We start from the raw sequence: 144,179 nt of genomic DNA, 5'->3' as shown, positions 1-144,179 counted from the left end.
CTGAGGAGACTGGAATGCTCTGGCTTTTTTTCAGATGAAAAGAACTTTGACCAAGACGTTAACCGCCGTAACGACAGGTGACTTTGCGCAAGCGCTGATGAGGTGCCTACAGTGATGCACACAAAATGTCCGTCGTCTGTGATGGTGTTAGCCGTCATCAGCAACGAGGGGGACGTCCAGCCGCCACACTTTTTTGCAGGACTCCGCGTTAATGCTGCCGCGTACGTGGAGGTGCTTGCCACCGTTGTAAAGCCCTGGATAGAAACTGTTTCGAAAAGAAGACCATATGTCTTTCAGCAAGATTCGGCTCCCGCCCACACCGCCTGCGTCACCCAGGAGTGGCTGGCTGACAACTTCTACGACCACGTCACTCCAAACTTGTGGCCTCCTAGTTCTCCAGATTTAAATCCGCTCGACTACCATGTCTGGGGCATCGTTGAGAGACGGGCCAACAAACAGCCCCATAACACAAAATATCGCGGAAGGCCTCCATTGCTGACTCAATGGCCAACATCTCTAAGGACCACCTGATCCGTGCACGCAGCCGTTTCCAAAGCCGAGTTGAATCGGTTATTGTTGCGGATGGCGGATTCATTGAGTAATTGTGGAAATAGACCCTATAGATATAGGAGAAGTCTTTCCCATAGTTTCATGAAAATATGTCTATTTTTGCTGGAGATATTCTTCTCTGCCTGTATAGCCAACATTGTGTTCTCAAATACCTCGCGCACCCGGTATATAGCCGCCTCCATACAAAATTGGACCTTCTAAATGTAAGCGGATGTGTCAAGATAAGCTCGCGAAACTAGATGTTTAAAAGAAGTTCTGTGACGATTTAGCGGTAAATGCGAGAGAGATGAGTTAGCATTGCGTCGCACCTCTTTGAGGTCCCGGATCTATTATTAAAATCGCGTTCACCACCTTACAAAGTGCTAGTCAGGAGCTCACTCGACAAACGTCCTGCCTCGTCGAGTGTATAGGCCGGGTACGTAACTGTCGGTGGCCCGGAGCAGACCACCGTCAGTTGCGTTATATATATACGTCGACGTGACATCATAGGCTTTAAATTTATTTTATCACAAATTAGACGGTTTTAGTTGCAGTATAGTTCACACACACACACACACACACACACACACACACACACACACACACACACACACACACACACACACACACACACACACACACACACACACGCACGCACACACGCACGCACGCACGCACGCACGCACGCACGCACGCACGCACGCACGCACGCACGCACGCACGCACGCACGCACGCACGCACGCACGCACGCACACCACACACACACACACACACACACACACACACACACACACACACACACACACACACACACACACACACACACACACACACACACACACACACACACACACACACAAACAACGGCACTCCGTCCCGTTGTCTGCTCTTGGGTGCTGTGTGTTACTTGGCGCCTTAAAATAGTTATAATGAGTGTATTATACGCAATATGAAGAGGGTCTTATCCGTATATGCGACATGGAAAATGGGGTGTGTACGCCACATCGAGACGTAAACAATGCAAGAGTGTGTCAAAGCCCGTTCTTTCTTGATGTTTAGGTGACAAGCGTGTGGGTGTCAAATGTGCCTTTCTGTTTTCCCTGTCGTTCAGCTTGCGCTACAACAAAATATAAGATGCCATAACAACAAGCTCCTGTAGCTACCCTCATCGTAATGAAGGGTCTATGTTGTACAACATGAGATAATTTTGTCCGCTAGCCGAACCACTTGTTCTTTGATAATCTGCGCCTCAGTCCCTGAAGTGTTGCTTCGAGGTCGGATGCAGCGAAATAGTATAGGTGTTAGTTCATTCAAAATATGCACCGCAGCAGTCATTCCTGTCCACTGCTTCATTTCCCGTTATTCCAATGTGAATTGGGTTCTATTGCAAACGGATCTGATGACCGGAATAAGAAGCACGGGTCCCTTTTAAGCTTTTATTTGAGCGGCGTTGTAGTCTCCCCCTCCACTTTCTAACACCAGTCGTTTATGTTGCGACCTCGCAATCGCGGTCGTTCGTAAAGCTATAGCTGCAGTGATATGAAGCACTGCCATTAAAAAAAAAGAAAATGCGCTAGAACGTTTATTGTATCTCTCTCCCTCTATAGTTTCACTACTTAAACCCACGAAGTTCTTGAAAAGGCGGTCCTTTCAGAACACTGCATTATTATTGTCTATTAATATAGTCTTACTTCAAAATATATAGTTCATATTCGTCCTGGAAACTATTTCCCGAAAATTAGTCTTATTATGCGAAAAAAGCAGGACAAAGGCGCCGAGTCTGTAGTCCGGTGAAGACAGGGCATGAGGAAAATTTCTGAAGCCGCTTGTGTCACCCCTCTTTGTATAGATGAACCATCACTTTTTTTTTTTTTGCGTGTGCAACAAAGCGGTTCTTTTGAAAGCGCAGCGCCTCTTCGCACTCTGAATTTTTGAGAGCATTTTCTGTTATCAATTAACGCACTAGAATAATTACATTTAGCCAGTGCCATGCAGCCTGAACTTCCTTTTTTTTTTTTTTGGGGGGGGGGGGGGGGAGACGCAGTTAAACAGGGATGGGGAGGATGAATGTGAGGGAGAGCGGGGCTGAACAGCTAGGCGGTAATGCCACAGAGCACATAACTTTTTTGGGCGTGGGGTGAAGGCGTGGAAGGGGACGCGTCCGGGTGTTACCCCCGCTCTCTACGCCACTGCATTCAACTTGCGGACAAAACTGTTAAACTATATTATTCGCCATCATACGCTCACCATACTGGTTTGATCCGACCAATAATGAAACCAGCGCAGCGTCTGGTCAATATACAGTCCGAACATTCGCGCCTTTACAAGTTTTCAACTTTCCGATTTCCTTTTACCAAAATCCCTGCCGTCCGTGCGGCGAAAGCTCCCACTCCACTCTCTCTTTTAGCTCACGCGCGACCGAGAGAGCGCCTGCTCAATCACGCGTCGCTGCCCACTTCGACTCATTCTTCAACTCTTTCGTCAGCACACTCCCACCGCGGACTCCTTCCTCACCACACAGAGAGCAACTGTCATGGGAGAATCGAAACACACGAGGCGCGCAGCTCCGCACCAAGGAGTTGCAATCGCAGGCACGCGCGCCCGCTTGATCGCCGCACCGCCTGTATTTGGCAAAGCGCTTTCCTCGGCGTCAGCCGCCGCATGCATAAAACATTACGGGAACAGCAGCTACAGCTCGCTGCCGCCGATGCCAACCCTCGGAAGGTGAAAACAAAAGAAACCCCCTGTACGTTTCTTTTCCTGTCAGCCTTCGCGAAGACGCGCAGTCCCCACACTCGTCCCCAAAAGGGAGGAACCAGCTCTTACATAGACGAAAGAACGACAAGTTCGGGACCAGAGCCCGTTGAAAGGGTGGGATAGAAGAAGCAGTGTTTGAACATCTAAAAAAAAAAAAATCGGGCACACAGGCGTATAGCACGAATTCGCGCCGTTTGACTTGGCGATGAAGAAACGCGTTGACAGCACTCTGCATTATAATGCGGGTGGAGTTAGTAAAAAGAGGAGAAGGGGAAAAAAATAAGAAGAAAAATCACCGCGTAAGCGTCAGAAACTTGAACGTAAACAAGCGTGGCAAGAGAAGAGGTTCGTACTTACTATTTTTATCATTTCTCCCGCCCACTCGCGTAGGTATAGCCACGGCCCGTGTAGGTGTATATAAAGGAGCGTGACGCTTGAAAGCCTTTGAAAAACTTTCGAGGAAACGAGGCACTTTGCATTTCGATGAGACAAAAGGGGGCTGCACGGCTTGCAACCTTCACACCGCGGAAGAGAGTTCCCCGATTACAGGGAACTGCGCACATTTACGCCGACGCGTAGAAATAAACGCAAAGGTCTCCATATTGCGGAGGTGGCGGAGAAAGCACGTTGCTGCATGCGGCGCGACCGCCATCGCAGCTCCCATGCCTCCGTGGTGTGCATATCAAAGAAGGTGCGCGCATATATTTTTTGCACGTGATCCGGAACTCTTTCTTTTGGCGCGACCGCGGATGCGAATTTGCGCGAAGAATGTGGCAGATTTGAATCTCTAACTTTGCAGTGATGCTCGTCAGGAAGTGTGTGTATATATATATATATATATGATACGTGTTTGAATACGTGGGTTCAACATTCATTACAATGACCCTTGCCTATAGAGGATATTAGGCAAGGCAATATAATGCTCAACGGAACTTTAATAAAGACGTGTTAGATGATTTTCTGAATTGTGAACACAGAACAGAAACCGCAAACTGAAGGAATAAATCGCTATAGACACTGAATGGTGCCACTGAAACTGCGGCACATTAGCGACTGAATGGCAATGTCACGATGCAGAACATGGTTGGTATAAGTACTTATACGCATTATCCTGATTGCAATGTAGCAAGCTGAGGTGGTCACGCTCAACGTCGCTCCGCCACTCCATAAGTATATATATATATATATATATATATATATATATATATATATATATATATATATATATATATATATAATAGAACTGGCATAAACGAACAGGAGAACATAAACGTGTTTTGTTACTCCTGTGTTGTTTGGAGCCTTCAGTTCTAACCATCACGCGCACACTGTTATGGAATCCGTCGCGCTCCTCCACGGCACGTGACTGTCGCTACTCTACGTTTGGTTCGCCGTGCTGTGCTGTGTGTACTCTTCTATACTTCTCTACATGTTTTTTTTTTCTTTTCCTTTTTTTAATGTTCAAGCGAGTGGACGTTGGGTCCCTTCCACATTACAATTTCTATCCTTTTTTTTTCTTCTTCTTCTTCGTGTGTCACGTTTTGTTTGTGTATTTTCACAGGCAAATATGGGTGGTGTGTCCTGAATCAAAATTGCTGATTTTCACAAGCATTTCAACACCTAGGAGGAGAAATGATATATGTGTGGTGCAACTTGTCCTCGCCTTTTATCGCTTTTTGTTCGAGTCTGTAAAGGACTTCATGCTCTAGGTATTTCGACCTTGTGGCGTTTTTTTTTATTCTTACCTTGCACATTTTTTTATTGCGATAGCAATTACATGGGCACTCCAGGCGCATTCTGCCGTCGTCGTCGCCGTGAGGTTCCGCATAAAGTCCACGGGCGATAAAAATCGTCGCCGCGCCGTACGCTGTATGTGCGAGTGAAAGCATGCGACGGTGAGCCGGCAATCGGGGTTCGCGCACGCAAGGGCGGGAAGCAGGAAGGAAGCGCGCAGGATTCCAATCGCGCACAACGCTCCGGGGGGAGGGTAGGGAGGAGGGAGGCCATGTTCTACGCCGCGCGCTGCCGCCCGGGCGGCTGTATCTTGAAAGGCAACTGCGGCGGGGGTAGAGTCCGCCCTCCCTGTGTTTTCGCGGCTAAGATCGCGTTGATGGGAGCGCCGGCATGAAGCTCCCTCAATTCGCTTGCGGCTGCTGCCGCGCTGAATCACTCCAGCGTTTTGACAGAGTTTCCGCGGTCATCGAGTGACATGCGTTCATGTTTGCCTGCGGGCCCGTGACACCACGCTTGTTAATTAGTGTGCCTACGTTTACGAGTTCATACGGCCGATAAAACTACTAGCCTTACTTTGCATAGCTGTCCGCTAATTTGCTATCGCAATAGATGCTTTGCCTTTCGGGCGAAACTACGGCTTTTGATCACTGTCGTTATACTATTATGCGAAAAGGAGTAGCCGTCACTATTATAGGGTGACTATACAACTATTTCTTTATTTTCATTTCAATAAATAAATAAATAAATAAATAAATAAATAAATAAATAAATAAATAAATAAATAAATAAATAAATAAATAAATAAATAAATAAATAAATAAATAAATAAATAAATAAATAAATAAATAAATAAATAAATAAATAGGTTACTGTAGTGGGAATGAAAGAAATGAGAAATATTGGTCCCATATGGAAATGGGTTTTGCTGTATATCCAAAAAAGAAAAGGGAGGACCATAATCCTTCAAGAATCGATTCAACATAAGCCTGGTGGGTAGTATTTAGGCTCGTTCGCTTTACCTTTGCTCTCATAATTTTTCACCGCAAGAACGCCACGTTGAGGCGAATGAGCTGCCTTGCAGCTAAGGCGGCTCATTCACAGGCGGCCGGTTTATTCAATCAGAAAGTGCAGAGGGCACTTCCGCAGCGCCCTCGGCAATGCACTGAGGAAGTGGTGCCGAATTGGCGAAGCTTTTTGTTCGTATGCACTCTTTGCCATTGGCCGACCGCCTTCTCTGATGATATATCCAATACGCTTGGCTGTCATCTTCTGTTACTAACAGTCCTAGCTTAATAACATTTCTTGTGAATATACGGGCCCTGAATCTTCCCTACCTGATCTACGTATGTAGTGCATTGCGATTGTATCTTTTCCGACTTCCTGACGAACAGAGCTGCTGCTAAGTTTGTATTTTCCAAGGTCCTAGCTTGCATCCTGAATACAGTCACGTCGCTTCCTGTTTCGTACCGTTGCTTAAACTTCCGTTGACGGCGCCCTTCACAAGATATATATTCTCAGAGACGCATTGTGGAGAAACTGCTTTCTTTCTTTCTTTTTTTTCTTTTTCTTTCTTTTTACCTCTAGTTTGCATCTCATCTCCATCGACGGAAGATGTTGCGCTCCCGCACGACGCGTTTCGTGCAGTCATAACGACGCGAGGGGGCTGGGAATCCCACTCGACCGAGGCATGCAGTGGTAAGGTGGCGCCAAGTGTTGCGAAACGGCGTGAGAGTACTTGCCTCCGTTTGCGTAACAAAAACACAAAAAGAAAATGAGTATAGGCGCCTCTTCCACATACCGTCTCTGACATCGCGTCCAAGCGCTCTGAAGTCAAAAGAGTGTGTTTGTTACCCGTTACTTCTACACCCGTATGTTCTTCATATATATCTAAGAAGACAATGATGAACGAAGGGGGAGAGAAAAGGCTGTCTTTCCCGCACATGTTCATCATATATATAGCTCAAACTCCCAGGGTTAATCATGCATGCGCACAAACGCCAAATAAAGTGGGCTGAGGCGGCCACCACGGTATACCTCAATCCGTGAAGCACTGCACACGTACACGTAATGCGGAGGATCTGAGTTCGACTTCCACCAGCGGCAAGTTATCTTTTCGTCCACTTTTATTTACCTTTACCTTATTATTTTCATACATTTCAATTAAACATAACGATTACCTTCTCCATATGCTTTATCTCTGTCTCCACGGTCCGCATCGAGCCGCTTGGTCCTCCTTATTACTCTGACGACGAACATAGCATACTGTGGTAGAATAACGATATAGAGGACCCCCCCCCCCCCCCCCCCTTAATCTCCGCGCACACAAAATGTTGACGAGGCGCGCGATCCTGCAGCGAGGACACCCCGTGCTGGCGACCCTCTTATATACTACATCCCTTTTGGGGACCGCGCACGCCGCGACGAGTGAATCCCGCGGTTGTTAACACTTGGCGCATGGCGGCGGCCACGTGGCGAGCGCCTACTTAACCCGAGATTAGCGTAATCCCCCGCGTCTTGCATATAAATACCCCTCGCGCTCCCATCCGCCCACGGCCCATCATCAGCCACCGCGCGCATTGGGACCGCGCGGAGGGAAAGCAGCCGCAAAGATCCGCTTGCGCCTCTCCGATTTCCCCCGGGGTACAAAGACGGGACGAAAAGGAGAGGAGGAAAGGGGGGGGGGGGTAACAGCACAGCTGGTATACGAGAATATAACCGAGCACGCAGACAGCGCGTGTCCATCGCACTACGCTGCATATATAGCGCGTAATAAGGCGTGTAACCGCAAGGTTATTATTGCGAAGCTCGCGTATAGTTAAGTGCTGCTCCTGTGTACGTGTACATGGCTTCGTGGCGAACGTTGCTATAATGTAGCTATTCTAGCTTCCCGCGCGATGACAGGAACAGAACAGGATGAGCCGAGTCCATGCACGTGCGTTGAAGCATCTGTCTCGGCTGTCCTTCACTGAGCCCGTGCAGGTTGGAGAAAGGTCGTGAACGATGGGTGGGAAAACCGAGGCTGAATGCAAACGTGGTGTAGAACGTGAATGTGGCTAAAGAGCTAGACAGTACAGCCATTGCCGAAAGAATCGCTTTTGGAATAAAACTGTAAAAGCCAAACGACTTATCCGAACCGGCCGCTATGACGACTTTCTGTTAATATATTCGAACGGCCGAAAAGAAAAAAAAAAAAACATGTAAGCTCAGATTACAGTATAAGCCAAGTAAATAAGTAAACACTGCCATGAAAGCAAAAATTGTCATCCACCGGATAGCAGCACGTGCTGTCAGCGTTATACCATCTAACAGGCGTAGCAGTAGATGGAAGAAATGGGCTACTCCAAGAAAGTTCGCAAAAGTGTACGGTGACCGTTTCTGTTGCAACGCATCAAGAACGTACTGAGACAGTTTGGCAGTACGGCAGGTCGGGTGAGAAGGTGGGTGCAGAAGTATACAAGAGAAAGAGAAAGGAAGATACAGTTGGCATGTGCGAGCACTGCAGTCAACTGCAAGGCACAGTCGGACACATTCGTATTGGTCACTCCGCTTAAGAAAGCGCGTCGGTTCCTTCAGCATTGATCTGCGAAGTCTGTGTTCGGCCAAGTTATTCTCCGTCGACTGATGGTATCTATGATGTCCTTGAAATGGCAGTGCCATTGTAGGTCCTGATGAAGCTGGGTCATATAGAGAAGTAACTCTCTTTGCGACATCACGCAATTTAGTTTTGCCCATTCTAAAATTTTAGCCCGGCTTCTATCTGTGTTTTCTGGTTTCTGGCCGCCAGAGGACTTAAGTCGCGTATGTCCGACTTTGGACAGTTTGTATTCGTAAATCAGTTTCCCATTATTGTAATTTGTGAGCCAAAACTGTCATATCCCATCAGAATGTCCGGGTATGAGTACATTACGTCTTCCACCCAGGGGCAATGCAGCAAGGTTATTGTTTTCATACGCTGTGACTTAACATATGTTCATCATCCAGTGCCACATGACAATGAAAACCAGTACGTGTGTTTGACTGTGAAGAAGAGCAAGGTCACCTTCACAATTCTGGGAGCCTACCTATCACCATCAAGTCGTCTAATCTGCGAGCGCTTACGGGAAATTTTGACAACGACTCCACAGCCATGGGTTATCTATCACTGGGGATTTCAATGCCCACCATTACCTCTGGGGGAGCTCCAAGATTAACTCGAGGGGCAGAAGATTGGTGTCGATTGCCTCTGAACGAGAACTTTGCTTGTTAAATGACGGAAGCCCCACCTATCTGCGAGGAACGGCGTATAGTAGCTGTCTTGACCTCAGCTTTGTTTCGCGCTCCTTTAACAGAAGAGTTAAATGGTTCTCGGACTTGGAAACGTGGGGAAGTGACCACATCCTAACTTATCTCACGATTGAGGGGCTGACTAGCTCCAAGTGCTCCGGTGCCGTCCAATCCATCGATTGGCCGAAATTTAAATCAATCCTGGAAGACCGCTGTCGAGACGAGATGCCATCCAGCCTAGGGGGCGCAATAAAAGGTGCCTTACAGGTTGCCACACATTCGACTTTGAAAAGCTCCGACATCGAGCTAGAGAAACTTCGCGCACTTCGACGCCGTGCGGAACGAAGATATAGGCGCACAAATTCCATTCATGATTTGAGATTGGCCAGACGCACACAGAAGAAAATACAGCGTCAAATGAATAAGCTGGCTTCACAACGATGGGCGTCTTTCTGCGAGTCTCTGGATCCCCAAAAGCCTTTGTCTCTTATATGGAGAACTAACTGTTAGAGGCCTCCGTGCAACCCCTGGACAGCGCCACCCATTTAATTCCCTCGCCCTTTACCTACAATGCAGCGAGATTGAAGTCGCAGAATCCTTCTGTAGGAGGATTGCCGGTGTAGCAAGTTCCACTGGAACGCAGTTTCCTGACCACTCACCATCCTCAAGTGATCCCCGTATGGAGTGCCCTTTTCTCTGGACGAACTTGAAGCTGCGCTCGCTTTATTCAGGCGTTCCTCAGCCCCAGGACCAGATGGCATTACGTACCGCGCTTTGTGTAACCTTAGTGAACGAGCTCGAATGGCACTTTTGCTCCTGTACAACGACTCGTGGCAGACAGGCACCGTTCCCCAGGAATGGAAATCAAGTCGCCTGATTCCGCTCCTCAAAGCTGGCAAGTCGCCTTTGAACATTTTGTCATACCGTCCGATCGCGCTTGCAAGTTGTGTAGGAAAAGTAATGGAACGGATGGTTCTAACGCGATTGGAGTGGTACCTAGAGCACTATGAAATTTACCCAGACACGTTAACAGGATTCAGGCGCGGCCGTTCGTCTATAGACAACGTTGTCGATTTGGTAACGTATGTCGAGAAGGTACGCCGACCATGTATATGTTTATACAGATGGATCAGCAACTCTCCAGTGTTCCTCTGGAGCCGTGGTTTTCCCTGCGAGAGCCACCACCATCAGTTTAAAGACGTGTCACCCAACGACGTCGACTGCTGCGGAACTTGCAGCTCTTCGCGCTGCACTTCGTCTCGTCAGCCAGGAACAACCTCGAAGATGGTCCATATTCAGTGACTCGAAGGCAGCATTGTAGTCTTTGCTATCAGCCCCGCGGCGTGGACCGCACGAACAACTGGTATTCGAGATTAGACATATAATCCATACCTTGACTGAGAAAAGACACCACGTGACATTTCAGTGGCTTCCAAGTCACTGCGGCGTCATAGGTATACGCACACGCCGATAACGCTGCTCGTTCGGCTCTTCAAGGCGACGAAGAGGAACCGGTACCGTTATCAAGGACAGATGCCGCTAGAAAACTTTGAATGCTCACCCGGGATATCACGTTATTCATGTGGAACACACTAAGTTTTCACAGCAACCGGCTGCCCCACATAGACTCTTCTCTCCGCCTTCGCATCCGAGCTGGGCCCTGCCAACGCGAAGCTACCCTGCTTTGTCGAATATGGCTAGGAGTGGCTCTTACGAATTATTTTGCATTCTGAATCAGATGGGCCGACGACGCCTCGTGCGATGACTGTGCTAGCGATGAGACTCTTCAACACTTTCTCTGTGCCTGTCCTCGCTACAATTTACAGAGACGATCGCTCGCAATCGCGATGCATGGCGCGCTTGGACCAAAGACCTTTAACAGAGGAAACCATTTTAGAATGCTTCCATCACAAGACATCGCAGCGGAGGACGACGACAGCTCTGTTGCAGTTTTTAAAGACTACAGAATATATATGGATAGCAAAATGACGATATCGTCAGCTAGCGACTTCCGGTTCGAGGGTTAGCGCTTCTGTTGCTTCGTTCAGCCTTGTCAGCAGTTTCTGCAGTGCGATTTCGCGCTGTTCGCAAAGAAAACACGCTTCAGCAACGTGATTACGGTTGGCTGCTCGGCATTAGGGTGCGCGAATTCTTCCGTGAAAGGAAAAAAAATGTTTCGTTTTCGATGGAATGAAGCGCACAAACGTAAATGGGTAGTTGCCGTCAAACGAGCGACCGTGAACGGCGAGCTGTGGGTACCGAACGTAGGAGCCTGAATATGTGAAGATCATTTCGTCACAGGCAAGTGTTTCGGCGAATAACTTCGTCTACTAACGTTCTAGTACAAATAGCCGTTTTTTAACAATCAGTTAAATACACACAGGTGCACCCAGCAAGGATCCTCAGCACATTTATTATGTGCCGTCTTCATTCCGGTACAACGAAAAGGCAACTGAGTCTGCACGAAAGAGGTAGGACAGGTAACGTCAAAATAATTCGTGAACTTTTCAGATACTTAAATCAGTGCTTTCTCTCTGCAGTTATACACGACATACGTCTCTTCAGAAAAAACGGGAGACTGCGAAGGCACAGCAGCCGACGACATGGCGCGCGCTGGGCACTGCTGCAGACAAAACAGCGGACGAAGCGATCGACTGCACCGTTTGTTATGGGAAGCGTTACAAACAGCCACTTATTAGGTTGACTTACCACTTATTAAAAACTACTTCTTAAATTAACGAACGTTTATTTGCGCTCGACAAACGTTTGCGCTTGATAAACGTTATATGACTATTTGACGCGACACAAACACGTTAGGGCATGAAATGCCTGCCACCTAAAAATACATGAGTCTATGTATATAAGGGCGCCAACATAAGTACGAAGGAGCGATAGCTCACACCTACGTTTTGGAACTGCCCAGCGGTGCTTGCATCGTGGTTTTTCACCAAAGTTCCGCAGTATATAAAAGACAAAGCGCATGAAGCATGGGCATGAAGTGACGGCGGCATAGACGGCGTCGTGGTCTCGAACCGGAAGTTGTAGCAGAATCCGCCGTACCCCACAATCCCTTGCGACAACCGAGATTTTGCTATCCACCTATTGGACAAGCGGCTGTAGCCTGAACTGATGTTTACAATGCTACAAGTGCTACTGTGCGGTGCAGTGATTGTATGCGGTGGCAGTGACTGACTGTGCATCTGTGCTCCCTTTCTTTCTCTATCCCTACTTTCCTATCACTTTACCTCCCCCTCCCCTCTCTCCCCAGCGTAGGGTAGCAAACCGGACCTTCCCCTCCGGTTAACCTCCCTGCCTTTCTCCTTTTCTTCTGTCTCTCTCATCTATATCCTTCGCAAAAATATGTCATATGTCAGTCCCATTACCGCGCGTACACTGCTGCAATATTGCTGGAAGTAGCATCGAATGTCAGCGCCGTTGTCCGTCCTCTTCCTCTTACGCTCTGCTTGAGACACCACAATCAATGTAGACCAACTAGACCAAACTTCAGTGGCCCAATTGACAAATCTTTCCGTTCTTAAGTGCCTTTTGCCATTGAGTAGCCTCCTCCGCTAATATTATGTCCAACGTCACGATCAGCAAGACAAAATATTTTCCTGGTGTGTTGCTTGTTGCCTACTAGTCCATATATATATATATATATATATATATATATATATATATATATATATATATATATATAACTAGTGTTGCCTACAAGCAACACGCCAGGAAAATATTTTGTCTTGCTGAGTTTCGCTTTGGAGTACGAAGCATCAAGCTTGATGTCTTCGACCAATACTGAATGACAGGCATCAAACGTCATTTGTCGGATTGGAGCAGGAACTGAGGACGAAGAAGTCTGGCGCCCTATTCGCTTTCTTTTGAGAGCGCCGTCAGTGGAGAAAGACCGATGCGACGTATACCAGGTTGCAATGGTATCACACAGGTGATACTGCGCTCATGCAATGTACACCTCTATTTCGCATAGACGAGAACTGCCTATACAAGTTCCTCACGAAACCATAGGTGGCTTGGGGCAAGAGAGAGAAAACAAGAGAGAAAGGTAGGGAGGTTAACCAACGACGTGCCCGGTTGGCTACCCTACACTTGGGGAGGGGAAAAGGGTAAGAATAGATAAGGAGAGAAAAGAAAAGAATAGAGTTAGTCATTTGCAGAGTTAGTCACACAGGAAGCTCCGCTGTCACAAGCGTTCATATAGTCCAGTATCCTTCACGAACTGCAGAAGGGCTTTTGTGGCCTTTTACATGCAAGACTCAATCTAACAGGGCGCTCTCGGAAGAAAAGATCTTTGGGCTTGAGGCAAAGTTCGCTTCCGTGTACACCGCTAGTGTGGGCCAACTGTTGCTGAAACAGTTGCCGCAAAAACATTTTTTTTCTTTGAGTATCCTTAGTCTCGAGGTATATTGCACATTCCGAGGAAAAATAACCATTTCCTTGGGGTATTTCTATAATTCGTCCTTAAAGGTAAAAAAAAAAAGAAAAGAAAAACTCTCAGGCAAAGCGCTAAATTCAACTTATATATAATATTTTTCTTTTCTCTTGCTCTCCTTGAAGAGCCAAACACACCCGGCTCAAGACATAAAATTAAGATGACGTTGCAATTAAACGCTGATTCAAAGCACGAACGCGTCGTCGACATGCTACCATATATCAGCGCATATATACCAGCGCTGAAAACGCACGCATTAATAAATGGGCCCTCACCGTATGAATACAGACGCGCACACGCCTGTATATACCCGGATGCTTATGCACCCCTTTTCTTATGCAGCGGGACATAAAATATTCACGGAGCGCCCAACGGCGGTCTCGGCGCTCGCGCCAAGTGAGCATTCGTGATGTATGTAAACACGTTCATATCGCCGTAACAACGCGCGCGAACCGTCTATCTGACGCCGCGCGAATTTTTTCCCGCGTGCGATGGAAAAACACGAGCAGATGTCACATATTGTATGCACGCCTCCCCCAGTGTATACGCCGCGCAAACAAATTGAACCGCGGCAGCCGAAAACGTGCGACGTCTCCCCCGTGCGAGGCCTTCACATCATTCCCCCACGGTCGAACGGGAAAGTCAGCCACACGCGTCAGCTAGTGCATATACCTCTGCGCGCGAATTCGCTCAGACCGCGTCAGGAACGCTCCCGTTCCTCGATGGCCCCAATTTGCGTTGCAAATGGCATTGTCTCCTCCGGCGTCGCTTCGTTCAGGCAGCCTGCCTGCCTGAAGACAGGCGCAGGACTTGGTGTTGCAGCAAAGCGTTGTGTGTGGGTATATATGCTTCCCCCGGTGTGCATGTGCGCAGCGTTTTTTGCAGCGAAGCTGTTAAGGGCTCACCTTTCGATCGTCGCGTCCAGCAATAGAAAAAAAACCTAATTTTTACAAAGATTAAATGGGTGGGCGGCATTCTGCTATGTTAGTGAATGCGTAAGCCATCCAACTTCAGCGCTTTCGCTTTGGTTACCCTGTCATGATCACCTTGTGGAAAAAAATTCTTCGCAGTTGTCTGCCAATCTGAGTAACTGATACATCAAAGACAGCGAAGATGCATATAAGCGAGTTCTCTCCCTCTTCGTAAGTACTGTAGTACAGTACTATAATAGTATATACTACATTACTATATAGTAATATATACAGAGCCCGATATAGTATAATACTATATTACCATATATAGGGTTCTGTTTGCTGACTGTTAGAAGAAGAAGTTTGTTGCATCTCGTAACATATTTGCAGTTTACCTGCTCTTGATTGTGTGCGACGTTTTACCAAGATTATACAATTATATACAATCACATACATCCCGCATTATACAATCGCACAACACATGTAGCCCACTCTTTACAATTCATTACGCGTTTTGTTCACTAGTAACGGCTCTCACGCAGGCTGCGTTTCTGCACAACTCTCTCGGTTTGCACCGCCGCAGCCGCACAACCTCCTAGCTGACCTCCAAAGGTGGAGCCGGTAAAATACGACGTGAGAAAAAAAAATTACACCATCTTCCCGTAGTTGAACCCTGAGTAGTATGCGAAGCAGCCATGAGGTCGACTCAAGTTCCCATTAGTTTTCAGTTCGTCGTTTACGTTAGGTTGAGGTACGTAGCTACCGTTATATTTACCGTTTGGTTTCCATGGTAACTACCAAACTTTTCGCTACAGTGGCGCCCCCCAGCGGAGTATGCAGCACCTACCGTCGCGCCTCTAACCTAAGCTGCTTCGCATTATCGCGCGCGGAGCCGCAGGTGTTGCCATTCGTTGCGCAATCCGGAGAGGAGAGGAGCGTCGGAGACGAGGGGGAGGAGGATGCGCATGCGCAGTGCGGGTGTGGACGCCGCACGGCGGATGGATGGAGGGAGGGAGAGAGTGACATAGCCCCGACCATAAGCTGCTTCGCATCTAAAAAAAAAATTACGGACTACTGGCTAAAGTAGTTGTCTATTGAATGAGGTTATTTTATAGTAACTGATAATTGCGTTTCGATAGACAATTGCGTTTCAATTTAAAAGCTGAAATTTGTGACTCTGCATGGTTGATCTTTGATTAGCATTTGATACCGAGCACGCTGCCACACGCTTACCTTCACCGCAACACAATAACGGCTGCGGAATAGCGAAACGGGTGCGACAACGGTGCTGAATTCACGTAAGATGCTCTTTGCCTTTGGCCGGCTGCTTTCGCTAATAATATATCCAGCATCAATATTTGCCGAAATTTGCTCTTACGAACTTCTGTAGTAATAGTTTTTTTTTTGTGATTACAGGCCGTGTTTCGGACGTATGTATACATATATACGGTGCGGGCCTTATCACCACTCCGTTGAATGCTGCGCTGTACCTACGGTTTTACCACAGAGTAAGCGGCGCTCGCGCACGAAGTATACATCTGAAATATGTTCCGTGCACGCGCTTGTCGGCTAGCCCTTCTCGCCAAGCATATGTACATGAGCTCTCGGCCTGTGCATTCGCATCAGTCAGACGCTAGCCGGTGCAGTGTGAATTCAGGTTGAAACGGGCCACTTAACGCGAACTTTCATCTCGTCGCGTATCGTGGTCAGACAGTTGAGCGTGCGAGGACGAATAATAAATTTCTGAACTGTTGCTACCACGGCTGCTCACTGCAGTTCGGTCCTGGCATTAATTACGTGCCTCCTGTCAAACCGGTGGCGGCGTATTGACACAGCCATACCAAATGCTCTCTTATCCCCTCCAGCTAGCGCTTACGCGAGATCAATCAATCAATAACTCAATCAATCGAGCAGTCAGTTGGCTGATTAATTGATTCAATCATTTAATTGACTGTTCAGTAACGCACAAAACGCAAATTTACCAGTAAATCACTATCTCCGGGTGAACCACATTAATCATGTGGTACTCATCTCGCCTGTCATATCTTAACACGCGACCTTACCATTACTATGGTATCATTCTTATAAATTCCTGCTTTATTTTGAAACATGTTTAAGCATCGCTTTACAAACATCAAAGATCCCAAGTGTACAGCTTCAAAGCGTCGGGAACAGTAAAATATGTGTACTGCTAGTGAACGCAAAGCCCATTACCTGCTTTCGGAAACCGCACATAAATGCAAACTAAGACAAGCGCCACAGTAGCGATCATGCAAATGGAAAAATTTGCATGTTCCCCGGAATTCATTCGTCCCCGACGCTTCATTTAATACGTATTTAAGGACTTAAACTGCACGTGCGCTTCAGCCGCGTGGAGCTTAAACAAAACGGGGAAAAAAATAAAAACAAAGCCAGCGGTGATTGAACTTCAATTTTGCTTCCTTTTGCTCCACGGCCTCATTTCCGTTTCAGGGGAAGCAGAAGCGGACAAGCCATTCACTCTTCATTACACTGCACTGTCAATGCGTTCCGTTCGCAAAGCACGTTAGTGGATTCTCCTTTAGCGTGTACACCAACTATTTTGCCATCGGTTATTGTATTTTAAGCAAGCGTGCACAACACTTTACTGAGGGGGAGGCTATAGTTAGAACGCAATATGACGAATAATCGCTTTATACTATCAACCAATCAATCAATCAGTCAAACAATCAATCAATTAATCAAGGAATCAATCAATCTGCGTTTCTGATTATTGTCAAGAAAACAAAAAAATCCTCTTATTGAGTATACGAAGTATCGATAACGACAACAGAAAGAAGCGCAAAGATGCCTGCAAGGCATGGACTGCCTATCCCTCCCCCTTCCAGGTGATGAACTGCGCCCGTTCTCTAAAACGTCGTCGTCATGGGGGGGCTTTACAGGAAAGCTTTTCCAACCGTGAATTAACCAGTTCCAAATGGTGTGTGCTCAGCGAGTCTCCAATCTTTATTCCTTGCCCAACGGCAGAGTCCTCCCCGACAAATAGGCGGTAACACGACGGGAAAAAGGAAAGATTGGCAAGGGATCGGAGGTGGCGGGGGGAGTGCAGCCGGCGAAGGGTGCTGCTTGGGGTGGGTGCTCGCACAGGCGAGGGGAGGACGGGAGGGAGAGGGAGCCAAGAGTAAAGTAAGTGAGTAAATAAAAACGGAAGCAGCGCCGGGAGAAAGAACAACGAGGTTTCAACTTTCAATTCCCGACTGAATTCCCGTTTCACGCTCGACGACGCGGAACCCAAATTACCTGGCGGGCGCTTCGGAGGAGCAAAGCACTCTCCGCGGTGCGCTGCACATTTGTACGTCCCCTCTCTTTCGCTCCCTCGCAGCAGACAATCAGGAAACGACGGAACGAACCGTCAGAGCTACACCACACCACACCCCCCCCCCCCCCCCCCCTCCGCCTTCCAAAGCCGGTCGTCGTCCAAAGTGGTTCATCCTACGTGTGCAAAGACACACACAAACACAACATCATTCGAAAAGCAGGCGAACGAATCCAAATAGTAGTGTATAGTGTACGCGCGGCGATGTCTCCTTGGTTCGCGGGGACGCGGGAGGGTGGTGAAATGTGCCGCTTTTTTCCCCCGAAAATTGGTTTAAAACGCGGGGCCGCGCGGGAGTCGGGAGAAGGACGAACACTACCGCCGCTGGTGGCTTCTCTGCTTCTTTTGGGATGGCTTGGCTTAGCTACAGGCTCGGCTACGCAGCGGTGTATAGCGTGCGTGTCGCGCGACGGGAAACCGAAAGTGGCATTCTAAAGCGCTGCCGCCACAAGCACTGCGATCTCCGAGCCTCGCTTATTCTCGTCTGCTTCCCTCTCCTCCAGCTTGAAGCAGACGACGACGACGACTCAATCCGGGCAATCAGGGGATCGTGTTGCCAATTATGCAGCCCTAATGGCGTCCCGAAATCGATTTTCCACCTGGCTCACTTACTTTATTTTTCTGTCATTTTGCTCTTGCTTGCAGACAGGTTTGCTAACGCGCAGGGGATGGGATCGCAGGAAATGACGGCGCGTTCTCTTTTTGGAATTGATTTATGCGTGTGACGTAGGCGTACGCACAATGAGGGTGTGGGGTCCTTCTCCGCATAAAGAAAAAAGAAGAAAAAGAAAGGAACGACAAAGAAAATTAAGGTCGTGCGTTGTGTTGAAACGGAAATGGAATCGATCTCAATGAACTATAGGTATGCGTTCAGATGCATGGCGCCAGGTATGGTTAATTTATGCACGATAACAATAAAAACGAAGATTCAGCAGGGAACGCTACTTCCGATTAATGGCCGATCCTCCGTAGTGGGTTGTGTCATGCATATAGGCACCAAACCAAAAACCATATCGAGACAGCGTTCCCGAAAAGTGCTTACAAAGCTTTAGAGAATGCAACGCTGCTGGTAGTACTTATAGTAATGTTTGATAACCAACTGGTTATTCAACAGCTAAGATACCTTGGTTTGTTTAACTTAACTATGAATCTTGCAATCATGGGAAATGAGTAAAAAAAAGAAAAAAAAAGCGACGAAGAGTAAGCGCAAAGTCCAAGGGAAGCGTCTATAGGGACCATATTGAACATTATCCTTATAAGCTAAATGTTTATTAAGTTTGCTCACGTGCTATACTGCGACTGCCTCCACTTGAGCATCTCTTAGCAGTGGCAAGACACCGTAAAAATATTGTTTCATTGACTCCAACCACATGTGCGTTAAGGAAGTCAATGAGCGCACAGAAGAAAGTACAAGAACACGCATAAACATGCACAAAAGGCGTATAGTTGATGCTTACTGTATCCATGGAGGTTATATCAGAGCGTTTACATCGACTCGACTGAGTGGGTCAAATCGACTTGTCGGACTGAAATTTCTCCGTCAGGCTTGTGAGAACGCTGGCAGGCCAGGCTGAGCGAATGCCATGTTGACTCAAAGCGACTCACTTGACAAGGCGGATAAAGGCCGGTGGTTCGCAGCCAGCGCAACGAAGGTCACCCAGACGATTTGTTACCTCGCTCGACGCAGGCTGTCGCTCAGATATCGATCCGCTAGAAACGATATCACCTAAACGTTGTCGAGTCAGGCCATAGGTCTCTTATATACCGACTTCTGATTTGACCCGTTTGCTTCGGGTTTATGTGCACTAGCAGTATAGTGAAGAACATAATTTCTGGGTGCTGTGAATCAAAGAACTTTTCACTCGTGTGAAGCTGTATCACTAGAGAGCACCTTTGATGAAATCGTTATTATCGTAATTGATTGTACGATTTACAATTGTATAATCGCTATTACGAGTGTCTGTTCTAACGAGCCAATCTTGCCTTTAAGAAAAGCTTTTTGAATTGGGCCCTCAAATCATTCCTTTAGGTCATCCGCAAATTTCAAATTTTGTGTCTTGGTTTCTGTGCTTTCGCATTCTTCGCGGGGAGACATCAGTGGTGCCTACGGTCTTATCTCTACCGTCCTGATGGGCCGCGAATCCGAGCCTGTCTTCCTTGTTTAGCTTGTGCCTCCCCATTTACATGCTGCCTGTGCCACGATCTTTTGTTGCGTTGACAGTGACGCGGAGTTCGACATTTCGACCCTGAACGACGCTAGTATTTGGGGGCGCTTGGTCGCCTCCCCCGTAATCCAATTGAGTCCGCCTGCACCCTAGATTATCTTTTTGTGCGTTTCACAAAAGCCGCGATTCATGTCCCGCATTTTATTTTGTCAGCTTAAATATGTTTAGTTTTGAATATTTATTCAGTCTTTGTTATGAGCGCAAAGTGCATGCCGTTGTACTAACGCGCTACGTTAGCAGTAAATAACTGTTTAACCAAATATTTTTATTTCAATGAAACAACAAACGGAACGTTGATATTATTGTTCGAGATGGTGGCTGGATTCCTTCGGGCGAAGGACAGTTTGAAGTGCTCCTACACTCGATGAACCAGTGTTTTGCTACAGAGCCCTAAGTTTTACGAACAAAATGAACGTTTTCTGGGACTTACAGGTCCACTAAAGCCGTGGGTTCCTCGCCTTTGTGCGCACCCTTGTCATTTTCAATATGCAGTTTGAAGTTTTATTAAGTACAGTAAGACTTCAATATAACGAAATCGCTTTATTCGAAGTACCGCTTCACTCGAAGTCCTCACTGCAGTGCATGCATATCGAAGTGGCGCCAGACTGCCTAGCACGATTTGCGAAGCAGGAAATCGGCAAGGGACTGTCCGGTGCAGCATACATGCTGAACCTTCCCTTTTATTCGTATAGGCAAAGAAAGTTGCTAAAGCCACATCGGCAAGTTTCATCAGTCACTCGGGACCGACTGCATCAGACGATGTTAACCAACGAACGAGGCAACCGGCTGCTCATGCTGTAGAGGCCAGCAGAATCTCGCCCCAGTCATGTCGCGAATACTGAGTGAGCGCGGCATGATTTTGATACGTAGTTTACGGAATTCTAATGTGGAATAAACGTGGTTTCATTCATTCATTCATTCATTCATTCATTCATTCAGCGCTGTTGTAATTCACGTGCCACGTCACAATGGATCATTTGAGGCCTCACCTCTCATAGGGAAATGCCACATTTATTAAAGTCATTCTCGGTTCCGGCGTCTTCGTTGCAACCAGGGTTTACTTTCATGCTTAGTACACGGATCGTCACGCTCAGCACCCCATCAGCCGAACCACTATCCCGGTTTGATATGTACTTACAGTCACGTTAATTAACCAAAATAATATGCAGAACGAGCCCCCTGCAGGCCTCTTACCACTCCTGTGTGCATGGCACGCTTAATTCGGCGCATGTTCGACCGCAACATTTATATATATATTTTACGACGGCCAGTCTCAGGTACAGCTTAGGAGATATTTGAAGACATATATGGACATGTGTGCCATTACGTGAAACTGTAACGCGAACATAAAAATAAAGCAATGAAGTGTTCTCATTCCGAAAATGTTTCTCGTGTCACAGTGCTTAATGACTAAACGGCGTTCGGGTGCATTTAGTATTACTCATAAGAGCAGACCGCATGATAAGGAGATGATCTCCGCCGAGATGGCCTATCACGGAAACGCACTTGCCCAAAAGAAGCATTGTGAACCCAGCTCCAGAATTCTCAATATCAATTATTGCTGCAATGTAATCGCAGTGAAGCTGGTTTCTATACCTGCCTGGTCAAAACTACTTGCCACCGTCGGACGAGCTATAGGAAACACCGGCCTGCAAGCTTTTGTTCAGGCTTAACAAATTTCGTACCTTAACTGTTAAAAATTTGCACAGTCAAGTGGTTCGACAGCTATGCCTAACCGACTGAGAAATGTGCATTAACGGTGACTTTCCATGACATGGAGTGAATGTACTCTAGTCTCCAGGTGATCGCGTCAATAAGCTATAGAGCGCGAAAGTGTGTGTACTAGGTGACAAATTCTGAGTCGGTGGCATGCGATCAACCTGATCGCCCAGGTCACATCAATTGGGTATATTGATTGGTCGTCCGGTCCTCACTGGAATGGCGCAACCCACTCTGGCGGATGAGCCATGAATCCGGCGGGACAATAGTTCAGAATTAAAAACAAGTATGATAATAATAATTATTCATTTATTAATATAATAACAATAATAACCATAACGAAAGTAAAAATAAATACGAAAAATAGACTAAAACAAAATTAGTTAAATTATGGGGTTTTACGTGCCAAAACCACGATCTGATTATGAGGCACGCCGTAGTGGTGGACTCCGGAAATTTGGACCACCTGGGGTGAGGACGACCGAGTCGGACATCTTCTGAAAGGCATCGCAGAAGACGTCTATAATTTTCTGATAGGGAGAGAAGACCTCACGTCCGTCTCAGATGTCTTGCGTCACTGCCGTACATTTGAGACGTTGAAGACCCGTCGCATTGCACCCAAATTTGGACGACTGGCAAACGTGACAACTGTCGCCAGCGTCGATACCAGTCCATCTACCGACCTTGCCTCTACTATCCGGGAAATAGTACGCGAAGAACTGCGGCGACACAATGAACTAGTGTGCAACACAGCTCAACCGCCGGCTACGTACCCAGTGTATCACTCGGCGCCCACAGCACCATGCGCTACTTTGCCACCGTCTGTGTGTGTCACGGACGTCGATGTGGCTGGAACGACGTGGCCACATCTGGAGACGTTTCCGTCAGAGCAGCGGTATGGGCAACGCTTTCACTCCAGCCGTGATGCACAGAGGCGAACGGCTCCTGTTCAACGTACTGGGGTGCTGTACCCTGTTCGACAACCTCTGCCGGCTGAGCGCTTGGAGCGGCATTTCGTCGAACGTCCTCTGCCCTTGTGCTACAACTGTGGTATCGAGGGCCACATCGCCAGGTACTGCAACGTGGCCCCACAACGCCGCCAGCCGCCAAGGTACGACCGATCAACAACATCTGGCCAGCAACGTGTTGGCGGTGCGTACACATATCCACGCGGGATGTCCAATGAGAACCTGGGAACACTGCGAAACCGTTCACCGGCTTCCGATCGGAGCTTGACACCACCTTCTGCTCCTCGCGTAAGCCGGTCACCGTCTCCCCGGCGCCGCTACCCGTCGCCTTCGCCGGAAAACTAGTCAGCGCGGCCGTTGGAGGTGAGGCCGCTGGACAGTCTTCGATTATGACAGAAATACCTCCGCCAATTTGCATGCTTAAAAATAAGATTTGTGTACGTGTAGACGGCGTCTCAACGATGGCCTTAGTAGACACTGGAGCGACCGTTTCCGTAATGAGCCACGCATTCAAACGCCTGCTAGGACGAAAAGTGCTGTTTTCGTGGGACCGTGCCGATGTGTTTCGTGGAGTGAGTGGAGAATTATTGTACCCTGTAGGTGTGTGCAGTGCAACAGTTAGCTTGGGTTGTGAAACGTTTAACGCGGAGTTTGTAGTTTTACCTCATGCTACGCATGACGTAATTCTGGGCCTCGATTTTCTTAAGCTGTGTGGTGCCAATGTCGATTGCCGAACGGGAGAAATTACTGTAGATCCGAGCCTTCCGACCGTCTTTGTGGAGCACCCGCCGTGTTACGAATGTGCCCTTTGTGTGTCCGCAGATACCATCGTACCGCCGCTGTCTGCCAAATGTGTCCCAGTCGCCTGTTCTCCTGCAACCGACAGAACATTTGAAGCTACCGTAGAGCCCATTCACCTTAGTTGCCCGAAGAAGAATGTTCTGGTGCCCTATTGTACGCTGTCGGTTATATTAATATAATAACAATAACAACCATAACGAAAGTAAAAATAAATACGAAAAATAGACTAAACAAAATTAGTTAAATTATGGGGTTTTACGTGCCAAAACCACGATCTGATTATGAGGCACGCCGTAGTGGTGGACTCCGGAAATTTGGACCACCTGGGGTTCTTTAACGTGCACCTAAATCTAAGTACACGGGTGTTTTCGCATTTCGCCCCCATCGAAATGCGGCCGCCTAAAACAAAATTAGTAACTAAGAACCTATATATATATATATATATATATATATATATATATATATATATATATATATATATATATATATATAATCAAGCTTGATTTGCCACTTGCCTTAGGAGCGTTCTGTTTTTTCATCCCAAGACATTTACGCCTCGTTCGTCTGGTGTGGGTATTCAGGCCACAACAATTCAGCCCAATGTATATGCTGATGCACTCACAATAGCCTCCTGCAATGGTCCTGTGATCCCTATTTTAACAACGTCGGCGTTCGTCACGTCAGCGCGCTGAAGAAAATTTGCTGCTGCAAATAACTATGCCAAATCTTCATTGTGCACCGATTATTTTCCACAGCTCAGTTTTCCTTGGAACAATAGATGGTGCTTCGCTACAGCAGGTCTGAAGTATCAAATACGAGATTGCATTGCCGAGTCCCCCCAGTAGATGTTTGCCTTCGCAGGTGTGGTCTGGATCACCTTTGTGTCTCTTTTTTAATGAGAGTGAATTTCTACATTTCTTTTTAGCATGGCTCCGGTTCACTATTCTTTAGAAGAACCATTCTTTAGAAGAATATCTTTGGAAGAACCCTACCGAAAGCTTGGTTTGAATTTGACTCTTCCGGTGGTCCTTTGGTGCTACCGAACTGGGTTTTAGCCGCGGGAACGTTAATAATGTCCTCCGAAATTTACTGCGCGAGACAAAAAGAATTGCATGCTAAAATTTATTATTTTTTGTGTCCACATATATTCATTTACTGTAAAATGTAGTTACAATAGACTTCATATCTGTAGCAGCAAATTTCATTTCACAATTTCAAGTTACTGGTATATATGTATATGCAAGAAAAAGACGTCTTCATTTATTTTAAAAACTGAGCGGCTTCGTCTGCTCTCAAATAAAGTTCAGTCATCCTCGTCATCAACACCATCTGATATCATTGTTCTTGCTGCATGTGCAAGCTGTCCGTGCAGTAGGGAAGAAGGGGAGGAGAAGGGAATGTTGTTGGCTTTATAGGTGGATCCATCCTTACCCTATTAACAGAGTTCAGAGAATTAGGCTCCTTAACTATGTATATTTATTATTTTATATAATTTTTTCCTTTCAATATCGTACTTTAATTTACACAGTTAGTGTTCTTATTTTATTATCTTAATCTCCCCCCCCCCCCCCCCCTTCTACCGCCCGATTCATGGCCGTACTGAATTGAGCCATAACACCTGGTGCAAACCAACCAATTTGCCATATAGACTTGCCGGCCATGCTTCTTCCGGCCATCGCTTCTTCTTGCTTCTTCCAGCAATTGCACCGCCCGAGCTCTGCCTTTGATAAGAGGTTATCAGGGATAAAATCTATAAGCATGTCGTTCAGTGCATCATCGCTTAGAAGTGCAGCGCAAGACAGGCGAACGTAAGACAAAGCGCTAAACGAGGTAGAACAGGACGCAAAGGGGCATCTTAAAAATTATGGGGTTTACGTTCCAAAACCACGATTTGATTATGAGGCACGCCGTAGTAGAGGAACTGCGGAAATTTGGACCACCTGGGGTTCTTTAACGTGCACCTAAATCTAAATACACGGGTGTTTTCGCATTTCGACCCCATCAAAATGCGGCCGCCGTGGCCAAAGGGGCATCTTGCAAGCCATCCAGTGCACGATGCATTGTTGTCGAAGAATGCTTAGCATGGACAGCATCCACACGCCTCGGAAAACCTGGATCGGCATTTCACGTTTACACACTGATACACACCGGGCAAAGAAGAACTGCTTGGCACACACGTGATCACGTACGCGCAACCTTCCACCAGAACTCGGCGTCGGTTTGTCCTATACTGCCGGACATGTACGGCTGCATAAGCAACAGAGCTTTGTAAGCGCTCATGACAGCTTTCGCTCACCGGGCTGCGAAGGTCGCCCCGCGTTAACGATAAACGCATTATAAGAAGCGCGTCCGCGTATAGCGCGCCGGGCGGAGGAGAGGGATGCGACGAGGCGATGGGGTCGCGCATCCCGACGAGTGAAAAATTAGCCCCATTGACGCTGCCAGAATCGAGTTTCATCGCCCGAGGCGACATGATGCTCGCCGTTACGCCTCCCCGAATCCCTCCCGGCGGAGATGAAACAGGATACGCGTTGGGAGGGAGCAGCAGCAGCACCATCAACTGGTATTTCGAGCTTTGTGTGAACAACGAGCACCGCACAGCAAGTGAGGGGAAGGTGCTAAGAGGAAGTGGGTGGGTGGGAGATGGGGGGGGGGGGGGGGGGGGGTGCTGCTCTTGACACTCACAGTAGGACGCGAAGCGGTGGCCAGTCGGGTATACTATAGGTCCCGTGGGTTGGGTGCTGGAGCGGAGTGTCATCTGCCTGATTGAGCGCCAAGTGATGCTGCAGTTACGTGTTGTTCGTCGCCGCAGGGTGACGTGTACACACACACACAACGGCGACTCTCACCAGCGTGACGACATGCTCCGTGCAAACAGGGTGCGGCAGGCGGCTTGGAAGTTGTTGGGCACTCGCACAGAGAGATATCAAACTTGCGTATCGGATAGGCTGTGCTCCACTGTTGTATGGTAGGTAATGATTTGCAGGTTATTAATTGCAGCTTAACTTGAACAAAGTAAAACTTATCGAGAAGTGCGTGAGTGCTCGAAACCCAGATCGTCAGCATGGTTCGACTCTTAAGTGAAGCGCTGGGCAGTATTGAAACTAGCATTGTTGGTGAAGTTACTGTCCACAAAGAAAGGTAGACTGAAAGGTCTTTATGGCTATATGCTGGATAGGAAACGAAGCACAAGGTTTCGAAAAGTACCCGTAGAGAAAATAATGTATAGAAGCCTGCGCATCAGCTACGAGAACGAACCAAGAGTCGGCACTCCTTGCACGTCCTCATTAAAAGGCGAAATACAAAGAGACGAGAGAGACGAAAAAAAAATGAAACAAATGAATTTTAATAAACAAGTCTTCTAGGCAGTCATGGAAGAGGCAACGAAGAGTGGTGGAGATAGAGCTTACTGCCATGAGCTCCTGTTGACGTCAGGGTTTGGGAGCTGTGGCTATGAGACCATATACGTATACAGCCGCCTTCCAATGGGCGAACAAGACCACTAGAAATACACGAAATGCGGGCTCGTTCGGGTCTAGGAGCTCTTGAGAGAGCCCTGTTCAAATAGTGCCACTGGGCAAAAGTGCCACGTTGGTGTAGTGACGCTGCGTCGTCGTGTCTATAGAGCCCATGGGCCGCTACAAGGGAATCAAACACGTGCCCACAATGAACCAACCAAGCACCGTCTTATATATCGGCAGCACGCTGTAGCCTCCTGAGTGTTTTACCAATTAGCCCACCAAGCCATCCTTGTGAACTCCTGAGTGCGGAGGCGCCGTTTATCCGTTTGTTGCCTCATCGACATCGCCATGTTCCGATAACGCAGCAAGCTGCGCGACGCACGGCGGATCACCACAATTGACACCTTCGACACAGACTCCCTCCGCATCTTTCCCTTGTGCAGCCTTTCCTCCTCAATCCACACGAAAAAGCGAGAACAAACGGGCGTGGTGAACGTGTCGGGAAGCACCACCGCAGGCTTTATACACACGCATGTGCGCGGAGGAGGTGCCCGACTGTTCTTCTCTCTGCCCGCTGCGGTGGGGCCGGGAATCGCGTCGGGCGCGGCCCGAGCATCGGGTTTCCCCGGCGGTTGCCCGGCGGCAGAAAGCACGTACGTTTCGCACCGTGCAGCAGTCGTCATCACTCCCCCACCGTCCTTCTGTCCCCCTTTCCTTTCTACATCGCCGAAGCTTGATGAACGGATGACAGGCTGGAACCTGGCTTGCCCCTTTTCTTCCCGTCCAAACGGAGATAGACCGAGAACGAGAGAGAAACAGATGGTGTGTGAGGCCTCTAGCCTCGAGCAACGGCGGGGCGCGCCACAAAAAGGCCAGTGCGAGTGTGTGTTAGGAAGTTGTCAAAACCAGTCAAAACAGTGAGCAAACAGCACGCCCCGCTCGCGCGCGTCTCTGTCCGTCCGTCAGAGTCGGCGGGCTAGCAGTCGAGAGAGAGGAGCGCGAACATAATGCTCGCTGCACCAGTTCTTCCTCCTCTCGACTCTCTTAACCCGCACAACAAGCGTCGGATGCCCAGTGTTCCCCTCTTCATCGTCTCTCGTTCTACTTCGCATTGCATATTGCTCATGTTGTGGGGCACATATCGCCTTCTCTCAGCCCCCTTCCCGTTATGGCTTTGCGCCCTACACGAGCAAGCCTTTCCCTCTCCCAGCCGCGGTTTTCAAGTGTGGTACGCGTATACATACAAGCATGCAGGTCCTGCGGTGAGCAACATTTCACCTCCGACTGTCCTGTTGCATCTTTGTTGGAAGCGGAATGGTCGGCTGGCTGTCTGGCGGGATGCGCGCTATGCAGCCTTTTCTCGCCGAGGAAGCGCGGCTCCTCCCTCCTTTTGAGCGAATTACCCGCCGTTGTGCTCCTCTGACGCCCCACTGTTCGAGCAGCCCGAGTAGAAGAATCCAACGTATGTATATACGTGCGGTGTATACCATTGCCAGAATGTGCTCCGAAAGCAAACACGAGTACAAGCGCCGGCGCTTGTGGTTTCGAGTTCGCGCTTTCCGGAAACCGCGATAATGGCGACGCCTTCTTTGTGTATACGGCGCTTGTCAGACCCCACGCGCACGGACAAACCCCTTCCGCGAAAAAGCCACGGGTTTTCTTTTATGACGGGGACAGTGGTAAATGCGCGGCGTGCGCGCGCTGACTCGCTTCTTCCAGGAAGTCCATGGAATCACTGCCGCTCGCTAAACGTCTGTCCAAAATTGTTCCTTCGCTCTTTCATTTGTTATTTCCGTTGGCTTCCGCGCCCACTTCTTTCTGCGTCCCCTTCCCTTGTGTCGACGTTCACACGCCTGCCGAAAGGCGTCACCGAGGTTGTCAAAAAAGCATGTGTTGTCGTCGGACGAGTGTCTCTATCTATTGCGTACAAACAGGGCTACACATCGAAAGGGCTGAGATTTCTATCTATTTTTTAGAGTAAGGGGGGGGGGGGGGGGTTGCTGTAGAGATTTTCATCTGGTTTCACGCGAATGTTTGCAAACGTCTGCTTCTGTGCGTCTGTGGACTGAGCACATGTAGGACCAAGCCTTCTGTCATACCGGCTTCTCCCCTTCTATATATAATACAGACACTCGTTAATAGCTTTCATCGCTGCGTTGTTCCGGCACAAATATTTGGGTGCACGTGTAAGCAAAGGGTTACATACATGTGAACACGCCGAGTGAGGAAGTTGCAACGTGTACATTGCGAGTTATCTTAATTAATGCGACGGCTGACGCGGCGACAGAACGTTCAAGGACATAGCCACTGCACGCCGTCAACACAAAAAAAAAACGAGATAATCTTACACGCGGACAGCTTTGGTTGCCATACCGTACCCCCGATATACAACACCGCACATGATTATACTGTGGCAATTTCGAGCATTGCAGCTCCCACAAAAGCCATTTAACACTTCAATCATGCGCCTTCTCCACAGTCATGCACGGCTGAGTGGCTGACTCAGGCCACCAACTATATAGGTATACAAAGTATATCTGGCAGAATGTATCAGAGCAGCACTAAGGAATAACGCCAGCGAGGCCCTGCGGTGGGGGCTTCGGCTTTATTTTAACGCAACAGCGTTAAGGGCCCCGTGTCGCAGAAGATCCGGCGTCGGCGTGCGATGTCGGCGTCAGTGGCGGAGAAAATCATCCCCAAACCCCCCGACCGCGCAGGCCCTCCACGTAGTGCAAGGTTTTGGTGAACAAAAATTGAATTTCTCACAGTGAAATTCGTCAGAAAAATTTTAAAGTACGACTTAACCACAACCTACAGACAAGGTGGCGTCGGATTGTAATTTCAATGTACGAGAAAACATAATCCTGTTATGAGGAAACTCAAACACAAACCCCTTTTCCAGCATTTCTACCACACCTATACAGCTGCGCGCTCGGGTAGTTTACTAGTGAAAATGATATCGACGTGGCGCTCGCATCCTCGGCAGGTAAAACGGGGCTTCACCTGCCTAATGTGTTTGGGACACGCGCGCGCGTCGGGGCAATAGCAAACAATTAATAAAATAATATAAAAGGTGCTAGGGCCTTCACATTTTACTATAAGACCACTTATATTGCCCCTAGAAAAAACGTCTTCCCAGCAATGCATTTCTATTCAAAGTGAGGCCGACTTTAAGGGGAACGGTGTGACTTGGTGTTTGTAAGTTGGCTTTCCCAGGTTAGTGTTGCGGCGAAGCCCACTGAAAGAAAATTGCGATGCGAACGGGGCTCGATAGCGCTATCGCGTTCCACTCTTAAAGCAATTAAAGCTTAAGCGTCCTCCAATTTTTTTACTTGACGTATAAATGACTTGACGTATAAATGAAGTGTCTTTTTCCTCTCTCCACCGCTGACGTTGGCTTTAACAGCAATGGGCTTTGACGAAGCTAGCCTTCACTTATGACTTGTGCTTCTGCTCGGTTTGTTGTCATATAGGGATTGCACGGATAATGGCCATTGCTATAGCATAAAAGATTTATACGTGCAGCAGGGCGCTTATCTATGTGGCCGAGAAAATAATGTTAAGCGAGGCATGCTGAAATTGAAAAACAATCCAACAAAATTACGCTTCTTCGGAGAGCGACGCGTATTGCAAAAACGCTCGTGTGCTCATATTTAGGCTCACATTAAAGAGCACCAGCTGGCCAAAATTTATTTTAGCCCTCCAATACGGCGTGGCGTCGACATATAGTCTATGCACTGTGCAGATTAGGCAAGGTAAATTCCGTTTATGCAAGAGCATTCATTACGTACATTACGATGACATTTCGCACAATCGTGCGTTTGCTCGACTTTTCCCTGGCAAAACTTTCCTTTTGTTGCTGACGTCACAAACTACATTCGACGTTCCTTTGCTGCAGAGCAGCATTTAGCGTGATTTACCGGACAAAAAAAAAAAAAAAAAAATCGGCAGACTTCATCTCATGATGACTGTCGGCGGTAATGCGATTAGTATTCGAGCAATATAGCGACAGACCGTATTCCAGAAGTCGAGTTTACTTAATATATGTAGTGGTCATTCTAAGACTTCCGTTGCTTCGGCTACGTGCCACTCCGGTATCGCCGCACTTTGATGCGACATTCGCTTGTCAAGGTCCCCCATGAGCAAAGCCGCACGACGACTGTACTGTATGACGTCATGGCGTCAATGCAGTGACGACGATGGCAAGACGACCACGAGCACATATCTATAGTGGCCCAAGCTTTAGACAACTTGGGGCACTCGGTCGGGGTATATATAGAAGGCGTGACGATGGCGATGACTCTGATTTCCGCGTCTCGGTGTAATCTATGGCACGCCAAGGAGGCGCTGTGCACTGGCGCGCTCTCGAGTAAGCCGGACGGACGCCTCGTTACCAGAGTACATGCACTTCGCACTGCACCACATTTTATACAACACTCGATCATTAGTTCACGGAGGAGGATAGTGGAGGTGGTGATAGGGGCCGGCGGCGACAATCAGTGCCGGTAGCTATACGGCGCATGAGCACATCTTGCATTGTCACTAGAACGCGTCACCAAACGTTCAACAGACTTGTAGTGTCACTTAGCTTAGTAGTGTCAATTAGTAGTGTCTTAGCTCCGGCCCTATTCTGGACCGCCTTGGTGTGCTCAGGTCTCCTGACCCAGCACATTCTTGATTTGTTGCTCCAGAAGCAGCCACCATACTTTTCCGAACGCTCGTGAGGGAGTGGGCCACTCCTCTGAGACATCTTTTCATTGTATTTGGATAGCAATTATACGTGCACTACAGGCGCATTTTCGTCGTCCGCGCGCTAGAGGAAGCCGCGCGTGGCTGCCCGCGTGGCCGAGTGCACACGAAACCTACGCGCCGTATATATTTATGTTGGAGTTCATCTGCTGCGGGTGCCAGGGCAAAAAAAAAAAAGAGCGTGCAGCCTTCAGGCGCTGTTTTTCCGCGCGCATAGTTCTGAAGCCGCTGCACAGTTGAAATCATGAAGTGAGCCGAGCGGCAGCACAAGACTTTAGTTCTGGGACAAGCACGTGGCGCTGACAAGAAGTGCTCGCGGTCATCGAGTGAGATCTGTTGTGAGTGAGTGAGTCTGTGTGGGCGTGATACCATGCCTGCTTATACGATAATTTATAAAGCCTAAAAAAAAAAATTGTCTGTCACTTTAGCATACGCCAAAAAGGGTGAAGCCTGCGCGCTCAAGAGACATTCATTAAATTACTTGACATGCTCATTCGAATGCATTTTTACTTCTTATTACTTTTTTTATGACCTAAGGTCGAGGGTTCGAGTGCTTTAGTTGACGCTGCCTTAATCAACTGTGCCTTAACTAACCTCACCCTAAATAACACCAAAGGTAGTGGGTTCGAGTGTTTTAACTCTATTTAACTAACTGTGCCTTAATTAGGTTCGACTTAACACCAAAGGTGGTGGGTTCGACTTCCACATAAGCTCGATGGTTAGACTCCCACTGAAGGTCGTGGATTCGAGTGCCTGAATTAACTGTATCTTAATTAACACGGTGACGACGGTGACCCGCGCACCATCAAAATTATTGCGCGAGCGTTGCTTGCTTACTCATAGAAGGCGATGACAACGGTGACCCGCACACCATCACATTTGTTGCGTGAGCGTTTGCAGACACGATGCCGTCGGTGTAGGAAGTGAATTACTACACCGAGTCGTCACTGTGTACGATTTCACTTCGACGACATGGTTTTCGCTCAAGGACGTTGAAGGTCGACTGAACGATTTTCTACAAACCTTCGAGAAACTGTCACAGCTTTCCGGCCACCTGATTGGTCTCCTCTTTGTCGTGACGTCACTGTCGCCTGGCACAGGTGTGCGCCTCCTGATTGGCTCGCGTGCGTGACGTCACTGTCGTCAAGTGCGGGTGTCGGGGTGGTTCGGTGCCGCGCGGGTCTGTCATTTCTTCGTCGTTGCTACAGTTGCTATAGCAACGGCGCCTGCTTGCCTATCCGTTTTGTCATCTGCTCCACTCATGCCCTGACGCCTGTAGCGCGCATAGCACCGCCATAGAAGACGCGTCTCCTCCTGCATCCACAAACGGCGCTGCAACAGTTCCAGGCGGCCACAAACTACTTTAACAGACACTTTAACAGGCGATGGTCTCAGGCTTCCGCCGTTTCACACTTTAGTCTCGACAAAGGGTCTTCCGATTTTTTTTTTTTGGACCACCGTTCATGCTGTCCACCGAAATCTCAAGTACAATGGTGCTTCTGCACACCGACGTCATTTGAACGAGATCGGGAACTGAACCGACGATACTTTAAGTGTGTTCAGCGCTAGAACAACACCACAGCCGCTGAAACGCACCTCAGCGAGTGTGCTTTCGAATGCATGCTGCAGCGCTGACTCGTTCGTAACCCGGCGAGCGCGCGACCGGCCTCTTGCGACGCCGGCGCACGAGCGAACGTTTTCCGATGCAAATTGGCGCGCGGCTAAACAGCCTCACGGGGAGGGGGGGTACGTGACGAGAGGGGGAGGCCCGCTAAAGCAGTTTCACGGAGGAGCAGAAGAGCCAAGACACACCATATACAGCAGCAGCTGGCTAGCGACATGCAGCGTGGCGCTACACGGCTTGCCCCCGGGACATCACAGCCGCGTCGTCCTCGGGCTCAGTTAGGGCAATTAGGCAAATGCGCGCGCACGCCGCCCACGGGCGCCCTCTTCTCTCTGTCTCGGCCCTGGCGTCGGCGAGCGTCCTCTGCTTCATTATGCATGCCGATGAGCATTTGCTAAAACAACGGGCGCAAACAATTAGCGGCTCCGAAGGCGGCGGCGGCGGCAGTGCCGACGCCCGCCTGCGTGATATATGTAGTTCTTCCCGTGTGTTACTGCGCGCCCACGGGTTGTCGAAGCCCAGAGCCTTCATGCAGCGAGCGCACGTACATACAAACACATTTACCTGCTGGGTTCCATCCGAGTGTTCGGTCCTCGGGGTATACACACGTGTTGTGAGCACGGGAGCGGCACTCGCGTCGCCCCGGAGCGGATTTGCGTGGGCGTAATATGGCGTGTATATATAGAGAAGGAGAAGAACAGCTTTGTATCTCTATTTTCTATTTTATATTACATAAAATTCGGGAGACATTGGTGCCTTTAGGCGGCGCCAGCTAGCTACTTTTCACATAGAACGGATGTATACAAACAAAAACAAAACTTCTTCATGTAATTTTATTTGTTTTCTTTCTTTCATTCCTTCTTTATTAACTGCAATTAAGGAGAGGTTCGTACACATATGCAACGCCGGCTACTCCTATTCTCTGACATGATAGTAGTGCTCATAATTGGAACAACGATTAGTAACACACACAAACACCCTGTTTGTCTGCATTTGCATAATTTTTTTTTCTCTTTCTTTACGAAGAGGAGGAACGTATGTCAATTTACGTGTAAAGAAAGTGAGCGATTGCCCTCGTGTTTCTTTTTTCTTTCTTTTTTTTAAAGTGAAGTTCGCTCCGGATTTTTTTGCGGCACGGTCGACGGAGACAATAAGGACGAAAACGGCTGCGCGCTAGGTTTCAAATGGAAGCCATGTGTATCGGCATGAACACCGCAGCTGTTTGTATCATTATAGATACGATATATCATTAACCAGACTCACAATATCGGTTCTGCTTTCACAGACTCCTCGAAAATAAAAAAAAAATAAAAAATCGGAGGAAGCTTCTGAGAGACAATTTAGCCAAGGTATTTGCGTCGGCGCGACATTCGAACTTCGACGCGTGAAGCCTAAAAATAAAAGCGCCCGGATCTCTGAACCAACATGTCTCGGAACACTGTCCGGTGTGAAATGACCTTGTACAATGAGAAACATGATCTGTTACATGCATAACTTCTGATTTTTACATGGGTCATTTATTCGCTATTTTTTATATAAATTTTAGTAATACTATTTTTGTTATGCATGGAGGGGTGTTGTTATACTAACCAAAAGTACTGCATTCGGCAAGATGCGTGTCGTTGACATCGTCATTGGCGATTTCTGCAATACTTAAAGTAGTGTTTTCTTTTTCTTTTGTTTTTTTACAGTACCAACGCAGCATGAACTGCTTGTTTCGTTTTGTAAAACTGTCTAATACAATGCCCACCTGCTTTGGTCTCACTGAGACTGGCAGTATCGCAAGTAAATTAAAAGAGAACTCGCTTAAATGCAGGTTCATCCGCAGTAACTTCATTATTATTCTGGCCCCGCTCGTTCCATCCTTATGACCTCATGGAACATATGCTTGGAAAGGCTTTTGGATGCGTGCCGTTGACAGCGGGCTCACCTAGCCAATGGAACTTGGGTGATGGCCGACGGTTGGTCGGGAAGAAGTTGGCCAGACAAGCGAGGGCCAAGGTCCGCTCATGCCTTGCCATTGAGCAACTCGAGCCTCTTGCTCGGCCCAACGCCTTCGGGTCACGTGCCATATTCTGCTCCCGCAGGTCGGTAAGCGAGCGTGAGTCGACCTCGTTTGAGGTCGGGGGCCGACCCGTATACGCTCGTGAATGTGAAAAATTGCATAAGTTCGCAAATAAATAAGTGTTGGCCAGCCGGATTCTAACACTGCACCACCAACATGAAGTCCAATATCTATAACGGACGCATATCTCAACGGACGCATACCTCAACAGGTGAAATAGATCATCCCATAACAATTTCCCGCATGCAAGCCAGCGGCGTTGAGATGTTGGTACATGATTTAAAATCGGCCCACAAAACGTCGTCTGAGACCTGGAAAGCACGGAGGTCGTAACGCGAGGTCGGAAAAGCCTGGTTTCAAGGTGTGGGGCCAACACTTTCTTCGGTGCATGGCAAACAAATATAAATAAATGTAAACTGGCAGTACATTGGGCAGATTCACCATAGGATTAGTCTCAGGTAGTTTTTAAGGATTTGTTACCGTTAAGCTTGAGACCTAATTTTATTTTTGACCTTCATTTTTCTGCGCTATGGTGGCTGCTGCTGAAGTGTGGAACCGCTGAACAGTCGCGGCGGCTGGATTTGTCAGCCGGCATGCCTGCATCATGGACGCTTCTGCGGCGCCGCGCCGTTCTCCTCTTCCATAAACGCAAGTACTCTTTAAGGAAAAATATCTGTTCGAGTGTTAAGTGAATAAAATTCACATTTGGCCGAGGAGTAGGACGTACGTGTCATCCTGTTAGCTTGATAGGCTGGCGTTTTCGGTGAAGGCCGCTTTCTGTGTTCTCCAAAATCGTCAAATGTATATAGCATTGTTGCTGAAACGCATGTATGCCAGCTCCTCAGCGTCTGAAATGTAGGATAATGGGGACAGACAGTTCGACATCAGCGATTCTAATGCTTTTATCACTTCTTGATTTGCAGGCTGCCTTGATAGCGAACCACTACCAATGCAAGATGTGAGCTCCGTTGTGAATCATTGGATCTACGGCACCCGAGACAAAGATGGAGGACGCACTAAGAGGCGGCAGGCAGGTTAGGCTGGGCTCAACGAACGCACTTGACTGAAGTTTACTGAACTGATTTATTAAATGCGTAAGCATTTACATGGTTACCCAACAAGAAAACTGTCCGAGAGTCCGTCAATCTTTCGCGCAAGACGATCGCTTTCAAGATAGAGCCAGCAGCAATGTTTCCGCCAGCTGTGGAAAAAGTCGACGACGAATGCGCCAGCAGTGGCACGAGCATGTCTCCGTGACCACGTGACGGGTGCAATCAGGCACGCACTAGGCATGCCCTAGTGCTTCTCCACAGTTCTGGCTTACTAAAGGTACCTTTAGTAAGACATAACTGTGGATCAGCCGTGCCTTCGGATCGGGACGTCATCAGCGCACCTGGCGCCGCCACCTGCAGTTGTTTGCTTGCCTTATCAGTTCACGTTGCGCCGCCTTCCGCAGCAGTTCGTGTCGCCGCAGCGCTGTCGCAATTACCGTAATAACGCCAAGACGACCACAGCCGCTGAGCAGTGCTGAGATTAAAAGCTGTGTTGAGTGTGAGCACTCAACACCACGTCATTACTAGAAAATGCTTACGCATCGTTCAGATAACTCCCTGAGGAGATTCTGCGTAATTTTTTTATATTATTAGTGTATAGGCTTTTTACGGTAACATATATGGAGCGATATTTATTTTGTAGCGGTATACTTTCAAGAAAACGTACGTCACTACCATATAAGGTATGCTTCCCAATTTCTGCACTTGCAGTACAGTTTTTAGTCTAGTCACGCTCAACAAAGCATGCCAGAACGTTTGTGCTTCCACCACGTTTACGGTCTACAGAGTCATCATCATCATCAGCCTATATTTATGTCCACTGCAGGGCGAAGGCCTTTCCCTCAGATCTCCAATTACCCCTGTCTTGCGCTAGCTGATTCCAACTTGCGCCTGCAAATTTCCTAACTTCATCACCCCAGTTACTTTTCTGCCATACTCGACTGCGCTTCCCTTCGCTTGGTATCCATGCTGTAACTCTAATGGTCCGCCTGTTATGTCTTGCTCAGCTCCATTTCTTCCTCTTATAATGTCAATTATAATATTTGCTATCCCCGTTTGCTCTCTGATCCGCACCGCTCTCTTCGCGTCTCTTAACGTTAGGCCTAACATTTTAGGTTCCATCGCTCTTTGTGCGGTCCTTAACTTGTTCTCGAGATTCTTAATTGTTAACCTCCAAGTTGCTGCCCCATATGTTGGCACATTATTAGTTTACAGATTATTGTTCAATAAATGGATCAAAAGTGCTCGCTGCGTTTTGTACTTGTGTGTACTATAGGTGCATGTGTTGTTGGGTTAAAATACATTTTAAAAATGCAGATATAAAACGAATGGCCTACCATGTTTTGCTAATTATCACCGGGCCAAGCGTGGTCCTACGGTGGCTAAAAATTGGCCAGGTTGACCATTCAGGTCGGCTTAATGTCTCTGGCCATAACGTCGTCTAACGTGATGCCGGCCAGTGTCGATCACTCCCTAACTGTGCATGGGCCGCGCTCGCCAGCTGACCTTGGGCCGACCTCGGCCGGATTGGCCAGGGACCTCGGGCCAACGTTGTGCCGAACATTTTTGTGCCATTGGGTGCTGTATGCCCGGACGTGGATGCCGCCTTCGAACTGAACGGAACGAATTTCGCATATTCCAAATTTGTGTTGGCTCACTACGGTTCCAGTATACTCCCATAAATCTGTTGCACAACATCTCGGCTGTAGACTACTATCCAAAACATAGTTGGATCGATAGTCAATGAACTAGTTCTGTCCTTATATCTAATTGCAATTGTACTTTGTACTGATGCCATTATACGAAAACTTCAGGGGAATTTTCGCCGTCGCCGTGGTGTTCCGTGGCAAGTCCGAGTGCTATATGAGCGGCCTGCGCGCCGCATGCTGCAGGTGAGAGGTAAAGCGTGCGAGGATGAGCCGGGAATGATGGTGGCTTTATGAGCGTTGTCTTTCCGCCCGACCAATGTTGGAGGTCACGTGATCAAACGCGTGCTGGTAGCCAGGCCGTTGCTGCGCAGGGCCGTCCGTGCGGCTGAGCGCATAAGCGGTCCGCGCGCCGTATATTGGAAGTAATCGAGCTGTGGCGGGTGAAATGCTAAAGGGCGAGCCGAAATGGCTGGTGGCTTCATGCGCACTGTCCTCCGGCGCACATATAGCGTCGGACGTCATGTAATCTAATTTCCGGAGACGTGATGAAGCGAGAGCTGGCTAATGCAGACTGTTGCCTGTCAGTCTCCTCGACGCTGCTGAGGTGCGACGCTTGCAAGGCCACCGGCGGCGTTCATTATACACCAGCGTAGGAGTTTACCTTGCATGCTGCAGTCGCGCCAACATGTCGCAACCGCGTATAGTAAGAACACCGACCAAGGAGTTCAAATGCAACACTACAATTTGCTATAGCTGTCACTGCTTCGCCATTCGGGCGAAAGTGCCAACTTGCACCGACCGAAAGGCGAATTACCAGCGTTCTAGGGCTGTTATTGTGCTACCGAAGTGAAATGTGCACTTCTCCTTGTGATCATGAAGTAGTGATAGAAAGCTCGCTTCCAAAGCAACGACACGACCGACTGCATACACCTTTCCCCTGAGCGTGCTTAATTTAAAATAAGAACGTCAAGACTTGCTATAGCCACCTTGTCGTTGCACAACGTTTCTAGTCGACGTGTAAACTCGTGCCGAAACTTCTTTTTTTGTCAAATAACTTTGATATCATTAATTTCATGTTAAAAGCTCTCTGCACCCATACTATAGTATATAACACATGCGAAATAGACCGCGGAATATTAAAACAGCGTTTTTACTTAACAGCCGGCGACGGGCCGGTAGCCTGTCAACACTGATTTCTCGGGTAAGAGGGAACCATGCAGCCCACCGCTCTCGTGCACAGCCTGCAGGTCGCAAGAGAAGTCGGGGCGATCAAAGGCACGTCACGAGGCGCGCATGCGAATCGAATAACAACGCGCCGCATGCTGAGCGGGCAACGGGAAAGAAAAGGACGGTTAACCAAGCTCTTCAAACAAGGCTTTCCCCGAGTGCCGGTCGCGGGCGCATCACAAAACTCAGTCAGAGAGACCGGCAGAGCCCCGTGGGTCCCGCCCACACACGGTCACATAGAATTAAGTGCACTTCAGAGCGGAGAACGAGCAAGTGTATATATACTATACAGCGACGAGGCGGGAACAGTTTTGGGACGACGTGCGTTTGTGGCGGTAAAAGCTCGCTAAATGCCCCAAGATGGCGTTCATCGCGCCATCAGAAAAAAAAAAAAAAGGGGGGGGGGACTGTGTGTGTGTGCGAGTACGCGTGGCGTTGAGTAAGGTGTCCTCGGGGAAAAGGCGGGTATCGGAAGAGAAAATAAAACGAAGAAAATAAATGGATTAAGGGAACGCGCGTGGAGCCAAGTCTGGGAAGAGTGGCGGTCACAGCGGAGGCGGCGCCGCCATTTCAGCGGCTCCGTGGACAAACAGCAAATGACGGAGCGCCAAAAAGCTTTTGCGCGTTGAGTTGCCGCCGCCGCCACACATCGACGCGCGGGGGCGCGCACAGTCGATCACGCGCCCGTACAAGTACACACGTACAGACACGTAACTCGGAACAGAAGCGTTTAGCTGTTAGCTAATGCGATTGGAGCCACGGAAAAAGCAGAAGCGACGGCGGGCGCTTGCGGCAGAGAAGAGCGGCGCGCGCACGCGCGTCTGTGAAGTTACCGCCTGACGAGACGCGGCGAGCTGCTTGGAGCGTTCGGACTATATATGCGTCAACGGAGCGGTTGTCGTTCTTTTCCACGCCTCAACCGCGCTTTACGTAACGTCTCTCCGCGACATCACGTGCCACGCGAACTGTAATTGCGGTTAGATCTTACGGTGCATTCGGTTTTCGTAATAGCTTTCGCAGCAACTGTCCGCTGAATTGCAGATGTAGTCATTCTCGCACCATATCACCTGCCCCCGGAACTTATTCTAGCGTCAGGGTTACGGAGATCGAGATAAATATAGTGCTCGCGTAAATATAATAACCTTTTGAAATCCCCGATTGCTAAATCCTGGACGCAAGTTCAGAGTTGTTCAGAGACAGTTATTCCAACTCGAGAAGCGGTTTCGAAGCTTCTCACGAAAGCTGCACCCTCTAAAAGGAAAACGATATTGAGGAAACGTGCTGTCAATGCGGATATCATTTATGCTTGAAACTTATTTAGTGAAATAAGTGTATTCTTGCGATACAAAAATGTCTCTTGATTCTAGATGATGTGTGCGTTGATTATACAACATTTCGTGGCATGACCGACAAAGAAGCCGGCCCGTATTCCCAAAAATGTTCTTACGCTAGAACTGTTAGTAAGAGTGCAGATGCTAACCAGTTGCCACGTTGGGCTTTCTTTTTTCTTTGTAACCGAACGGCCTACCAATGTCGCGCGCACACACGCACGCGCAGGCACACACACACACACACACACACACACACACACACACACACACACACACACACACACACACACACGCACGCACGCACGCACGCACGCACGCACGCACGCACGCACGCACGCACGCACGCACACACACACACGCACACACGCACACACGCACGCACACACACACACACACACACACACACACACACACACACACACACACACACACAGCAGCAGCAGCAGCAGCAGCAGCAGCACAACCCGATCTGCCTAGATAGAACATGTGCCATGTGAGATGGTAGTCGGCGTTTCATATGGAGCGTGCGTGTGAATATAACACGACCCCTCATCCGCTTAGACGGATATAGTAGCTCCGCGGTTATGACCTGCCACGTATAGAAGCGCACACCGTGAGTGAAGACGCACGCACGCACGCACACGGCCCACGCACACATGTATACACGCCCGTCGGCGTAAACACACACGCCGGCACGAACACATAAGCACACCGAGGAACGACGAGCAAGAATAAGAGTGGGCGGGGCCAGAGCTCGGCGGCAGCGCACGAAGCTGTGCCGACTAGAGAGCGTCGGTGTTGCCCGCGCGCGAGCCCGAGCACAAACTCACTTAGCGCGCCTGTTACCGCCCCGCGGCACAGACGCCGCCGCTTCCTGGTTTGTCGTTTGTTTCTTCTCCGCTCTCTGCCGGCGTTGAGTGTTTGCCCGCTATATGTATTATACTGCAGGCTCTGGTGGCGCAGAGCTTGTTCCCCTCGGTTACTTGTCTGCTCCGCTCATCGCTTTTGTCTGTGCACCCACTTACTTCGCCGCCTCATCTCATATACCCTCTTCGCCGTTGTTGCTTTTTAACCTCTCACACGTGCGCGCCGATATGTCGGCGCATACATCACAACGAAAAAGAAACTATACGGTTACACCCTGCGACGACTTTATTATATTTCGCTGTTTCCTTCAGAGGCAGCCTTGCGTTGCTTTAAGTTACTAATTTCGCTCTCATACGCAAAATCAAAGGCACGGGTCTGGATTTCCCCGAACAGTGCACCTGCGGTCGTGTCGAGATGCTGCCTTGCCACCTTCAAACGTTCTGACTAGCAAGGAGAGAGGTACTTGCTTCGAGTGAAGAGTGAAATAATAGAATGAAAGAATAGAAGCGGCGGGCACGTTGTCGAGTTCGAATGAAGTCGCCGCCTACGACCTACATTTACGACGTACTGCTGAACGCACGCCAAGAGAGAAAGAGAGGAAATTTAAGAAACGGCATTGAAATCGGCCTGACATTGCCTCCTCTATCCTGCCCATCTGCACCGGCTAAGAGGGAACAAAAAGAGGGTTACAAGGGGTGACAACGGTGACAAACAGACAAAGGCAAAGAAGCGACAAAGCAATGCAGTCAGTTGACAGACGGATCTGTCACAGCCGTTAGTCAAGTAATGCACGCACTGCTCTGGATTTACAATATGCTCAAGGTGCAAGTGAGGTGTTTTACGTTAGTGGCCGATTGCGACTTAAAACAGAGACGCCAACGACGGCCATTCGTGCGCATACTGAAGGTATACACAAATGACATGACGCGCTGTTCCATGTCGCAACTATCATAGTTGGGATATCCGGCACGTTGAAGTAGACGCACACATCGTTTGGTAAAGACCACACCTAATCGCAGTGTGTGCAGCTGAGCACGAGATCGCGGGATCGAATCCCGGCCGCGGTGGCCGCATTTCTATGGTGGCGAAATGCAAAACCTCCCGTGTGCTTGCATTGCAGTGCACGTTAAAGAACTCCAGGTGGTCAAAATTGATTCCGGAGCCCTCCACTACGGCGTGCCTCATATTCAGAACTGGTTTTGGCACGTGAAACCCCAGAAAGAAGAATCGCAGCGTGTGCGCAATGCACGTATAAGTTCTCTGGAGGCAATGTGACATTCGAAAACAAATAGCCTGCGAAAGCTAGTGTACCGTAAAGTGCGGCTTTTATATAACATATTGACCGCCTGCATATATTTTACTAAGTCTAATACACGCGGGTATATTGCATTCTGTACCGATTGTAAAGAGACAGCAGTGACCGGAATTCGAACCCGCGACCTTACGCCTAGTAAGAGAAAATACGCAAGTGGTGAAAGCTGCGCGTTAGGCTGTGTTAATTAAGCTTCGCAGCGTATGTTTGTGTGTATGTATGTATGTATGTATGTATGTATGTATGTATGTATGTATGTATGTATGTATGTATGTATGTATGTATGTATGTATGTATGTATGTATGTATGTATGTATGTATGTATGTATGTATGTATGTATGTATGTATGCATGCATGCATGTATGTATGTATGTATGTATGTATGTATGTATGTATGCATGCGTGTGTGTGTGTGTATGTATGTATGTATGTATGTATGTATGTATGTATGTATGTATGTATGTATGTATGTATGTATGTATGTATGTATGTATGTATGTCCAACTGTGTTTTTTTCTAACGAGAGCACTGTGCCCAGCTGAACACTGCAAAGTTATGAGATCTTGCAATTATGGTTAGCTTCGCCTGCAGCGTTGTAAAAATCATTGATGTCCAAGAACATTATAATATCTCGCTCCAGCTTATCCTTTGTTTCATACAAGCGGGAATGTCGAAATCCGACAACGTGACAGACGGTATACAGACGAGATGATCCGAAACAATTTTCTTTTCCTCTCAGTTACAAATTTTCGCGATTCGTTAGAAAACACTAAAACACGTTATAGCCTAATTGGACCATAAACTTTGTCCTACTTAGGCGAAATCTAAAAAAGTAATGTTTCTAAAAAAAAAAAAAAACAGCAAGGACGAGACGTTTTCAGGCATTAGTGCCGCCGCCGCTTTGATGTGAGAAAAGAACCACCGACCTCCGTCCGCTTAATGCGTACTCCGAGCAGCCTTTAGGCGAACTGGAGCCTTCGACGAAGCGCGTCTGGCGTCCGCGATGCAAACGAGATTTTGGCCTCCGCGTAACGTTCTTTCATCGGCGGCTGATGCGAGAGAGGCGTGGTAGTATCCGTGCGATATGTATTAGGCTCGCCTATATATATATATATGTGTGTGTTGGGCTTGTGGAAAGAGATCAGCCGAGTTTCTATATATATACACACATGCACACATACATCCAAACATACGCAGCCGGACACATCCTAAGCCTCTCTGTCGTGCAGCCTTGTTTGGCCTAAGTGGGCGCGCGCCGCTTTCTTCGAGCTTGCGACGAAAATTCGATTGACGTGCGGGCAAGTTGTAGCGGCCGATCATCGGGTTATCGCGGCCGTACACCCACGGGAGTGTAGGCTGCACGGACGGCGTTGCGGCGCGGAAACCGAGCTTTGAGTAAGGGGGCAGCCGCGAAGAACACAACGAAGGGAAAATCTTATTCGCTTTCGCAGAAAAAAAAAAAAAAAAAAGCGTGAACGAGAACCCTGCCACCAGGCTTCCTTCTCAGCGCCGCGTTAATCTTCTCCTCTTTGCTTGAGATGACCGCGAAGGTGGCCTTCTTATTGCGACCAAGGCATCATAATTTGCACGCTAGTTCGCTGAACCTTCACTGAGTATAATGCACAAACGTTAACGCGAAATAATAATAATTAAAAAAAGAAGGAGAAGGAGCAGCAAAGCCTGTCGGCCGATCCACCAGGGCACACTTATCTCTGTTTTTCAGGACAGCGTCCCAGTTCTGTTCAAATGCAGCCTCCGCGGCGAATAGCGTAAAGATGAAGAAAAAAAAAATTCTGCTTGATTGCCTCCACGCAAATGGGTAAAATTGATTTGAATATAGCGAAATTCATGCTCGGATCGAAGTCTTGTCCGGGAAACTATTCATGAAGCTCTTATCGAATGTCATTAAAGGGACGATAAAGATCATCACTAAATCAGTTTAGATGGGCTGATTATTCTTTCTAAACAGTATTTGACACAAACAAAAGACAGTTTGTTATCGGAGAGATGCAGTGCTATAGGCCTTCCTTAATTTGCTTTGAATTTCGCTTCCGAATCATGGCTTTCATGAAGTCAGCGTGACGACACGGATTTCGAGACTTGGCTGCGTATTCCAGGCCCCCTTTATGCAGGAACTGTCCGTGAAAGTTTCTAGGTTGATACTCTACCTTGGAGTACAACGTAATCCTTTCTTATTGATAAACGATTAAATGCCCTCACTAAATGATGCCAAAATTTATGACGCCACGGCGAGTTGGTGCGGGAATTTAGAGGTGGAAGAGAACACTGTAGTAGAAGAATTTAGAACCCGAGTTCAATTTTTGCATTTTTTTCTTTCTTATTGGCTCGATAGGAGAGCCGTGGTTGTCTCGCAGAGGCACCAGTTACTGATCGAAGCATGCACAGGGCAGATAACAATTTCCTGTCGTTCAATAAGAATGCTTCACTTTCAGGCTCACTATACGAATCTCCGATCGTGGTTTAATGAAAGCTATTTATTGTTTGGGCAGCCTCGCCAGGTTTGCGCCCCATTAAAGAAATTGTGCTCTGCTGCGGTAACACACTTATTAATTTCCTCCTATATATGAACACAGCACTCTACGAGTGTCTGGTGACTTACCGTTCCAGTGTTTCATTACTATCATTGTCATAATGCACCCGTTAATTGAAATCAGCTGTTTATCTTATACGGGCTCGTCAGTTGACCGAACGTCCGATTGTGAGCGGCATTGCACTCGGGTATCAAATAACGTTAATAAGCCTTTTTGTTTAACAATACGAACACCAGACATACTTTATATTTCACTTTGTTTAGAAATTATAAAATATTCGGTACTCGATTTGGTAGTCGGAGCTGGTTTTTCTCGAATATTTGTATGCAATTCGATTCGGAAGCTTTCCTATTCGAACTTCGCCATTCTATACATTGCGAGTCTAACCAATACTGAGGGCGAAAATGTTTATCCCTCTGCAGAACTCCTGTGCGCTTCTCGGTACATCTCGTTTGACCTAAGATGCGGATCTCGGACTAGAGTCAGAAATAAGGCATCAGCGTGCAGACTGGTGCCACGATTCGCATGTCCCATCTATACCCTTCATTCCTCTTACAATTCATGCTTTCGGAACGCCTCTAATATTCGATGGCACTGTAACTGGAAAGTCGGTGACCTTGGTTGCGCGATTCAGGGGTGCAAAAAAAAAAAAAAAAGACCCTGCTTATGGAGGTCTTCGTGTATACCTTTCATTCCCTATTAGACATCGCCAACATGTGGCGCCGCCCAAACACGGTGCTGTCTGCGTACACTTTTCGCAAGTCTCTCTCTCTCTCTCTCTCTATATATATATATATATATATATATATATATATGTGTGTGTGTGTGGGTGTGTGTGTGTGTGTGTGTGTGTGTGTGTTGTGTGTGTTGTGTGTGTGTGTGTGTGTGTGTGTGTGTGTGTGGGTGTGTGTGTGTGTGTGTGTTGTGGGTGTGTTTGTGTGTGTGTGTGTGTGCGCTAGTACACAATTTGGGTATCCGCATTATCACAACAGGAGTCCTCCTCGAGCCTATAATACACGAAAGCGCGTAACGACGCCAACGGCAGGTTTCGGGCAAAATTGCTTGTGGTAGCTCAGCACCTACACGGCAGGCTACTAATAAGCACGAGAAAAGGGTTCCGGTTTCTAGCCACGAAGGCAGGGTGACGATTGAGGCAGTACGCGAAAGTACTCGTGTACCTACATAACGGCTTCAGTTTTTCAAGAATAATACACAGGCCTCTGCCACGGTGGCCCCTCGTACCTTATATATACGAGCAACTTCGGAACATTAAGCCCAGTGTGAGTGAGAACATTTCACACTTGCCACAAGGCCTACCGGCCAATCTTTACCGAATGCTAGTTGAACCGGAATGTTCTTAGCGTGTGAATACGCTTAGTAAGATCACTGACAAGCTTTGGCCCTCAAGTAAGTCGAAACCATTCACACTTACGTACAGCGACATCCGAGACGTGGTTCAATATACGCTTCTCATCATGGCGCATTTTCACGAGGGAATCGCGCGCGTTGGCGTCGATTGGGTGAAGTTATGGACACATAGCCTCACGTTTTCACATCGGCATCCGCACTTACTTGCCAATGGCCCCTCAACGCCGCCCCTAGGTGTCATTTTATTGCAGCAATTCGACGCGAGGCACCGCCACAGCTAGGCTATACATGCAGTTTATGCCAAAGAACTCAGTGGTCCTCCGTTCATCTGCGACCAAAATAATAACCAGTTTGTCCCATTTCCGCAGGCAAATAACATTACTCTCATCGCCATAATGCATTGCTTTTTGTGGAAAGAGACTACTTGCGCGCGAGCGGCCAGTTCTCCGTACCGGCTCAACGTGCCTCACCGTTTCCCGCAGAATCACTCCTCGCCGGAACTCGCTACATCGGAATGTTGTACGCGCAAACGGCGAAAGTGTACGAGGCACGCACTTCGCATTTTAACGCACATACAAGGATTTAGGCCCTCCCAGGCCAATCTAACAAACCTCCTCGTCAGTTATTCCTGCAATGCATGATTTGCCGTATAACATTGGAGTCTAAGGTGAAGCACTTGTTTCGGGGAAAAAGGTGAGCTGGTGCAAGAGGTAGGTATGGGCGTGTGAGGCTAAGTAGAAGATTGAGTGCGCGCCGCTATCACGTGAATGTTTAGTGCATTTATTGCATATAGCGTAGTATTGCATATAATAAAGAAATGAGAGCACGCACGCACACAAAGAAGGCACAACGCACGATAGCTCTAGTGACTTTACTCACTGGCTTCATAAGATTTTTCCGCCATAACGCGAGAAATAAACATTAAAAAATTAAGTAAAAAAAAAAGATGTCGAGGACACCAACGCATGATACACAATGTAGATATGAATAATTCAGCGGAATTAAGGATTGCGGTCTGCCACATACGGCGACATGGATCCCTCATTGAGACGGCTCTTTCGCATTCAGAAACACAAATCCGAAGCGCGAAAGAATAAAAAAAAACGAATGCAAAAAAGCAGCCGTTTGCGCTACTGTTGGTGCTGTGCGAACAGCAGCCATTCTCACGGACGAAACGAAAACCACGAGGCTTAAGTAGCGCGAGAAATGATTCCATAGTCCCTCCCCCATTGTGCTCGCGAAGGCTGCGCGTGCCGCGCCACTCACGCAGGGTCTTGAGAGAGCACGCTCTCACTGCCATCGCGGACACGTGACCCTCTCCGGCGCATCAGCTCGACAGCGTGCGCGGTCATTGGAACGCGGTCGGACGCAAATCCTCGTCACGTGCCGCGCTTTTTGAGCGAGCGAGTATACAGCTTGCGTGCGTAACCACGACACCCTGTACCCCGCGCCACCCATTCCCTACCCGCCACCCTGGCTGCAGCAGTATACGACTATACGGGCCAGCTTTGCTTGCTGCTTACACGCAAGGGTACCAACCTCACAAGAGTTCTGTGCACTGCTGCCGCAGTGAGAATTCATATCATGATACTTGCACATTGTATTAACGCGACAGCGTTAAGGGCCCCGCGTCGCAGAAAATCCGGTGTCGGCGTCGGCGTTCGCGTCCCGTGAGCGAATACTGCCGTATATATTTAGGTATATGTATATGCCATGCCTAGCTTATAAGACATGCGGTATATGCGGGTTGAAGTATATATAGAACTTCTCCGCCACCTCGACTTCCTTGCTCGAGGATAATAACACATCTTGAGTGCTTTTCTTTGTCTTCCTTTTTTAAAGTTTTATTCGTGCAACACGAAGTTACAACGCACTTGTCTCCAACGACCATCTCACTACCAAGTTCAGAGTTAGAAATAAGCTTACTTCTTGCCTGAGGACTGATGACTTTACTTCGAGCGTTGTAACACTACCGCTGCAATATACTGCGCTTGCAGCGCGGATTATTTTATACGACTGACTTTCCTAAATACGTTCTTCGAAGTGAACATCACTAGAAAGTCAAGACTAAAGCAAGCATAGAGCCACTGACGTCCGTCCTATACAACCTGTATAGACATTCGTAGACATTCGTGCGTAGACATTCCCAGCGCTGCACGGAAAATGCAGCATTCGCACGGCCACAGGTCGCGTGGCTCACGGAGGGAGGCGCGTGCATGCGTGTCCCATTGTGGCGCTGGAGTGTCCAAGAGCATGTGCACGCGCCCGACCATGTAAATGAGCAAAGTAGCTTGTGTAGGACGTGTGGTGCTTTCAGCTATACAGGAACAATATCATGCGCGCATGTAGCGTGTGCGTTCCTCAGTCGAGCTTTATTAGACCCATCCCTCAAATAATCGTATCCGATTTCAAAGTGCAAACGAAGCAACGTCCTGACTTGCGCAGTTGTCGCGCATATAAAACGGGTAGGCACAAACTTATTCGGCTAGGAAAAAAAAAAAAAAGAAGGAAAGCGTAATGGACTCTCCACATGGTACTTACACAGTCCCCCGCTATGGCGTGCCGCATATTCATAACGTAGTTTTGGCGCGTATAAATCCCAAGAATTAAATTGATTAATATTTTCGTATAGTTAAACAAAGATGAGGGTTATTTAATCATGGACTTCATATTTTAATAAAGACAGAAAGGAAATAAAATTGGAAGAAAAGACCATTTTGCCGCTGCTGCGAGCCGAACCCACAACCTCCGCATGACGCGTCCGATGCTGTAACCGCTGAGTTACGGCGGCGGCAGTCCCAGCGTCCATTATCTGTACATGGTATTTTCATACATATATCTAGGCTGTAACCCTGGAAGTGTTAACCAGTGCCATTGATGACCATGGCGGCGGACGTGGAAGCCACATTTGACCGCAGGCGTGACGTAGTGCGCGAACAGCAGAGGAATACGTGTACAAGAGCCATGGAACGCTCCTCATCTCTATACAGCGCCATCGCACGATCGCGAATGCCAGCCAGATACGAAGGCGCCCGCGAATCATCAAGAAGTCGAGCGGCTGTCTCTAAGCCACCTGCTTACCTACAGCATCGCGCTACACAATAACCCACACCGCGTGGCGGCGTTGTTGTGGCGGGACGCACAAAGGGCCGCGGAGGTGAATCGAAAACTAATCATCTTCCGGACGCCTAAGCCGCGCGTTCCCGCGGAGCACACGCAACACAGTGGCGCGGTGGATTTTTGTGCGCGGGCCGAGATTAATCCGCGACGAGTGCCTCCATGGCTGGTGGTCTTGCCAGTGCGTCGAGTGGGAGGAAAGAAGCACTACAGCATCGTTCGGAGCACGCCGGCGTGATGCGGCGCGCACTGACAGTGCGGACCAGCGTTATCGGATTGTCGAGGTGCACAATAAGCACTGCATGCCGTGTGGCGAAGATGAAGTCGCGACGCCATATTGTAATCAACTGGTCAACAATCAGCGGTTACGCGTATGTTAGTTTTTGAACATTGATTTTTGTTTTCTTCTGTCCTTGAATTTCTCGTGGCGATATACTGATGCACCCTTTTGACGCTGCTTGGTTTTGCGCGAAGACGTTATATTGTGCTTCAAGCAATGCGTCGGGGCGTATATGTGCTGGTGTCGTGAACCTAAAATGGACTTTACCAAGTTTCTCTTTCTTTCTTTCTTTCTTTCTTTCTTTCTTTCTTTCTTTCTTTCTTTCTTTCTTTCTTTCTTTCTTTCTTTCTTTCTTTTATTAATGGTTTGTAAACTTTTTTTAATTACTAGACTTCCCTGGGGAAGTGCAACGCAGCCTACCTTGACAACCCTGGTGCAGCGCATGCGATATCTCCAACAGGTTTCGGCTAACTACAGCCCCTACACGCATCCTTCATATTCCACAGCCCTCACGCCGTAAAAAAGTATGTGTTCGCTTCAGGAATTCCCGTGACATTGGAACTCGTTTTACTGCGAATGGAACTACTGTGCTGACTATTTACCCAACGTTCCCAACCTTTTGAAAAGCTCCTGCAATGCATGCTTCTGACAATTCCCAAACAGTACGCCACAATGACAACATGACAACAAATGCGTCGGCGGCACGATGTTTACACACACACGGAGTAGTTTGACGAACTGGTATGGGCGTATTTGCGTGACACGGCGTCCTTGACTGGAAATCAGAGAGAGAACGAGAAGGGAAAGGTAGAGAGGTTAACCAAGGACGTGCCCGGTTGGCTACCCTACGCTTGGGGAGAGGGAAGAATAGATAAGGAGCGAGAATAGAAAAAATAATAAAGAGTCAGTCATTCACAGAGTCAGTTGCAGAGGAAGGTCCACTAGCTGTCACAAGCGCTCATACAGTCCAGTCTCCTTCAAGAAGTGAAGAGGAGCTTTTGTGGCCTTTCGCATGCAAGAATGCGTAGGCCATGGTCCCAGAATCTTTTCCTCTGAGAGCACTCTGCTATCTAACATGCTGAGTTCAGCTTGAAGAATCCGTCGCTGAGCGTCAAAAACTGGGCAATGACACAGAAGGTGCTCTAGCGTCTCATCGCAACCGCACGAATTGCATGCCGCACTGTTAGCCATTCCTATTAGGAATGAATAGGAATGAATAGAGTTTTAAGGAGATGAAACGCAAGCAAAACAGGTGACGATTATTATTATTTTTTTTAATGGACCAGGATCACGGCAAGATGACGTACGCCAAAGTTTAACAGAACAGATGGACGGACAGAGCTAACCCTGTTTAAACCCTTTTAACTGCATGCTCTCACAGTAAATAGGATTAGAGAAAAACAGTTTTCGCAGAAACGATAAACAAACATAATTTTTATTGCAACTAAAGTGAGAAGTTATAGGAGTCACTTATACATTATTATTGACGGCGAACGACAAGCGTTTCCGACTATCTCGAAAAATAAACGAGTGCCAACTTCCATAGAGCCCGATATGCCTCTTTTATAGATGTACGCTATGTTTGAATAAGTAATGCGGCTCTCTCCTTCGCGTCTGAAACCTAAACGATGCAGTAATAGGCCATGCTGATGACCAACACGTGATGGTTTGGCCTAATGACGGCACAATGCAGAGACATGTGTCATTTGCAGTTAGATAACGTATTTTATAAAAGGCCTTGCCTCGTTCACGTGTGGCGATGGTTGCATCGCGGTTCTCTGTCTATACAGACTAGACTTTGGATCTTTTATTTTTCTGTATAACTCACTGTGGCAGCTTGCGTGACCGTTGAGCTCAGAGCACGCTGTGGCTATGTATACCGAGGTTACATACGACACAAGAAAAGAGACACTCCGTGGCTCCATTTATTCGAATAATATTCGTATATAATGTTCGGAGAGTCCTCGTAACTTCTACTCTCATTTGATTCGTGGGGCAACACTGAGGTATGAGAGACGCCGTAGTGGAGAGCGTAATATGTACCTATAAATCTAATGGCACATTCGACTGGTCGCTTTCGAGCACTCTATAGAGCATTCTGATGGAGCAGTTTATATTCGGCTGGTCGCAGTCGAGCGCTCGTAACACATTCGTCTAATTCATTCAGAGCGGTGCGCTCCACTCCAGAGCACTCGGAGGCGCTCTCAGCTAAGGTGCCCTCGATGTCCTGAGTGTGGTCCTGAGGAACCCTACTATCACCTTCGAGCTTGGAGCGTGACTGAGATTAGACAGAATCCCGATCACATGGCTACATCGATCGCTCTGGGAGCATCAAGCACGTACGACCGCGGCACTGTCTGGCTCCAATCTCGGGAGGGCTGCGCATCGCTGTAAACCGAGTTGGATCGGGGTATAGAAACCACCTGAATGTACCATAAGCACACGAGTGCTTTTTGCATTTCGCCCTCCACCGAAATGCGGACGCCGCGGCCTGGAATCGAATCTGCGACCTCGTACTATTAGAAGCAGAACGCCAGAACCACTAGGCCACGGCGGCGGGTGAAATTTTATTATTTCCCATTCATGTAAAGAGCAGCGATTGAATGTTGGACACCTCGGCAATATATAAGTAAACAAGCATTTAGCGAGGGCTGGCATGACCGCTACAACACAGTTGACGGTGATGATGCAAAACACTGGAAGAAAAAATGGGGGGGGGGGGGGGGGGGGGGGGTACCGAGTAGCTTCTGGTTGCTTATATTTTTCGACAACATTGTTTGTTTTCGCGAAAGGAGAGCACAGACACGACAGCACATGAAAAGTAAATAAGACAGTTGGTGGCTTTCTTTGGCCCAACGAGTAAATAACAAGAGCCGGACAGAAAAAAAGGAAGGCGTGTAAAGGTTTCTCGGGTGTCACGTTCTCCTCATCAGGGCGAAAAAGGAGGGTAGCGAGACGGCATATAGTGAAGGTTCGGGGGTTGTGCAGCGTGTCGAGTATCTCGACTTCCGGTTTCCGCGTCTCCCTGTCCTTGCTTCCGGAGTAGGAGGATGCAGTGTTCGCGCGCTTCCTGTATCGGACGCTGACAACAGTGTAAATAACCGCCGCCGGCCGGCTGTGCGGCGAGGCGGTCAGAGCGACCACGGAGCGGCCGCCGCGCACCTAAAAGCGACCACAACCGCGCAGAGATGTATAGCTCCCGGAAAGGAGGTAGAAGAGAAGTGACCAAAGAAAGTGGTAGTGTATAAACTCCTAACCTATTCATGTGCGTCGCGATGGTGTACGCAGAAATGTGGGCGCCAACTAGAAAACGGAAAGGGTGTGTCAGAACGAGTATACTCGTGCTGATGCACGAGTATATATATACCGGGTGTCCAGTTACTTGGACCAAGATTTAAAAAAAAAAAAGACCAAGAGCTCCAGAGAAATCGTATTGACTGCATAGTAGCGACAGTCGTGCGTACTTACAGCCAGTTTTTTTTGTCATCACGAATTATTAATTAATTAATTGCTTTTAATTAGTGAACTTTTTAATTATTGCTTGAATCGCAAAAATTTAAATTACAAAGTTGTAGGGCACCTAAAAAAAAAACCCGAATAAAGCATTTATTTCGTGCTGAAGTGTGCCTGGTTGTTGGAAAAAACAAAAGCCCGTGAAATGCGCAAAATATGAGATAGATGCGCGCTCGCGCGCCGCTACTCAAGCGCTCCCAAGCGAATAGTCACGGATACACGGCTTTACTGGCGGCGGCAGCTCGATACAGGGCTTCACGCTATTTCATGCTCGCGGCATCATGAGAATTAACACGCCGTTGACGCATTGATAAGCGTAGCGGAGCCGTAAGGGGGGGATTTTGAAGCTGGGAAACCGTGACGGCGCAGATCTGATGCTTATCGCACCACGCTAGTTAGGTCGCGATACCTCTCGTTCCATACTACATGACGAAGCCTTGTACGATGCGGCGATAAACGATTGCATCCGTATATCTTTCGAAGGTTGCGTTCGTGGTGATGTATGTATGTATGTATGTATGTATGTATGTATGTATGTATGTATGTATGTATGTATGTATGTATGTATGTATGTATGTATGTATGTATGTATGTATGTATGTATGTATGTATGTATGTATGTATGTATGTATGTATGTATGTATGTATTAACGTACACGAAGCACAAATACCGCGTAAAAAGTGAATTTCCGCCTACCTAGCTATAATCTGCTGTGCCCAATCTAAGCGCATTGCATGCCTATGGCTGCGAAGATATTAGGTTATATCGCGAAATTCTTAGTTCGTCTGTATGGGTGCGTGTACGCGTAAGCAGGTATGTGGGCATATAGACGTAATTATGAATTAGGCGAAGAAGCGTTGCAGTAAGCGTATTATTTTCGGACGTCGCCTGGCGCAACGGCGAACACCTGGCAAACGGGCCACATATGCTTCATATGAGAACAGTTGATATTTGACAAGAAGCAGCGCTAAAGAGACGAGGACGATGAAAAGAGGATAGCAACACAAGCGCTTGTGTTGTGATCCTCTTTTTGTTCGTCCTCGTCTTTTTAGCGCTGCTGCTTGTCAAATATTAACTTCCACCAACTCGCCCAAGCTTCCCTACTATTGAGAACAGTTAAAACAGACAGACTGATCAAAATTTTTCTTTTTTTGCCAGTTTGCTGCAGTTTTACTAGAAAGGGAGACTGTCTTTAATGAAAGCTGCATACGTTTGCCTGGCTGACGCCCTGGTATGCTATTCCAGGTGTTGGGTTAAGGATATGACACACGTACTACACAGTGATCAGACAAACACACAAACACCACCTGCAGCCACAGACACGAGCACACAGTCAACCTGCTCATAAGTATCATTAAAGCCCGTAGTTCCAAAAAAGAAAAAAAAAATGTCAGAAGCGTTTTCGTAGCTCGCAAATGCGCAAGCGGTATTTCACCACAAGTCAATTAAGAATGTTTCGTATGTTTAATCTAGATACAGAGTCAGGTTGCGAATGCAACACACCCTTTACAGATTGTCTGTTTGACGAATATCGAGTGTTGGTAGCATAAAACACGCGTCGCACGAACCCCCAACACTTGCGCACACTGAATTGCCGTGACCCCGCGACAGTCAGCGCCAGTAAACGCGCCGGGCAGCTGCCGGCGCGGCTTACCGAGTCCGGCGTCCGTCATTAGTGCGAGCCAACAGCGACGGCGAAATCGCACCGTGCAGCGGCCCACGAAACACGCAAAAACGAGATTTGCAGGTCCGGCGCGATTCGTGACTCGGGATCTTTTCGTATATACGAGCGCCTGCACCGCGCACGGCCCCAGAGGGACATCCGCCTCGGAAGCGGACTATACTTCGTGGTTCTTTTACAATCGTCCACGTTCCGGTCCTTCCTTCCTTCCGCTCAGCACACCCCAACTCCTCTCTTGTTCCACCGCGACCCTATTGTCTTCCGATTCTCGTTAAGGATCGCACCGCGGCGTAGAAAAGGCACCTTTTGTCTTCCGGAAGGTCCGGCGCTCACCGCTTTTGTCTCTCGGCGCTGTTTCGTCGCTGCCACGTCTGCAACCAGAGGCTTGATATGTGTACATACACACACACCGGCTCGCACGTAAGTGCGCTTATCGCACGGTACTTCGCTTGCGTGTGCTGCCAAGTGAAAAACCCGCGGGCCAAGTATTATAATATAATGACTCTTTTCGTTGATCGATTTTGGCTGCTTCTATTCGTATCACCTGCCACGCGGGGAGGACGGCAGATCCTGCAGTGATAACGCAGGCAGAGTGCGGTGACTGAATGGGACTGAACTAAGATAGAATCGCTGTAGTGCGCCACCTCACGTCATATTTCACAGGCCGTAAAAGTGTTTTCATTGGGGTCCTAAAGCAGCACTGTGGTTATTATAAACGCCGTAGTGGAGGGCTCCGGATTAATTTTGACCATCCGGTGCGATATTCTTTGTATTCTTCTACTTTAGCTCGTGACAAACGCGTACCTAAATCTAGGTACTGGGGGGGGGGGGGGGGGGATATTCCGTAAGAGTCCACCTAGTTAACTGTCCACTTCGGCTGTCGCCATTGGCTCATCCCTCACGAGCGCGAAGGAGACTGGCTGGCACCTTCGCGCTCGTGAGGGATGAGCCAATGGCGACAGCCGAAGTGGACAGTCCACTAGGTGGACACTTACAGAAAACCCCCCAGACGACCTTTTCTTGCGTTTCGGCGCTATCGAAGTGAGGCTGCCGCGGCGTGAAACATTTATTGTCCTAATATGTGCGCTTTCAATATAGAGACAGAAAGCCATTGGAAAAGGACGCAATGAAAATTGGTGCGATCTACTTGAATCCAGCATTAGAGCACACGCGAAAGCACAAATAGAAATAGAGGGCATGAGAAATCACGCAGCGCTGCGTAAAGCCCTAGCTGTTATCACTTTAGACCTTTGCATTTTTACAAGAATGCTTGGCTATATAGATAGCTAGCGTGACATCTTATCTTCCACCGCAAATATGTGTTGTACTGCGCTGCATTGATGCATTCCAGCATTTGATATAATGCGAAAGTGTTGCTCATAAGTCGTGACAGGTTGACGCGATATATGAATAGAAGAGAGTTTGTGAAATGTGCGTTAACGTTGCGTCCGTTTCCCTGTAGCAAAAGGAACTCGAATTCCTTTTTTTGGCGCATAACCATGTATACGCTGTGAGGTTCGGTGCGAAAAAGATGTACTTTCATATGTCATTCTTTCACTCTGATTACGACTCATATTCTGCAGTATCGAGCAATAAACATCACCCGATAGTCAGCGCTCTGTCTTGTCTATTCGCCTCAGCCTTGTCTGCGCTGGAAAGAGCCAACACACGTAATCCGTTCACCGAGTGGGCTTCGCTTTCCGGATAAATGTCGGAGAGCTGGCTTGGACAGATAACCAGGCAGATGCGCTCACCACAAAGCTAATTGCCCCAAGTGGCTACACTTTATTTCCTTATGCGATGTACGGGTAGTGTATACAACGCAGCTGTTTCTCAGAACTGTGTCATGCCAGCGACGCCTAACATACGCGTATATATTGTCCTTCGATCGTTTTCGGGTAAAACACGATAATTTCCGATTTTTCCAAGCCGCAAAAGTTTTATCAAAATAGGATTGAACCCGATTTCTCTTTGAAGTTTGCCCTTTCGTAAAGGATAGTAATAAATGCAGGTGCTACAACACTAATGACGCTGCGAGAAATTCTCAAGAACTATTATACATTATTAATACTTAGCGTTCGTGCATGAACATGCTTTCTTTTCGCTAAATCAAGCGAAAACCGGCCTATATAGCATGTCCAGCGCCTGTAGGCCTTTAAAGAACGAAACTTTGTTGCCTTTTTAGTAGACGAGTTTGCGTAAACACGACAATGGTCCATCGCAGCGCATTTCCCGAACGTTGCATACACGTAAACGGCGGTAATGCGCTATAGGAAGTGTATGCAACGCTGACATTGCCCTGCATTGCCAACAGTACGTATAACTGTGCCGTTGAGAGGACGTTGATACCAACGTTCTTAGACTACTAAAGGAAAATCATATCACCTCTTGCGAAGCCATGCCCGTGTGCATTACTACATTTTTTTATTGCAATAGCAATTGTATGGTGACTCAAAGCGGATTTCTGCCATCGGCGTCGCCGTCGCCGTGAGGTTCCGTATGACGTCAACGGCGATGAAATTGTCGCCGCGCGCCGCATGCTGTATGTGCGAGTGAAGGTGCGCAAGGGACGCGCGCTTTCACGGGGAGCGAACGCACGGCGGACAGCAAACGCGCGTTCTGCGCCGTGCTCCCTGAAGGGCTGCAGAGTTAAGCGTCTCTTTCCTCCTTTACAATCACCACACACACACACACACACACACACACACACACACACACACACACACACACACACACACACACACACACACACACACACACACACACACACACACACACACACACACACACACACACACACACACACACACACACACACACACACACACACATATATATATATATATATATATTAGCAAACATCTACAAGGATTCCACAGCTACCTTGGTTCTCCACAAGAAAAGTAGAAAGTTACCTATTAAGAAAGGGTTCAGGCAAGGAGACACAATCTCTCCAATGCTATTCACTGCATGCCTAGAAGAAGTATTCAAGCTCTTAGACTGGGAAAGCTTAGGAGTGAGGATCAACGGTGAATATCTCAGCAACCTCCGATTTGCTGATGCCATTGTCCTATTCAGCAACAATGGAGACGAATTACAGCAGATGATTGAGGACCTTAACCGAGAAAGTGTAAGAGTGGGGTTGAAGATTAATATGCAGAAGACAAAGATAATGTTCAATAGCCTGGCAAGAGAACAAGAATTCAGGATCGCCATGTCAGCCTCTAGAGTCTGTAAAGGAGTACGTTTATCTAGGTCAATTACTCACAGGGGACCCTGATCACGAGAAAGAAATTTACAGAAGAATAAAATTGGGTTGGAGTGCATACGGCAGGCATCGCCAAATCCTAACTGGGAGCGTACCACTGTCGTTGAAAAGAAAAGTGTACAATCATTGCATTCTACCAGTGCAAACATATGGGGCAGAAACTTGGAGGTTAACAAAGAAGCTCGAGAACAAGTTAAGGACCGCACAAAGAGCGATGGACCGAAAAATCTTAGGACTAACGTTAAGAGACAGGAAGAGAGCGGTGTGGATCAGAGAACAAACGGGGATAGCCGATATTCTAGTTGACATTAAGCGGAAGAAATGGAGCTGGGCAGGCCATGTAATGCGTAGGATGGATAACCGGTGGACCATTAGGGTTACAGAATGGATACCAAGAGAAGGGAAGCGCAGTCAAGGTCGGCAGAAAACCAGATGGGATGATGAAGTTAGGAAACTTGCAGGCGCAAGTTGGAATACGCTAGCGCAAGACAGGGGTAATTGGAGATCGCAGGGAGAGGCCTTCGTCCTGAAGTGGACATAAAATAGGCTGATGATATATATATATATATATATATATATATATATATATATATAGAGAGAGAGAGAGAGAGAGAGAGCAAACGCAACATCTTCCGTCGCGCGAAAGGCCGTGGGGGGGGGGAGGTAGGGGAGGCGACGTTTAGCTGCTGCACCAAATGCGTATTTATATAAATACGGAACCTCACGGCGACGGTGACGGCAGAAATCCGCTTTGAGTGTCCATATAATTGATCGCAATAAAAAACGTTGCCAGGCGAGAAGGTGGTAAAGACTTCCGACGCTGCTCGACGAGTGTCCCGTTCTGATCTCGTCGACAACCTCCGAGCCGCCCCCAGAGGCACCGGTAACAGTCACCAATGCCGCGAGCGTTCGGTGCGAACGCGGGCAAAACACCGACGGTGTCGACAACAGTTCTGCGCATTGCTGGTGCTGCTGCATGTCCAATTTATACAGCTGATAAAACTACTATCCTTACTCCGTATAGCTTTCTACTAATTTGCTATCGCAATTGATGCTTCGCCTTTCGGGTGAAACTGCGACATTTTTTTTGTTAAATAAAGCACATGCAGAGGACAAAGTAAAGGAGAGATCGCCGAACACGTCCCTTTATTATATTTGTTTTTGTTTATGTGGTACTTTTCCTTAAAGCAATGCCCGCCAACGAGGATTTGTGTATACGAGTTCATCACATGACTTGCGAACAGCTCTATTTGCCGTTATATGTTTACGTGAGTGATTTCGCTTGTTTAAGTACGTTTGTGTCCAAAGAGAGACCGTTGCGTGTGTTAATCGTTTGTGAGAGCTACCAGAAAAATGCCAAACCTTGGGCTGCCGGACAGCAAGTACCCCGAATTCTCCTCGGTTTTCCTCTTTAAAAGTAACACCCGAATCTCACGGATGTTGCTAATGTTGTGGAAAGTGTTAACTGCACCACGGCTTTGACAACGATGGCGTTGACGTGCACCTTCGCGAAAAGAACATAACGTTCGTATAAGCGTTCGTACGATCTGTCTGCTTAAAGAGATTTCTTGATCCGCGGATAACCTTCAGCGCCTAAAACAAGCCCGACCGGCGTCTCTACTTTGACGCAATGACTTCACGCTCGTGCGCTTTCCGTCTGAGAGCGCGAATTTCTTGACACTAAGAAATGACTGCACGATGAGCGACGAGGATAGAGGCCCTCGTCTAAATTTCCACATCCACTGTTCCAGCTTCCTATTCACCACCAACTTTCTGCGCATCGCGAGGAAGGCTGAATTCAGCAACCGACCGTTTCCTTCTTTCGATACCCCATTTCATACGTCCCTCGATAACCTTTTCTTGACAAAGTATGCTTGCTGTTGACAAGATCGGAAATAAATAACTAAAAAAGATACTATGGGGGTCGCACGAAGCCCGACAGGTACGTGTGCGTCGCGTAAGCGCTCTGTCAGGGGGCAGGCAGTTCTCCCACCGAGAGGCCCTTAAATCGGGACAAATGCCCTACATGACAAGGTCGCGCGTCAGGAATCGGGGATTGTTGGATAAAATTTGAGACAATATAAGTACCTAAAAGTCTAGGACAGCTGGCAACACTTGTCTGTGCGTATGTATACCAGACGCCTTAAAGCTGACATCTCCGCAATAACATATCTTCTGTGGAGAAGCCGACTTACGTAATTACCTTCGTTTCTAAATATTTCACCTGAATCTGATTTTATCAAGATCTATGGCGACAAATAGCAGTGCCCAGAAATTTACGGCGCGCCGCGTGTGATCACTTTTCCGCCGATGATATTGTATTTCTCCGCAAAGTTGGGGAATTAATATATCTCGAAACTGGTATCATCCTTTGAATTCGTTCCAGGTGGATCCGCCTTGCGAACTCCACGGCTAGAATTTGTAAATTTCAATATGGGTCATAAGGTAATGAGTTAAAAACTAACGTAGTGAATTTTTGTTAATTAGTCAATTATGCATTTCAATTTTTTGTGCAAGTAATATCCGCCTCTTCGAGCAGACTAGCTCATGAACTAGAATTGTGTTATCTGATGCCACAGGAAACCTATAAGAATTTTTGAAAGTGTTCGCTGAAACGCCCGGTATAATAGACGGTGTCTCAACTATCGTGCACCAAGATTTAAAAATATGCAAATTCCACGTAGCTGGACAGCTAGAACCAAGGTAATGTTGTTTGTCGTCGCTTCGAGATACTCAGATTATATTTTTGCATTCCGCCTAATTACATAATTAGTCTAAATTAATGAGCCTCTCAAATATTATAATTAGATGAAAAGTGTCAATGAAAAAATTGTAGAGCAACATGAAAAACTCCCGATACAGTTTTCTGTGGCTCGATACGTGCGTCATAAAAGTGTTTTTTCAAGCTTGAAAGAAGCCCACGAATACACGCAAAATTGCCGCGAGACTGGCCGCTCAAGGCGCACTTAACGCTATCGCGTTCTTCTTCTTTCTGGGGTTTTACGTGCCAAAACCAGTTCTGATTATGAGGCACGCCGTAGTGGAGGGCTCCGGATTAAATTTGACCACCTGGGGTTCTTTAACGTGCACTACAACGCAAGCACACGGGCGTTTTCGCATTTCGCCTCCATCGAAATGCGGCCGCCGGGACCGGGATTCGATCCCGCGACCTCGTGCTCAGCAGCGAAACGCCTTAGCTGATTGAGCCACCCCGGCGGGTGCTATCGCGTTAAAATAGGCAGACGATGATAAATCTAATTTTCGGAGTCGTCGTGAATCGCGCGGCTGTACGCACCGTTCACCCCCTCTGATGGCGTTCTTCATAATGCCAGCGTTGTGACAGCGAGTGCTCGTGGTCATCCAGGGAGGTATTTACAGGTTTACATGGTCCTATAGCATTGTACTGTGCTTGTTATTTTAATTCCTAAGTGAAGGTTTACTAGAATTTATAAGACCAATGTAACTAATGTATAGATTAGTGCAAGTGCCGCACTTTTTTGTCGCGATTTTGACGAGCCTTACATGGGACCGGGTCATTTGATCAAAATTTTTCAAATACGAGAATAAAATCCGCCGTAAACCTTCGCGATGGCCTCTTCTCGCCATCTCGTAGCGACGCGCGAAAGTGCGCTGCGCGCAAAAATTCGCTGTTGAGCGCGATCGGAATCGGCGCACCGAACGCGATTGCTTCTCGGTTAGATTTTTTTTTTTTTTAATATTGGCTGTCAAGTGGGGGTTGCGGATTTATACCGTAAGAATTTTCCTTCGGGTGCATTGTCTTATACTTCACTTCACTATCACTGATACTGCTTCACCTGTCCGGCGAAAGCCTCTCTCTCTTTCCTTTATTTTTTTCCGGGAGTAGGAGTATAAGCGCTGCTGGCCTCGTTTCGGTTACTGAGTGAATAATATATATTTATGACCTCTCCATGCAAGTGGCGATGTTTCCACCCCTAATAAATGTTGTAAATTATTAAATGAGCTTTCTTTTTCTTTTTACAGCGAAGCTGTCTATGCGGACCCTGTGCCGTCGTTGTCGGACTTCGCTAAAAAGGGGCCACGTGACCTAGCGGGAGAGGAGAGGAAAAGAAGAGCTCAACAGGGGGACCCGGCCCTTTCCCCCCGTGAGAATGCTATCTTATACGCGAATCTTATACGGTTTTCGACGATTGATTCCAGCCTGCCGCGAAATAAACAAATGTTATGCTGGCGGTTTGCGACCAACGAACAGTGCCCAGCGATTGAAACGCGATACTCGGAGCGCGCGGCTGCCGGCACTTCTTGCGCCACCGGTGGGCGCTGGGGACACCGAGCTGATGCATTTCTGTATCGCATGAAAGCGAGAGTCTTTGTGATGCGTTATGACTGCATTTAGCCCATCGTCGACCACCTACTGCTCACCAGCCGTACATTCTATAGCCACTGTGCCAGCCGTGTAAAAAGCACCGGCCGCCATGCGCTCCAAGTATTGCGTTGCACTCGCGGAACACTGTACGTGAGCGATCGTCCAACGTCGTCTGCTATTCAACGAATAAAGAAACAGTCAGATGATTTTTATTTCACGCCAAACCTTACTCTCATTACTGGCACGCAAAAAAGGGGCGGCGCAACTTGCACACGAAAAAAAGCATGGCAAGACACAGAGAAAAACCTCACGCGAAAGAAAATAAAAAATATAAAAAATATAAAAAACCTGAGAGAACCGCAAAAAAAAAAAAATCAAAAAAGGAAACTCTTAAGCATGGTCACCACGCGAAGCACGCAACAGCGAAAATGAGGGGAAAGAATGGTGAAACAAAAGATTTACAATATAGACTGTTTGCGAATTAAGTTCGACTTGCATGGTGTAACACTTGGTGTAACACAGCTTCGCTGTTCGACCATCTTCACGGAGTAAAAGGGGTGCTGATTTTTTTTTTTTTTTTAACTGGGACACACATCATTCACGTGCATTCCACGTGCCATTGATACAAGACTCTGCCGAAGGAGTCACTGAAGTCTGCAGGTTTTTTTCATGGTCAATAAAGCATGCAATGCAATTTGAAGCGAGGTAAACATACAGCAACATATTCATTCTCTAGGCATAGGCTATCCATACCATTAGAAGTAATTGTTAGTTGGCTACCTCCTTCTCCTTTAAAATATCAAAACGTTTGTCTTGTGTATATATTTCAATATATTGTGTCTGTGCATGGTGTTCACAGTGGAAATAAAAAAAAAATGTTGAAGCGAAAAAATACGGATGAGGTAGCCGCCGCTAGTGCTTTCAATGCGCTTGTCCTCCTATTGTCAGCGTTTGCCGAAATAAAGCGAAAGTATGAATTAAAGGCCGTGCACGTCAGCGCCAAAAATCATGCAGTAAGCTTTTAGCCACAATAAAATTTTAATTGAAAAGGTAGAGGCAACTCAAAAGACACTTCAAACGATGTGGGTAACAGAACTCCGTTAATTACACTTTAGTGTGTGTGTGTGGGGGGGGGGGGGGGGGGGGGGGGGGTAGGCTTAGGAATCGCTGGGGAGGGGCGTCGACGATCGCGGTTCAATCCAGCGACCGCGAGAGGGAAGCTGAAAGGAAACGCGCCGTCTTCCGCCGTGGGGGGATGGGACAGAGGGAAAGAGGGAGGGGGGGGGGGGGCGTTGTGCTCCGACAGCAACTGCGTATTTCGCATGGAGGAAGGAAAAACCTCCATGGTATTTCGCGACCGCGCGCATAGGGCACCGAGGATCGCGTGCGCCTTATATTGAAAGCGAGCTGCAGGCGGCTCATACCTTTGTGCGTGCGGTGTTCTCGTCGCTCAGTTTGCGGTGAAGCGATACACTTGCACGAAGGTCACTTCGCTCGCTGCTGCTGCCGCGCTTCCGGACGCTAGCGTTGTGACAGCGAGTGTCCGCGATCGTCGAGTGTGATGTGTTCATGTTTGCCTGTGCGCGCTGACACCATGCTTGTTAGTTTAGTTAGTAAGCGAATAGTTCAGTTTATACGGCCGATAAAATAGTAAACCTTTCTATGATTCACCAAACCCGAACCGTGACCTTAGCATTCTTTTTTTTTTTTTTTTTGCTGAGTCACTCTCACTTGGACCCTCAAATCTCACATATATTTTTTGCAAGTCACATCCCCACTCTGTAACCCATTGGTTCACTCTTAATTCACATTTGATTCACTCTTGATTCACCGTATCACTGCTTGGTTCACCTTCATTCACTCTATCATCTTGGTTTTACTTCAATCACGCTTGGTTTGCTCTATTACTCTAAATTCCCAATTTTCAGCACTCCTGATTCGTCTTCATTCACTCTTCATTATCTTAGTTCACTCTATCTGATCATTACCTTTCTTACCTTTCAATTTCATTACCTTTCAATTCCCTCTTAATTCACCTCTCTGTATACCTATTTTTATCATTACCCTTACTATCATTAATTCTCGGTTGTTAGCCACGTCCCGTTTATTTCGACCCATTTTTCCGCTTTGTCATGTTAATAATCATAATTAAATTAATGACTATCCTGATCATTTATCTATATTTACATTTCTAATGTAATTACCTATCGATTTATATATAATGTTATGAGGTTTGTAATGATCTTATTGAGTTGTCAATCTTTTGCACGTATTTTTTATCGATTTTTTTTTGTCCGATTTCTGGTTCCACTTTTCCAAGGTCACCTCAAAACGATACATACAAGGCTTTCCCCTTAAAAGAAAGGAATGCATTTGAAAATTGGTTTGTAGTCCCAAAAACATTAAATCCACTCCCCATAGGATGGCGCCCTTTGGATTTATAATGCAGAATTTAAAGGCTATTCTTTCGGTGTTGAACGCGGCGGAAGCAATCATGAGAGCCGAAATGAGGTGGTGTCCAAAACCCGACGTCTATGAGGTGTATTTGGCTCCCTCAACCGCGTCCGGCGCATTCAACAAGTTTGTATGGGTGTTCTGTGATTCAACCACAGAACACCCATATTCAACCTGCAAAAGCAGAGCTACTAGCCACCGTAGCAGAGCCTTTAAGACCTGTAGAGGGCGTCACCCTATGGGCTGTGGTAGGCTGTGGATTTATGTGGCTAAACTTAACGTCTATGACGCGTATCTACTTTCCAAGATTATTTCCGCCGCATTCAATCACCAAGAGCATATCCTTTAAGATCTGCTATTTTAGTCCAGAGGGCGCCACCGTATGAGGCCTGGATTTGGACATCACTTGATCCAAATTTCGCGAAGTTTAGCTAGTGCGGCTCACCGCTCTGGCAACGCTCGCTACTGCCATGTGCTTTTTTACAAAATGGCGACCAAAATACTGGTGAACCAGCGCATTTTAGGATGCGCCCGAAATTTGCGGTTCACGAGTCACTATCCCAAACTTCTTAACCCGGACATCGAGTCAGAGTACGCGTACACCGAAGAACCCAAGTACCCACCGATCTTCGATACTTCTAAAAAGGCCACCAAGAGGCGCGAGAGAGAAGAATGGCGAGACAGCATCAAGGCGATGCCCACTGTTCAGCAGAAACTGCAGACGATGGCCGAGAAGGGCAAACAGTACTGTTACGTGGTGAACCCGGATACCTTGTACTACAACTGCCTCCCTGCATACCAGTACGCGACGCGTACGCACCTCATAGAAGGGCTGCCCGACTCTTACGCGAAAATAGACGTCGAGGACGCGTACGCGCAGCTCAAACCGCACCTCGTCAATGCCATTGCCACAGAGTTGGAGATGTACGAGAGCGGTGGTAAATACAGAGCTAAATCTTCCGAATCAATCAAGCAGGAGAAAGTCATCGCGAGTGTTTTGTCGGTGCTTCTGAGAGGCCTTGCCAAGGACACGCCTCACCTTCAGACCTCGCAGGTCGGTAAAATGACAACTCGCTGCTTGCTCGAAACTAAATGCGCAGAATTGTGGCGTGAACCGGCCGGGCATTGGAGCAGGCTGAACTTGGTATAAATGCATGCACGGTTGCGCTACGAGTAATTTTGGTTACACAATGAGAACGGCGCATGAAAAGTAATTCGATTTCAGTGTTGGTTGGGGGGACATCCACGCACACTTGTTGTCGCTTATGCTCTGCTCTTCAGGCGGCACTTTGACATGCTTTAAGTGAGCGCGAACTGTCATACCCTGCTGCGTGAAACAGGAGTGCACAAATAAACGTTAAACTGGAAATGCTACCCAACACAGTGCATAAATAAACGTTATCCTTGAAAGACTACTAAACCCAGATTGAGTGAAGATGAGCTACAAAACAGTCGTGTTGTTTAACAACACTTCATTGTATAAGCATTTCTTTTTCGATTCTTAAAAATGAATTAAGATCATTAATAAGTAAGTCACAATTTCAAGTTGTAGGTGGACATAATGACAAGCGCGGTACGACTTTTGGGTCCTTGTAAGGTGAGAGTTTCATGCACGACTGTATAAGAACAGCTAAACATGTGTTCTCGGTAGCCGCATTGATGAGAAATAAGGCTGTTCGCTGTTACAACGCTGTACTTTTTGACATAACGTGGCCTCTGCATAATAAAATACTTCGCTCTTCCAGGTGGACTTTACACCACGTTGCGATGCCTTTTGGGAGCACGGCCGGTACTACCCCAACCAGAGGAGAAGGTTCAGAAACCAGGACACCATCCACATGAAATTGCAGTTCATGGATAAACCTGATGCTCAAGTCAGGATTACAGAGCCACTTCCTGCTGTAAGTCAATATGGAGACATCCAGCATATTTCATTCCAATGAGTATGTTGGTGGTTTTGTCATAACTTCCCTTCAATAGAGTATGCAAGGCTACAAAGTTGCTTAGAATTATATGATCATAGCAGATTTTTTTTTTTTTTTGCAGCTGCTTCACTTACTGAAAGTGCCAATTGTTTCATTCTCACTGAGAGATTATTTGTATTCATATTATTGTAGTCTGAAATAACTGTGTAATGGGAAGGTAAGCTATAGTGTTTGCTTCTTACCATAAGTACTGTTGCTTATAGTTGTAACTATTATGTATCACATTATTCATTTCTTGAGATGAGCCCATTCCTTGTTTATGTTTCAATAATGCAAGGACAAGCTGAATGTTCTGTAACCATGCTTCAAAAGTAACACAAAAGAAGGCTATCTCCTGTGAACTTTTATTTATAGATAGTGAGCCTGGATGACCCACTTGTATGCAGCCAAGAAGTTCCAGATTTTCCTTACCATCCATCTTATATGAAGTTCCAGTGGAAAAGGAAATATCAGACTAGTTTGCCTGGCAAGTCTTCATCTTTTTTTATTTAGTTTTATTTGGGGTTGGGGGGGGGGGGGGGGAGGCATAGTGTATGCTAGCATGCCTATACAATTGTAAAAAATCAATGCACAGAAAATTCTAAAAGTTCTCATATCCCACGCAGTGTGAGAGTCTGTGTCAATACGAAGCATTTGTCCACACATGTGAATAAATGTGTATTGAATGCATATTACGTGGACATCAAGTAATGTGGTATTTATGGTAGATATGGGAAAAGTGGCAAGGGTCGATGTAGTCAATGAGCATTTTTTAAGTGACAGCACCTAAAGTACTACAAGCTTTCTGCATCCAAATGTCCTTCATTGACAGGTTGACGCTTTTATGCTAAGAATTTCGCATGCTTATGTTGAGATGCACTGGTAGACAGTGCTATATGCTGGGTGCCCCATTGAGAAGGGCGAGTAGCAGTCTATAAAAACTGAAGTTGGAGATGTAACCATGGATCCTCGAATTCTGAAGTCCTCTATGTGTACTGTTGGTATCATGTCCGAATTTATGAGGCTGAGTCCCACTGCTTCCTTCATGAATTCAAGAAACCATTTGTTTGATCAGTTGAAAATGTCAATGTTAATGTCAACAGTAATGTCCATTCGCATGTGTTTATCTCTGGCATTGTCATAATGTGAGAACACAGCATGAAAACGTTTGGTATGAACACAACAATATTTTTGCAATGTTTACACTGTTAGACTTTACTTAAAATGCTATTGAAGCGCTTTTGCATGCCACTAGTTCGACGTCACCCTCCCTAATGTGCCATTGGAAGACCAATTTTATATACCACAGTTTTGATGTCTGCAGTAGAATACGCACCTACAGAGAGGAAAACAGTGTTACTCATTAGAATGTGCAGCACACGCAGTAACAAATAACTTAGCTGGATTGAGGGCCAGAAACCACCCAGGATCATATTTCTTATTATGCTGTAGTTTTTCAGATTTTGCTTTAGCTGCCATAAAGAAAACAATGATGGGGGTTATTTCTTTGTCCCTACCTTTCCCATCTACAAAACGGAAAGCAGCACAGATTCTCTTTGAACCTCATTTTCATATTTTTTAGGTACTTGGCCACTCCACGAGTGCAATTTTCCTTTGCTGACAATACGGCAACGCAGCCTGTTGACTGGCTCCCACAACTCTCCATTCAGAACACCAGAAGAGGTGCAGGATGCCACAAATGCTGCAGCCATACTAGCAGGTTTTGGCTGGCTGAATGGCGTGGCAACACAGCTAGGTACGCATGCAGTGGCACATTGTTGCGCACTTGGCATTACATTATCATTTTTTTACAAGTCTGTCACCAGTCAAGCGTGAATAATGCCCTAAACAGCCAATCTTTTTGTTGTGGGCTACAACTGTCGCAAAAGCTGTATTTTTGTCACCATAGTTGTCATGGCTGGTCATACGGGTTGTTTTATTTTGTCCATGATTTTTTAAAAAATTCATCTGTGGCATGTAGTACAATTCTAACTTTTAAGCTGGATTACTCTCAGAGGTGGACATTATTTGCACAAGAAATCAAAATCACTATCTGACTAATTAACAAAATTTTAATAACCTTTAAACTATTTACGGGGCTTATTGCAAATGACTATAGTCTACTTCCGTTAATTCGACCCTGATAGGACCGATGAAAGTGACAGAATTATGTGGCGGGTCGAATTAAACAAGATGCAGAAAAAACACCAAAACAGCACCGATTCATTTGGCAGTATTTGCCCAAGTCAAACACGCCCCCAATTTAAGTGCACCCGCTTTCTTTGTTTCAAAAGTAGAAGACTAACAGAAAGGACATTAAAGCTTCTAAACAAAATAGAAATTTAATGCGCACCCGTTTCTATTTAGCCAGAAAAATGGGCAAGGGTCTATTACATTGTTGCACAGTGGCAGTCATTTTCCTGAAGTCAGCTTCGCCGCAAGGTTTTTTTAATGTCAGCTTTGCCGCAGTACATTTGTATTATGCGGTAAAGCATCCGAAGGCCGTGAAGGCGGTTTTGGTTTCATATCTAATTGTACCGTTCAAGCAGGCCAAAAATAGGTGTTTTCGACGGGAGATGAGTTTTCAGTGCATTCGCTTTCCCCTTAAGCTCTGCTGAGACAGACGCTGCCACAGAAGGGGTCACTACTAGGGTCACTATAAGGGTCAGACGTAAGGTGCGTGCTGACTGGTTAAGTTCGAATTATGTGGCGAAGGCAAATTCTAGGATCGAAGTAACGAAAGTTTGGACCCATAGAAATGCATGGCCATTGACTGGGACATTTGGTCGGGAGACATAAGGTGCGTGCTGACTGGTTAAGTTTGAATTATATGGCGAAGGCAAATTCTACGATCGAAGTAACAAAAGTTTGGACCCATAGAAATGCATGGCCATTGGCTGGGACATTTGGTCGGGATCGAATTAACTGAAAAATCAAATCAACCAAGAGTCGGAACTAACGGAAGTCTACTGTAATTGTAGCCGATGATTCCAAAAGTGATATCTGCTTGTAGCATATTGATGACACCAGTTTTTAGACGTGCATCCCTAAGGCTGGCGACAAAATGCATTGGTGTTCAAGTAATTGGAACCTCAATGCATAAAAGGACGTTCTTTTTGCCACAGGTTTGACAGCGCTTATCTCAAAACTGGTGCTAGTTTCAAAATTAGTTCCAATTAGATGTGCTTTGCAAAATAACTGGCTTCAATTTGTGAATTGCAATAAGTGTGCTTATTTATTTCATTGGGAAGTTTATTAGTAAAATGTTTTGAAATATTCAATTAACCATTTGGATTTTTAGTGTAAACAATATCTGCCTCTCCAAGTAATCCAGCTCAATGGGTAGATTTGTGCTATGTGCCACATGCAATCTTTAAAAACTTTTGTAACATTAAAAAAAAGGACACCCTGTATATTACTTGGCTGTTCAGTCATTACATTACAGTAGTAGTGGCCTGCATATTTACATCAGCAATTGAAACATACCTTGCTACTGCTCTTTCTTCACAAGTGCTAAGATTTTGGGCCACAATCACGTTTTATAGCCCGAGTTATGAATGCTATAGAGGTCTGCAAAATTCGGCTAGATCGGTGATTACACATGTAGAATTGCTAACAGGCCAGCCTTACTTCGAGCAGAGGTTTTGCTTGCAAGAAAGGATTGATGCAAAGGCAGATGTCAGCATCACCTTTAAGTGCCCACAACAGCTCACTGCTGCATTATACATTTTTGTTGGCTGTCTGGCATAGGCTTGTTATAGCTATTGATGGTTAAATGGCAGTGTTGCATTTGTGTAGTTGAATGCTCAACTACTGTCTAACAGAACAAAGATCCTAAATAGTTGAAAATCGCGAAAGGGCTTTTTTTTCCTTTTTCCATAGACCAAATATGAAGTGCAATTGCCCTTGTAAAATTGAAAATTGCTCTTTTCCTTTACATGATGCATAACTCCGCAAACAAATTCTTTGATGATTCACAAATGTCTGCGACTTGCAGCACCTGTTATGAAGGTGATCGCTGATAGAGAGTTGATTTTATGACTCTTGTACTATGGGCCAACTTCTGTTCCACTTAAAATAATGATCTTTAGTTCTGTGCAATTTCAGCAACTTCAACCTTGTTGCATTTAAAATTTCTTTTGCAGGGTTCACAATATATCATGACCCAAGCTATCCCCTGGTCAGCCACATTGTCAACACAGACGGGCAGCACTGGACATTTGCAGTCTACCAACTAAACACACTTCGTTTCCACGAGGACTATTACGAAAGCAATCCACTTCGCAACCTCTGCTGGTCATCCGGCAATCTTCGCCTCTTTGAAGCTTATGAAAACGGAGAACTGAAAGGCATAGATGACAACGTGTTCAAGCTCCTGCTTCGGTTCATGCTTCGCCAACCCAAGGCGCCTGAAGGGGTTGAGCTTCGTCCATATCTGGGTGTGGATACCCGTCCTGAAGAAGAGAGGCAAGAACAACTGCAATACTGGATGAGGACCTACGACTGCCGTTTTGTGATCAGAGAGGCTATTGCTAGAGAAGTGCCGATGTGGGTCAAGATCTACAAGTGGCATGAGGACGCTCCACCCACACCATACATCAAGCTGAAGTAACTTGCTCTGCAGTGTGCATGCATAGCTGTTTTGTCCAGTAAAGCATATCATATGTGATCCAAGGTGCTGCCTTGATATGTGCACCGCATTTCGGTCTCAAGCTTACTTCAAAACATAATAATATCACGCCTGATTCAAAGTGGTCCCTTGATCTCTGAAGAGGAAACAGTGTGTTTTGGTCTCAAAGTTGAATTATATACAATCATATCAGCACAGAAGCAGTGCCTGTCTGATCCTTCTGAGAAGTGTTAAAATTAAAAGCATTATTATGCTGGAATTTCAGCCAAATCAAATATTCCAATTAAGACTGGATTCTAATGCCAAATACATTTTTACATTAGTAAAAAATAAAAAACACGAAAAGGTAGACGAGTGTGGGTGAGGGAAATGAAAAAAAATACATATATAAGGCAAAGAATAACATACCTTGAATATGTGTGACACTGCTTACAAGTGAAATAGAAGGACTATGCCACAGTCAAGAATGAGACATGGTCATTCTATTTCTATTATAAGCAGTGTTAATCGTATGTGATGTGTGTTATTCTTTAAAATTTGTTGCTCGGCGAGTCGGTTCAAAATGATTAGGAAGAATAAATTGCACAATGTAGACAGGACGAGGAGTCAAGGTACGTGGGCTAGCGCACCAATGTTGTTCTGGAGTGGAACCAACTTGAATTTGCTGTGGTCAGCAACTAATATAAGGAGGGCAGCATGCCTTTTATTTTCCTGTGTTCACTGAAAACTGTCATCCCACAACGCATGCACTGGACAAGTGAGGCGACACAGGAGACGATCAAAAGGAACTTGAGCAGCCAGGTACTACATGATGAGAGGGCTAATTTCCATGATAACACGACTGTGTTCTCACAACCGTTTACATGAGACACTATGGCCCCTTTCACAAGGGAAAAATATTTAGCTGATTGCAAAGTTTCACTATGTGTATGTCAAGAGTAACGTAAAATACTCCTAAAGCACCTGCAAGGATATCCAAGTGCAATCCAAAGCTCCTTGCAGCCTTGTCAAATAAGCGATTCAGCATTTTATGATAATCTTTAAAAATCTTGTATCTCATATGTACAATCGACGTCCGATTTTTTGGACTACCTAGCGTCTGTGAAAACGTCCGAAAAAATTAATGCATGCCTTTTCCTGCCGCCAAAGGCTCAAATCGCCACAGGCACCTCCGAAATATCTCTAAAGGCCTGCCAGTACATTTATTAGGCGTATCGGTGCTCGTGCTGTGATAGGAGACGGCGGATGCCCGCGTGTATATTTAAAGGAAACATACCGTGCCCCGTGACAATTGCCCCTTCCCACTCTTTGTATGCTTCACCGCAATACTTTGCGTATGCTTCACCGCGTAACACTGCCGTAGTGAGGCGAAGCTGACTTTCGAGAACCGGCATTAAGCAACGCGCCGTGCTTTTCGAGCTTCAAAGCCATTGGCGAGGATTACAAAGACGGAATCGGCGCCATTTCTAACAGCGGTGAATTGTTTCTATGAAAAACACGACACCAAACAGCAAGAAGCTCGGTAGCGAACGTCGAAGCAGCTAGGCCTAGCGCAGCGGATCTGCGTGCGAGAGCGCTGGCTGAGGAGGTGAGATAATAAAAATGGCGGTGGCGATGGCCTCGATAAGTGCCGTTTCGGACCTGCGGTCATGGCAAAAAGTCCTGAAGATCGGACGGCGAAGGTTTTTTGTCTCTGAAATTTCGGGCGTTCTTATACATCGACTTTATGGGGTACGTGGCGGTGCCCCGAAGGGGCGCATGTCCCAAAAAATTGGGCGTCCGGAAAATCGGTTGTTGACTGTATCAACCTGTGAACTTAAAATGAATAAAAATCCCACCAACTTGACAATACGGGATTAAATGCACGCATTTTCTTAAACTTTGCCCTCAGCATGTACTTTTTTAAAACTGCACACGCACTTTATTATTGGTCATTTACCTTTAAGTATAAACCGCATGCACGCGATCTTGCGCGCGACAGCGACAAGCGACGCGATGGAGATGGCTGTCGCGTTCGCTCGTCGCCTACAAGTCGTACCGCATGCGAACGACGAGACGAGTGACGACTTGGAGCGACGTCTCCCCGGTGTTGCCGGTATGAGGGCAGCAAATACTCGCCGAAACTGGCGTGACGCATGCTTTATTAATTTAGGTTGAGGTGTTTTAGTGTAAAGAGCAGCATAATTATTTCTAAAGGTCTTGCACTACGTTATTATCCTTGCACGTATCAAAATCTAGTCGTTTGCTCGTTCCGTGCGACAATCGGTAGTACTTGACTGATGTTTCTATAAACAGTTCCGGCTTCGCACTATTCGCTAGTCGCTCATAGCACTTCCGGGCGACGAATTCTAGATTTCCAGAACCGAGCGATCGAGCGACAAGAACAAGCGATCTGTTCACGCGACGGCCTGTTTTGTCGCTCGAAGCCGTCGCTCGTCGCCGTCACGCACAAAATCGCTCTCATGCGGTTTGGGCTTTAGGCACAGCACATAAGCAGCAGCAAACTTGCATAAAATATTGACAAGCAACGCATTGTTTTTAGATCAGTTGCTCTTTGAGCGATTTCGCCATTGCCGATCTCGCCTACTTAAGGAACTTTTATGAATAAACTTTCTCTGGCTCATATGGTGCCTTACGCTGCCACAAGAGGGTGGCGCAGGTACCAACACAATAGACAACTTCAGAAAGTGGCGTGTGCCTTCAAGCAGCTGCCAGTAAGGCATTGTGAGAATCGTGAAGAAAGGCGCTCCATTGTCTGCTTCACTTTCAGCTGCCCACGTAGTATGTGGCTCATATACAGTGGAATCTCGTTGATACGATCTTCACAGGAACCAGAACATAAAGCGTATCATCTGAAAATCGTATTATCCAACATACTATCCAACCAAATCATATTACTGGGAAAAAAAAAGAAACATATTATCCCGAAAAATGTATTATGCAGAATCGTATCAATGAGATTGCACTAACTAGAGTCAAGTCTTCATTCTATCGTCTTAGCTAACCACAGCACAACAGTTTAGAAAGATAAGTACGAGCCCAGTGGCCACAAAATGCCTTGCGGGCTAGGCAGTCAACATGTTTCTGCACAGTCAGCGCTGAGTGCATCCGTGCTCTGGCCCCCCGATTTTTGCATGCCAGGTATATGCAATGAAGTTCATGACCTACTTTTGGTAAACGTATAAAACACACAGCCGTGACACACTGCTGAAAAGACAGTAGCATGCCATCAGAACATGGAGGTAGGTGAAGTCACTACTTTGTTGCATTTTGGCTGACCGTATGTGCGTAGACTTTCCGACAGCAATCACGTTTAAAGCCATTGGGCGCGTAAACAGTTTCTCGTGGGGCTCTTATCGAGTGTGTTATGTACTGGAATATGCCTCGTGCGGGTTAGCATACCGAAAATGTTATTTTGAACAGCTGTCTGTGAATGTGTCTTTCAACATGTTTTGACAATTTGCCGGAGACCACTGGACGGATTACATGTAAAACTTGCCTGTCGCTCGTGCTTTCTTCCAAGCGTGTGGTGAAAAGTATGTGTTGGCTTATACTGGTAACAGCTATGAGGTTCATGCAAGTGACCATCTTTAAAAGCACGTGATAGCACACTGTGCAAATGATGCGCAATCATGATTGGCTGCAGCAGTCATCCGATAATGCTTGTTACAAGCCTTTAGCACGTTTCTCAGGCACATAACTTCCCAGACGTTTCTCACAGAATGATGGTTGTGTTAGCAACTGTAGCTGAAGAGCCCATGAAAAAAAAGCATCAGCTGCTGACCCTATATATATCTGTGCATAGTGCCAGCATATGCAGACGCGAGCTTGGGCTGGCATTGTGTCGCCATGGCCATGCACCTACTGTATAGCTATGCGAGATAATTCATAACTACACAGAGATCAATTGGAGCACACAGTTGTCCCAGCATTCAAACAGCGAGACAGCTTGTCGAGGCACCCTGCGGCAGCCACAGTATCTAGCTACGCAGCATGTGGTCTCACAATTACCATAATGTCAGTGGCACAAGTGGCGCTAGCTACTATAAAGTCATCTATTCCTTTTTTGCATGCATTTCTCGCCTGCACTTGCAAGGTTTCTTGCAACTTTGTTAATTATGCACTTCAGCGCTTTAGACACCAGTACCTACACAAGCTTTATGCACTACCTGCAAAGTTTCAACCTACTGTCTCTATTGTCTGCCTGTGCGTACTTCAAAAAATTTCCCCTGCAAACACCAGAGAAAGAATTAAAGGGGTCCTGACCCACCCCTCGAGCTTGGTGAAAAAACATAGTCCGCGGATAGCAGACGCTGCTGTGAACATCTCAGTCAAGTTTTGCAGTCGTGTGTGGCGCGTAGAACTCGTAAGCGGTATGTGAAGTCACCTTTCTCTCAAACGCTCTCTTTTCAACAGAAGCCATGTCCCTCACTCTTATCTGGACGCTTTATTTCATCATCGAGCGTCCGGAAAAACGTGGCTGCTATTGGCAAATAGCTGACATCAATAAAGAAGGGCGTTTGGATCTGTTTGGATCAGTACGCTTCTTCCTACTGTTACTGTGTATATTTATTGACGAAGTTTAATAAACAGGCCGAAGTAAGCGAAAAACTGCTTTCGAATTTTGATATCAATTATCTACTTACGGAAGAAGCCGACTATAGTCTGCTCCTGCTCGACCGTGGCCGCCCGCATAAGAATTAAGCTTTGGCCACCCTGCTTATTGGTGCTGTAGCGGTCGGGTCCGGCTAATTTTGACTAGCTTTGAATGCTCAACTAGCCTTCAACCACACGAAAGTTAAGGTCAGACCACACGCATGTTTGACAGTGCGCGCTAACTCCTGGCAGCTACTGCTTTGATGCCTTGGCAGACTTATTGATAGCGCTTCAAAATGCAAAGTTTGATGAGATCAATATCCATCGGTCGAACTGGTGAAGGACAAAGCCGGTCCGCACCACGTCAGTACGGACAGACTGAAGCATTGAGCGTGAGCACACACTCAAGCCCTGTCGTGCACAAAGCAAACGCTGCGCATACGCACTACAGTTGCATGTAGCTGCGGTCTGCTACATAGTGTAGATGCCGCGACGAGTCCACTGGCTAAGCACACTGCGGCTCACTGAGGACAACCGCATTAGGCTTACGTTTGGCGCGTCACAGCCGCCAAAATCAGTCGTTGCGTCTACGTTAACATCCAAAATCAAACTTGAACTGTGCACCACGGTGACGTTCAGTAGGCGGAGCATTGTGGGTACACCCTGCTCCACCGTAGCCTTCACAGTGCAAATCATTGAAGAAGGAGTGGAAGCACCGCAAATGCTGTGTTTGATTGCCAGGAACTCCACTTCTGCTGAATGCATTGAAGTACTTTTTGCAGCAAATTATTTCTGAAATAGCCTATTCTAACTTCAAATGCATTTCTCCACTTCGATTAAAAGTTGTTCAGGGCCTCTTTAAGAATGCAGCAAAGCGTGGATGAGTTTTCTGCAGCTACAGGTATGCAACAGGCACGCAGCAGTGCATGGTAGCGGCAGCATATATTTACAATCAAATGCTGTACATTACTCTTCGTACATTGCACTAAACATTCACAGTTGATCAGGTTAACATCTGAAGTTTCCAGCAAAGGTTTCTTCGAAGTGTAGGTGGCTGTCGAAGTGCTGGATCTGAAATGAGTCATTTGTAATACATATTTTAAAAAGTTGAATACCAAGAAGGCCGCCTGAAACATACCTGATATCACATGCTCCACGATTCGTTGTTTCTGTACTGCCTCGGCAATCATTGTTGATGACGAGTGGGGGCCAAGAGGCTGGGTGAAAAAAAAAAAAAAGAGAGAGAGCTATAGCAACTAGTGGTTTAGCACAGCTCACCATCTTTGTACGCTGCTGCAAACACTGCTTAATGCAGGTAACATCTGTTGTCTTGGACAGATCTACACGTAAGCTAAATAGCATTCCCAAATATAGCATTGTTATATTTTTGTTTTACACCAGAATACCTGCCTGGGAAAGTTCCTCAAGTAATAGCTTGAGCGTCACTCTGAGTATAACACGACATTACAATTCTTTTCTTAAATTTCGCACTTCCATATGCAGTGAGCTCAGCTATTAGACAACAAGCCCTGTAGGAAAGTCAACGTCTCATTAGTAAGAGCATGGTTATAGGAAAATGAGAGAGCAAGTCAGTGCAAACATACCTGCCAATCTGTGAACTTTAAAGTTTGCAAAAATCCTGCAGACACAACAAAATAGCATGCAAAATAGCATGCATTCCTAAAAAATTTTGCCATGAGCGTACACCTTTTGTGAAACACTGTACATGCGCACTTTAGTATTGATACTTCACCTCTAGACGTAGCACAAGAACAGCAGCAAGCTTGGAACAGCACATAAATGATAAGCAACAGACTGTTTTTAGATCATAGTGAATTTTTCAGTGACTTTGCTGTTGCCAATTTTGCCTGTTTCAGGAACTGTTTTTGCAACCAAGGTACCCCTCTGATGTCCTTTCACAATCACAAAGAAGGCTTTCAAAGGTATGATCGGAGATTGATGGGCGAAGCTTTCTCGTGAACAGAATTAACTTATTTCTCATAAAACTTGATGAGACATTAGTTATTTACATAGTAGGCCTGAATTTGTAAACATTACGGAAAGTTCAGAAGAGTTGGCAGGTAGGGTGTCTGTAAGAAGAATGGAGGCAATGGCACAATGGCATCCAACTGCAGTGAGGACACTTATATGAGGACTTAATTGGCCCTACCATACTGACGTGCGTGCACACAGCCTCAATGCCACATGCATACACACCTTCCCCAATGCACAAACTTTCGAGTGCACTTACAGCTTTTTTACTTAATGCAGTGCATGGCACAACCACAACTTGCATCACTTCTGCATCATGAACTAAGGCGCAAATTAAAAATGGGACTTGCCAGTGCGCTTTCAGCTGTTTCCGGAGGCCAAACATTGGGAATATCCTTTTCTATGATGTCTAGCAATGCTGAAAACAGATGCTGTAGGTTCCTGGCCTCCTGGTCCAAGCCACATAGCACCAGAGCGCGTAGAAGATCCCTGCACTCCTCTGAAAGTTGTGGCATAACTTCACATGACTGGACAGGCTAACCCCACAATGCCCGTAATATGAGGATGTGGTTACAAGGATGCACAAGTTCGTTTCAAGGCATAATACCTTGGTCTACATGCAAATTATGACGGTTGTGCTGCCTTTGTTTGTATTATCACATTACATTTTTTATAGATGGGCTAAACTATTTGCAGAAGCTGCTACTGAATAGATAATTCTTTTTTGATTGACCAATTAAGTGTCAAAGACTTTTCTAGAGTTTTCAGAGTAAATGAGCTTGCCTTGTAGCTTGTCAGACGAAGAGGCCACTTCGCCAAGTGCAATGATGAGTGCCAAGTCCTCATAACGGGAGCCTTCCTTCAGCACATACTTTTTGCGTTCTTGTTTCTTACGATTCCTTGATGTCCTCATGGTGGCAATTGATCTGAAACAATACAGTACCCCTCCTTTCAAACAAAACTAAAGACTAATCCAAAGCAAGATCACTTTTTGAATGAAGCTAGGAATACCTCACCCTGAAATGGAGCTGCCACCAGCCACGCTCCCACCGACTGTCCTGGATGTCACACTTGCCACGTCGGAAAAGGCACCATCGTCAAAATCTCCATCCCCTTGACCGTGATGAAATATACAAATCAACAGCTTGCTTTGTAACTTGACAATTCAACAAAAATGTTGAATGTTGTGCATAACTTTTATTTGGAATACCATGTCAATGACTGAATTGTATAATTGCATATAAAATGAAAGGTGATTTCCAGTACAATGACAAAATGTAAACAAGTTCGATGAACAGTACAGAACATGCTGAATGTCTCCCTTTGTATGAACAAAATGAAACGCAGCTACATATGTATCAAATGTGCCTAGCTGTGCTACTTATTTAATTTTGACAGATGTACACTCCATGACAGCACAAGAAGCCATTGCCTAGAAATAATTTATTATTGGTGGTTTGGGGAGGGATGTCGGCATAAAAAAATAATAAATAAATTTTGGGGTCATAGTACGTGCCAAAACGACAATCTGATTATGGGACACGCCGTAGTGGACGACTCCGGATTAATTTTGACCCCCTGGGGTTCTTATTAACATGTGCCTAAATCTAAGTACATGAGCATTTTTACATTTCACTCGCATCAAAATGCGGCCCCCACAGACACGATCGAACCTGTGACTTCGAGCTTGGCAGCGTAACGACATAGCCACCAAGCTATGCAGCGGATTGGTGTTTGCATTTTCTGTCTACCTAAGTATGTTAGTGTTTGTGAGTGGGCTGGCAGAAACCGTGTATGCTGGGTGACACCAAGAACTTCACCAACAACAAAAGAATAAGGGGAACCAACATGCTAGATTTTTTTGTCTTACAACCACATGAAGCCAACAGACAGTGAAGTCTAGGAAAGTAAAGAGGAAATGAACTCCTAACTGAAATGTAGAAATATTAATACGGAATAGGGAAATGAAAGTGGGCAAGAAGACAACTTGTTGCCAGGGGGAGCTGAAGCCGGGTCTTCCGCATTATGCATGCAATGCTCCATTAATTGAACTACGGTAGAAGCTGTCCCCCCAGTCCACTTGCTTGGCTATTTGTGTATTTGTACAGTTGACTTCCATTAATTCGACCCAGACAAGACCAATGAAATCGATCAAATTATCCGGCAGGTCGAGTTAAACAAGATACAGAAAAAATGTAAGAACACATAGCTAATTAACTGGGCAGTACTTGCCCGACTTTAACACACTCCCGAATCAAACGTGCGGCCATTTTCTATGTGTCCAAAGTAGAAAATAACTTAGAAATTACATTAAAGCTCCTAAACAGAGCAGAACTCTAATCCACACTCGATTTCTTAGCAAGAAAATGGGCAAGATCCTATTTATGTCTTGCACAATAGCGGCTTGTTTCCTTAAGTCAGCTTTGCCGTGCAGTTTTTAAAGTAAACTTTGACGCAGTATATCCGTTTGATGTGGTAAGACATACGAACACCGCAAAGGCGATTTTGGTTTTGTATTCGATAGCATTGCACAGACAATATTCGACCCAATTTTATTGAAAAAAAAAAAAAGGCGCGCATTTCATTTGGGTTAATACCGTAATTGAACACTGTGAGCTACGATTATTGCTTGAAGATCTTTCTAGGCATTTCCCACGGGAGATGACGTGTTGACTGTCCCTTAAGTTCCGCTGAGACAGACGCTGTCACTAAAGGGGTCGGTATTGGGGTCACCATATAAATGAGGTGTGTGCATGCTAACTGGTCAAATTATAATTATCCAGCGATGTACAATTTTAGGATGGAAATAATGAAAATTTGGGCCAGTAGAAATGCATGGGCGCCGGCCAGGACCTTCAGTAAGGACTGAATTAACTGGAGTCGAAGTAACAGAAGTCTACTGTACTAGGTTTAAAGGGCCCCTAAACCACCTCCGATATTTTCTTAAAGATTTCAAGTAAACACACGCATTGAGTTCAGAATGTAGTTGCAATCAACGATGCCAAACACTGCAACGCTATGCGCACCACGGGCGCACTAAAAATTCGAAAAACAATGCGTGCTCTCCGAGCCTTGCCGGTATTCCCAGCAGTTGTCGTGACGTCACCAGGGTGCATCTGGTGATGTCACCGGGGGCGACGATGTCGATTGGTCGAGCAAGAACCTACGACTTCCGGTTAGTCTGCTAGCAGGTACACGCACTCCCTGCTCTTCCTCGTCGTGTTGCTCGCTTGTGTGCCCTCGTGAATCGGTAATTACAGCCCGCAACGTAAGTGCCAAATCGGTCACGTTTCAACACAGTCGTGCTTAGCGGTCTGAATAGCTGCCCGAACATAGTCCGACAGTGTTGGCCTTTCTAGACGTGCACGCAACACAGGGTCTTCGCATGGACACGGGTAGCCACGTCCATGCAGCAACAGCGGGTAGCCGAGAAGCGCTGAGTTGCAGCTAAGACTTGTCCACGTTACCTACACAGTAACTCTCCACACGCCGTTTGCCATTCTCGAGCCGCCGTTCAATGGCGGTTTTGCTTGCAAACGGCGAGATTTCCTTGCCGTAGAGAGGCTGAGACTGAGACCCATTTGTGCGGCGGCCTCACCGCCGATCGCTCGACGGCGCCGATATCGTCGCTAGGCCTTCTCTGGTTCACTCCAAGGCTAAAGCAGACGGCGCTTAGTAATGAATCGCCGACGCTCACAAGCCACAATATTTTCTTATCGTTGCTGCTCTTCCCAATAATTGCACACAAAGAAGAACATACGCTGATATTAGCTGCGCCATCGGCTGCGATGCGAGCACAGCCAGGCCGGTCGTCTGCCGTCGGTAGCCGTGCACTGCAGCTGAGCTCGACAAGTATCGGAGCTCTCGTTCACGTTTAACGTTTGACAGTGGATATCGTTTTTTCATAAAATGCACAATTTATGCACCACATTATCTAGTGGAAATTATTTTGCTTGGAACAGAAGCTGCAGCCGATATTTCCGTCGCCGGTGGCGGAGGCGTGCAGCTTCGCGGTTGTCGATTGGCCCGTGGGTCGTGCGGTGTGCGGTGCGCCAGCCGAACTGCCGCCTACTTTGGACACCTCTCACGTGGCAGACGTCCTATGGCACTGGAGGCCGGTGCGCCGTCATACGGTAGTTTGCCGGTGGCGTGGACATGCCTTAACCGGAAGTGGACAGTGTTTCGAAAAGCGCGTTGGCGATGATGTATGTCACGTGACATTTGGAAGAACACTCGGTAAGGAGAAGAGACCAGCCGACGAACAGAGAGTAGCGAAGGAAAGAGCGAAACGAGCGAAGGCCGTGTTTCGATCAACAAACGCGTGTAACTCCGTTATTACGGCACCATTTCAAAAAATTCTCGCGGCTATGTTGCAACACCCCAACTAAATTTCGACGTCTGGGTGGTTTAGGGGCCATTTAAGCCTGGAGGTGTTAGCTAGTGCCATTTATGGCCATGGCAGTGGCCACTGTGGCCACTTTTCCTTGAAGAACTCCTTCTCTTGCATCTTGAAATCATTGTCATTGGTCATGGTCAGAGAGAGTAACAAGCATGCTTAGCAACTGTTGCTGCTTGCCCTATAAACAAGCACAGCGAAGCCTACAATGACACCTGACTTACACCACGCTTTTCATGACACATCTAATATTGTCAGGGTCTCCCTCAGTATTTTTTCCTTCCTTCATGATAGAGAGAAAAACGTCTTAGACAAGTCTTACTTAGCTGACAAGTCTTACTTAGCTGACAAGTCTTAGCAGCTTTCTAGAGAAAGATTCAAGGAAATTCTTAGTTGCCTCACATGTGTGCTGTACATGTGGATTGGGTCTGCTCAGTTTCTGTCACTGCAAGGAGGTTGGACTGCAAGGATATGAGTCCACATATTCTACAGCACCAAAAAAAAAAAAAAAAATGAAGTTCACTACACAGGTAGTGCACTGTACCATGTACTCCACTGCTTATGTATTTCCCTATCATACCCTGTGCACACACTCCACACTATATTAGTGTGGTCGAGAATATCACTAAGCAGCCATAGTCTAGCAGCACTCAGAATGTACAATTTCTGAATGTACCATGACTGTCATCCTCTGTCGCGTGAATGCTAGCTGCTTCTGCGAAGTGATCCGATTCACGTCAGATGTCACGTGATTGATTCTTCCGCGATCACGTCCGTCGTCTGAAGCCAGCTTTATCAGCATCGCTGAAGAGGGTGGAACAGAGCCGCTGGCGGAAGATACGACGTGGACTAATCGTGCATCCGTGAATGGACTCTTTTTGCAAAGATTTGAGCGTTCTTGCATGTGGTTATTTCTGTGGGTTATACGCACGGATCTTTTTTTTTTCCCCCCGGCTGTTGTAATTGGGGGGGGGTTATATGTGGAAAAATATGGTAATACTGTGAAACAGGACATGTGGCATTCTGGTAATCACCTTGTTCCTCGTTGGCCTTGTGCTCGCGAACAATCATTAGCCGTGCCACATGCTTGGACCATGTGGCCTTGAGCGAATCCACAGTTTCCAACATGAATTCAAGCTCGCTGATGACAGCTGGCTTCCATATCTTCTCAGTGAACTCCAACTTGCTGAAATGGTGAATCTAAAAGCAAGAAAACAGGAAAGCACATGTGAACTGTGCTGCGTTGTATACGAAACAGCTAGTGGACAAGCTAGCATATGTGCCATCTTTTTCTTCATATTGGAATGAATAACTAAACTTTCAAAGCCCTGACTTCGGCTTTTTGTAATTTTATATTATCACCTGCTATTTTCTTCATATTTATATATAAAGGCTTGTTCATTATCATTGGTCTGACCATTGTCCCTCTCTGGCACACCAGAAATCATGACAAACAGCAACACTGACCCGAAGGTAAGCTTGTCCAGGCACTAAAGATGATGTTGCAATGAAGAAAAGCACTTAGAGCTTTTTGGGGGTGAATTTATGACTACCTTTATCAATTGGCAGCTCTAAATGGACAAAACTAGTCTTATTTTCTCAGTACAGTTGTGAGTGTTCACCATTATTTTTCTTAGGTGTACATCCATTAAATTACTGAGCATATGTTTCACTATGGAAACAAACCTTTGCCAGTGCAACATCCCACATGTGTGCGTCAAGCAAGATGCGAACTGTTTTTTCTTCATCCTGAAAGGAAGAAAAAGTTCAAAAATGAAATGAAAATAAAATAGATTAAGATGTATAAAGATGTATTAAGATGTATAAAAATTTATTTTAAAAACTATCTTATCATATTTAAGATAGTTTTTAAAATAAATTTTTATACATTCTATAGTGCACTATCCCAAGGTATCTACCTCTTGCACTAGAAAAACTGTGTTCGTCAGCTTTCAAAACTTTTTGAACCTCATTACAGTTAAACCTGGATATAACGAAATTGACAAATTCCCGAAAAACTTTGTTATAAAGAGGATTTTGTTATATGCAGGTTCGGCACGAAAATTGGAAAAAGAAACGCTTACCGTATGTACTATCGCACAAGATTTACCCCCAATACACTAAAGTTGCGAAGAACAAAATAGTCCCAGTTTCGCCCAAAAGGCGAAGGTCTTTGCAATTGCAACAGCAAATTAGCAGACAGCTATACTAAGTAAGGATAGTACAGTCAAACCTCATTAATACGTACCTGCTTAATGCGTAATTGCGGTTTAAACCTAGTCGCGAAGATTCCCCCACCCAGCCCCCAATAAACCCCATGTATTGGCTGACCGCTAAAGCCGTAGTCGCTCATTGCCCACCAAACGGTTAGTGCATACTATTTTTCTTTTTCTACACACACAGGCACAAAATCGGCAAAATCTCATGCGCGCGGACGTTCGATTCTCAAGTTGCGACGCCCGGACGACAGTCGCCAGCGATAGTGAACTTACAACATGGCCACCATGACGTATTTTCTGCCGATTGCCGCGCACAAAGGCATGGCCTTCGAGATAAGTTCCCGGTAACACGGAGAAGCTGCCGGTAGGGGGTGCGAATTCACTGTCGCCGTCGGAGTAGTAACCGCACAGAAGCACATTTTATTGCGAAGCGCATTTGTGCCGTCGCCGTGGATGTCGCTTTGAGGTTCCGTGTAGAGTCCAAACATGGCAACATCGTCGCCGCGCGCCGTACGCTGTGTGTGCAAGTGAAAGCTTGCAGGGGTCAGACTCAATCTCGCGCGCGCGAGGGAGAAGGGGGGGAGGGGGGCGGAAGCGCGCTTCCGCGCTAGGTACGGCGGGGGAGGCGAGAAAGGGAGGTTAGTGGTGGCCGCCGTATCTTGAAAGCGATCTGCGATGTGGAAAAAGCGTGCACCCGCGCGGGCTTATCTTCAAAGGGAAATGCAGACAAGGTCAATATCTCGCGTTTCTTCGTCGAAGCACTCATCCTTCGAATGTGACACCAGGTACTGGATGCGTGGACGCGTGTCGTTTCGCACAAGCGCGAGGCGTCGGAAACGTAGAGCGAGCGACACGATGGCATCGTAGCACAGTGTCAAGTTAGTGAAGTGAAGCGCAGAGACTTGCGCAGTAACCAGAGAGTGACGCAGCCAGCGCGTTGAAAAAAAAAGTTTTTTTTTTTCTACGGCAACATGAACAGGAAAAGGAGAGTGCTTGCTGGCTTGGCGGGCTGGGTCAGTTGCAGCAAGCGGCGGGTTCAGGTTTGAATGAAGGGAAGGGGAAAGGTCACGCCCGCGGCGGCAAGATTGCCGGGTCGAGGGATGCAGGCCTGCCTCGCGCACGCTCGCACACACGCACACGTGGGCTCGCTCTCGCGCCGTGAATTCGAGCTCGCCAAGCGCGCCGCCGCCGCTTCGCATTCCGTCGTGGCGAAGGAGGTGCTTCCGGTTGCTGCTGGCGCAAAAATGACAAAATTTGGGGCGAAATCTCTAGGTTGTCGGTGGGGAAAATTCGTTATATCGAGGGGGTCTCCCGCTGCCACTTCGTTACGTAGAGGTTTCAAATACATGTGCTTTTATGGAGTCACGGCGGGGAATACAAAAACTTCGTTATATCCAGGAAGTCGTTATATGGAGGTTCGTTATAAGCAGGTTTAACTGTACAATAAACTGCGGCATAACTTAGTCAATAAGGCGTGATTTCTACACCTGTGAAAGTGTATGGTTGCATCTGTGAACAGCAGCAGCAAGGAAAAATGGCCCATGCTATTTCTATTCATAGCTTTAGGAACGGCACAGATGAATGTCGCAGTCATATTTGCATCTATGAACAACAATGGCACCAAAAGATGGCCACTGCTACTTCTGGTCATCACTTTAGGAACTGTGAAGTACCGTATTTACTCGATAGTAACACGACCGCAATTGTAACGCGAGGAGTGTCTTTTCATTGCGTCCATCAAGAAAAAATAAAACCGCGACAGTAACGCGAGGGGCGACTTTGTTGCGTCCAGCAAAAAAAAAAAAAAAAGACAACGAAGAAGAAGACAACCGATAAAGTAACGCGAGACCACTGGATGCATGAAAAAGTCACAGCTTCGCTTGAAAGGCGAAACATCAATTGCGATAGCAAATTAGTAGAGAGCTATACGGAGTAAGGACAGTAGTTTTATCGGCTGTGTAAACTTGGATACATTCGCCTACTAACTGAATTAACAAGCATGGTGTCAATGCCCACAAGCAAAAACTCGACGATCCCACTCGACGACCGCAGACAACTGCAGTCAAAATGCTGACGTGAGCAAGCGCAGCAGCAGCAGAGAGTGAAAGTTCATGCGGTCTATCGCTTCAACGGAAACTAAGTGGCGAAAGCACAGTGCGTACGAAGGTAAGAGCCATGTGGAGATCGCTTTGAAAATACGGTGCGCGCGACAGCTCGCAGCCGCACAAAGTACAAGTAGCAGTTGGTGGCAGAGTAGAAGCAGTGCTCCCTCCCGCGCTGCCTTCCGGTTTTCCTCCTTTCACGTGGGAGATTGAGTTGCCAGTTATCCTTGCGCTCGGTCGCAAGATATGCATTTGGTGCCGCAGCTCAACGTCGCCTCCGATCCCTCCCTCCCATCTCCCACGACCTCTCACGCGACAGAAGACGCTGCATTTGCTCTCCGCCGTGCGTTCGTTCACGCGCTTTCACTCGCACATTTCACTCGTTGATTAGGATTGGGTGCATCGTTGAACATTTTAGACAACTTGAATTTCGGTATTCGATTGTAACGCGAGGATCGACTTCAGACAGCAAAAATCTGGAAAAGAGCTTGCATTACAATTGAGTAAATACGGTACATTATCCAATTTTTGTTTTTAAGTTATTGCATAAGCTTTCTGCTTTTTCTTAAAGAAAAAAAAAAAAAACACTAGCAATCACATACCTTTAGGAAGGTTTCAGAAATTTCAGAGGCTTCCTTGTAACGTTTGGCAAGTACCAAAGCATCTGCAAACATATACGAGAGGTAGGAATGATGCTAAAGCAGCTTTGGGAAGTGGTAAATTGACTGGTGTGATGCTACAAGGAAAGTAATTTCCTCTAAAGAAAGTCTGGAAAGTTCGTGCAGCTTTCAAGAGCTACACAATTTAGACAGGAAACAGCAGCCAGTGCCACTTAACTTCTTCCAGCTTATTGCTAGCTTTATGCCAGCATCATGCACTGCGGTGTGGTGCAGCAAAGGGCGAGGGCTTGGCACAAAGTTCACATGAGTTACGAGTGAGGCACCGAGTTTTATGGACAGACCAAAAGCACATAGCATCAGCACAAACTACGGCAAAGCTGTAATGTAATGTGTTAACTGCAAAGCAGTTGTATGCAACAACCTTCAACCTTTCATTAACCAACTTAAACAAATACATAAACAAAAGTTACTTCCATTTTATTTATAAGTCTTTGCATTTCAGTCTGCAGTCTGCATTTTATAAGTCTATTTTGTATTTACAAAATAAAACATTGCGACCTTAACGACAATGTGCGAACAAATTCTGCATTTTAAAGGTCTCCATGTACTTAAAAAGGGGATCAGCAGGATTTTGCTAGAGTGGATCAACTCTCTTTAATTCTTTCAAGGAGCGGGCTAATCTGCGAATTTCCATGCGTGAGTCATTATTCAAGAAAAAAGAAAACATATGCAGACACAATGCACACTGGTATCAATTCAGATTAGGTCACAAACAAGTCTTTTCAAGCACTGTTTCTGCACAGCAGTTCAGGAAGCAATATTAACAAATGTTAGCACAACTAAATTTCTTTATTCTTTTTCTTAAGGTGTATGTATTATTATGGGATGTGTGTGTCGAAAAAAGACTCTTAGGATAGCTTGTCTATGCCCATGTTAAAGTTAACACCTTTGACATCGAGTCAAGAAGCACAACAAAAAAATTAAAAACCCCAGCTGTCTGTTAAATGTTTGTGCAAGTCAAATGAAATACCATGCTGTTTTAAGTTCACAGATAAATATTGTTCTTGCAAATATGAGATTGTGTTATGCAAGTAAAAAGAAGCTAATAATGTAACTAAGGTTTGCACAGAAAAATAACTGCAAAAAACTCTGTAAAAAATTATTTTCTCTTCCTTCTTTCCCTCCCTCCTTCATTTCCTTCCTCTACATTGTGAGGGAGCTGAACTCTCTCGTGTCTTCTGATGTTCGTCTTTCCCCAACGACTCATGCATTTCCTGTCGTTTGCCTTTGCCGCATGACACAAATGAGTTGATAGGAATCTATGTTATAATTACGCTATACGAGAGATGATGCGTGTGTTCCAATACAAGTGCTACTTGACAGCGTGGATAATTTGAGTGTGAAGGGAACTTACTTTTCCCTCTTTGGCTTCGCGACATCGACATGACCTCGTGATTGTCGGTGCCCTCCAAGGAAAATGCCCCGCAGAAATGTTCCTCATTCGACTTTGGAGCACAACTGGCACGAAGGACTTATTCTTCTGTGTAGTGAGTCGACTTCTATTCATCAGCGTGTTAAAGTGAGGAACTCTTCCCTTTAGGCATTTTGCCTAGCTGGCACTGTTGTATAAAAGGACTAATAAATGTCTTTTTTGTGTTTGGAACCACTCTGTTGTCATTCCCTTTGTTGCCAGAAACAAATTAGAACCCATAACCTATGCTGCACAGCAAGCCACCATCATGCAATACATGGAGACCACTATCCCTGCCGTGCTCGCTCAGCCAAAATTGTGAACCAGAAGCAGAGTCCCGCTTAATCCAGAATTTCATGATACTACCACAATGTTTATTTTGTATTTTTTTTTATCCTGTCAAACAGGTTGCCAGTGATGTTAGGGAAATGCCAAACACCTTTTGTCCTTATTACAAACTGACATCAGAATCACAATGAAACTAGAACACTAATACAAAAGTCATTACAGTGAGGAAAAAAAAAAAACCACAAAGGACACCTTTTCTATTTGTGGTGAAAGGAAGAAGGCCACAAGCTTATGGGGAAAGAATTTTACTGTGAACAACTGTTAATCCTGCCTTCGGTGGAAAGTGTGTCCTTCTGTTAAGTGTAACTTAAAAGTGGAAACCCCTGTCCACACCATGACTCACTGAAAGATGTCACAACCCGCACTCGTCGCTGCAACAGAGCACTGTAGCATCGGATTGCTGCCTGCCATTTTTTCACGCATGTGCCGTTACTGCAGTTGAGGCATAGTGGCTGTTCGTGTCAGTAATGTGTACCTGCTGAAAGTCGAGCGGACCCTACTAACTTTTTCTTTCTTTTCACAAACAATACACATGGCTATCAGCACAGATGCACTCCTCATTGTGGCTAAACAGTGCTAAGAAACACATATATGTGGGGGAAAAAAAAAAAGACAAAACAAGGCAATGACTTTCGACTAAAGTTTATTGTCACATGCATGAATATGTATGCAAGATATCAGTGATATCACACAAACAACAGGCACGTAACAATAAACTTCAGTCATAAGTCAGCGCCTTATCTTGTCCTTTTTTTCAATTGCATGTGTTTCCTTGTGCTTTTTAGCCACAATGAATCCATAGCGATTAGCTCAACTTCCATTGCTTCTACAGAAGCAGTGCTTCAAGAAATGCAAAAGTGGCAGAGCTTGGATGCAAAGCTGCAGCCACTCCACCTCACCAATTGTCCTGTTTGCAAGGGCTTGCAGGCTGTCTTGGTCATACTTCATCTGGTAAGCTGTTGAAAGCAGCAAGTTCCAATTTAGGCACATCTCAAAGGCCTTCACAGCCTTTTGCAGTTTTTCACAGCGCCAGTAGACAAGCCCAGCCTCCTCGTAGTGTTTCTTCTCAAAGAGGTAATCTCCATAGATACCCCATACTTCCTGTGATAAAGAAATAAAATATAGTTGCTATATTCAGGTGGAAGACGGGATCTAATATTTTAGAAAGGTTTAAGCCAGAAAAGTAAGAGATGTAGAAGAAAAAACCCTGTTGTGATTCAGTTTTCACTTGAAACATACTTACAGACCCATGTAAATAATAGTAACAATAATAAAAAGAATAATTATTATTATTCAAATAATAATTCTGTGACAATGAGCACATAATGAAAAAAAAAAAAGGTTGCTGCAAAAAGCTTTCCTGCCAAAATAAGTCCCGTTATGATTGCACACTCAATTTCTTACTTTCTGGAAACAATAGGCAATGTACTAGTGGAATCGGAATTGAAGAGAAGTGGTGCATGGCCCAGGTGTCGTAAAAAAAGGAGGAAGGAAAACCACGCACAGACACTAGATACGAGTTAACTTTTAAGTAGACTGGAACGAGCGAAAAAAGCAAACCTGTGTCCTTTGCTTTACAACAGCATGAGCTGAAAGTTCATGCGTTTAGGGTGTGCAAATAGGTGCTTCATTCTATTAGGGTGTGCAAATAGGGGTGTGAGAATAGCAATTTTCATGATCAAATCAAATACAAATTTAATAATGCCAGAAGTGAATTGAATCGAATCTTGAATACTTTTCGAATAGTTTTCGAATAATGAACAGGCGTTTTCGCAATTAATATAAAACAATGTTCACGTTTCAGTATTCATAGCATTAGAAAGTTTGTCATTAAAGTGCACGTCATGAACCATTGTTTATTAAAAGTGCAAATGAAGCATTATGAACAAATAAGGTGTCTGTTCGCAAACACAAGATTTTTTGGAAAGTGCAAATGATCGCTGTAGGACTGGTAAAATCTGGCTCCCTGAGTGACATAGCCAGCTCGACTACATATGTTCTTATGATTTGTGCCTTTACTATGCCCCTGAGAATGAAATTTATCCTCCTTTGGGTACAATTTATGTTTGATTGCACACAATTGCTGCTCTGAAATATTAGAAAACTATTTGTACTATTTACAAATACTAGTCACTATTCGACTCAAAAGACCAAATCAAATAAGACATTATTCGATTCGTTGCTCGAAAGTGTCAAATATTCACACACCCCTAAATGTTAAGCGTTAATACATATAACGTGCTGAAAAGAGGATGTCGGCCAATGGTCTGCCATTTACACTGTGAACACTTGTTGTAACCTCCATTACTTTTCAGGAAAATGAAGGCAGGTATCTTAATGTGCATGAAATAAAATTAATTTTAGTCATTTAATTTTTATGTTATTTAGATGAGTAGACATTTAGAGACTGTGGTAGATGAGTAGACAATTGGAGACTGTGGTGGAAAAAATATTTCATTAAAAGCAAGGGAAAGAGATGAAAAATAGAATTTAAGCATCATTCGCACTGCTGTTGTCCCTTGACTTTTTTGAAAATCATGAGAACAGCGCACTAGCAAATGGAAGACGGAAGACTCGCAGAAAAGTTGAACAGCGCTTGCGTCCGTCTCTTCTGCCAGTGTTCCGCCCGCTGGTGGATTCTGCAGTGGATTACCAGCTAACCTGAACACCATGCTAACCTAACGCCGTGCTTCTTCGATTACTTCATCTAGTGAGCAGCACGCATCTGATTGCACGCATTCTTCTTTCTTGCCAAATTACTTTGCAACGCCTCGCGCATGCGTCACATGCCAGTTTCTTGGATTCTTCCCTCGTGACAGCTAGTGCGTTGAGACTCGGTGTAAGACTGAAGTGCCTTCAGGATCAGCTAGCATTTTTCAGATAGCAATAACTCTGGAATCGGCCCACTTTTTAGACTCGACGATACCTCCAAAGTGGGTAAGTCCACCTATAACCCTGTCACATTAAATCAAAAAATCAATGCAGCACTTCGTATGTACGCCAATACCAATGGTGACATTTGTATTCAGTCAATCGTGGATCAACGCTCACTCGTGTTTTTACAATGAATTCCCAGCTAACCCGATCCCACACCTTGCTTCTTCTATTACTTCATCTATTGAGCAGTGCACATGCGATTATGTACATGTGTTAATCTGAACAAGATACTTATGAAATTCAAGAAAGATTACTTTCCATGTGACATGGTGTGTTGGGATAAGTGGCAAGTGCAGGCAGCGTCTCTGCTCGAGAGGCTACTTGTCAAGGGTGCACAGAAATTCATCCTTTTGCAGATAACACACTCTGCACTACTCTGGCAGTGATGTATATGTGTGCATTTATCATGTATGCTTGCATTTCTTCAAGGTTTACAATGATAACAAGAAAAAAAAAAAGATATCAGGAACTGATGGTGAGATAAAAAAATTTTTATAAACCTCCATAAATTCCATGACTACAGAACAAAAGGAATGGTAATTTTTTTCTTACCTTCCTTTCTTGTGAACCTTCAGGAAAGAGTTCAAGTGCTGTTGTGTACAGCCTCTGTGATTTGATGAGATTAAGACACTCACTGAAGTGGGCTTCACCTGTGTTGAAGGTAAGGAGCAGATAAATGAGCGAACACCTAGTGACAAGGCAAGGCAAGAAAGAAAGCAAAAAAAAAAAAAAAGCACATAAGACAACTTCAGCAATGAAATAAGTGTGAATGCATTTTGTGGTCTACCAACACTCCAGCGTTATTCTAATGTAGAAATTCACAGTGCAACAGTAATACAGCAAGATACTGCTAAAAACAACAACAAAGCAAAAAATAATTTTGCTGCCTGCTGTGTCATACTCTGTCTTGCAGAATATCAAATGCTGCACATAATTGAAAAACTTAGCATCGGCTGTTTTTTGATTGAAATCTCTTTCATACCTTGTGTTGTGGCATCTACCCTAGTGACAGTTCTAGCAAAAGCTCAGCAACTTCTTTGAAAATCTTAATTACCACTGTCGTGCAACTCAGTTACTAAATGCTTGAAAGCAATGGTTTTGCTTGATGGTTCACTGTACACCTCCAGAAGCTGTTTAAGGTACATTTTGCTGCAGCCCTGAATCCTCGATCCAGTGCACAAGCATGCCCCTGCACTCCTGTCCTTGACTGCATGCAAAATGGTGCTGCCAGGTGCATGGCATCTTGCAGACAACATTCACGGAGGTGACATTTGTCAACAAAGTGGAGAGTTCCAGAGAACTTGTAAAAGCCTTTTAACATGTGGCAATGTTTCTACATAGCAGGAATGGCCTACAGGACTTTGAAATTCACTGTGAGCACTACAAACAGATGTGTTTTCCAGATCCCATCTGGTTGTAAGTATCTATGTCAGCTGTATCTGTGGTTGCATGGGCCAGGCCACTTAGCAATTACGCCAAACAGATGGCACAGTCTGCATATCAGTGCTCAAATCAAAAGCGCTTGCAATAAATGTGTAATGCAGCAAAGGATGTTAACAATGTTTCAGTCGTAAATCATTGATAGTGTAGCAACATGACCCCTCTACATTCCGTTTCATACTTAGCAGGCAATGCGGCAGAAGCTAACGAAATAGTCAGCCATGGAAGTCTCACTTCACACATTTTACAGTGAAGTTGTTTTTGATCTGCAATGCTTTCTACAGAATAAATACTACAGAAGAGAAGGTTATGCAGAGACGCATATTTGTGAAAATTTGTATTTCCAGTATGCGACATTTTCAGCCACAACTGCACGTGGTGTGCTGTGGTTGCTGGTAGCAGAAACATGCCACTCAGCTCGTTTGGTGGTAAATAGATTCACATCTGCAATGCCTTCCACGTCATAATTATGCCATATTTTGCAAGATCAAAGTATAAGGCCTAATTTTACATTTAATTATATGATGCATATTCATATCTTCCTTTCACATGTGACAGATAATTTTTTTGGTTGCGAATGAGAGCAGAGAGAGAAGCCTGTGTAGCATTTCCTGTTTTGTATAAAATGAGGCCCGCTTTGATATCACATGAACTGCTCAATCACAACACACAATGGAACACACACCAATTCGCACTTATTTAAATTATGCAATGTATGACCAAGTCTGAAGAAAGGAAAAGTGGGAGAATGATTTCTAGGTTCATCGCTGTATGAAAAATTAAATCAAACCTAACTGCGGGGTTTAACATCCAAAAGCAACAGAAAGACTGCACAGCAGACACCATAGACACCCCTAATTTCAACCACCTGGCATTCTTTTAACGTACACCTAAATCTAAGTGCACAAGTGTTATTGCATTCTGCGCTAATCAGAATGCGGCCGCAGTGGCTGGAGGTTCAACCTGTGACCTCATGCTCAGCAATAGAATACCATCGTCACAGATCCACAGCAGGTCATTGCTGTACAGCAGGAGGTGCACAGTCGCAGAAGGCAGACAATGAAGAGAAGGTGTGAGTAAATTTGAACTCAAGTTACTTGCCACATAGGCTGATGTTCTTGAGGGCCTTCTTGTAGCGCTCCAAGTGCATGTCTATCGTGAAACGGCGATAATCGGGCTCCAGCTTGTTTAGCTTGTTCAGAAATGGAACATACTCTTTAGGATCCTGCAAGAACCACAGAAACAGGTTGAGGTTCACTTTGCTTGCCCTCAATTCCTTGTACTATTACTAGTACTGTGAAAATCAGTTTCAAATTAGCACACAGAACACTGGACACCACAAGCTTATTTGCATGCAAGGACACGCTGATACTCTGCTGCTTAAGTATAATCAGAAGCTACTGTCACAGTAGCGCACACAAGTATCTTTGCATTAACCAAGTGTGCTGGAAAAAAGTCACAAACTGGGCAAGCGCTGTTAAAGTAGTGGCAATCCTTTCCCATTGACAGATTTATTCTGAGCATTATGTCATTCAACAGCCTGTAATAAAGGAAGCGTAGCTTCAATGTTCCAGTAAACAATGTAGGACAGCACAACTCCACAATGCATGAAGCATCATTGATAGGACCAAAGGATAAAAACAACATTTAGACCTGAAATCATAAGAAGACCTGAAAAGCTTACAGACCTGAAAAGCTTACATGGAACAAGGCATGGCTGAGTACACCACATGCATTAGTTCTACTTGATACAATCACAAAAATTTCCAAACAGGACTGTTTTGGATACATCTTGCCATGACTACTCAGCCATTTGCAATGATTGACTGCAAGGACCATCACTCGGTGCACAATTTTGCTTTCCTCATCTTGAGTGTGGCATCATGCAAGGTTTCACACAGACAGAGTGTGACTGTGCTCACACTAAAATTTCAGAGTTACTACTGATATGCATTCTTACAAAAATGATGTACATAATAGCAAGCCATACTACAAACCGTTATAAAAGCAAATTGTGGAAGTTATATCAAACATCAGTACTGCTTCGCAAAATCTTGCACATTAGGCCTATAATCAGACCAAATGAGCCATGTTTCATTACACCACACAGTGTGACCCAAAACGTCTGTTTGAGGCCTTTCTAGACTCACAATTTCAATTTACTACTATATTGCTATCAGATGTTTGGCTATGAATATAATGCACACATACAGTAAAACCTCGTTACAAGAGACTGCTCAAGGGACCCGGGAAACATTTCTCTTGTAACCAAAAATTCTAAAAACACTGAGGAGTCTGACTAGATCACTTTATTATACATCAGCATCAAAGTGTGTTTAAACACATCTTTGATGCGAACAGAGCTGTCTCATGGAAACATGAAGATGGCTCCAGAGTCCGACTACCGGCATGCAAAGCGACCAGCACTGCAGACACTGTGACAGAAATCCAACTCAATGGTACTCTGCATAATTCTACTCTGCAAAGCATAATGACAGAAAATTCACTGCAATTTGTAGTCGCAACCATGCGAGGAATGACAGCCAGCTGCAGAACACAAAATCAAGCCAAGGGAATGAAAACTGCAATGCATACGGTTGGTACGACGTTGGTCGTGTTACGTGAGCTTGTCTGGGTTGTGTCTCTTAAAAATAGTGAAGAATTTACTCTAGGGACCTAAAAAATTTGCCCTTAGTAACCGAGTGTCTCTTGTAACCATGTCTCGTGTATGCGATGTTGTTAACATGGCAAACATAGGAAAACCAACCAAACCATTTTCAAATGTCTCTTATAGCCGAGTGTCTCTTATAACAGTGTCTCTTGTAACAAGATTTTACTGTACTACTTTTTCAAATGCTATGCAGACAACATACTAATAGTATGGCCATAAATTCACAAATTGTAAATGACTAAAATGATTCCTTGCACTTCAGGTTTCGCCTGCATTTGTAACGGCTGCTCCAAAACATACATTTCGGACTGCACCATGCTTAGAAACCAGCTGCAGAGTGATTGCACGTCGCACTTTTACACAATTACAAGTAACAACTGTTCTGATCAGCTTCTTACTATTTGTGTTTTAATTTATGCTGACGGTACTTGGGTAAACAACTGGACATGCTAGCAAGCAAACAAGACGACACACTATCACTTATACCATGAATGTACTGCTTCTGCACAAACATTGCCTGGTGTTTTATGATGGCTCACTCTTACCTTTTGAGACTTTTCTGCAACCATGAGAACAATATCGAAGTTGTATGTCCCGAGGGCAACATCAAACAGGTCTTTCCTATCCACAAGGTAGAAGAGGTACTTGAGTGCTTCGTCACATGTTGTGCCTGCTTTGTTCCCAGAATCTGCCATTGATAAAGCACAATTGCTCTGGTGTTTGCAGTCCATAAGAGCATGACATGGCAAAAAGAGAGATAGAGAGAAAGAAAGACCGAATGTCCCTGTCTGACAATTAGCAGTGCAATGAATTTAGGAGCTCTGAAAACTGTCAGAAACCATTCTCAGTGAGGAACAATGCAATGAGTATTAGCATATGTAAGCTCACATTTTACCTTTAAGGCTGTAGATCTTGGACAATGCTTCATCAAGCTCTGGGTCCGTCTTCTTAGCATGGCATGTCAATATAGAGAGGAGGTACCTAGAAAGAGGCACAGATTGTATGGTAAAGGCAGTGAGGGAGCACAAGGTACCTTATTCTCCTGATGCTGCAGTATTAAATGGTTGCTAATGAAATATTCCTATTACAGCAATAAATTTGCTACCAGAGCAGGTACAATATTAAATTGTACAGCCACTGTCAAATATCTGTCGAGCTAGTCAAGCATGAATAAAAATACGTTTCATGACCATACACAAATTTTCAACTGGGTGAGACACAACTTTAATGGCAGGATAGGACTCTTAGGACAAATCCAGGATTCCAACATAAGCCTGCCAGATGATGCAATGGAAACATGCACAGGCCACAATTTCAATAAAGCCTTCACAGCAGTCAATTCGCGGTGCCAGCGTTGTTGCACTGGAGGACAAAAAGTTACTTACTTGTCATAGTCAACGTGCTCAAGTACATTTCTCAGGCTGTCGCAGATTTCATCTCTCTTGTTCTTTTTGAACACAAAGGGCACACGCTTTCGAGCTCGGTAGGCGGATGCATACATTGTGGCCGAGACATCTTTGTCCCTACAGGTGAGGGATATCGCAGAAAAAGATTATTTACAATCTGAAGTTCATATAGACCTGTAGAAGTACTTTATCAATCCATCCGGACTTACGTGAGCCCTGTTATGAACAGGTTGAGGTCTGTTGGCTCGTTTACTTGTTGAACAAACTCCGACAAGCTGTTCAAGAAGGTCTGAAAACAACAAACAGTGGAGCTCAGGGAGCATACTTTATGCCCGGCCCAAGTTCATTTATGACAGAGCTAGTGCTGGAATGTCTTTTCGTCTCTATGGTTGTATCCAACAAAAAATCCAGCCCCTCGATTCCCCTTATTCTTCTCCCTCATAATAAGAAAACATATTATAAAATAAATTAAAATAGTAACATTAAGAGAAAAGATCGAAACCTTTAAGTAAGCACTGCTGCCGCATGTGTGGTGTAGTGGATCTTCACTGAAAGTACTGCAATCTTCTTTAATGTGTCCTTTCAAAATTTTAGAGCAGCAAGTACAACACTTCCCACACACAAAATCTGGATCTTTTATCATTTAAGAAAAAACAAGTCCATAAATACACCTATCATTTTTTTCAATTGCTTTTTGGCAACTAAAGGCAGTCAAGGCACACCGAATAACTATCCCCACCTACTACTGCTGACTAGATTTCCAACAAATTGCACAGCTATTTATATCAGGTATTGCATCAATACAGGCGCATTGAGGCCAGCAAGTCAAGGAGGCCGCTTTGGTCAGAAAGCAGTTGTTTGGTAAGTCACTCGCTATTCAATTTTTCAGCCCTGTGAATGGAGTTTCAAAGCTGTGGAACCAATCAGCAACACAGAGGCAGGATATCAGAATGTGCCAATGGTTCTTCTACAAGGCAATGGTGGTGTAGGCAGACCACAGAGGTGCAGACTGGAAAGCCACTGTTGCTTTCTTTACTTCTCTTTTCAGTGTGGTAGGAACTGCAAAATCACACCTAATACCACTGCTGTGCATTTCAAGGCACTTGTAGTGAGCTCATCATGAAAGCAAGTGATGAGAGCGCGAGAATAACAATAACCTAAATGAGCAGCCATAAAAGACAAGAATGCACACTAAAGAAGACGCAGACATGCATGCAGCTCAATGGCCTGGATGGCATACAATTTTGCTTTCTTGAGTAAACAAGACATCTTTCTTGTGGTGTCCTTTATCCTGCCTAATCACGAAAACCCAAAGTCGTTTGGTGCAAAATCAGGTGCAAACACCATCAAACAAGAGACATTTCAGAGAGGCAAAGGCCAGGTTTTGCTTGCCAGCGTGAACATCAGCTGTCATGAGCTACGCTTTAGTCGCCAGTCATGGTTAGTCACACAACTTCACTCAACCCACCAGTGTAATGTGATCTAAGACAGCCAGCAATAAATGGCTCCTTTGACTGAGTTGCTACCTTGTTTGCCATCAAATTTTAGACAGAGCAGGCATTTCATAGTTCATTATGCCTAGATGTAGATGTTTGGATGCAGCATCTTGCCTGTTTTGACCGGAATGAGCCGACAGAGTGCATCACACTGCAGCCAAACTGTAAAAGTAATTTTCTTAATTTAAAGGTGTGGTGGTGCCATCTCTTCGAAGATATGAAACATCTGCCTTAGAATATAACAGAATGTGGCATGTTTCTCCCAGTTAAAGTAGTATTCACAATTAAAGGTATGGTGGTGCCATGTCTCCTAAGAGAGTTTCAACACCTGCAATGGAGTAGCAAGAATGTGGAGTGGTTTTGCCATGCAGGCACCAGATGGCACCACAGTTCCTTCAAGTAAATATGCACCCCAGTTCCTGCATAAATCTGCATCTTGTGTTTGGCATGGCTGCAGGAAATGTTACTCCTGACTTATTCTGGACAAAACAAGTGGGTACTGCACTTGGCATGATATTAAGCAAAATACATCCCAAAATGCAAACCCCAAGTGAAATTTGAGCACACACAAGCCAGTGGTTTAGCCAGAACTGCTATTCCTACCAGTATCTCTTATGGACTTCAATACAGAGACAACACACTGCTACACCTCAATGATAACATTTTTTCCTGCACCAACTAAGCTTAAACCTGATTAAGAAAAAAATACTCCTGAGGAGCACTCACCGATGGGTCATGGTCACAAAGAAGATTTAGGTCAATACGATTCACCTTCATCAAGAGAAACGCATCTCTGTATTCCTTTCTGAAATGAAATGATTGCACAGGAGGTTTGACTTGGATGTAGTCCGTGATAAGAACTACCAACTGTGAATCAAAAGTATTTGTGCACAAGACTAACCAACCTATCAAGATGGTCACAAACTCTGTCCAACACAAGCACTCTTGGTGATATGGTCTCCAGGTTTCCTCGTGGAAGCTGGAGAACAACACGCCCGTCGGCTGGAACACTGGTCACTAGTAATGAGCCGCTCTCCAGCTCTCGTGGGGCATCATTTAAAGACTCAGTTGATCCACCATTCAATAGATCTGCAAAACACGTCATGTTGCTACTGCTGCACTGTCTTCATTACTGAGTACTAACTGAACAGTAGTGCTGTGAATTTTCTAACCATTAAATAAACTTATCTCTTGATTGTACCAACAATCTACTTAATTCATACTGTTTTGCTAAACTGGACCTGTACTTCAGTGCAAATGCATAAACAGGAACAGGGAACTGAAATCTATTTGTAGTAACCACTATTGCACTGCAGATTATTATATAAGCGAGGTATACTCTACTACAGTCGAGTCCCGCTACAACGAAATTCACGGGACACGCAAAATATTTCGTTGTGGCGGAACTTCGTTGACGCGAAGTTGGTATGTACATACGTACGCCAAATGGCAAAGCCGTGAACGAAACTGAAACCATCGTCCGGGAAATCTTTGTGATGGCGTGAGGGCAAAGGTTTAGACGTACCGAAGGCAGTCGATGAAGTGTCAACTTCACGAGAGAATGCATTTCACGCCGCTATTACAGCATTTTTCGTACATTGCGGCCGACGCCTAATCTAACGCGCGTGCCCGGCCGATCGCGAAACACTCATTTTACAGCACATGCACGGTCGCAACGAAGCGGTTTGAATTATCACAATTTCACTGCATATTTATGACAAAGTCGACAAGCTTGGCAAGCTTGCGCTTACCGGAAGTTTATTTCCATAAGTCGGCCCGCCTGGATTTCTTACGCTTCACGGCAAGCAAAGGCATTACGCGGGTTTCCCAGTCCGTTAAAAGAGCCATCGCAATGTCATTGTCCTGGGTTCTGATAACTTTTCTGATGGGGTGAAAAGGATCCATTACTTTCAAAGCAGTTGCCGGAGTCGATGTGTCTAGCGGATTGTCATTTTCCCCAGACGACGAGACGCTATAGCATCTTTTTGACAACAGCAGCTGCGACGCGGCCGCTCGGGCGCTATCTTGAAAGCTATCTGCAACGTGCACAAAGTGAGCGCTAGCGCGTGCCTCATCTTCAATGCAATCTGCGATGTGGGCAAAGTGCAACTAGTGCCGGTAGAGTCGTGTGCGCTGTGCTTTCGACGTTTAGTTCACGGTGAAGCGAGTGACGGTGCCTTCTCACAACAGCGTGTTGACACAGAGTTTCCGCGGTCATCGAGCGAGATGTGTTCATGTTTACCTGTGCGCACGTGTCACCGTGCTTGGTAATTTAGTTAGCGAATGTTTACAAGTTTGTTCGGCCAATAAAACTACTATCCTTAGTTCGTATAGCTGTCTACTAATCTGCTATCGCAATCAATGCTTTGCCTTTCAGGCGAAACTGCAAGATTTTTTCCTTCCGCTTTCTGCCTCAGCGAACATATGTGCCTTCTCCTCGAGAGAGAGAAATTTACGCTTCTTCATTGGCGTAGCCATTTCGACCGGGCACAGACCACAGAAAACGGCAGCGATTGCGGTGATCCCCTGCAGTCTCGCGCAGGCGCGTGATGACCACGCGTGGCTATGGATTGCAGTGGCTTAAATCGGTACTTTGAATTTGATTTCGTTCGCGAAAACCCTGTCAAGCGGACATACGATCGTCACAGCTTTGGAAGGGCCTTCTAATTTGACTACTCGGCAGTTCCAATTTCAATTCAGCCCCAGTTTCATTCTCGAAACATTCGTTGAAGCGGAAATATAGAATAAAATGCCTTCGTTATTAAGGGACTTTTTTGTATTATTTTCTATCTGACGGGGAATCGGAAAATCTTCGTTGTGGCGGAAATTTCGTTGTAGTAGCATTCGTTGTAGGGGGATTCGACTGTAGTGTGTGCTGTATCCCAAGCCTGTTATAATATTGAATGCAGCTAATGAGCTAGAAAGCATGAAATACATGCTTCCTCCTAGCTCTGTTAGCAGACCATTAATACAGACAAACCTCGATATAACGAACCTCAATTTAACGAAATTTGCAATGTTACGAACTATTTTTATTTCCCGATCTTAGTTCCATTGAATTAACTAAACCTTGAATTAACGAAATTCGCGATACAACAAAGTTTATCGCTGCAAGTACAACTTCGTTATATCGAGCTTCAACTTTATATGTACTATCAACAGTGTGCATTCAAAAAGAGCACCCGACACCTTGTAACTAAACTATCAATGAGCGCATGCATGAGCACCCCAATTTGCTCCCAACTGGTACAGGAAGGAACTTGCCCTTGCATTACATGAAGAGCAGCTGTAGCCCAGACTCTGCAAGTGCTTCGATAGTGGGGAGTGAGCGTGGTAGACTAGGAAGAGATATGCGAAGCTTTCTACATCAGTAAGCTGGGAACACAATTATGTATGAGTGAACCTTTGGTTGATCTCACCGATATAAAGAACTTGAATTTTTAAATCTATCTCTAAAGATACTATGCTAAGCATACGTTGAGGCCCAGGGGGGATTTGCGGCTAGGTTTGTTCTTTTCTCTTGCTTGGTTTTTCGATTTTTGCGCATACGTGGTGGCCCATCTACAGAATTTGTTCACAATAAACTTCAGTTGCCTAAGTCCAGCGTTGTCCTGTATGTTTATTTGTCTATGTGCTTGCATCTTTACTTGCTGGAACCATCTCACTGTTATCTATCAATGTGCAGTTGCCAACAAGTACAGTCGATGTCGGATATGTTGAACTCTAAGGAGATCCTGAAATATGTATGCAGATAATTCTAAACATAAAATATGCTTATCTTTAAACTCCGCACATGTCGGACAGTTTCCCGAGATCGTGAAAAGTAGGAATTTACTAATTTGTTTCTCTAAGGCCGTGTCGAATGCACAAAAGATTACCTTTTCTTTTGCACACCAATGTCGCAAGTTACTTGTGCTGCAGAACAATCTTTAATATACTGATTGCAAAAGTAACCCTAAAAACCTGCGTCAAGATGGCAATGAGACTGCAGTGCCTCACGTTAGAGCACTGTACGGGCCAATTTTTTCAAAGCCCGCGTCAAGACGGCAGCGAGACTGCAGTGCCTCACGTGTGTCACAGTGCTTATTGCATGTTTTATTCACATTAAGGTAGAAATGAATGTAGCATGGAAGCAAACCAGCTTGTATGAATACGTATGCACCATGTTGACATCAGAAAACTTGTGCAAATGACATGCAAACATGCCTGGCCGCGTGTTTGTTACATTGTTTCAACAATCAATTGCCATATGTAGGCAACGAGCATATCAGCCACACGCTGTTTCGCGATTCATCACACCTTTCACTTTCCAATCCAATGATTGTAACAACGCCCTTAGGTTCCTTTAGTCATTCTCCAACTTTTGGAGACATGAATAGACGACACAGCCTATTGTGTCTCTCATTCTTTCCACGCGTCCATGCTACCTTTTTAAAGAAGATCAGTCATCAACTAGCCATGCCAACTACCAATTATGATAAGTGTAACCAATGACGGAGGTGCCAACATACATACTTGCTAGGTCAAAGTCCAACAGCAGACAACGCAGGGTGTGGCGATGTGTGGTCAGTAGAATGAACTTCCCATGAATCCTGAAGGATGTGCAGTCATCGCATATCTTCACGCTGTCGCAGAACAGCTCAAAACGATCCGACAGCGCTATTACTCTCGGCTGTTAAAAAATGAAGTGGTATCGCTATGTTATCCAGTGCCTCCATTTTGTACATAGCGCTCTATAACTTATCTATCCAGTTTTCAGATGCTCTTGTTGCATTTAGGATAAAATAGCCACCTTGTCTACCATACTGCATAAAAAATATGCTTTGGATGTATATGTTCGCTTGAACATTAAAGTCCTGCCTTTGGTCAAAATTTGAATTAATTTTGTACTATTCAGTTTTGGGGAGACTTAACTTATGCAAGTCAGTAAAGTTATAACATGAAAAGAGGCACAGAACAATGTCAAAGATCAATCATCATTGGTTACCAACAGCAGAGAACATTTCGAAGAATTTTTCATTAAAAATTGTCCATCTCTAAAGAATGTGATGACCTGCCACTGGCATGAACACACCTGTTTTAGGACTTCACACACAGCAACATTAGCGCAGGGTCTTGGCAGTTTAAGCGGACTTCCATCACTGCAAAGCCATGGAACCACTATTCCATCTGTCAGAGAAGTGTCAATGAAAAGTGACGATAATAGCCTATATGTAAGCCTGGCTTGTACTTTAGGTTACAAAGGTAAAAGGCGATGAAACACACATACATATAAATAAGCAAAAGTACACACACAGATACCCAAATTTAGATATACAGTGGAATGTCGTTGATACGATCTTCACGGAAACCAGAAAATAAAATGTATCATCCGAACATAAATCGTATTACCCGAACATAATTATATATAATACCCCTGTCAAGTGGGCAAGTTAAGTGCACTTACAGGGAGTGCACTTCGGGACCTTGAGTGACACTTTAGGCTAGGTGGTTCTAAGCAGGAAAACAGAGTGCACTCGCAGTAAAAAAAATGGCAACAGACTACGAGCGCGTTTTGTGAAAACGTAGATTAAAAAGAAAAGTACTTCTAAAAAGTGATTTTCTTATGTTGTATTATTAATTAAAACAAACTTAATCTATGTTTTTTCAACAAAAAACAAAAATATTTTTTATTAAGAGTGTGGCAAGTCAATGCCGGCCAAGAAAAATGCCTAGCCAATCCAGAATGACATAGCGGCGGGCGACGACCTGAACGAGGCGACATTTGATCCTGCTCGAACAGAATATGAACGGGTTTTAGGCTATTATTTCTGCGTAAGAGCTGTTCAACCACTAAAATGAACTTCTGTGTCCTTTTTTAATGCATTACATTTTTACCATTGAAACCGCTGGCGACGAGGCTACGCACTCAGCCAGCAAAGTGCGTTCCGTGAACGCACTTCCACCGGAGTACACTCTGCAGCGAGTGACACTCCACTTGCGACGTTTAGATTGCGCAAAGTGCACTTAAACCGAGTGACACTCTCAGTAAGTGCACTTAACTTGCCCGCTTGACAGGGGTATAAGAAAAGAATGTATTATCCCGAAAAACTTATTATTGTTGTGTCTGGCGGTCCCTCGGGACAAAGGAGGCCGGCGCCGACTCAGACGTGCCCCCCTGTGCCCTTTCTCGCGGCCGAGAATTCTCACTGGGGACTGAGGGATTAGCAGTTGGCTACCTCATGCGTGGCTAAACGGCAGCGTCGCCCCTTGGTGCGGTCCCGTGAATTACCAGCGCCGCCCGAACCACGACGACGCTACGCCGACTGCTGCTTTTCGAGACAGCCACCGCCCTACCTGGTTCCGCGAACTGACCGCTATGGAGAGGCGAATCTTGAAAGGGGCCCGTGTCTGGCAATCCCGGGGGAACGACATCAACGTTCGGTTCCCAAGGTGTCAACCGCTGCCTGTGTTCGGGGGCGACCTAGTAAGATTGGAGGCGGAGCCCAGCAGGAAACGACGACACATCACGTGCGGGATATGGCCACCTGATCCAAGATGCTGATTGGCTAAAAGAACTACAGTGTATTCCCTCGTCGAGTGAAAGAGGGAAACGAAAGGGATAAAACAGGGGACTTGAGTGTTGTGAGGGACGCTTGAGGCTTGACCATGTAGAGCACGCTTGACGATGTAGAGCACGCTCGACCATGGAGAACGCTCGGAGATGTAAACGCTACCACATGCAAAGATGTTAGCACGTAGACGGCTCCAATATCATGGAGCCCATCTTGTAATATACCATGTACAGTGTATATAAAACAATTTTCTAATCTCCCTGGATAACTCCTCCTCTTGGCACCTGGCACGGCACCACACATGCAACCCTTTGATGGACCCTCGGACGTCGGGCTTTCGCAACATTATGCAGAATCGTATCAACGAGATTCTACTGTAATGCCTTGTTATGGCCCATGTCCGAGAGAAATCAGGACCATTTATGTTGCATTTGGCATGCATACAGCATTTTCCCTTAACATAAATAACGCTAATAAGGCAAAAAAAAAAAAAAAAACAATCTGAACTCTTTTGTAGAGTTCTGGCTTAAAGAAAGCATCGAGCTCTCTCTCTCTCCCACCATCAAAAACCTTGAAATCGTTTCTTCCATGTACTACAAAACACTGTAATGTTCTGCAAGGCTCTGCTAATAAACAGAAAAAAATTTATAATGAAAATGTTGCATACATTAAAAGTGCCTGCTTGCAGGGCAAGCCTGGATATGTTAGTTATCGGATGCTTCTTGGATAATTAATTGGCTCTTGAGGCATGCGAGGAAAGGCAAATCTACTGCCACTCTTCCTGACGGAAATCAGAAAGCCAAGTATGCATGTGCACATGACAAAAGGTCACGCACACACTCATGAACTTTGTTTACAGCAAAAATAAAATGGGAGCTTACCACTGTCGTTGAAAAGAAAAGTGTACGATCATTGCATTCTACCAGTGCTAACATACGGGGCAGAAACTTCGAGGTTAACAAAGAAGCTTGGCATCAAGTTAACCGCACAAAGAGCGATGGAACGAAAAATGTTAGGCCTAATGTTAAGAGACGGGAAGAGTGCGGTGTGGATCAGAGAACAAATGGGGATAGCCAATATTCTAGTTGACATTAAGCAGAAAAAATGGAGCTGGGCAGGACATGTAATGCATAGGATGGATAACCAGTGGACCATTAGAGTTACAGAATGGATACCAAGAGAAGGGAAGCGCAGTCGAGGACGGCAGAAAACTGCGTGGGGTGAAGTTAGGAAATTTGCAGGCGCAAGTTGGAATCAGCTAGTGCAAGACAGGGGTAATTGGAGATCACAGGGAGAGGCCTTGGTCCTGCAGTGGACATAGATATAGGCTGCTGCTGCTGATGATGATTATTGTGCTGAATACGAGTTGCAACACAGTTCCCATGGTGCAAGTTGCTTTAGACTGCACAGTGGTACTGCCACACGAAAATTTCAAGTAAACACTGTTTCAATTAGCACTGGTATTTACTTAAATTTTTCACATGGCATTGCCACCATGCAGTCTCGGAGTCCCTTGTACCATGGACACTGTGTTGCAACTCATAAAGAGTGTGATATAGTACATATCTGGTCATAAAAATTAGCTTCATGCAATGGGCAAGTTTTTAGATAGCTAGTCAGTAGTGATTAATAGAAAACTGCTTACTGAAGAGGCTAAAACACACTTCATTAGTCCTGTCCGACGATGCCATGAAAGATGAATAATGTCAAATGTGTCGCCTTACCTGAGTTTGGAGCAGCGCAACTACCATCCTGATACTGAATGCAAACAACAGTCCCAGTTGAATTTGTGGAGATGGTTAGCACAGAGTCTTTCAATAGGCACACTGATCTAAAGAAGAATAATGGACAAGCATGTCACTTAAATAGATGTAAGTGCTGTTAGTTAAACATTTTGCCAAGGCAATAACAACAGTACATTGAGAGATGACACGATAGCTTTCATTTTTAATTAGTATTCCATGTCTTTTTCATGGTAAACTAATGTCCCCAGATGAGCTTCATTTATCTAAAAGCTAGTAGTGAGAACCACTACGATGTTGCTGTTTGCCAAGCTTCTCCTACAGCTATAAGAAATAATATTTGAAAGTACAAAGTGTGAAAACGTTGCTGGTGGATAGGAGTATGCTAGTATGCCAATAGTGCAAATCAAAGCAATGCTACTGCCAAGGCAAAGCCTTTTTCTCACATTCATGACAACTCATAACAGAGACTATCAATATAAAACAGATGTTTTACATGTACGCTAAAGCAAAATGAATATGTCTCCATGGTTGCGGACACAAAAAATGCAGCTTGGCTGCTTCAGTCTAGTGAATTACAAACACACAATAAATTATTTGTTTGAATGTCATCAAATGAATCTGCACTGTAGTGAGCGAACAAGCAGATGTTCACTTGAGAGTATGGCTGGCAAGTTTTTGAACATACAAAATTAGCTCACACTGTGCATAAGGTAAATGAAAGAAATGCTTACAAGTTTCACGGTAATTGTGTAGGAACAGTAATGCAGAATCCTAAAAGAATTAAGGCAAGAACCATCCTTGATGATTATCTATGTCATGCAAAGCATGTCATGCAAAGGTATAGACAGCGCAAATATTGGGCAAACTCGTTATTTCTTAAGTGCTATTCCTAAGTGCTTTCTTTAATGCTTCTTCAAGCACATGAATACAAACTGGAACTGAAGTAACAATTGGCAGAATGGAAGCATTGCACTTCCTCACGCCCTGGAAAAGTTTTGATGAAACAATCAAAACTCAAGCAGATGACAATCTTTGCCTGCGATTATGAGGGTGTGGTCCCAGTGAAAACACTTCGTCCGTAGGAGATCTAAAGCATGTCCCAATGTCCATCAACTAGACAACTAGAATGTTTATCAGATTTACAGTTTCAAATGCCTCACTACGGACATCCCACCACAGACATCCCAAGGACATTCTACATGTACCTTTTTTTGGCTTAAGCATGAATACATTGTCCTCTAAAAAGCTTTGTCCTTGAGTTTCTTCATAAGAGAATTATGTGTTCCCATAAATTCGAATTACAATTCAAAGCTATCATGTGCAGCCCATGTGTATGTCGTACTATGCAAATTTTCTGATACAATTTACTTTGAAAACATCCGTTACTTCAATAAGCCACTTGTGCATGCCTAAGAGAATGAGGAGTGTACTGCACTTCTGTACGTGTGCTTGCATGCATAACGTGTTCACACAATGTATCTGTTCTTGATGCGTGGCCACCCTGCCAGTTGCATCTGTCACACAGCATATGCAGAGAACATGATAGACATTATCGCAAACACTGTACAAGAGGCCCTGACATGTTCGTAAAATGTTTGCAGCATGTCCCCATGATGTCCCTCGTGGACAAGCAAAGGATGTCCGCAGGACAGGAATAGTGCGGCCAAACGATTGTGTGAGGGACGTCCGCTGGAGGTATATTCGACAAATCCCTAAAATATCCCTGTCCTGGCAGTGGATGTCCATAGAGTATCCACTGGATGTCACTGCAGTCACTGGGGTGGCGACAGATCGTATCCCAGTTGGCCAAACTGTAGATGCTGCCCATCATCGAGAATTTCTGCAGACAAAACTACATGCTTAAATTCGTCAACAACGATCAAACTTGTTGGAAGCTTGGGTCACCTTGCTGCATGGCAACTCGTCTTGTCATAGTGCGGTGATGATCCGGGAACTTCTGACTAAGTATGTCTGGGAAATCTGAATCTACTGAACGTTGACCTCTTTCCAAAGTTAAAAATCAGTTAAGAGGTGTCTGTTATGAAAGCGTGGATGAACTGTCCATGGATGTGACCCGAGTTATCCGACAGTTCAACAAAGACGAGTCTTGTATGACATCTGAGACCTCCCCAAATGCTGACGGGCAGTAATTAGCTTCGGAGGAGACTACTTTGGATGGCAATAAAGTAACTTTTATTCAACAGTGACACGGTACTCTAAAATTAAAACTGACAGTGTGCTGGACTTTTGTTATGACCTGGGTATACTGAGTTTCAGCGGTAGCTATTTTTCAAAGGCTGACATCTTACTTTGCAACAAGATGTGTTTCTTGTTCATGCCTGATGTCCACTCGCAGCAGCTGATGGGATTCCTCAGTTGTACACACACAGAGCAAATAATCCTTGGAGGGCCATGTCCAATGGTGCAGGCTCATAGCAAGCTTGGGTATTTGAAATCCATCAAATTTTATTCTGTAAAGATACAAAACAGCATTTAGTTAGTACTGCAGTGCAACAGAAGCATGATCGTGATGTGTATTTCACTTAGAGCCCTTTTTGAGATGATGTTGTGTCTTCTTGTGCCATTGCATCTTCCCACCTCCAACTGTTTGTAATTTGTAATAGGGTGGCTGGTCAATGCCTTGGTGGTGCAAATTATAAAAAAATATTTATAGATGTGGAAACATTCAGCAGCCAGGTGTGAAGAAAAAACTAAATGCAACCAAATGAGCTTTCACTGCTTGCATCACATGCAACCCGGTCTGCGAACAGCTCCAATGTAAATAATGATATGGTATGACAAAAGGAAATGTGTGCATAGGTGTGAAGGACAAGTATTTAACTGCAATTTTGGCAGAGTGAACAATTTGTTGGTGTTTCTTAATGAACCAGATTATTGAGCCAAAAAATGGAGTGAGCAATTTCTTGGCCTGCAACATGACATTAGTATTTCTTTTTTTAGAGTATATGAGTGCTTTATTCGTCCCAGTTAATTAGGCGATGAACCGCAGACAGAAAAGCTACAAAATATTACCCCGAGGTACATCTGGGGCCCAGAAAATAAATACAGGCATATATTATACAGGGGCGGCATGCAGATACAATTTATGCCAGCAGGCAATAGCAAAATAGCACTTTCAAAAGGACACAAGATGTAATATGACTCCGGGGCTAGTAAAGAAACTTGAAAGTAACTGAATGATAGACATAACATTAGGAGATGGAATGATCACCAGTATATGTTACCGACTGATACTCTAGGTGATATTAGGATGAAGGAGTGGAGCCAGGTATGTTATATAGTGACTAGAACAGATAACTGGTAGTTTCATTCAGCAATGAAATCAGTGCCAAATGGAAACAGCACAGTTCAGAGCAAATTGAATGAATTATTGAATGGAGTAATGATACTATGTATAAGGAAATCAGTCGTCAAGGGATCGGTCCAGTTGTCAAAAAGCACGAGACCTTTTGAATGGGTTTTGCCCCAAATGAGTTTAATCTTGACAATTGCTGCTGCTGCTAATTATAGAGGGTTCAAAATTTTCAGCCCTCATTTTTTCCAAATTCAGTAGGCACTTTCTGGCATTTACATTTTTAAACAAATTTAGCACTTATTGAGACGTAAAAAAGTTTTCACCTTGACTTAGGTTGTTTCATTGTTGCTAGATACCATTTGGCCGCAAAGGCACCATGTAAATTTGCTATGAGTAGTAGCTGTCCTGTTCCTTGCCTTCATTTCGCTTGTATTTCTTGGCATTTGTTTTTAACTGCGTGTTTAGAAACTTCCTAATTACAGTGCAGTCCACTTATAATGATATCAAGAAGAACGAAAAATCCGATCGTTATAACCGATCATCGCTATATCTGGACTGCTGAAAAAAAATAGTTTAAAAATGAAAAAAAAAAAAAAGAACTGCTGAATATATTTCCAAAGTCTCGAAACGAAATGTGCCACTTGCAATAAAAAATCGCCGTTGTAGAAAGTAGGCTGTGAAAAATAAAACATTTATTTATACCTCTAAATAGTGTTTCAATCGTTAGGCGCGCTGAAATAGGAATCTGCACTTGCTTTTGCGGAAGCTTCAGGTTCACAACCGCAGTGTGCATTGCATCCAGCTGATGCACGAACACTGGCGGCTATAATTTAGCGTGCATAAAATGAACGAGCGACTGGATGGACAACATTGCACTTTGGTTGAGCATCGGGGTCGGTGTCAAAGCCGGGCCATTGTCAATCGCGTCGTCACTGCCGCTGCTGTCATCACCTCCGTCGCACAACGCCGCCGTCTGTCGCAACAACGATCGCCCCGTTGGAGATCTCTTCGCAGAACGAGGCAGCACTATCTTCACTCAGAAATTCCTCCATCAAAGCACCACCTGTTTCATCGTCAGTAGCTATGTGCTCCCAGAGTTCGGTAACAACAGCGTGTTCCACCGTGTTAGTTTCATCCATGGGGGTTTTGTCCTAGCGCACAAAGCCCCCCTTTACCGTTGATCAGCATGGCCACTGCTTCTAGCCTTTATGATTGTGGCGCTTACAGTTTTCATAATCGTCGATGTCGACTGCGCGAGCTCGTACTTCTTGGAGGCTGCAAAATTTGCAGCTTTGTCTCAAGCAGCACAGCTTTGCGCTTTGTCGGCGCACCTCCCGCTGCTTCCGCGGCGCATTTCTGCGCTCGCTGAGAGAGAGAAAGGGAGCGCAGGCGCCGCTCTGTTATCCATTTTTTACCCCTCCTCTTCTATCAGCGGTGAGAAGTTGGAGTGGTGCCCTGTCCCGAGTGACGTCGCGGCCCAGGACGCCGCTCGCTCCAGTTCGTTCGGTGCCATGCATGCTCGTTCGCTTCTTGCATGCTCGGTGTATGGGGCGCGCCAGCCATACTTCCTCAAAGATATTTTGGCTGCTTTCTGCTGTGATGCCTAAAGTGCAGTCTCTTTTTTGAAACTGCATGAATCATGAAAATTTGCTGCTTGGATATTGAAGCTATATAGAGTTGCAGTGGTTACTGTTTTGCAACGCAGAGGTGTGCCATGCCTATTCATAAATATTGCGTAAAAACAATGTCTCCAAATTTAGTATGGAAAATCTTAATTGTACGATGCTTCACTCCAAACTTAACATTCCTTTAGTACTTAGTTATAACAGACATAGTTATGACAGACACGGAACAGCAATGAACTTTGTATATAAATCAGTATGTTAGAATAGGATACTGCCTGCGAAGCTTTCATCAAGCTTCTTATTGCTCTGCATTGTTCTACTCAAATGTGGGTACTGCAGTAATGCGTAAAAGCAAGAGTTAGGCGCTCGTGTTTTAAGAAACAAATTTGCTACTACTTTCACCTTTCTCTGAAACAGCCACACGGGAAAAGCATTCTACATGGTGTTAACACGACTGCGCTTCATGTATGTATAGCAATCACCTGAAAAAAAAAAAAAAGAATGTTCGTGGTTAAGATCAAGAGCCAAGCCATTAAATGCCACGCAATGTTTCATAGTTGCCTGAAGCGGTCTTTAGCCATATCAGAATATATACCATATAGTATATGGTATACACTTTCTGCAGTGGAAGCAACAGACAATCATTATGACGTTATGACGAGGCGCACATTGTTCGCAGAAGCCTTCCGTTCACTACAACTTCGAATTGAAACCATGAAGGAGTCCTTTACAGCGCCAATTGGAATGCCTATAACATACTCGAGGCACTAGAGTGCAGCTTCGTCATGCAACATCGTCACACAACGACCGTCTGCATGACGATGTCTCGAACCGCATTGGTGTTTAATTATACGAACTGAGAACTATTCGCTGTGTCAGCCCATAAAAGACCCCCTGTATACCCGCCTAATAAAAAAGACACTATATGCAAGCCTCATACGAATTCTCTTGATTTTTGACCTCCTTTGGTGAATGCTGATACTTTCTATGTGTCCCATACCACTAAAGAATGAAACTTCAGCTTCCTGCTGGCTGTAGCCATATATGGTCTAAAAGGCATATTTTGCCCAAAAAGTTGCGCCGAGCAGCTGTGTCCGTTTTGCCAAGCAGATCGGTCAGAACGGCTCCCCAAGCAATAAGCGGCGCTAAATTGTTGAACTGAGTAGAGCGTGTAGCACTGAAAAAAGAATAAATATTGGTCCATGCATTTTTGTGTGTGGCAAAGAGCTTAAAGGCTCAGTTAGCTTTACTTAAAATTACCACCGCTTAAAATTAACTGGTTAAGAAAGCCTTAATTTTGAGCAGCAGTTCAAAAAGGAAACGGTACTGTCAGAATTTATACTGATGTGTTGTTTAGTCCTCGTGCTACTGCCAAATTTTTCTGTGAATAAATGTGAAAATTCAATATTTTGCCAATGAACAGTTCGTCGTGAGCAAACAAGATTTAGCAGGTTAAAATCAAGGTAAATGTTGTAGAAGTTGTATACAGCCAGTGTTTGTTACATGATTGTTGCACCACGGCAAGTGTGGTGGCTTAACTAGATTGTTCTATCTTATGTTTTTGCGTTTATGCTATTATTATCCACGTGAGCTACCGCAGCAGAGTGTAGAACTGCGCATGAAAAACCCGCACCGCTCTGGACTGATCTCCGTTGGCCGGCACTGTAACGTTGTCTTTGAGAAATATATTGTTGTCTGGAACATAAGCTCTTTCGATACATTTTGGCGAACGAAGACATAGTAAAAATATACTTGAGAGGACTGTCATAAGTGTTCCAGCACAGGGAACGAGAGTGAACAAACGGAAATGTTGCAGAAGGCGCCCGGACGCAGTTGAACTGTAGCAGATGACAGGCGCAAATCCTTGCCATGATGTCATACGAGCAGCGCTCGCAGCGCCGCTTTTGTTCGTTCTCGGGGCTAATAGGCCCTCGCACGACCGCCGGCGACGCAGGCACGTTACGGGCGCGAAACAGCTGGCGTCATCTTGTGCACACTGCGCTAACTCCCGATGCTCTCCGTGGCTTTCACAATCGACGCGCGGGCGGGATGCACTGAGCGGTAATGGTGGCAGATACTAACTCGCGTAGGCAAACTTTTCGCCCCGTCTTTAAGGGCAACTTAGGAACGCAAATTTCACGATTATTCTGCATGAAAAACGCCGCCCAGAAGCAAAATTTCTATTGTTATATGTGATATGCAGTTAATAACATATCGTTATATATGGTTTTTTTTTTTGCTCGTAGCCCTAATGCATAAGTTTATACTCTTAAGTCGACTCATCATTATAACCGACATCGTTATATGTGGTATCGTTATAAGTGGACTGCACTGTACGACAGGCTACTGTTTCACAACAAAAAACTATTGCAACTTGTGAAGTGAAAAACCAGACTTAAACGTGCTAACCTGTAAGGCCCATAGCATTCAGGGATACTTGATGTAACCTTGAAGCCATTTTCTCCACCCGCACCTTCAAGCTGCAGTGTACAGCGGTTGCTGGATGTCTTCACAAAATCTCCTGGAAACAAATGGACATGACTGGTTCTGATATGCGAATGCACAAACCTTCTGCATGATCCCTACAATTCCTTTGTGCACAACGATGCACAAAAAAGGCTGAAATTCCTATATACATTGCCCCTCATCTGGGAATTCAGGTGAAAATCTGCTTGTCTCACAGGAAAGTATTTTCTGCACCTAATCATCTAAAAGTGGATGCATTGTCTATGACAAAATTTCTTTACCACCTCCCATATTCCAAAAACTCTGGTCAGCAGTGCAATATAATTAGCAAGTGCTTGCATCTCATAACTGCAAAAGATTAAAAAAAATCAAAAAGCATCTTTGTACATGCGTGGACACATGCACACACGCACGCACGCACGCCTAAATATCAATGGAACAAACAGCAGCTGACGTAGGTTTTCCCTTAAAAAAAATGTTTATTAGAGTACAAAATTTTGTCAGCTTTCTCCCCAGTTTGCAGATCATTGCACCTTGCCAGCTATTCAGTTTGAAAAACATTATAGGTTGCTTAAAACAAATTAACAGACAATAATATGCACTTAGAAAGAAAGTGAGACAGATGAGCATCCACACCAGAATTGCTGAGCACGAACACAAGGCTGCTTTCATTCTGAAGTGCAATGACAAAATCATTCTCATACAGCCCAACTCCAAATGCCACCTCGCTGACAGGTGTAGCCGTCTTGACTTTGTAGCTACACATCGGTGGAGGAACAACAGCCACCTTGAAGAGTGTCGCCGACACAGTATCTGCAGCAGCAGAAAAACAAGCCAGTTAAAACATGCTACCTCCTACGGATTTTATGTATTTTCACGTGTATTAGCTGTACTGAAAGGAAAACAAGTTTTATGCAAAGAATGATGGTACGGATTATGCAAATTTTTGCCTGCACATTTGACTCCATGGCAATGCAGAGTGCATTCGAACTGCAACGGTTGCTTCATAAAGTGCAATACTAACTGTTCAGATGCCTGCTCATGACTAATTATCAGTGCTATTATTGAGTTAGCATACAAGCTTGCAAGAAAGACTTAACTATCAATGAGAAAAATAGTATATACGAGACCAGAACATTTATGTACAGAGTTTGCTCAGTAGCTTGACAGGGAAGCTTCGGCAGAGGGTTTCAGATTAATTGCAACCATGAGGGTTTTGTTGATGTTTACCTAAGCTTAAGTGCATGAATACTTTTGCATTCTGCCTTATTTGTATGTGACTGACATGGCTGGTAATTGAACCTGCTCAGCAGGTGAACACGCCGTAACCGTTAAGCATCTAGGCAGCATAAAGGTTGCACGGCCGTCGCATTACCTCCATCGATGACAGCCACATTGGCAGTGCTCTCCTCTGTCCCACAGTGGCTCCTGTGCACAGCCCAAGACAAAGCATAATGCCAGTACTGCCCATCAACAGACAGCACATGCAGAGTGAGTACACTGCCTTCATCCCAGTGAAGATCGGCAAGCCTCTCCCGTTCATTCGTGTTGAACTGTAGTGTCTGCTTGAGGTACCAATGGTAGTTCTTCATACTGTACAACAGCACTGGACAGAAAACAACAGTGTAACAGACATTATTCAAGACAACAGAGGTCGTCTATCCAGAAAAAGGACCTTTTTAGTAAAGGAACAGTAAGGTAATACAGGATCAGTAATCACCACCAATTTCAATGCTGCTGGTTGTCACTGTGGTCAGTAGTATGGATAATAAAATAATGAGTCTGTTGCCCCTGTATACTAGGCATGTCAGCATCTCAGAATAACCATTGGTCATTCTGTAACTGTAACACCTGTTATCCACATAGAATAATTTTACGTTCGTTTGCTTTGGGACATAAATTAATGTAAAGTCGTACAACTTGCTAAGTACTGGCTACTGCTGACTAGTGAATCTATTCCCACATTACATAAAAATTTGCATTAAGGAAGTTCTACTACACAACACTTATTGGGCCCTATATTACAATAAAATATGCACACAAAAGTAAATAGCCTTTGATATCATCAAATCCATAAGATTTGACATTTGCTACATTTGCAGGTCTAGAGAATAATTAGAAAAAGCCTTATATATATAAACAAATCTCGAAAAATTGTTCACACATTCTTTTTTTCATGGAATACTACAAAGTATATTTACCCAATTCTTTGGGAGCCAGTGATGATTCATCAGATGGAAACATTGACCCAACTACAGCCAGAATGGTAGAGTCTGGACTCCAGAATACTTCCTTCACCTTCAAAAAAACAAAGTCAATCTGTAAACCAGAAAGGGAAAAAAAACAAGAATAAAACGGTACCTGAAATTCATTAGGGCCAAAGGGCAGCTGGAAGCCTCCATGATTTAAACCATTCTTTTCAAAAAAGACAATCATGTGCTTGTTTGGTAGACGCTGGCTTGAAGCAATCACACTGCCTGATGGCCTAAGGAAAGAATGAAACAGTTGGAGAAACCAGAGGAACGTTTAACAGCTACTGCCTTGACAATTAACAAGATGTCAAAGGTAATCTAGAACAACTTACTGCCAACGAGGGGAAACCATCTGATATCTTGTGGATAAGCCACACGCAACGATCTATCAGATAAATGCCTCATTTACCAAAAATTCAAACAAGGCAGATGGACATGGAAAAATGAAGGCTAAGTGATAACACTAATTGAACAAGGAATATCTCAGGCTGAAGTCAACGTTTCAACAAGGGGTCTCACCTTCATGAAAACCCCGATAAAGACAAGTCCCTGTCAAAACATTGGCTTCCACTTGAGACATTTCTTGTTCAACCACCATTCTTTATAACTGAAATATCTTTTTATGGTAAACCATACACACAAAACCAGTTGTTAAAATATGCACATCCATTTATGGGACTAGTTTGCCTGACAATCTTTTAATCCAGAGCCGATTATATATATAAATAATTCCTACATTCGTCTTCTATACAGAAAGTGTTGAGAATATTTATCAAATCTATGTCTTGGTACCCCTCTATCTGTTTACTTTAGGATGTAATAAAATTTAAAGCATTTAGTATTTTATTGGATAGCCCTCAACCCAGTAATTACGTTATGGAGTCTCAATTCTCAGAGAGCGCAGAAAATAATAATGTGCATGTGCATTAGCTTTTGATACAAACATTTCAAAATGCATGCCAAGAGCAGCGTGGCTTCGGACGTGAAAAAGGTTGCCCATTTTGCAGCCGAAACCTCTGTGGTGGTCTCGTGGCACCAGACACCACTGACGCATACACACACACTGTGGCTGTGGTGCCTAGAGCTGAGTCCATTCAGCACCCAATGGGACAATAGGGCAGCAAGCATCCCACTGCATTTCCAAGAGAAGCGAACAATCGGAAGGGCCAGTTTGGCAACTTTTGGCCACCTAGTCACTGTATGCCCTTCAACCATCACACCCCGCCACATCCGCTTTCAGTGATGTGAGAAGTAACCCTTTTCATACTCGAGGCTGCGCTGCGCTTGACGAGCATTTTGGGCAGGCCATGCAAAAGGAGCAGTAATTATTAATTTGTGGTGCTCTCGAGGAAGTGAGGCTTTGTACCGTAACTATGGGGTTGACAGCTACCTAACAAAGCAAGAAAAGGGGGACACCAAATTTTAGTGGCAGTACTCCTTTAACCAAGGACAAAGCTTTCTGTGAATATCACAAACGATATGAAGGTAACAGAGAACTCAACACCACATCAGGCTTGAAGAACTTGAAAGTCATCAAGCAATACATTTTATTAAGCTGATAACTTCTGGTGATAGTGGGCTGCTGATCACCACTAATGTGAACAGCTTACAGACTCAAAACAAGCAGAGCATGGACACGTGTTGTCGGCAATGAACAGTGAAGTGGACTAGGTGGAACTTGCAAAGAAATTAAACATTAATAACTCACACTAGAATAGCATTTGCATAAGTACCCAGCAAATAGACCAGTTTCTCAGATTGGTAATTTTTCATTTAAGAGCAAAGAAAATTTAGGAAAAGAAACACTGGATATTAACAGCGAGCCAAGATTTAGCAAACAAGGCATCCATCACAATGCTTCAAGCACTTACTTCCAACCAAGGGCTTGTTCTAGGCCATTCAAGTCCTCGCCTGTGTACTGTAATATGCCATCTCGGCTCCATAGCCTCAGTTTACGATTTCCTGCAATGAATGAGAAAATGTGGAGCTGAGGGACCCGATTTTTGTTAGTCACAACTATAGGAAGCCCACAGAGGATGAAGTGAAAGAAATTATAGGGGAAATAATTCGTTTTAATTGAGCTGTAGAAATGATAAGTTAAAGGGAAATGAAAGTGAACAAAATAACAACTTGCTGCCAGTGGGAGCCAAACCCACACCCTCCCCATTGTTATTTAGAAAGTTATTACCACATGCCTGGTACTAATTTTCACATCTTGGAGTAAACATGCAATAGCCTTGTGCAAAGCGACCATAAAACCATGCAAAGAAAAAAAGAAAGCAGAAAGGAAAGAAAGGCACACTTGTTTGTATGTTTTACACAGGCCTGAGCCCAAAGTTGAAGCAAGTGAGTCATACAACGATATAAAAATATTTCAGTTATATGCAAATATGTAGGGTCCTTTGTTTTTAGGTTTTATATTTTTTTAAATACAGGGGGTAACAGTTGGGTGTTATATTTAAAGAGGAAAACTGGGGAGAAATTGAAGTTCTTGTTGTCTGGCAAGAAAGCTGGGGAGAAATCGGGAGTTTTGTTGTCTGACAGCTCAAAGTTTGGAATTTTCTTTTAACATTTACAAACTATTAACACAAGCAATGGTCTCCTTTTGGAAACAAACATTCTATTTAAACAAGCAAAACCACTCACACGAACATGTAATGGCAAATAGAGCTGCTCACACAACATGTAACAAGCTTAACTCTACAAATCCTCCTTGTCAGGTATTATTATGTATTACAGTTAAACCTGGATATAACGAAATTGACAAATTCCCCCAAAACTTCGTTATAAAGAGGATTTCGTTATATGGAGGTTCGGCACGAAAATTCGGAAAAGAAACGCTTACCGTATTTACTCGATTCTAACGCGCCCTCGATTGTAATGCGCACCCGTTTTTCGTGACTAAAAGAGAGGGAAAAAAATCCTTTACATTACCGCGCACCTCATGCTTTCATACAGAAATACAACTATCGCTCAAGATTTACTCCCAATACACTAAAGTTGCGATGAACAAAAAAGTCCCAGTTTCGCCCGAAAGGCGAAGCATCGATTGTCACAGCAAATTAGCAGACAGCTATACGAAGTAAGGATAGTAGTTTTATTGGCCATATAAACTTGTAAACATTTGCTGTTTAACTAAATCGGTAGACTAATGCCTAAGCACACGTACTACAGCACATGGTCGAAGCTACGGGAGCTAGGCTTGAAGTGCGTAGGAAGTGGCCATATTGAAATGCCGATGGCGATATGGTAGCGCAAATTTAGGATCGTACTCGATTCTAACGCGCAGGCAATGTTTGGACCCGTTTTATCAACATCGGCAACATCACTGGAAAAGGAGTGCGGGCTTGGCGGTCTAGGCCAGCTGCAGCAAGTGGCAGGATCCAGTTTGAATGAAGGGAGGGGGAAAGGTCCCGCTCGCAGCGGCAAGATCGCCGGGTCGAGGGATGCAGGCCCACCTCGCGCATGCTCGCACACATGCACTCGCTCTCGCCTCGCAGTTGCCGTGAATTCGAGCGCATCAAGCGCGCCGCCGCCGCTTCGCATTCCGTCGCGGCCGAGAAGGTGCTTCCGGTTGTTGTTCGCGCAAAAATGACAAAATTTGGGGCGAAATCTCTAGGTTGTCGGCTGGGAAAATTCTTTATTTCGAGGGGGTCTCCTGCTGCCACTTCATTATGTAGAGGTCTCAAATACATGTGCTTCTATGGAGTAACGGCAGGGGATTAGAAAAACTTCATTATATCCAGGAATTTGTTATATGGAGGTTCGTTATAAGCAGGTTTAATAGTACATTAAAAAGAAACCACATCAACAAAAACAATAAAAGCGGGTTTGGTGATCCTTTCTTTACTTAGTTCTCTGCACTTTTTTAACAAAGAAGAAAAAAAAAGGCACAAAAAGTAGTGCACACACAGATGCTTCAAACGAGGTGCGACGCTTTTCCTCATCTTGCAAGCCCTTGTTGACATACATTATCATATGCATTGGGAGCATTTCAGTGTCCATCCTAGGGGAGGGGGGAAACCTGTCGGGCTTTTCATCCTGTTTTACTGGTTCCCAATATATGCTCGTGCAACAAAATGAATAAAATTACTCTTCCTTGAAGATTATGTAGTTGGGTAGACATCTTCTCAATGTCACAGTTACCATTCAGAATGCAGATCAACATCAGCGCTCGTTAATTTGCTTCCTCGCACATTATCGCCATTCGTGTATGTGACGTGCGGGAAGTGCGATGCAATGAGCCACTGCTACATTCGTGAAAGCACGGTTACTAAAAATGCCACAAGCTTTCATTCATCAGTAGGCGCCGAATATATTTTATTTTTATAGATGCCGGTTACTGCTTGTGTGTTAAGCAAAAACGAGGCATAAACCGTATTTGTATATTAATATTATTATATAAAAACGGTCTGACTTCACGGAGAAATAGGGTTTAACCTGTTTTTCATAAATATTGTTCTAGGTGCAGAAATCAGACATTATCGTGTTTTATGCAAAACACAAAGGACCCTAGTTATAGGTTGTGGAAAAAAAAGAAAGAAGAAACAAAAGAAAAAAAAAGAAAAAGAAAAGCAAAACTGGACTAAAATTTAATTCAGCTGAAAAATTTTAGAAGGCTCCATGTGACAGCAATACCTACCGCCAGTAGGGCTAATGCAAGAAGTGACAAAGTACTGGCCATCACCACGCCACGAAACACGAGGACACTTGTCATCCCACGAGAAGGCAGGGTCAGGGGGCTGCAGATTGCAAAATGTGAAGAACAGAGCATTCTGTTATTTGATGACATAACTCCTCATCAGTCGCTACAAGCAGCCCCAGACCTAACACAAAATAAATCAAGCAATCAATATGTGAGCAAGCAAGGTTGAAGGCTATGACATAATTCTGAACAGCTAGCCATGCATTTTAGGTTCAGAATGCTTATGCTCAATGTAGTATGTTTGCAGGGCAGTACCTTAGCTTCAACCTTGGCTGCCTGTTTCCCTTCAGACCCGTGAAATTGGGTTTCTTTGGAGCCCCACCCAGCAGTGATGGGAACACCTGCAAAGTATGAATAAAGTTGTGAAGAAAGAATTACATAACAAGATATTAAAACGAAGAATTTGTTTGATCTCTCGGAAGTGGCATGAAAAGTATGTATACAGTAGAACCGCATTGATATGTTCCTGCTTGTTACGTTTTTCTGGCACTTAGGCTCCGAAACACTGGCCTTATTTATTTAGTTCACATAGGGTCAGGTATATTAGCTTCCAGTTGTTGCACTTTCCTTCCTGGTTGTTAGATAAAGAAACTCACCGACGATTACAATACTCCCTAATGCGAATTTTGAGTGCAGCTGTTTAGGTGTTTTAAGTTCGCTATATACTGTGGGAAAGACTTTCATTCTGAACGACAGGGTCCTCTCGGCAGCGATGATGAGCCTCTGCTCAGGCAACTCATTTAGCAACAGCAGCAGAGGAAGTATTCCCACCGGTTGCGCTCACTGAACACGGGAACGCGTGGCTCGCACAGGGCGAATTCTCTAGCGGCAATAGTGCCTGAAAAGTAGCACATGCACAGTGGGTTGGAAGCCTACACCAGCACTTTGTTTCTATGTATGGTATCGGTGGACGTGATCACCGTATGCCTGGTCGTTGCTGTGGAGCACGTCTCGTGCGGCACTCTGCTTTCCTCCTCACCCTTTCACCAAACTCTCCTTCTTCGCTTCCCTCGTTGCACTCTCTTCGCTCTTGCCGTCTTTCATCCCTCGCTGTGCTCCGCGTTCACTCTTTCATCCTTCACTGTGCTCGTTCACTCATTTACACTGAGGGACGCCAACGCTGAACGCTCTAAAGACTGTGACAATTCACCTCAGATGTGGCATCGTATGTTGGCAGTGCTTATGTCGAGTGCCACTTTTTGCCCCAGAAAGCATGCCAAGGATGTGCAAGACATCAACAATGCCTACGATTCTGCAAAAAAGGCACAGAATCTTGAATATGCTATGTCGTGAATAGAAGACCATGTCAAGAAGCAACAAAATGACAGACACCGACCAAAAGAAAAGCTAAAAAATAATAAAAACTGAATAAAAGACGTTTCGGTTTTGCTACGGAAGCCTTGAACAAGCTTCCGTAGCAAAGCCGAAACGTCTTTTATTCAGTTTTTATTATTTTTTAGCTTTTCTTTTGGTCGGTGTCTGTCATTTTGTTGCTTCATGTTTCATCCCGACCAGACGGGCTTCCATCGAACCCTCGATTTCAAGACCATGTCAACTATAATTCGTGATTGCATGTCCTGCAACGATGGCATTGCAACATTATAATCGCTGATTGTTGAAATGTCATCACTGATCTCACCAGGGCTCATGACATTGAAAGTGAAGAGGAGGAGGAGAGGAAGAGGAGAAAACACCTTGAACTGCTCCTCTAGAAATTAAAGGACAAAATGATTTCTCTTCTTTTAAAAGATGTCTCTATGGTAACCTTTACTGACGAGTGCTGCCTACTAGCAACATACCACAATTTTTTTTTTCTTGCAGAGTTTTGGTACTGAGTACGGAGTTTCTGGCTAAATGTTTTCGGCCAATACTGAGTGATAGTAGCACAGAGCAGAAACAAAGGGCGAAGAAGAACGTCGGCATGCGACTCGCTTTCTTTTAAAAGTATGGTCAGAGGAGACAGACTAATGCAAGATCTTAGGCTTCAGTGGCATAAAAATCGTAATAAATAACATAACTGTAATGTAGGCCTATGGTTAACATATGACAATAGCAGTCTTTACAAGTTCCATACAAAGCCGTCGGTGGCTTGAGGTGAAGCACATTTCCTGGTTCCTAACTGGTGTTGCCCCCCCTACTGTTGAAAACATTTCTGCAAAATATTTTTTTTCTTTTCGTTGATTATGCTTATTCTCGGTATATCTTGCATGTTTAGTTGGAAAACAAAAATTTTTTCGCCTATTTTTTTGTCTTGTCCTTAAAGGGTTAAAGACAAATGTATATTGTCAAGACTAGGAGTACAGTTAGTTCTATGGACTCGCAGTAAGATATCTTAGCTGCTAAAGATTTCAAGCATTAAAAAAATAAAGAAAGCAGAATCACTAAGTACATAAACAAAAACTTAAGACTTACATTCACCAAATTCTTCAAGATGAAGCTCTTTTTCTGAGATTAGGTCAAAGTCCTTTGTCATCAGCAACACCTTTTCTTCCCCTAAGGTTTAACAGACAAGGGCATTGTAATGTGAATCATAGCAGAGATACTCAAAGTGATCCTGTATGAATATGACGTGTTAAGTTTAAGCTGCAGGGCCATATGTTACCCATAAGCACTAAGTTAACACAAAATGCGCATTATTTATGTAAACTGCTAGCCATAGTGATCAGTAGCAGAGCTTTACACAACATGATGCAACTTTTTCCCCAGGGTTTCTCTGCAATATTAAAGTTCCACATCCTGCAATGAAGAGCTTCAACACGTTCAAATTATGCATTTTATATTTAAAAATAATGTCCTACAACACAAGCTGATTTTTGTTCTATATGGTGAGATCTCTTAGATGGTAAGAATGTGCTGCAGATATAAGTTATTTAATGCATCAGAGGCACAATCACTGCCACCAGTTGTTACAATTTTAGCAGGTGATGTTGAAAAACACTTTCCGATTCCTTTATTTAGATTCTGAACCTTAACTTGAAAACAAGCTCATAAAGATGTGAAAACTGGAAAAGCGAGTTCTACCAAAGTGAGTTGACGATTACATAAATAGGAGGCAGCAGTTGCTTTTCATAAGGTTGCAAACACTAGCTGACAAAATGAAGAGACGAACATCATTAACAAGTCATCTGGAAATCATGGCCAGTAATACTTCGTATTATTCTGCCACGACAGGCATTGTAGCTAGACCTCATCAGCTTTTATTAAAGATAAACAACAACTGAACAAGGGAACCCCTTAGGCTGAAGCCAACGTTTCAACAAATGATAGGGTCTTGTCCTAGTTGGGATGAGTCGCTTAGTCGAAATGTTGGCTCCAGACTGAAGCTTTCTAGGTTGGCAATTGATGATCATTTCAGTCTCCATCATAATTCGAACTTTATTCACTATTTGTAGTCATATTTGAAGCATTCCACATTACATGCAAGCCATAGAGAACAGATCAGGCAAATGACAGAGACAAGAGAAAAAGAAAGTGTACGTACCTGAAACAATAACGACGAGTTCATAATCTGGACTCCATTGCATGGCCAAAATGCCACCCGTAACATTGCCAACTGATTGAGCCTACAAACAGACAGATTGGAGGGCAATGAAGGTCACATACTTGAGAAGCGACAGTAAGTCACACTGCTTGTTAACCGACTTCGAACATCTCCAGTATTAAGGGTAAGTGTATAGGACGTAAAACAGCAACGCGCACAAAATGCACGAAGTTTCGGATAAATCGCGCGATCACTACCGCACATTCGCCACCACATTTGCTTTTGGTTTCATCGCTGCAGTACCAACGAGTGAAACATTCTCAGTTGGTTTTTACATTGGTAGCTTCACGAAAGAGTCGCAGGCAATGAAGTTTGTTTCAAAGAGCCGCTTTTGCTCACCTTGCCACTTTTGACGTCATACATCAGTATGTCACCAGATTTCTTTCCGATGCACAGTGACTGAAACTCCGACAAGAAAACGAAGCTTGAAATGACGCCGTCGTCATTGCCCAGCTCGTCAACCTGGGTCTTGGTCTCCTAAAGGATAATTCAGATGGTCACTTCCGAGTTGCTCAACAGATTGGTTGTACCGTCAAGCATGCAGAGACTAACGTTGACTTAAATACCTCTAAATCGCTCCCGAGACAAGCGATGCAGTTTCCATTGACGATGTAAACGTTTCCGGAATCAGCGTCGGAGCAAATGCGACAGTTGCTGTCTACCAATGACAGTTTTTTAGTAAATGTTTGTCGAAGCTGTAGATTTCGCATGGCTGATATTCTTAGCGCACTTTACAGAAAGCGTGCGCTTGTCAACACAAGATTCAAGCCGCTGAAAGCCGTAGCAGAAAACCACAAGAACAAGCGCAAATACGGAACCGCACGCACGCGCTACGGCAGTTGACGCAGTGTTGCCAGTGTTGCTGTCCAATTACAAATATTTCGCTAAAGTAGGCGAGTACTTACGCTCCAACGTCAGATCTACAAATATAACAAATCACAATACATATAATTTCAAACAATATAAACTCCCAATTTACTTGTATAAAACTTGTTTTATAGGCATAACATTTAGTTGAATCTTTCTTTTTCTTATGCGACTTTTGCAGTTTCTGTTCTGCCGCAAGATACTTTCTCAATTTCTTCCTCTCTTTCTCTCTCCCAATATGCTTCTTTATTAGCTTCACTGTGCGTTTTTTTTTTAAATCTCTTCTTCCTCTTTTCATTGTTCTTGTTTTTTTGTGCGTGAATTAGTTTTTTTTTAATTTATTTTTTATTCTTTCTCTGCGGCGATTATGAGCGGCCTTAGGAGGCGCCCACCATATAGTGCGTCGAAGAACGACTTTCGTCAGTCAAAGACCTTCACAGTTCCGTCTAATTAATAAACGTTGTCAACCCCCTGATCATGAAGTACGATTAGTACAATGACGGAGCGCGCTGGCTGCCCACTGCTAAGTGACGTAACAAAACGTCACCTCGAGGGGTGCGGTCACCGCTCGTGAATACACGAAAAGTACCGTCGTCTTTGTCGTCTGCTACACTGCGGCTAGAATAGCTTTAATTTCATGCATTTGCTCGTACTACAGTGCCTAGAATGTAAGTATATTCTAGGCACTGTACTCGTACTCTCTCTGCGTGCTTGTTTAGCATGGAGGCCTTCGAGTTTCGGTTTCGCACGCTGTGACAGCTGAAATTTGTCCTGCCACAGTTCCGCGGGTAATCGCATCTTTCCCAATCCAAAAGTTGATATGACCTGTAGGAGAGCTGGCTTCGATTTACCAATTAAGATGAGCCCTCTGAAATTACAGTTTAGAACGTTGATTAATGAATTTTTCGTTATTTAGCGACTAATTAACCCGTATCACTCGTCACACCGTGGTCGCCACCACGGCGACTGAAAGGAACAGTCGTTTTATTTCAAAACGGCAATTTTTTAAAAATTATTATTTAATGTCTCCGTAGAAACACCCGGTATAACGTTTGCTGTCCTCCATGCTAAACAAGCACGCAGAGAGAGTACGAGTACACTGCCTAGAATATACTTACATTCTAGGCACTGTAGTACGGCAAATGCATGAAATTGAAGCTATTCTAGCCGCAGTGTAGCAGACGACAAAGACGACGGTACTTTTCGTGTATTCTCGAGCTTCTTTCACGCTCGGAAAAACACTTTTATGCAGCACGTATTGAGCGACAGAAAGCTGTATGTTGCTCTGCAATTTTCTCATTGACACTTTTAATTTAATTATAATATTTGAGAAGTAGATTAATTAATTAAGACTAATTATGTAATTAGGCGGAATGCAAAAAATAATCGAAGCATCTCGAAGCGACAGCAAACACATTTTCTCGGTTCTGTCCAGTTACGTGGCATTTGCATATTTTTAAATATTGGTGCATGATAGTTGGGAGATCCTGTATATATATATATATATATATATATATTAAATGAGAGGAAAAGCGGTGAGGTTGGCCGGACGACCGCGTCTCTGGCCTGCTACACCACAATTTTGGTAAAAGGGAATGGAACAAAAATAGGAAAGTAGAAGGGAGTGCGGAGTTGTGATTAAAAACTACTCTGTGATATGCGTCTCCGTTCCCATCAGTACAACTTGATCACTGTTCCTGACAAGTGTACGAGAAAGCACAGACTCTATGTATACATATTACGCCTATACAAATGTCTATATAAATGTCTAATAAAAGCATGTACATATATAGGCTATCTACATCACGGAGTAAGATAAGACAGGAGCGCCGACTCCGCTCGTCTGGAAGGGACACATTCTGCAACGCCGGCTCCTGCTTCACAGCGTGTTCGCCAGACGGCGCTACGAATGAAGAAAAACTAAAGCCCCTTGATGTTAGAAAGTAGCGACACTCTCCCCCACGCGCGCGCTTTCCTCCTCAATTCTCCTCGGATTTCTCCCCCTCACCGGGCCGGCGCGGCGCTGAACCCTCCAGTGGCTCGCTGCAGCCGCATTAGAATCAATGCGCGCGCTTGTTTATTCGGCCCTTTGAAGCGTTGTATGGGAATTTATCCCTTGTGAAACTGTCATGACGAAAGTACGTTTCCGATAGAACGTCGCGACATTTTTTTGAGGACGCTTCGATAAATACAAGCGCAAGCGCTCCGAAAAAATGAGTACCAAGCAGTGGCTGAGCTGTTTACCTCTACGTCGCCACTTGGGTTGTCCGTAACGCGGAGGTGTATTGGGTGCATACAATATAAGCAGCGTAGAGTATAAACGAGAATTTGGTTCACAATCTTCGCTCTTAAAAGGCTCAGAGAAGGTAACCAAGAAGAAATGTGATAGTACACTTAAAGTGAATTCCCCAAAATGAGTGGGCCAAAAGCCTTTGTACCAATGCCATTGTGCGAAATACGTGCTGTGTTTGCGAAACAGCCAACATAGAACTTTACACACGCGCCTGTATTCCGTCACTATGAAACGACGAGAAATCACATTCCATCACCTCTGGGAGTAACCTAAGTCTCTCTCTCTCAAAAAAAAAAAAAAAGGCTGATTGCTTACACGGAAACTGCTAAGACTGGCACTTGATAATTAACTTACAGACTTCAAGATGTCAAGTTTATCAGAATTGAGGGAGATTATCAGAAGCGCGTGACTTGTACTTAATGAGCATGCGCGAATAATACATAATACCACTTATCTACCTATATATTGCGGTTCATGCCTTCGCAACATAAAGTACATAAAGAAAAAAATGCTCGCAGTATTGAAACTTTGCAAAGATACAATAAGCACGCAATAAGAGTAAAATAGTTCCTTGGCTTCACTAGTATCAGGCGCAAGGATCACACGCACACACACACACACGCGCACACACATACACGCACACAAGCACGCACATACACAAACACGCACACAACTACAAAATATGAGTTACAGGCATTAACTCACAAATTACATACATTTGAAAACTAACGCACGCGCGAAAGCTTTGTCACGGCTCGAAGAGTCAACGCAAATTTCAGCCGACTCACTTAAAAAAACTATATGCACAGTTATCGGTGCTCTGTATTAAACTGAACGAAGAGTCCCGCTATGCGAAGAGCATTAAAATCAATGCAACTTCATCCACAAATATGAGGAAAGCTGCAACATTCACCTCGCAAAGAACGGCGTGCTTAGAAGGGGCGAAATCCTTTCTCCCGATGTTATGGAGCCACTGCTTCCGACGCACGACATTCCGTTCACCTCGGGGGATATAAAATAAGGCTTGCCCTTTCTCTGGCCTGCTGCTGCATTGAAACGCGCAGCAGCAAGGCATTTTCACGGAGAACGAATCTCAGATTCCTACGAAAGGATGAAAAAACTTGGGAAACACACGTTCGGAGCGGCAGGGCGACCACCACTTGGACTGCTCATGGCGAGCGGGAGAAACTAAAGGCGCGCGAAAGCAAGTTTCGCGCCGTTTTCGTGACGTCAGGGTCACCTGACGGGGCAGTCTCGAGCGCCGCAGCCATTCAGCGTGGCGGATGCGCTGCCTCCGCGAAAGAGGGGGAGAAAAAATGTCACAGTTTCGCCCTAAGGGCGAAGCAATGAATGCGATAGCAACACAGCAATGTCATACGAAGTAAGGTGAGCGGCTTTGGTAGCAACAACACGCAGAACTGTTGTCGACGCCATCGGCGTTTTGCCCGCGTTAGCTCAAAATGCGTGCGGCGTTGGTGACTGTTGCTGGAGCCTCTGATATAAATAGGCACTTGGTGCCGCAGCTAAACGTCGCCTCCCTTCCCTCCCCCTCCCCCACGGCCTCTCGCGCGTCCGAAGAAGGCGCGTTTGCTCTACATATATGGTGATTGTAAAGGAGAAAAGAGACGCCTACTTCTGCAGCCCTTAAGCGAGCACGGCGCAGAACGCGCGTTTGTTCTCCGCCGTGCGTTCACTCCCCGTGAAAGACGCGCCCCTCGCGCCCTTTCACTCGCACATACAGCGTTCGGCGCGCGGCGACGGACGAGAACCGGCGTATTCAGCATGGTATGGCCGATTTTGGCGCTGAGCCGTGCTCCCTCAAGGGCTGCAGAAGATAGCGCCAACCTTTCCCTTTCCCTCAAGAACCACTTACCACCACCGGCGACGATTTCATCTCCAAATGACGTCATACGGAACCTCACGGCGACGGCGACGGCGACGGCGACGGCGACGGCGACGCCGACGGCAGAAATCTGCTTTTGAGTGTCCATATAATTGCTATCGCAATAAAAAGAGGAGGTTGACCGTGCCGGCGAGGGTGTTGCGGCGTAGATCAAAGCGTGTCGCTACTTTCTAACATCAAGGGGCTTTAAGAAAAACTGCAGCGGAGAGGAGCAAAGGCGCGGGGGCTCTCTCGCGGCGCCTACTTGCCTATCCGTTTTGTCGTCTGCTCCGCGCACGCCCTGACGCCTGTAGCGCGCATAGCTCTTGCGGTTCACGGAGCGACGTTAGCAGGAGAAACAAGTCATGTATCATGTTATTTAATTTATTTTATACAGGCCAAATGCAGGACATTTGTCAGGTGGCCTACATGAAACTTTACAAGGCACAGGAACAGAAAATAAACAAAGATGGAAAGAAAAACTATAGCAAATGGTAAGGCGATATAACGGCAGTTCGGGTGGTCTCAATCAATGAAAGACGACAGCGAAAAGAAGTTTTTACGCAAAAGCTGACGTTTATCACTCTTTTTTATCTGAGCACGCATCAAGTGCTAAGATGCTTCGCTTGCTTCTTTGCTTCTCGCGGTGCTTTTCGTGTCGCCCGGTTCTCTTGCGAGCAGAATCGCCACATTCTCATTAAACATATTAATTGGAAATTCCTGCCAGTGTTTCCTGCTTATTATTTCACAAGGGAAGCTCTGATTATGTGTCTGCATAACTGGGGGAATCATCTCGAAGGCAAGGCTGAGAATTTACAGGGTAGCCAGCCGGTATTTACACTGGCTAATCTCCTTGTCTTTCTTTACCTTTCTCTCTCTCTACATTACGGCATGTCTCTGGGCAAGGAAAGGCACCTGCACTGTGTGTAGTTGAAGAGAAATTTAAATTGAGCTCCTCCCGTCCTTCCGCATTGGCGTCTTCTGGTTCCTCCTGGCATTCAGCATCATTGAGCTACGCCAGGCTTCCCTAACAAATTGAAGGAACTGCTCCGCTTCGAACTTCGAGGCACTTTATTTAGATCTAGTAGGACAGCACCTTTGTCTTTACTGAAGTAACTATCAAAAATAAGCTGCTTCTCGAAGTGTCGCGCACATATTTTGTCCATTGCTTTAAGCGCTCGCTTATTTGAGGCATTTTTTGACGCCACTGGTGGAGTAGTTGAAGATCAGATGGCGAAGCGAAGAGCGAAAACTTCTCGCGTCCTTTGCCATAACCAGATTTACAGCCGGGAAGAAAACACTGTCCTGTTGCTCAGTCTCTTCACGCACAAGTATCAAGATACCTTGTTCCGTCAGGCATGAATAAACATACTGCAGACATAGTAAACAAAGCGAGGAAGACGAAAATTTCCCACCTTCGCTTCCGCGCAGACGTAGAGGAGTGAAAAACAAGTACTTCTGTTGTGTCTTTTTGTACAGCATCATTTATCGTCTGTTCCCTCTAAAGACATCTAAAAATGTTTCGTATGCGTGCATAAAAGCGCTACCGCGTGTTTATTTGCGCTTTTATTATTCGTGCGCATATATTTTTTGTGTTTTATTGCTGTCAAATTGAGACGGCCGAGGGTCCACGTTTGTAGCAGACGACACGCTCTGCGGGTGCCGCGCTGCCCGTTCTGCGCCGCCGTCGCCGCCGGTCTCCGCCACTCAGCGCATGCGCACATGGAAGCAAGCTGTTGAGTGTTTTCCACGCGCCTCGACAGATGGCGCTACGCGATGTATAATTTGCGTTGCACGGTTTGTCCCGAGCGAATGCGTTGCGCGGCGGCGGAGTCGGCGCTCCCGTTTATCTTACTCCGTGATCTACATGCATCAAAGCTATACAAATCGCACAGCCTGTAAATAAATGGCAGGCATCACTTTAATTCACAGCCACTTGTACAGACCGGCTCTTGCTACTATAGTACCCGATTCTCGGCATCATCCCAGGCTTTTTTCGCGGCGATCCCGTGGGCGCTGCCATGTTTGATCACGTGGTGACGCGTCCATCGCTTGCCTCAGCTGCCGCCGTTGCCTCAGTGTTTACAATGGGTGTACATGACGCCCGGTGCTGCTCAGGAAATCTCTGTTTTGGGAGATATCGTAGACGCTGACTTGGTGGACGACACGAAGCTTTGGCCACAGATTCAGAGGACATGTAAAAGCGATTTCGGAGCTCATTAAGCTTTGTCCAAATGGCGCGAGCAGCGTATATGTCCTTGCTCTAAAAGTGAGGCTAAAATGTATTCCAAGCTATTAAAACTTTCCACTCTTTGAACTTTATTTGGCAAATACTTTGAAGCAGCGGCTTGTCATGTTTCTGACTCAGTGAAGTTCATCGGAGCGGTCAATATATCTGAATCTTTTCTGCCTAATTATTCGTGTGTGTGCTCAGTTACCATAGATTTGTTCTTGCTGCACACAAGGCTTGGAACGTAACTGTTCTGTACTTTGTAATAGCTTGTATCAAATGTGTATTATAGCTATAGTAACTCGCTTACTCCTGTGGACTGTCACGAAACATTCAGATTCGACCATTCGTGTGCTGTCGGTGTAGTCGCTGTCATCCATGTTTTGGTGCATTGATTCAAGTGTGCGCCCATTAATTCACATATTCTCAATACGTTGGCAACAGAGTGTGCGTAAGTTTTCGTGCAAGTTGATGTAGATGTGCGTAGATATCGTGCACGAAACTTACTATGCCAGGAAGCGGCGCTACTCCCTTTGTCATTGTTTAACGAGCGGGATTCACTCTTCAGAATCAGAATCGGTTTTATTGAAAATGAATAAAAAGATTACAGGCTGTGAATATACAGAAGGAGGTCCCGAAGTCAGAGACAGCAACTTGGAACCTCCTTTACAATTTAAACATAATAAAGTACATATTATAGCAGTTGTAACGCATCGTGAACAATTTGAACATAATAAATTTAAACACAATATTTACAATTTAAATATAATAAAGTACAGATTACAGCAGTTGTAACACATCGTGATAAAGGAATAACTGCAGGTTTTAGCATAAATAGGTTAATGAAAGAATTAAACGATCATAAATAGGAGGCTTATATAAAAAAAATCACTGTAGTATAATTTTGTTGAACACTAAAAGTTAAGAGTATAAATGACTGGACGTACATAATATAATTGTCAAAGTCAAATACATGTGCATGACAACGACATCAAACATGAATCTAATTGCACTTCTATAAAAATTAAATGAAGGCACATTGAAAGAATGGCTATGAGTATAAAGTAATCATCAGTATTGGACAGAATGTATTCTTTTAGTTGTTCCTTGAATTCATGAATTTCAAGTGTTTTTATATTCAATGGTAGTGTGTTCCAGAATGCGACGGATGAAAAATGGACGCTTTGTTTGCCATAATTAGCATGTATTTTGTGCAAAATGATGTTCCTATTTATTTTAAACCTGGTAATATTGGTATTTATTAGAGAAAATTGTGGTATAAGACTATCGCATCGTGAGTAATTGATTTGTTGGAACAAGAAGGGTGCCGAGGTTATATTTAACTAATTTTGCGACTGAGAGAATGCGGTTAGTTCGTAAAAGATATGCGGCTTTGTGGTCGAATGGGTTAAATGTATTATCCTAATAGCGTGATTCTGTAGGATTTGCAATGAATTTAAGTGGGTTGCGTACGTGTTTCCCCAACAAGTAACGCAGTAGTTAATCTGTGAATTAATAAATGAAAATTATAAGGATAGTAATATTTGATAGTTAAATATGTGTCGTGTTTTTAGAAGCACCCTAATCCCGTAGGTAATCTTATGTTTTACTTTAGATATGTGTTCAATAAACTTAAGATTTCTGTCAACTTCTACACCAAGATATTTACAGAAAAAATTTGCAGGGATAGGACTGGCACCAAGAAAAATAGGAGAAATGGAATGAAGTGTTCGTTGATGGGAAGAGAATACAACGAATTTTGTTTTCGACGGATTTATCTATAGCTGGTTAGTATGGCACCACTCCAGCAGGCTGTATAAATCGTCATTAAGGTTGGATATTAGAGTTGAAAGACATTTCCTTGAGTTGATGATAGTAGTATCGGCTGCATTAGAGGTGAAAGACATTTCCTTGAGTTAATGATAGTAGTCTCGGCTGCATAAAGCATACATTTCGAAGAAGAAAGACAATTAGGCAGGTTAGGTTAGCGATTCAACGCTGGCGGATGAGTGAAAATCTTTTTCTATCCACGAGAAAAGTCGTGCACTGAGAAGGGCCGGCTACACAGGATGTCCGTATGTAGCAACGGTCCGTGAACTTGGTCACACATATTCCATTCCTTAATATGACTGTCACTATTTCCGCAGGCAACTACTGCACGCGTCTTCCACTCCATATTTTGCAGCATGAATGGAGCACAGTGCGCGAGCGAAAAACCAGTTGCATTTCCGACAGCTGATTGCACAGAAACAGGGTAGAAGCGGTAATGGTTTCGTATTCGTGCGCTTTCGCTGAGGCAACGTGCGCCGCGCCGCCGAAAGCGCCATCTCGTTTCTCAAGAACAAACTGCCTCGCGAAAAGGGTCAATAAGCGCTTCATCTGAAAAAGGACGGGAGTTTAGAGAAGTCCAGTCACATACTGTGGGCACACGCGGCGAGAACGTGGAGAATAGTCTTTGGGGTAGAACCGACGCAACAGTCAGGATTATCGCTATGTCCTTTTTTTAAATATTTTTTTTTATTTTTAATGTATTGCCGTGTATACGCCACACCAAGTGTCAGTCCACGCAGCAGTGTCGCCTGGTCTTGTGGAATCCTAAGCGGCAGCTGAAATCTTAAACCTGTCTTCAGTCTATGCAGGCGGTCGTGGAAATGAATGGGATCCTCTCAATATTCTTTCAAGACTTTTCTCACCGAATGTGAAAGAAGGGGGCATTGTCTGTTCGTGAAAAATTGACTCGTTTGAAGATGCCGTCGGTGTGTGCCACTTTCGGTTCAGCATCGGCATGTTCATTTCGTGCTATTCCACTATGGCTTGGGATCCATTGCAGTGTTACTATATGTCCTTTATGATATGCATCACTGTGCAAGATTATATAGTGTCAGTGACCATGCAGTCGCTGATATTGATTTCGAACTTGGTTCATTTAATTGTAAAGTAGGCTGAGATTTAATTCTTTGTCAGGCTGATGCTAGTGCGCCGAGCTGGGCGAGCGTTGGGTCGTGCTGAGTAAACCACTGCCTACACCGTGTCTGATTGCCAATAACGGCAATATTGACGGGCGAATATGAACACAAAAACAATACCGTGACTGGACAGGACTGGCGGACCTCACAGAATCTACAAGTGCTTTCCTGTGTAGTTTTTGTGTAGTGCTTTCCTGTGTAGTGTTTCCTGGACGCTGAAGCGAAAATTGTATAGAGTTAGTATTAATAAATTACCCTTCTACAATAACAAAAAGAATGCCACTTTTACCGCGAAAAAGAGGCTTGGTAAGCAAGAAAAAGGCGCAAAAACGAAAGACGCATGGCGACGCCGCCTTGAGGTTTCAGCAGAGTTTGCTGTTGGGCTAGTTGACACACGATTTTAGGCATACAAGAACAGCACAAAAGAACGGGACAATAAAGGCGAGAGAGACGAGCACAAGCTCTCCATGACGTCTCGAATTTTTACGGCATCTGCTCGGGCTTTGATAATGTGTTGTTGGCAAATATGGACTACACTGTATTCTAAGAGAACCAATTAGACTGAACGTAGCGAGTTTCAAGAAGGGTATACTGGTTTGGGATAGTTGGTAACTATTCATGACAAATGTTATTTGCGCACCACTTGAAACGAGGAACGACAGATACAAGCGCTAACTTTGAAAGTTTGCGCTTGTGTCTGTCGTTCATAGTTTCAAGTGGTGCGCAAATAGCATTTGTCAAGTTTCAAGAACTTGTACTGGGCCACACTGGTCCGAATATGAAGAAAAGAAAAAAAATCACCGCATATCCACGAAGTGAATGGTGATGAGTGGGCGAAGCACCGGGGGATCATTCGGGTAACCACATTGCCCACTCGAACATGCAAATGAGTGACAACACATGTGTACAGTATGTAGAATGTTGTTTTATTGGTCGTATATGGCATTGAGGTGCGGAATTCGTTTCCCCTTCATTAAGACTGCCTTGTGATCAGTGCAGCGACGCCGGTAAGCGACGCCGGCAAGCGGACCCAGAGGCGGCGAGAGCGCGGGAATCGGCGGCAAAACGCCGGAAGCGTTCTCCGGAAGCCGGCTTCCAGAGCTACGCGTACACACACACACACACACACACACACACACACACACACACACACACACACACACACACATATATATATATATATATATATATATATATATTACTGTACATGTGTACAGTATATACAGCGTTTATATAGCCCTTGTGCACCGCAGCGCCCCTATAGCGGTTTCCATGCAAACCAGAGCTACGGACAACGAACGACGAGCGACAAGGCTCGGCCCTAAGGTGATTCGCCCCTAAAAGAAACCATGCAGGCGCTGGAGTGATCGGCGCGAAATACAACAAAATGAAACTTCGACCTTCGTTTATTGTTGTGAAATTAAGCAGTTACTAGAAATTAACAAAAATAGAGTTTATAAATAATACATGAGCAGGCCATAGTGATTTAGTATTCCTTTGTAGAGTCTCTTTAAAGCGCCCGACCTGTTTAGTCAGCCTCCCTGTCATCCTGCAGTGTCAGCGGGGCCTGCCCGATCCACCCGTCGTGTGCAGTGTCTGTAGCTTATTTGTTCCAATTTACTCCCTCAGTGACTCCGCGTGGTATGCCACCAACCTGCTTAGCAACTTACTTGGTCTTCACCTCGAGTATATGCTGACCTTGACTATGATTAGAATGCGCATGTGAATGCGGTCCGGTAAAGATATGCTGTGTGCTGCAGTAAGAAAGCACGAATTAAGCTGAAGCCCCGAACTTTCGCACGGTGTATGCGTCGTCTCGGCTCGATGCTGAATGCAACTTCGATCTCGGCCTGCCATAATATTTACAGAAGAGCACATGCGTCACTTCAATTATCTATAGTATCCACTCGAGCCGGTTTCATGTAAACGACCCTATTGCGTTGTTCCCAAAGCAGGAAACTGACTTTATTTAGCACTGCGCTTTCTTTTTCTTTTATCTGCGCGAAGGAACTAAGAAGCTGTTCAACGACGCTAGCGTTAATTTATCATTGAGAGTGCACGTGTTACACTGCTAAAAATTAAAAAAAAAAATAGAAAAGGCACTTGGCGTTATGGGAAATGCGGCTGGAGCAGGAATAGAGTGCAAGTTACAGAGCACGAAACAGACTTTGCATTTTGTGTTCTGAGCCTATATGCCTTCTGTGGTTCTCTTGTGTTCTAGATATGCGAGTCCTATTGCTCCAGTTTGGCGTCCTTGAAAGTACTAACTACTGCAACATGATTGCAACGCTACCGTCTCGGTGACATGCTAGGCAGTGCGCGTGCACACATATGTACTGTACTTCCTGGGGATTCCCGGTCTTCTGATTAGGTATATATACCACATCTGGCCCGTATTCACGAAGGATCTGGTGCGACAGACAGATTCGTCAAAAACAAACACGTGTTGATCACATTAGAGAACATATATAATCGGCGAATACGACTGTTCAATGAAGAACGGTTCCTTATCAAAATTGCTTATCAAAATTGTTGCCACAGGTATCAGGAGAACACGAAACAACACGACATTGCGTGCAGCTATCCAATCGCTCGCTTCCCTTGTGCAACATCAACCACGAAAACTTGTCCGTCCGTCCGTCCGTCCGTCCGTCCGTCCGTCCGTCCGTCCGTCCGTCCGTCCGTCCGTCCGTCCAGTCCGTCCGTCTGTCTGTCGGTCTGTCTGTCGTCTGTCTGTCTGTCTGTCTGTCTGTCTGTCTGTCTGTCTGTCTGTCTGTCTGTCTGTCTGTCTGTCTGTCTGTCTGTCTGTCTGTCTGTCTGTCTGTCTGTCTGTCTGTCTGTCCTGTCTGTCTGTCTGTCTGTCTGTCTGTCTGTCTGTCTGTCTGTCTGTCTGTCTGTCTGTCTGTCTGTTCTTCTGTCTGTCTGTCTGTCTGTCTGTCTGTCTGTCTGTCTGTCTGTCTGTCTGTCTGTCTGTCTGTCTGTCTGTCTGTCTGTCTGTCTGTCTGTCTGTCTGTCTGTCTGTCTGTCTGTCTGTCTGTCTGTCTGTCTGTCTGTCTGTCTGTCTGTCTGTCTGTCTGTCTGTCTGTCTGTCTGTCTGTCTGTCTGTCTGTCTGTCTGTCTGTCTGTCTGTCTGTCTGTCTGTCTGTCTGTCTGTCTGTCTGTCTGTCTGTCTGTCTGTCTGTCTGTCTGTCTGTCTGTCTGTCTGTCTGTCTGTCTGTCTGTCTGTCTGTCTGTCTGTCTGTCTGTCTGTCTGTCTGTCTGTCTGTCTGTCTGTCTGTCTGTCTGTCTGTCTGTCTGTCTGTCTGTCTGTCTGTCTGTCTGTCTGTCTGTCTGTCTGTCTGTCTGTCTGTCTGTCTGTCTGTCTGTCTGTCTGTCTGTCTGTCTGTCTGTCTGTCTGTCTGTCTGTCTGTCTGTCTGTCTGTCTGTCTGTCTGTCTGTCTGTCTGTCTGTCTGTCTGTCTGTCTGTCTGTCTGTCTGTCTGTCTGTCTGTCTGTCTGTCTGTCTGTCTGTCTGTCTGTCTGTCTGTCTGTCTGTCTGTCTGTCTGTCTGTCTGTCTGTCTGTCTGTCTGTCTGTCTGTCTGTCTGTCTGTCTGTCTGTCTGTCTGTCTGTCTGTCTGTCTGTCTGTCTGTCTGTCTGTCTGTCTGTCTGTCTGTCTGTCTGTCTGTCTGTCTGTCTGTCTGTCTGTCTGTCTGTCTGTCTGTCTGGTCTGTCGCCGTCTGTCCGTCTGTCCGTCTGTCCGTCTGTCCGTCCGTCCGTCCGTCCGTCCGTCCGTCCGTCCCGTCCGTCCGTCCGTCCGTCCGTCCGTCCGTCCGTCTGTCTGTCTGTCTGTCTGTCTGTCTGTCTGTCTGTCTGTCTGTGCATGATGTCAGGTCTTCAGCTTCCATGAAATGTTGTTTTGTTTACTAAAAGCACGGTTACGAGGAATAAATGTCCTCACATTGTTTTTATTGGTTAAACAGAAGTTTTATTTCGTTAAAGCGACTGGCGGGCACATGCCGACTAATTATATAAAACTTAACGCTATCACAATGGTTAAGAAGACGATTGTCAAGGCGACGGCCGTCCGCGAAGCGTTTTCACGCACGAAAAACTCGGTAAATCTAGCCAGCAAAAAAAAAAAAAAAAAAAAAAAAAAGAAACAGAGAATTTGAAGACGCACGCGCTTTACGTGGATTTCTCACTGATGTGATGAAATGCAGTCGGTGCTTTCTGCGTTGAAGGTCGAGAGGGCTATATATATATATATATATATATATATATATATATATATATAGAGAGAGAGAGAGAGAGAGAGAACAACGGAGAAAGGAACGTATTTCTAATGGAAAAGGTATGTAAAATTGCTATCACGAAAGAGTGCACAAGTTCATTCAAACGCAATGAAAACAGTAATGAGAGGAAGATGGCAGACATGCCACGGCGTCCTTGATTCCAGCGCACTCACACGCACACACGTTCGACTCAATCAAATGCAAGTGAACCCTGGCAGAGAGGCATGCGCTTGCGATGTTTCCTGCACAAACATTAATAGCAAGCGTACGCGTTTACGTATTCCATGCGCAAGTCTACCTGCGTGTTTTCAGCCAAAGTGCAGCTATTATGCAAGCGCGGTGATAAGAGCAAACGATATTTAAATGGCCGCACAGAGCAATATCTTGGTTCTGTGTAGTGTGTTCGCGGACTATTAATTGATTGATCCATAAATCGATGCCAGTAATCGATCCTCGTGCCTTGCAAAGAGTACTTTAAGGCGAGCAGTGAGAACGTCATTGTGTGTTTTGTGATCTGTCTATAGGACCCCAGAAGTTTGTTGAGCGAAACAGCAGCGAAGTAAATGGACAGTTTGGGCGAAGCAGAGAGCATGCTTAATATGTGAAGCAGGAACGATTGGAGTCACTGTGTCGAAAGAATAATTACGGCTGTGGAGGAAACTGTTTCAAGGCACAGAGGCCCTTTATCGCCAGCTATAGTGTAGTGATGAAGCTAACAGGCGCCCATTGGGAAGATTACGTTGATGTTGAGATCGCCGAATATTTGTGACGAAATGCGAATCGAACATTGCTGTTTCCAATCGAAATTTCAGAATATTGATATTCAGTTCCTTCAGTTAGTCAGTTCTGGTCCCATATAAGGGGCTGCACTACGCCTGCCCGAGAATTAAAAAAAAAAAGCTAAGGGAGAACTGTATGACAGCGGCCTATACCTGCCATTTCTAGTACTTGCTATTACTACTACCCAGAAAGAAGCACTTCGCTATTCCAGCGAACAGTGTACCGAGTGAAGGATTAACATCTACTATATGATGCACCGTTGCTTCGCAGAGAAAACGGTTACTAAGCGAGCACGTAGAACAATTATTATCATCACTAGCATTAATTCATAGGTAAGTGAACAAACTCATGCGTCGGCTCCCTCCTTGAGACTCACTAAGACACCGAATCATACGCCATGTCTGAGTTCGAGTGAGCCTGGAAGTCTGAGATTCAGCAAGTTCGATTGCACGTGAGGCCGATCTTTTCTTAGTACGTCCAAGCGAGTTGATATGGATATTTGTTTGGGCCTGAGCGAACCGAATGTGAGTCCGAGTGACAGTGAGTTGAGTGAGTGTTGATGAATCGGAGCTCGTGTAAACCTGAGCAAGTTCATGCGAATCCAAATCGCATTTGATTTCATTTTTTTTTCTCAGTTCAAAATACAATGCGTGAGTCTGCATACCAGCGACTCCAACTGAATCTAGACTCGCATTCACAAACATTTTTTTAGACTAGGATTGTTCACAAGAAAAAATTCCAGCCAATCCTCATGCTGGACATACTATTCGCTAAGGCAGCCGCCAAAGGAAAAGAGCACTTACGTATTCGGGCCTTGACTCTTTGTATACATGAGTGGAGGCTACATGCCAGGCCAACTTTATATATATATATATATATATATATATATATATATATACAGTGATCAAAGTTAAGTCGACAGGTTCTTTTTTTAATTAGGCGCTTAAATGTACGTGAGGACCACCTCTACAGTAAGGTTATGCGCCCAGGGGGACACAGACCGAGGTGGTAATGATTGATGTCGGTGGCTTAATTAACTAAACTTGAATAATTAACTATTTAGTGGCTGCAGTGAGCAGGCATGTTTATATTGAACAGTTAGACGCAATCGTGTTTCTGCACAGTTTCATTTGGCAAAATTCTTCTAGCGCATCCGTACTCCGAGATATCGAACTACGCATGCAAGACAGTGAGGACCGGCGCAAAGCTCCTCCATTTTGTAACGCTGCTGTTGCGTGCGGCGTTCGCGCTGTGATATCTTGATTTCGCCAGTCGAGAGGTGAAGGGGGACAGTTATCATCTTTGCCAATGGCTCCGCCTCGTTGTCAGACTAAACGCCGCACGCAACAGCCGCGTCACATCAAGGGAAGAGCTTTGCGCCAATCCTAACTCTCTTGCATGCGTAAACATGAGAACGACAATTAAAATTGTCTCAATTAAAATTGGCCGCGCTCACGTTGCAGCGCGGCCTCCTCCTTATAGAATTTGTCGAGGGATCAAGTACATGAATAATAACTGCATTGCCAATGCCATTGTATGTGAGGTGCCGCAAACGAATTATTGAACGCTACGCGCTGTCAAGTACAATACGCATTTTTTCATAACAGAATTTATTCGTATGTCCCAAAAATTGTGGCAGAAATAACTGATATCAATACTTTCGCGCTTTTTTTTTGTCTCTTGAATAAGCAAAGAAAATATCACACGAACTTTAGAACTGTATCAGTTCGAAGCCAGAAAAACAGTGCATGCGGCTGATATGAAAAACGTAAAGGTCATGAAATGGACAAGTTGAGGACAAATATTTTGATGAATATTTGCCATTCAAGAACCTTGTTTACATTTTTGTACATATGCAACGACCAGGGAAAAAGCTTAATGACGCTCTCCTTCGTTGCAATAGATTGCGCAAGAGCAGCTGTTACCGGTCGTGTATTGTAATTACACCGAGATTATAGTCGCAACAGTGAGTACATATAAAAAGCAGGAGTTCTGAAAAATATACATTAGAAACGCGAGGATAAATTGGAATATATACAAATGCGAAGATACAACTTGATAAAGGGCAAAAAAGTGTCGCTGGAAACAAAGTTCACTGCTTGTATACACTAAACCTCGCAACAAGATATTTGAATATACGCAAGTCTCCAATAAATCTACGTATTTACGCAAACGTCTCTGTACGCGTATATAATGCGTCAAACAAGACAAATAAGCATGTTGCGCAGTCACAGATAGTAAATTTTACGCATAGAAAGACAGACGATCCAGGCAAGAACAACACTATGATAGCAGAAATCATGATATGTACTTGGGCCATGTGGCGGTCGCGACAGCACCATATGGGTGAAATAATGGAGGAATAATTCAGAAATCAGTACGGAAATATGTAATTTACCTGCCTGCAGAGCGAAAACAAATATTCTGCACCCAAAATTAAAGAAGGGTATTGCTTCGGTTCAAAAAAGCAGTAAAAGCAAGTGGCTAAAAAGGAAAGAAAAGGCCAAACGAAAGCCACAGATGATGCTTCAAGTTGAACTACCCAATATCCGAGTGTGTTTGTTGGGAAACGCCGCGTGGGCCGGGTTTTCAATGAGCAAGGTCGGTCAAAATTGGTTATTGATGTCCTCGTAATTTCGTATTCGCATGATAATTTTGATCATGATGCTAACTGTTAGAATAAACGGCGAAAATTTCTGCTGTTTTAAAAGCTAATGAACAGTCATACTTTTTCATAATTACGAGTT

The 144,179-nt window shown here is 45.2% G+C and overlaps 2 protein-coding genes across 2 annotated transcripts; one reads left to right on the top strand and one right to left on the bottom strand.

Annotated features, from left to right (window-relative positions):
• Positions 1-66,105: 66,105 nt before the first annotated feature.
• On the top strand, positions 66,106-72,258 carry LOC119442564 (39S ribosomal protein S30, mitochondrial). The gene is made up of 5 exons (XM_037707486.2): positions 66,106-66,704; positions 67,396-67,551; positions 67,990-68,101; positions 69,197-69,370; positions 71,760-72,258. Exons 1-5 carry the CDS (start codon positions 66,138-66,140, stop codon positions 72,224-72,226), a joined length of 1,476 nt encoding a protein of 491 aa, XP_037563414.1. The 5' UTR covers positions 66,106-66,137; the 3' UTR covers positions 72,227-72,258.
• Positions 72,259-77,763: 5,505 nt separating this feature from the next.
• On the bottom strand, positions 77,764-126,994 carry LOC119442563 (putative elongator complex protein 1). Its single transcript, XM_037707484.2, has 33 exons — positions 126,709-126,994; positions 126,482-126,619; positions 126,083-126,164; positions 125,014-125,094; positions 122,857-122,942; positions 122,539-122,638; positions 119,768-119,858; positions 118,006-118,129; positions 117,846-117,942; positions 117,020-117,250; positions 116,281-116,457; positions 115,588-115,699; positions 110,547-110,708; positions 108,217-108,323; positions 105,013-105,107; positions 104,454-104,610; positions 100,844-101,027; positions 100,665-100,743; positions 98,652-98,731; positions 98,422-98,559; positions 97,932-98,017; positions 97,582-97,724; positions 95,467-95,590; positions 93,478-93,575; positions 90,888-91,089; positions 88,152-88,213; positions 84,915-84,977; positions 84,263-84,428; positions 79,849-79,945; positions 79,616-79,758; positions 79,183-79,331; positions 77,979-78,057; positions 77,764-77,911 (listed from the first exon to the last, which is right to left on the bottom strand). The coding sequence occupies exons 1-33, from the start codon at positions 126,850-126,852 to the stop codon at positions 77,844-77,846; spliced, it is 3,945 nt and encodes a 1,314-aa protein (XP_037563412.1). The 5' UTR covers positions 126,853-126,994; the 3' UTR covers positions 77,764-77,843.
• Between the last annotated feature and the right edge of the window lie 17,185 nt (positions 126,995-144,179).

Source organism: Dermacentor silvarum, chromosome 2, assembly GCF_013339745.2.
Source record: "Dermacentor silvarum isolate Dsil-2018 chromosome 2, BIME_Dsil_1.4, whole genome shotgun sequence".
NCBI classification, from domain to species: domain Eukaryota; kingdom Metazoa; phylum Arthropoda; class Arachnida; order Ixodida; family Ixodidae; genus Dermacentor; species Dermacentor silvarum.
The sequence above is the reverse complement of the archived record's forward strand: the minus strand, read 5'-3'. Positions and strand labels throughout refer to the sequence as shown.

Bases quoted from the DNA above. Each gene is read 5' to 3' on its own strand.
- LOC119442564 (XM_037707486.2), top strand. From the start codon at position 66,138: ATGGCGACCAAAATACTGGTGAACCAGCGCATTTTAGGATGCGCCCGA. The intron at 66,705-67,395 runs GTCGGTAAAATG...TCGCTCTTCCAG, and splicing joins CTCACCTTCAGACCTCGCAG to GTGGACTTTACACCACGTTG. The intron at 69,371-71,759 runs GTACGCATGCAG...TTTCTTTTGCAG, and splicing joins TGGCGTGGCAACACAGCTAG to GGTTCACAATATATCATGAC.
- LOC119442563 (XM_037707484.2), bottom strand. From the start codon at position 126,852: ATGCGAAATCTACAGCTTCGACAAACATTTACTAAAAAACTGTCATTG. The intron at 105,108-108,216 runs GTAAGGCGACAC...CTTCTCTGACAG, and splicing joins TTGCGCTGCTCCAAACTCAG to ATGGAATAGTGGTTCCATGG. The intron at 79,946-84,262 runs GTGATTACCAGA...ATCACGGTCAAG, and splicing joins CAAGGCCAACGAGGAACAAG to GGGATGGAGATTTTGACGAT.